Genomic DNA, 144,179 nt, shown 5'->3' with positions numbered 1-144,179 from the left:
AAACCTTGCTCAGCCTAGATGTAGTAGGCAGTGTCTTGGACCTTCCACAAAGCAAAGTGCCTTACCCTTTCTTAGGATTGGAGGCAGATGAGGTGGAAGGGTGTGTGGAGAGAATGGGAGGAGGGAAGGAAGTGGGAATTTGGATTGATATTTTTTATCTAATAAAAATTAGAAACTATGTAAATTAGAATAATATAATATGCAATGCATAGAGAAAGAATAAATGGACTTTGATTAATTAATTTTACATAGAATGCTCTTGGATATTTTGTCTGAGCATATCCATTTGAAAGCAGAAATAAAATTTATAATAGAAAATTATTTTTCTTTTTTTTTCTTTCTTTTTTTTTCCTCCCCCTTCCCTCCCCTCCTCCTCTCCCTTCCCTCCCCTCCTTCTCTCCCTTCCCTCCCCTCCCCTCCACCCATACCTTTCCTCCCTCCCTCTCAAGGCCAAGGAGCCATCAGGGTTCCCTACTCTATGCTAAGACCAAGGTCCTCCCAACTCCCCCCAGGTCCAGGAAGGTGATCGACCAAGCTGAGAAGGCTCCCATAGAGCCCGTCCATGCAGAAGAATCAGAGCCCAGCGCCATTGTCCTTTGCTTCTCAGTCAGCCCCCGCTGTTGGCCACATTCAGAGAGGAGAAAAAAAAAAAGAAAATGCCTTTTTATAAAAAAAAAAAAAAAATGAAAGTAACTTGATACGAGCCAATCTGCCTTTCTCTATTGTTTCGTTCCTTTGTTCCCATGATACAAAGCCAACACTATCATCCAGAATAAAATACTAACTTCATTTTTAAATTCTAAAATCACAAATAAAAGTCAATTGGATCTTTCAAAAAAAAAAAAAGAAAATTATTGCAAACAAAAGTCATTTAATCAAGGAAGAGGAAACTGTTCTTACTTCAGACATTTCTCTTGAAGTGTATGTGAATTTTAATTGAGTATGAAAACAATAGACACAACAAAATGAGGACATGAAGTAAAAATATTATGGGCAAGCAAGTCCTAATTGATTTCACATTTTATTTGGGGAGGCAAATGTTTTTATTACATTTCTCACAATGTATTTAATCTAGTGGACTTAAAAATACAATACAGTCCAATTGTGTCAATGTTGATTTATCATTGTTGAAATCAGAAGTAAATATTTATATTATTAGTGAAGAAATGTCAAGCAATAAAATTTAAATGAGTATTATTAACCCCATGCAATGAAGGCTACTTTTCAAACAGTGTTCAGTACTGTAATTAAAGTCATGTTTTTTTCTGGCTCTCAGAGCAAAATAACTTGTTTTTATTTCTATATTTTTTATTCCTAAATATGATGTGAAGATTAGCAAAATCATTTTTTATCACCATGAGTTTTCCACAGCAAAGTTGTTTTACTACATTTAACATGTAGTTGATTAATTCACTTAGTAAAGAATTATAAACTATTACCCTGGGAGTGATAATTTTCTTGTTTCATGATTTTTTATAATTATTATTTATGACTTTTATGATAAAGAAATGATAGGAGAATGGAAACAATTTAATACATACACTTCTTTTGAATTTGTCCTTTGGTACATATGTGGGTATTTTTCCATGTCACAAGTATTAGTATTGCATAGTTAAAGGCAGTTTTTCCAGAATATTGTCCTTATTTAAGTTGCATCGAAATAAATCTTGTACAGCCACCTTTTCTTCATTTGCTCTTTAGTTAGTAGAAACTGTAAATTAAAAAGGAAACAAACTTGTAATTGAGCCATTGTTCCTGTTAATTTAAAAAATTGTGTAATACACAATATATTGTACTTCCTCGATTAAGTTAACACTGAGTCCCCATTTGTCAAATATTTTAACAATGTAGAACACACCAGGAACCTTTACTTCTTAATGCTTTAAGAAATGCTGCTTAGTATTTTGCTTGCAGAGTTCCCAGAAGATGTTTCTGGATTTTTTTGTTGTTGTTGTTGAACAGATCATTCACCTCCTTGCTCCAGTGGCAGATGAAGTGTTCTTGCTGACAAAATGTAGTAAAACGTACTGAGCTGGAAAGTATTACACAATCAAGGACTCTCCTGTCAAATCACCATACAGTCTAATTGTTATCTCTTTTCAATATATCTCCAATGATAAGGTAATAATGAATACAAAATAAAGCAATAGATAAGACTAACCTTTCAAGGGAAGAGCTCAAAAGGGAAGCTGAGAGAAGGTGAAGCCAATGGTACATGAAATTAAGCATTGGCTTTGACTTCCTTAGGTTGACATATTTTTCCCAAGGTATTTTCCCAAATATCTGCAATATTTGTAGCACTAGCAAGGCTCTTTGGGAGGACTAACTTAAATCCACCACAGGCCCTTAAAGTCATCCATATGGAATGGGTAGAAGTAGGATGACCAGCACAGTGGAACGCAACACATCATTAGGAAGTAGTTCAGTGGCTTTCTCATACGCAGCAGGTGTGTGTTGCTGAACTTAAAAGAAAACTCTCATGATTGCATCTTCTAGCATCAAAAACAATGCACAACTCAAGGTGAATTTACAACCATTGGAAGAAAACAGAACCTAAAATGAAGACATCAAATACTGTATCAGATTAAAAGTGACTGGATATTTAATTGGGATAAAGCATAAAGACTACTTCTAATAAAAAATTCCTAAAATACTAGAAATCTGCATTAAAATGCTTCAACTGATGTGCTTGGGGTTTTCATCATACCGATTCAGTTGTGGAGGTCAGAGATTATAGTAAATACACAGAACTTGACTAATAACTGGCCTATCCTTATCTCTGATTCTTGGTAGTAAAATTGTGATGTGAATAGGGTACCAAAATATGAAAAGTACAGTTAACCAAGATGAACCTTCTAAAAGCCAGAAAAATGTAAAAAGGTATTGTTGCTTCTTTCTCTGATACAAATCCAAGTGCTGCACTACACTTGGCCTGCTCCCTCCCAAGGATCCTTGAATGCAGTTAGTGTAGAATAAAGCTACAAGACTGTACAAGATAAGCAGGTGGTGTGAAAAGAAATAGCTTCTGCCTTCTTAACTCTGATGCATTGTCCATATTTGCTTATTTTCAGAGCATTTTGTTAAAGCTATTTGTTCATAAAATTTGTACTTATGAGGAAAATTTACTTACAGCTATTTTCATGGTAAAATGTATTTAAATTTTCAATCTTCCATATTTTAAAGTCCTGTAGATATATTATAAAAATAATGTCAAGTAATTATCTAGTAGATTTGTTGGTAAATTTTAGATCTCAAGTACTCTGAAAGATCAGACAGTAAAGGATTATTTAAGAGTTAGTGGAAGCAGGGGAAAGTGATAAAACCTTCAGATAGCTGAGCCTTTTGAAAGCCACTCAGTCATTGGAAATCACCCTTGAACTGAGATATAATCTTCCTTCTCTATCTCTTTTTCATGGGATTCAGGATGCGAATAGTTTGCACAACTGAGTGTGCTATGCCGGGTTGTTCTGCCTGCCACAGGTCTCAGGGCAACAAAGACAGTTGACCATGCATGGAAATCTTTGAAGCTCTGAGACAAGTAAAGCACTAATCCTCTTAGGTCTGTTCCTACAGGCGGTTTGCCATAGCAACAGAAACCAAAATAACTTAAAACACAGAAAAGTTTATTATTGTTATCATTTTGCTAGTACTGTTATTAAATTTCCAGAACAATAGTATTATTGAATTATGATGTTATTACAAATCATGAACCATCTTAAATATTCAAAGAAAATGAAAATTTAGAGTTTAAACTAGCAGAAAAGCTATATTGAGGAAGTGAAATATAAAATTAAAATGATATTTAAGTCAAGATCTTGACTTGAGGCAGGAGTTTGCTTACCTAAGGCTTTAAAAGAGCCTCTGGAGAAATATACAAGTTTTTCTAAATATTATGATGAAAACAGGTTATAAGATTAAAAAGAAGTAAAGGGTTAAGACAGTAAGGCTGAAAACACTGAAAAAGATTAAAAAATACTTATAACTTTTCTTTGCTGTGAGATTACTAAGAGGTTATGATAAAAGGCAGACAGGGCTCTGAGGGGCAAGGTCAATGTTGATTGATTGACTGTTTGGCTTTTAGCTGCTCTTTCCTTAATAATACATGGTAGTATTAATACCATTTCATATATTGTGCTTCTAATATCCTTATTAAGGCAGAAAAGTAAAGATGACTTCTAAAATCCCTACTTCTATTTTACGAAAGAACCCACTAAACTTCTTGTCCCCCTAAATAAGGAGTTAATTATGAAATAAAGAACAATTTTGCATTATCTAGGTGTTGTGGTACTATAAGCTGACGACAGGTGTGTGTGAAATATGAGATCTTAGTTTAATTCACAGATAACAAGACAGGACAAGGTTGGCAACTGATGACAAATAGCAAGTCAGTTATCAAAGTCAACATTTGACAAAGCAGGTTTCAGACATGACCAGAAGGAGAATTCAGTCACTCCTATCCAACTGTGCACAATCATCTTGTTAGTTGATTCCAGAAATCATACATGAGTCTGAGGGCCCTACATTGATTGGTCCATGACAGTTTTGAGAACTAAGCAGTCTCAAAAGAATAATGGAAAGCAATAGGTTAAAAATTGACATTACATTACCTCTGGCCTTCATACAGACATGACTATACTCATGAATATATACATGAACATGCATATCATAAAAACACATAGGCACAAGATCAAAAATAGGCATCCAATGATGCATCAGGTCATAAGCGTTTCTAGTTTCAATTTATTCATTGTGTTTTGATATTTTATTTTACAATAAAAAAGGAATCCTTGTAAACACCTGTGATCATTAATAATAGTGTGTAGCTGGACATTTGGGTTGAGCTTATTTGATCTTTGTCCTCTCATTAACCTTTTTTTTATATTTGCTCTCTTACATTGCAGTTGATTGCTTTATAATTATTTTTAATTTTATTTATCTGGCCCCATGAGTAAAAATTAGACAGGGGAGAGAGTTGTGTTTTATTTTCATATTATAATAGGACAGAGTTTTGTGGTTGGAGACTGCTTGTTCATTCCTGGCCACCAAACTCAAAATTATTACACAGAAACTATATTAATCACAGCACTGCTTGGCCGGGTATCTTAGGTTTCTTATTAATTAACCTTACATATTAAATTAACCCATTTCTATTATTTTATATTTACCACAAGGCTCATGGTTTACTGGCAAGGCTCCAGCTTGTCTGTTTCCTGCAGCAGCTACATGACTCTGCCTACTCTTTCCTCCTCTGTCTGCTTGGAATTCCTATCTTTCCGTATTCTGTGCTACAATAGGCCCAAAGCAGATTCTTTATTAACCAATGGTATTCACAGCATACAGAGGGGAATCCCACATCAGAATTTGACAAGTGAACACACCAATGGAGGTGGAGTTTAAATTTATAGTGTATCTGACTCAATACAAATCAAGGTTTAGCAGAGATAATTTAAATTTGTGTCTAACTACTTGTCAGATTATGAATGGAATTGTACCTCCCAGAAGGAATTATATCACCATATGTACTTAATACTTATTTTGTATACTAGTCAATTCACTTGCTTCAATGATTTTACTTAGAGAAAACATGGAGGAACTTTAATTTTGTGGTGGTTCTAACATTAACAAAAATCTATGTTTGCAAAAAAACCCACATCAGCATTAAAATTTGCTTCAAAATTCATAAATATCTCCATTTACTCATGGAAATGATTCTTGCATAAAAACATAATTATTTAAATGGCATATTTGATATTTTACTTTGTTAGTTTAGCTGTAAGAAAATGAGACTTACAATTTGTCTCAACTTTACAATAAATATTTTCCTATTGTTCTATTTGACCACTTGTGCAGTTCTGGCAATCAGATTTAAGTAAAAATAATCTCATCTTAGCTTTCTCCTGGATGTTGAGTATATTCATTGCCTAGCTTCACACTGGCTTCCCTTTAGTAGAAACATCTTCACATATTGTAGTTTCCTGACTATTATCTACGATGAACAAGTGCCTTGTTAAAAATTTTCATCAAACTATTCCCTCAAGTTTGAATGTGTCTGAAAGTGTGGTACAGGGGAGCTTCAAGAAAACTGACAAGTTTGCAAGTGCTATTGATACCCAAGGTCAGAATTGGTATGCCATCATTTTTTTCTGTAAGATATCTATAAACCAAGTCCCAAGGTTAGCAAGTGCTGATGCAGTGGGGAAAGTAGTTTGATCTCAGTGGAAGCAACTACAAAGTCAAATTGAAGGGAAGTATACATTTGGGTAAGGGGATCCTTGTGTATTGACAGCTGGAAATATGTTTATGCATTTGTATGTGGAATGAGTACATATGGTATCCCTTTAAGGGAAAGCTCTGTAGAGGCAGAAGTGGAAAATAGTTCATTTATATATATATATATCAAGTCAAAATATATAAATACATAAATTAAAGCTATATCAATAACATCTTATGGCCCAGTTTTTTGGGAGGTGGGCATCTGCTAAAGAGTAAGTTGTGAGAACTTCATGAAAACAGAATAGAAATAAAAATCTCAGAAAAAAATGTCCCGAGTCATACAGGTAATTCATCTTTGGGTATTTGAGTCTTTCCATTTGTTTTAGTCATTCGACATGTATATTATTGATGTAGTGAGTATTTGGGAAATATAAACTATGGATCAAAATTTTGAGGCAAACTAATTTGCAAGACTATAAATTTCTCTAATTACTTTGTGTAGATTATGCAACAGGTATAATTCTGGCATCATGTTTCTAACTTTTCTTGTATCTTAAGCCTTTCCAAAAAGACCCCGTGGGCTTTTAAGTAGTTATACCTATTTCACTATAAATTTTTCATCCTAAATTTTTGACTAAATTTGCACTATAAAAATTCTGTCACTCCACAAATGTCCCCACTCTTAGGGACTTGCCAGCTGTGTGAACAATCTATGCTGGATGGTGGAGAAATATATGTCACAGCAATCCTAGCTCAGTCAAGTCAATAAAGCTTTCCCAAGAAGTGAGCCGCAAGACATGTGTCTTGGTGTCTTGGGTGTGTGGAAGGAATGGGAAGAGGGGAGTGAGTGGGAATTTGGATTGGCAATTATTCAAAGTAATAAAATAATAATAAAAAATAATCTAAGTTCAGCCATAGAATTGTGAGTTTAAAAAATAGTGTCAACTTTTGGAAACAGTTGTTGGGTGGATCCAAGCAGCCTTAAAGGATTATTGGAAGAGCTGGAGATATTGATGAATCAAATTGTGTTCAAAAGTAATAGTAGACAATTACCTTTTTATAGCTCCTGTGGTCTACAGTTACAATATTGAATGATTAAACATTATGACAACATTAATAAGATTATACTTTCCTAATTATATGTTTATATATGAGAATTAAAAATTAAACCCTAAAGTTTGAAGGAATATTTTATCAAGTGACTGCTAATGAGCCAATGCATATTAATTAAGTACAAATGGCCAACCTGTCTATGGCTTTGTGAAAACTCTAATGAAAGTATATTTGATGATTTAATTTTCTGACACATACATAATAGATAAGTGAAATATTACTACCAAATTAATCTTATATAAGGCATTAAGACTTATTAATGCTTACCAATACTAATTAAAAGTAAAAGCCTCTATCATTAATTATATTTTAATTGCAGTAAACTTGTGATTGTTGAATCACCACTAAAACTTTGTGAGTAATTCCTTATAAAGTCCTTTGGTTATAGCCCATTATATTTCCTATTATTAAACTTATGCTATTGTATTTTTATAAAAGAGTGAGACATACCCATGCTACAAATATAACATAACAATTTTTTTTATTTTGAAAATGAAATAATGAATCTATATTTTAAATACAGAACAATTTAAATATAAAATGAAACATATAATTTGACAATTTCTGTGTGAGTGATGTTTTGGGATATTTCCTCTTGGGATGCACATTTCCAGGATACTTACACTTAGGACCATTTACTGCTTGTGATTGATTCTGTATATTGGAACATGGCTACCTTGTAACTAGAAAGCCCATGCCATGCTCACTTGCTGCTATCTAATTGGAGTAGAGGATAGTAATTGTTTTAAAGACATGCTAGGGTACATTGTGAACATAGAAAATTATCTGTATATGAATTCTGTTTTGTTGTTGTTTGTTTTTGTTTTTCAAGACAGGGTTTCTCTATACCTTTGGAGCCTTTCCCAAACTAGCTCTTGCAGACCAGGCTGGCTGTGAACTCACAGAGATCCACCTTCCTCTGCCTCCTGAGTGTTGGGAGTAAAGACATGAGCCACCACTGCCTGGCTGTATCAATAAATATTAATCAGTGACTGTTTTTCCTCCCCAGGATTCCTGTCAACTCATTAAAGTTTAATACGACATGTTTCAAGTTTTACTACGAATACTGAGGAATTCAGAAATTATGCCAAATATTATAAGAACTCTAAGAAAATACATGAACTAGGTTCAATTTGTGGCCAAAGAAAATCTACAGGCGTGTATTCTTCCTAAAGACCTAATACAGATCAACATTTGCGACTCTCTCATTGGCAACACTCCCAAATATTCTGAGTGAAAACCACTTTAATGCCATCACAGAACATTTTATAAAAGGACATTTTTTCCCTGTTGTACAAGTCATCCACAACATTAAATAAGTGTTTTATTTTTAAATAAAATTTTGTGATAACAAAATACTTAGATCTTCAGAACTTTCTTTAATTTACTAGATTGACGATTCCAGAGTTAGGACCCACTTTAAGATGATGTCTTGGGGAAGATACATTGCATCCATTGTGATTTCTCTGTTGCTCTAAATTTTGTAGTGTTGAAATAATGCCCTGGTGAGACAAAATATGTGATTTCCTTGACAACTATTCCTCAGATACTACTGATTTACTTACTAACCCCAGATAAGGAGAATACAAGTTCTTTCATCCAAATGCCTATTACTTAATATTTCCTCTATGATCAGAGATCAAATAATAAATTTGTATCAATATGTATACGATGCAGAGTGATTTCAAATGGAAGGAGCTTGAAAGAGGCCTCAGGACTCAAAGGTAAAATGCAAGAAACTGTATTGATAAGGAACCAGAAACCAGCTGCAGTGGGGGAAACTGAACAAAGAAGTGAGTGCCACAGGTTCAGAGTTAATGGTTCACTGGTGAGCAGTTGCAGAGGTGAAAGGATCCCTATGAGGAACATGGATGTCCAGATGGATAGCACACATAGATATAGAATACAGAATACTTACTGAGTAGACTAAGTCAACAGTTAGGAGCGTGTCAAGCTCAAGCTCCAGGGAAAACCTCCGTTGGTTAGGCCTGTCAATCTTTGACGCACACAGTAGATGATTTTATGACATTTTGTGGGAACCATTGCTATTGCACTACTAAATGTCTATTTATGCAATGCATTATAGGGGAGAGAATTACAAACTTTCCTTGCTCTAGCTTGTCTGATATGTTCTTGAGTCTGGTTTTCCTAATATACTTTTAATAATTATGATCATATGCCCCTAAGTCTTAATTCATAAATTCACTGTGGTAATTTATAGGGTTGTACCTTTTGCACTCCTTGGAAAAAGTCAGTTATCAATCCATGCTGTTACTCACATATCTAACATATCCTCAATTCTTAAACTGGAGTCGAAAGCTGTTTTGAAATAGAGCCTCTCAGGGCAAGCACAGTATGGAAAATTAAAATAAAATTTTACACACTATGGAGCAACTTGGTAGAGGGTAGAACTTATTCTCAGCACTAAGGAATCACGACTTCCTTCATGATAACCATTTGGTTCTCCTATGTAAATTTTACGGGGATATACCATTTGTTCAAGGCAGACATATTTAAAGCTCCCCATCAAAAGAGAAAAGAGATCCTTTCCTGGCTGTATAATCGATTTTCTCTTGTATGCATACAAGAGTCTCTGTAATCACTGAGCTGTCTCTGGAGTAAGAGCCAGGAAGAAGAATATCGGATTTGTCATCCCCTGAAGACATGACTGGAAAGGAAAGGTTGGTCATGCCCTAAAGAGGGATTAAACAAAACAACAAATCAATTCAACAAATACCTGTTCACCTGGGCCAAGCGTCACACTCTTCCCCATGACCAGGCTGCACAGATGGCCACTACTTTCTGTGATTTTGGGGGATACTTTGTAATTATGTGCTCATTAAGGTTAAAGGTAGATTCCCTTTAGGCCATGTGTGGGTAAGTATTTTCATTAAGGTTGGTTCATTTAGCAGCCATTGTTTGTTTTCCGAGAAGAGTTTAGGTGAAGGTAATTGTATTTGTTCTTAAACTTCAGGGAGAACACTTTGGGCACAATTTAACTCAAACTCACCAAGGTGACTGTCTCCAGAAAACCTAAGAAAAGCAAATACAGCATTCCTGTTCACACTTTTGGATGGAGCTGATGTGATATTTCATGCTGTTTAAGCTGCCAGTTGACTTAACTTCTAGCTCAGTACTTTCTTATTAGCACACTTAGGAAAATCCCTTTAAAGTGAACCTTGCTTAGATAAGAATTAAGTTGTAATTGTAGTGAAATAGTGTAAAAGATACTACTTTTTTTCCTTTTGTCTCTACTGCATTTTATGTGCTAATTTGGTTTGTTTGTTTGTTTGTTTAGTTGGTTAATTTATTTTCTTTTAACTAAGAAAAACCTAACTTTGTGTTACTTAAGTGACATTTCTTTCACTGCTGGGTGATCCTAGTCATTTAAGATGTAAATTAGACCTTGAAATAAATATGGAAATAAAAGTGAAAGGCAATCTACATTATTTTCCTTATATCGAGCATAGCCATTTACTTAATGTTAAACTTTGACATATAAATAACAAATGATGATGATATTTGTCTGATACCAGGTTTTTATAAGTAGCATTGGTGTGCTTTTCATAAATGATATAAGTGTAACATTAAACACAAATTTGATTTCATTAGGAAAGTTTTAGATACAAATATTTTGTGGAATTGTTTACAAACCTTGAAAGGGCAGTATTCAATTTCATATGGGGAAAAACAGAATAACAAAAACAGTGTTGCACAATATAAGAACTTCCGGAGATATCAACATCCATGATTTCAAGCTGTTCTACAGAGATATAGTAATAGAAAATATGTTATTGAGAAAAAGGACACATTGAACAACTAAATTGAAGATGAACATATGAATCCACACACTTATGGACACCTGATTTTATATAAAGAGGCCAGAAATACACTATGGGAAAAAAAAGAATCATTGACAAATGGTGCTGGTCTTACTATATGTCTGCATATAAAAGAATGCACATAGGTCCACATTTATCACCCTGCACAAAACCCAAGTCCAAGTGGATCAGAGACCTCAACATAAAAACAGATGCAGTGAACCTGATAGAAGGGAAAATGGGGAAAATCTTTGAACACTTTGACTCACACAATAATGTCATAACTAAAACACCAATATCAGAGTCACTAAGCCAACAATTACTAAATGGGGCTTCAGGAAACTGAAAAACTTCAGTAAGGCAAAGGACAGTGCCAATAGACAAAATGGCAGCTCAAAAAATAGGAAAAGCTTTTCACCAATACCATGTATAGTGTATAGTAGAGGGTTAGAATCCAAAATGTATAAAGAACTCAAGAAACTAGACATCAAAAAAATCAAATAATCCAATTAAAAATGGGATACAGTCTAAGAGAATTCAAAATAGGGGAATCTGAAATGGCTGAGAAATACATAAAGAAATGTTTAACACCTATCAGGGAAATGAAAATCAAAACCACTTTTCTTCCTTTTTATTTATTTTTATTCACTTTACAAACCAACCACATTTCCTTCTCCCTCCTTCCTCTCCTCCTGCTTTCCCTCATTTCTCCTCTACTTACCCATTATCCACTCCTCAGGAAGCTTAAGGCCACCCATGTGGAGGTAACAAGACTTGGCACATTCAGTTGAGACAGGACAAAGCCCCTCCCAACTGCATCAAGGTTGATAAAGACATCCCACCATATGGAATGGGATCTGAAGTGCCAGATCATACACCAGAGATAGGTCATGGTACCCACTTTCAAGGGGTGTCACAAACAGACTAAGATTCACTACTGTTGCCCACAGGTAGAGGTTCAAGTTTGGTCCCATGTAGGCTCCCCAGATGCCTGTCTAGTGTACCTGAGATCCCAAAATGTAGGGTCATCTGTCTCTGTGGCTTTCTCTCTCATGACCTTGACTCCCATCCATTGCTTCTATAATCCCTCTTCCCCCTTTTCAACTGGACTCCTGGAGGTCGGCCCTAGTAATAGTGGAGAGGGTGCCTGAATTGACCTTCTCCTGAAGTCAGACTGGTGACGCTACCCTGTCATCGTAGAACCTTCATCTAGTAACTGATGGAAGCAGATACAGAAACTGACATCAACAGTACTTTGATGTCCCACCTGTCAGAATGGCTAAGGTCAGTAACACAAGTGAAAGCTTGTGTGAGGAAGAATGTGGAGAAGAGGAACTCTCCTCTATTGCTGGCAAAAGTGAAAACTCACCTAGCACTATGGAAATCAAAATGATGCTTCCTCGGAAAATAGGAAATCCATCTACCTAAAGACTCTGATATATCACTTGGGGCATATACCACAAAGTATTCTATCTTACCACAAAGACACTTGCTCAACAATATTTGTAGTGACTTCATTTATGGTCGCCAGAAACAGAAAACAACCTGGATGTCCCTCAAGCAAAGAATGGATAAAGAATACACAATGAAGTATTATTCATCTGTTTAAAAAACTGACATCATAAAATTTACAGATAACTGGATGGAACGAGAAAAAAAAAATCATCCTCAGTGAAGCAACCCAGATCCAGAAAGACAAACATGATACTTACTCACTTGTAAGTGAATATTAGCTGTTAAGTAAAGGATAATCATATTACAATCCACAGACCCAGGGAGGCTAAGTAGCTAAGAGGACTCTAGGGGGACACATGCATCTCCTTGGGAAGAGGAAATAGAATAGATTTTACAGGTGGACTGCAAAAACGTGGGAACAGAAGTGATCAGTGTGGGAGGGAGGGACAGTGGGAGAAGGTACAGGGAGAGATGACTGTAATTGGGGGTCATTTGGCCGGTGATGTGAAGATCCGGTGCAATGGAAACGTGCTGGAACATATGAGGGTGATCTTGCAAGAACTTCTAGTAATGGAAGATAAGGAGCCTGAAGCGTAATCAAGGCTTCTAATGGTGGGACTGGCACAGCGACCTTGCCACCTTCAACAGACAACCCTCCTGCAGGAAGTGCTGGGGCAATGGTGACTCAGAGCTTGTGCTAGCGTGCATCCAAGGACTGGTTTAACCTGAAGCTCACACCAGGAGAGGAAGCCCATTTCCAGCACTGCTTAAAACAGGATGTTGGATGGCCAGGAACCTGAGATTGAGCAAAACACAACTGGCAAAAAAAAAAGTCAGTGAACTGATGATATTTTGGCTTCTGCTATCCTTATAGATGGTACCTAGCCCAATTGCCATTCTGAAATAAATGGGAACAGATGCAGAGACCCACAGGCACACATTAGCCTGAGTGTAGAGAAATCTATCAAAGAGAAGGTGGAAGGATTGTAGGAGCCAGAGGGTTTGAGAAAACCAGAGAACAGGGGTCACAGAATGAATAATGGTCTCATATCAATAAGAGAACCTGCGTGGGTCTGCACCAGGCTCTCTGCATACATGTAATTGTTGTTTAGGTTGGAGTTTTTGTGGGATTCTTAATAGTGGGAGTGGGGATGTCTCTGACTCTTTTGTCTGCTCGAGAATCCTGTGCCTCTTACTGAATTGCCTTTCCAGACTTGATATGACTGTTTGTGTGTCTAGTCTTATGTTGTATCCTGTGCTGCTGTGCTCAGTTGATATCCCTCCTAGGCCTCTTCTTTTTTGAAGGGAAATGGAGGAACAGTGGATCTGGAATAGTAGGAAGGTTGTGGAAGAACTGGAACGAGTGGACATAAAGTAGGCTGTGGTTGGGATGCACTGAATGAAAGAAGAAAATAAAAAAAGAAGAAATTTGTTAGTCTGCATTGAAAGGAAAAGCAAAATTTTTGGTTCATTATATAGTTTTTGCTGTATTATCTTGGTTAGATGCACTGTTATGGAAATAGAATGTTGGGAGCAGAGAGACCCCAGATCCTGAATTTCTTGTAATCCCCTAATCTGAGTGCCTACAGCTGCTCTGAACACGAGACCTTCAGGAGTTCCTGATGGCAGGAGAGTGGTTTCTGGTGGGTTTGGCTGGGGCGTGGCTATCTCTATATAATCTGCCCCTGAACACAATAAAGGGGGTATTCTTGGGGAATTCAAGGATGACCCGTGTCTCTGTCTCTCTGTGCGTGTCTGTGTATTTTAACCTCCTGCCCCTTGCCTGAGTCTCGTGAACTGGGTGCCAGCGCACTGAACGCAGACACGGGGGCATGGTGCGTGGCAATAGAATATACTTCATTCTCTGACTCACTAATCAGATGATTATTCATTATCAGCAACATTTTTTGAACTGTAGTAATGGGGACTGCCTGAGTGTACACATTTGCTTGTGCCTGTGCTTTTGAGAGTGTGCTTCTGTGGATTTGTCTCCAAAATATATCTAACAACAATTGTTTATTTGGTCCACTCACAAAATTTCAATTTCTGGAAGAATTTGCTATTTCATAGAAAAATTTGAACTTTTTCTGAAGAACCTTAGCCAAAGATCTGTTTTCCCTTTTACTACTGTTACCTGTCCTTCCCAACTTAGCTGTGGGATCTACCGAGTTATGTTTGTCTGTATGTGCTGAATTTCAAGAACTGGATATAATATTTATAGGTTGGTACAGAATGTTTCCACACAGAGGCAATGTTATTATTTATATTGTTTGGTTTTGGAAAAGGTCTCTAGGGAAATCCCTTGGGTGAGCTGTGTCTCTGGAGCGAGGCCTCGAGTGTCTTGGATGGACTGAAGGAATGATGTTATATGAATATAAGGATACTTATTTACAAGTGAGAAAATTTCAAAAATGTAAACCACATTAAATCACAGGGTTACTTCTTCCTTACATATGGGAGTCTATTAGTTTTGTTTTCCTTTCATTTTTTTAAAAAAAAATTAAAAAAATACTATAACAAAACAAACTAATACTCACTTGATAATACAATTATTTGGCTAAAGTGAATAAAGTGCATTCATTAAATTACCTTCTTTAATTTTTAATTTTTTAAAAAAAAATATTCATTTTTAGCCCAACTTACAGGTGATTTGTCTGCATATATGTCTGTGTACCATGTATACACGTGGTACCTGCAAAGGCCAGAATAGGGCATCATATCTTCTGGAACTGCAGTTAGGGGCCATTGTGAATCACATGTGGGTGCTGGGAATTGAACCTGGGTCCTCTGAAAGACAGAATGCTTTTAACTGCTAAGTCATCTCTCTAGTGTCCCTGAAATAGTTCTGATTATGTTAAAATAACAATGTGCAAAACAGTAGTGGATAATCCAATGGTAATATTATGATTAAGCTTCTTTCTGTACTGATCATAAATGGCAACAAGAAGAGCAAAAACTTATATGAAGAATTATTATTTGCATTATTTTATTTTATCTATAATTATCATGTGTTGGTCTATGTGTATACATAATGTCTTTGTTGTAGAATGTGCTATCACACACAACAGAAATCAGAGAAAAAACACTGGGGCATCTGTTCTCTCTTTCTACCTTTACATTGGTCCTAGAGACAGAGCTCTGGCTGTCAGGCTCCTGCAACAAGTACCTCAGTTTACTCAGTCATATGATCAGCCTGTTCCCCACAGCACACGTAGTTAAGAAAATGTAGTTAAACTCGGTGCATGCATCACTCAAATATGACGATATGGGAACACCACATGGTGGAGAGTTGTTAGAATGAAGTGGTTGAGTGGGGGAGGGAAAAAGATGAGGGGAATCTAAAGGAATAAGAATTAAAAAATAGCTATATACATATATGAATCTGTTAAATGACAAAAATGTCTTAAAAGTTGATAAAAAGGAGATGTGTATTTAACTTCTGTAATCCAAAACTGGATTTAAAAAAAAAACAAGAAAATCATTAATAAAGTCTACTTTCCACCATAACACTTTTATTTTAAATTAGAAGATAATCTTTAATCCCAACTGATGTTGAAAGCTATTGAATAAATTTTAACGTTTTCAATATGATAGTTTGATTTCTTTTACTCTGCAAATTAAAATTAGTTTTTCTCATTAGATTTAATCAAATGTACTTTAAATATAAGTAGGTATGGAAATATTAGAATATTCAGGAATAATTATATAATATCCTTTTGAAATTATAGAATGTAATACAACTTGCTATGAATTAAACAGGACTGCCTGAAATCTTAAATACATGAAATACTCTCAGTTTCTTTTATCTTATATTGTTATGTTAATTTTTATGAGATTTCACTTCATTACTAAAAATTGACTTAAAGGCAAAAAAGGAAATTGAAAACTACATTTTCCATTAGAATTGTTGCATAGAGTTTTGACTCCTCAAGTTTTTTCACGGATCCACTCCACAATAAGATATCATTGCAGTTCAGGTTGTTATGCAAAATCTTTTGGCATTTCCCATAATCTTATAATTTTTTCCACTTGCTGTGGACCACATGACAATCATTACTAATTAGAAAAGTTCCAGAATTTCAATGGTGCAGTTCACAAATCCCCAGTCTCTTTATTTTCATTTTGATTGATTCTCACTACATGTTATCATGTTCCCTTATGCTTTTATTTATTTATTTATTTATTTTTTTAGAAAATTTTGTTTGGTCTTCAGTGGAGGATTTGGATGTGGAAAAAAATCCCCACCACCATGGAACCATACAGCATGACAACTCTGCCTACTCACATACAAGTCAGCCCCACACAGCTAGAAAACTTAAATAAGTAACATATACTTGATAAATAAGGTATCTCTAATAATCAAGATTTATAAATTCCTAAGATCTACTCAGGTTCACAGTAACAATTGTGTAGCTTTTTCTTTGCTCATTTTTTAGCTTTAGCTATTTGAATAAATTAAGTCAAGCCAGAAATAAACAAAACAAAACAAAAAGCAACAACAACAACAAAAAATAATCCTTCAGTATTCTATAATGGAGTGTCTGGTCTATCAAAAAAGCCCTTTTGCAAAGGTAAGGAATTTAGGTAAAAACCCCCATTTCCTCAGGGACTTGACAAATATTCCTGCTTGCTATGAAGGGTGTTATTCTCCTTTCTCTGGCAAGAAGTACTTCTGCCCTTCCCATTAACATATGACTGTGGTGCCTATTAATTAGTCTAGGTCATTCCTGGCTCCCTGAATACCTGCTCACAAGCCTTCTTTCTCCCATTCCCATTTAATTCTTGAAGCAATAATAGAGTATGAAAAGTGTAGCCTTGTTTAAATAAAGCAGCAGCCGTCATGATTCACCTGCAGATCATGCCAACCATCCTATTTCAACTCCATACCTCCTTTTTTGGATCTGAACCTCTTTATAGCTGGACTCTGGCATCTGCTATTTAATTTTTATAATGTAAAACAACTGCTTTTAATTTAACTTGGGTTTATAGAAAGTTATGAGATCATGCCAAATGTCCGAACATATAATTTTTCAAAAAAAAAAAACTGAGAAGAGAAATGTACAGAAAGCAAATATTTGAATATTTAAAGTGCTCTCTCAGCCGGGCGACGGTGGCGCACACCTTTAATCCCAGCACTCGGGAGGCAGAGGCAGGCGGATCTCTGTGAGTTTGAGACCAGCCTGGTCTACAAGAGCTAGTTCCAGGACAGGCTCCAAAGCTACAGAGAAACCCTGTCTCGAAAAACCAAAAAAAAAAAAAAAAAAAAAAAAAGTGCTCTCTCATTCCCAGTTTGGTCTTGAGGTCAAATTATATTAACTTTCACCCTTGCAAAAGAATAAAACCACCATTAAAATTATTTTTATGATAGTAAAGCAAGATTATTATTGTAGAAGTTGAAGCCTTCTAGGCCTGCCCTCCTGTTGCATTAATTTTGTTCATTTGCAATCATTTTATAAAGCACAAAACATCGTGCTTTCTGTTACCTAAAGATGTTAGCTCTAAATTTTTAGATCTATTTGATTTTTTGGAATGCACAGGGAAGACATGAAATCACTAAGGAGTCAGAGAAGAAAGATAGAACATGTTGGTATCAAGGATTAAAATGGAATAATGAGATAGTGTTTGGGACCTCCATCTGTTTAGAAAAATCTTACAATGAGCTTCTCCACCAGCACAAAGAACTCCAATCAAAACAGATGAGACCAAATTAAAAATGCCTGTGTTTAATAAATGCAGCACTCTCGGGTAGAATGAGACAGCGTGGTAGGGAGATGAGCCCACGCAATCCTTGAATAACACGTGTTCTTTTATCTGGCATGAGCCTAAATAGCCTGTGGGAGTGGTCTTGTCCCTCCCCAGGGAAGGGGTCAGCACTGGCAGGCTGGCAGTTGGAGTCCTGTCCAAGGCAACTCCCAGGGGGTAGGGGCCTGGAACGGAGATTTTGCTCCATTGAGCTCCATGGATGACTGCCAGAGGCTAGGATGGTGACCCAACTTAATATTATATTCCAGGCTCTTTGGATGTAGGGGTGTGACAAGGAGCTGAGGGGATATTTAAAAGATCAACAGTTAGAAAGTGTTAAATTGTGGTGAAACAGGGAATGCTGGGGTAGAGTAGGGAGTATTCAGAAGTATAAATAACAATCCTGATCTTTATAAATAATCATGAAGAAACCTAAAATTGTACAATCTTTCAAAAACATGTACACACATGAATAAGGAATACACTTAATAAACAAAAGCTATGTAGCAGGGCAAGAATGCCCTGACTAGACACCAGATTCTAACACAAAAGCTGATAGCAAAAATGGGTTACTTCTTTGGGATTTGTTGAGCAATGAGGTCTCATAGACTTCTAAACATTATAGGCTATTGTCATTGTTCTTTGCTACTTTTCAGAACTTCACAGTAGGACTCTCTTGCTAAAGGCATCCAAGTACTCAAGGTATAGAACACATTAAAGTCAAGCTGGCTACTGACCCAGAAGTTTCATTCTAATGGCAAGCAGTCAAAGTGCTGGAAGTTGCTTTATCCAATACCCGCTGCAAGAGAAAAGTCAATGTCAATCATACCAAGCTGGAATCTTATGAACTCCAACAACAACCAAGCTGAAAAGACATCCAGAAATTGTAGGAGTAAATAATTACTTTCTGATGAGATGGAAGTTTTACTCTACATCATGAAACCCATACCTGACATACCCGTTGTAGGAGGGAGGCTGCTAGTTAGTTCCCAGCTGCTTGGCCCCGAAATAATCACACAGAAACCATATTAATCAAATCACTGCTTGGCTCATTGACTCTAGCCTCTTGTTGGCCAACTCTTACATATTAATTTAACCCATCTCTATTAGTATGTATTTTGCGATGTGGCTGTGATTTACCAGGTAAAGTTCCCTGTGTCTGTCTCTGGCAGGCTACATGGTTTCTCTGACTCCACCTCCTTTCTCCCTGCCTTCAGTTTATTTTTCCCCACCTAGCTAAGTTCTGCCCTGCTGTAAGTCCGAAGCAGTTTTTTTTATTCATTAATGGTAGTCACAGCATACAGAGGGAAATCCCACATCAAACCATCAGATAAAGAAAATAAGGCTAGACAAATTGCAGGTTCTAGGGGGAAAACCTACTACTATTTTGTTGTTAAATGGACATAGTATGTAAATCAACCAATATTGATTTATCTGTATTACTATAGATCAACGTATCATGTAACACTCAACACAGAAGCTTCTGTTTTTAGTAGATACTAATGAATGCAGAAACTCACTACCAGTCAAAGTATAGGGAGTAGAAAATTTAGAGGATGCTCATCCCAAAACACAATATATTACATCACCCACTCCCAAAGCTCATGAATCATTGTGAAAGAGGTTCTAGAAAGAAAACAAGAACTAAGGTGGTGGATGGCTCTAAAGAAGACAGCATCTTTTAGAAAAAAAAAAAACAAACAGAAATGATACACCCATGAACTCCCAAGGACTTTGACATCATGCAGAAGAACTGCGCATGTCCAACAAACAATCCAAAATAGAACACTGAGATGGATGAGTACAGAAAATGTCTCATCTTTAACTAATATTTTCAGTAGATATCTGTTGGGAAAACAATATAAGGTTCTACAGTGTGACTGAGTATATCAGCTACAATCCTGGCCAAGGTTCACGCCCAGGAGTGGTGGAATACCATTAAACAGAATCCATATTTTCTGCGTACTCTCTGATTTGCTTTCTCCGTCTTATTGCTTTACTCATTTTGATTTTGATTTGTCATTTTTGAGAGAGAAAAAGTTTGCACGACGTTTGATGAGTAGGAAGAAATGATGATCTGTGAGGAGTACATAAAACAGGAAGAGTATGATCAACATATATAAAATATAAATACTAATTAAAGAAATATAAAATAAAAGTGAATCTGAGAAAGGAAACTGTTTGGAGAATAGTGAGATGTACTGGGTCATTAGCATGTGTGCTCTAGAAAGATATTATCAGCAGTGTCTTGTTACACTTCCTAGATCTAGATGTGGACATTTGTCCCAGAATGTTCTGCCACTGTTCTCATCTGCCCATTAGTATTTGGTTCTGAACATCCGGATCTAAGTTAGATGAAGCACTTTATTGTGTCATACAAAATGAAATTAATGTGTCAAAAATATTCATCATGATTTACATTGTTTCCAAAATGAATACAGATAGTTCTTACGCATTACATAAGTTTATATTTTAATCACAATTCTATTCTTATTTGAATTCATTTACTATTTTACTAATAAAATTCTTCAAACAAATTATGCTAAAATATTTGCAATAAAAATAAATTGTTATTATTACATTGCTTTCATTATACTAAATAACATAGTGCTGTTGCAACATCATTTGATTATTATTAAGCAACTTTTCATGGGAAGGACTGTGAAAACATAAACTGACCCAAAATAGGGTTCTGATGACTAAGAAATGACTCCTCTCATGTCTACATTGGTGAACAAAAGAGTTAGATGAACCTGAGAAGTTCAGTTGCAATTACATCGCTAAACATCACATCCAACATGGGTACTAACTTGTACGATACTCAAAAAGAGAATCACCTCTTCTCCAAAAAATGTTACTACTTATATATCCTCGGAATGGGAACTTCTAAATCATGATTTTCTGAGCCTCTCAAGTGAGTCTAATATGTCTCATCAACTTCCTTGTTTGTATGAAGCAGTCTTCTCCCTTCCATTTGTAAGGAACTCCTAACAAGCAACATGGACTGGAAGAAAATAAAAATGAACAGCTAGCCTTCAGTACACACCCCTTTTTAAATGAATACTAATAGCATAGCTTACATATTTTCATAATGCTGTCACAGTAGTCCTTATTTTACTGTCTTGAAATTATTTATAGTGTAAATAATTGTTTTTAGGAATGTAATTAGTTTCATTGGCTAAATCAATATCAGTTCAATTTAGCTCATTTTCCCATGCCCCAAGGCTCTAAGATGTCTGCCCTTTTAATACTGCCTTAGATGGTTTTTAACATCTTAAATCACCCTACTTAGGGATGAATTTATCACAACAAATAGTGTTTTATAATATTGTATACTTACTAGCTTTTATAGCTACATAAACATACATTCTTTTTTATTATTATTCTCTTCTGCTGCATCTTAATCCATAATGTAAGAATGTTATTTTGTGTTTTCTTGGCCAAACATTTATTTACTTTAATTGAAGAATAAACTGCATTTTTATTTTATATAGTACAATCCTATATGAATTTGAGTTTTGTATTAACTTCCTTCTGGCTTAATAGATTTTTCTGAGGCTAATTGCTTGTTTTCCTCTCTTAGTTATGAATAACACATATGAAGATAAATGCTCAGCATGATATTTATGAGATGTCAGTTCACTATAAATATAAAATTCTCTAATTATATTAGGAAATCTTCAATACTTTTCCTAAGAATATTTCTCATATGAAAAAAAGCTAATAAGTTTTTTCACAAAATAACAAGAATGTAAGAAAGATATTACCCCCACAGCAGTACAATGTCAACTTAAACATTGTATTCTAAAGTGGCCTTTTATTTTTAGGTCTAATTTAAGACAACTCACTTACTTCCAAGGTATGGTATACAGAAATCTGGAAGTGATTTTTTTTTGTTGTTTTATTTATTTATTTGTTTGTTTGTTTGTTTGAAATTTCCACCTTCTCCCCTCCTCCCATTTCCCTCCCACTCCCCCACTCACCCTCCCACTTCCTCTCCAGTCCTAAGAGAAACCAGGGTGCCCTTCCCTGTGGGAAGTCCAAGGCCCTCTCTCCTTCCATGCAGGTCTAGGAAGGTGAGCATCCAAACAGACTAGGCTCCCACAAAGCCAGTACATGCAGTATTATCTAAACCTAGTGCCATTATCATTGGCTTCTCAGTCTGCCGCAATTGTCAGCCACATTCAGAGAGCCCGGTCTGATCACATGCTCGTCTCGCTGGCCTTGGTGAGCTCCCATTAGATCAGCCCCACGTCTCAGTGGGTGGACACACCCCTCGCGGTCCTGACTTCCTTGCTCATGTTCTCCCTTCCTCTGCTCTTCATCTAAACCTTGGGAGCTCAGTCCAGTGCTCCAATGTGGGTCTCTGTCTCTATCTCCATCCATCGCCAGACAAAGGTTCTATGGTGATATGCAAAATCTCTTTGAGCAATTTTAATATTGTCATAGTTGACTATATCATGACCTTAGAGAATTTGATCTGTTGATAAAGAAAGACCTAGACATTTTTATGCTTGCTTAATCACAGGGTTTTGAGTTTGTTATAATTTAAGTGAGAAAGAAAGTCATGTGTCAGGTGGGAAGTTATTTTTAAAAATATTTTTGCCGGGCGGTGGTGGCACACGCCTTTATTCTCAGCACTAGGGAAGCAGAGGCAGGTGGATCTCTGTGAGTTGGAGGCCAGCCTGGTCTACAAGAGCTAGTTCCAGGACAGGCTCCAAAACTACAAAGAAACCCTGTGTCAGAAAACCAAATATATATTTTTTTCACAGAAATATAGGGTTATGATGAATCTTGGAAAACATATTTTTGTTAAGGTTCCAGACTTAAGCTAACAGGCTTCCTGAACACAAATCATTCTCCTTAAATCCCCAACTGTCATTTTCAACATCAACAATATTTACACAGCATAAAGCTTCCTTATGGCAGTTTACAGCATAATTGCTATTTTAGTTTGCTGTCTTAGTTGGGAGTATATTATTACATGGACTCCTATATTCTGAGTAGCTGCCAGAGCAGAGTGAGTGCAGAAAACTGCTTTGTTTGTCATTTCTAACACTTTCCAGTCTTCTTCTGCCTTTGAAATCTGCATTCATCCTCATTAGTTGAATGCTCACTTTTTTGAAGTTTGTTAAGCTCAACGATACTGTCCTGGAGATATCATCAGTCAATGAGACTGTTCTATTTCTCTCTACTTAACGAACCAATGAATAACTGCATTCAACGTTTTGTTTCCTTAAGTTTGAATTGTTTATTCTCTGTCAACACTATTTCTTCGCCAACTAGTCTTATGGTAGGAAACTTTATTTTAATTCCACACACAATGCTTTTCAAGGATACGTCATCCACTTGCCTGTAGATCAGATACTGTGTAATGTTGTTTTATTTAGCAGTGTGAACTAGTAGAGTCCTAACATACATTGCGTTTGAGCATCTCATCATTATATTGAAGTAGAAATGACATTTAAGCTTATGAAACAAAAATAAAAAGGAATAAAACATAGAGCTTACTATTATTCTGTGTATCACCATGTGGCTGTGGCTTACTGGCTAAAATTGTGGTGTCTGTCTCTGACGGGGCTACATGACTTCTCTCTAACTCCTCCTTCTTTCTCCTAGCATTCAGTTTCATTTTCCCCACCTACCTCTATTCTCTGTGCAGGTCCAAGACAGTTCTTTTTCAACCAATTGTATTCACAGCATACAGAGGGGAATCCCACATCAGGGCATATTCTTATTTGTGTATTTTACAACCACCTTACATATAGAAATTTCTTTCAAAACACCCTGAAGTACTTTCAAAACCTGATAACAATAACTGTTTTTAGAATCCACAATCTTAATACAAACAACTGTAGACAACTAAAGAACACTGAAGGCAGAAGAAGCTGTATCCTTCAGGAAGAACTCTTAAATTGACTAGCCCATACCCAATGACCGCATGGTGCTCAAGAAGTTCATAAGAGAGCATCAGATTTCCAGAAACTGGAGTTACGGATGACTGTGAGTCACTATGTGTGTGCAGGACACTGAACTCAGATTCTCTGAATGAGCTGCAAGGATTTGTAAACACTTGGCCGTCTTTGAAGACCCCATTTTTTACTTTCACTATCATTTTTCCCAGTAATTTTTTATTCAATACTAATCATAACTTTTCCAAATAAGCCAGTATATACTATTGATTGTATGCTATTTACTTTCAAGTAAGAAGTAACATTTTTAATGAAAGTTATTAGTACCACTAAGGATAGTGATACTAGATGAACTATGTAAAATAGAATTTAAGAGAACAATCATAAACTTTATCAAATAACTCAAGGAATTAGAGTAGGTATGAAGAAATAACACAATTAAATTAAGGAGAAAGAATTTTAAGGAGAATTAATGCCTGAGAGATGCTTAAGTAAATACAAATGAAAACCTAATGGAATTAATTGAAGACAGTCAAGTACATGAGATTTATAATTCAATCCAGAGACAGAAACATTGACAGGGACATATTAAATGGATAAAGAAGTGAAAAACCAAAAACTCAACTAAATAATTTAAAGGAAATCCTTACAAGCAGCATGAGTCAAACAGATGATAAAACATCAGGATTTAATGATGGAATAGCTAGACCATTGGTTCTTAACCTGTGGGTCATATTCCCTTTGGAAGTTGCATTATGTGTGTGTGTGTGTGTGTGTGTGTGTATACATATATATGTGTATATATATATATGTTTGAATTTGTAACAGTAGAAAAATTGTACTTAATGAAGTAGTACTAAAATGATTTAATGATTGGGGATCACCAAAAACATGAGAAACAATATTAAAGGGTCAGAACAAAACATCCTGGAAATTTTAAATTATATAATTTATATGATTTTATTTCCTAATGATGACTTAAAAATTAATCTGAATATTAGCCAACTCATCTAGGAGTTAAGAAACATTTGTCTAGACAAAATCAACAAGAAATATGAATAATACTTAAAAACACATGAAAGGAACATACAGGACTTATGGGAGATGGGAAGATGGGAAAAACAAAACAAAAATTGAATTACAATTATATATAAAGGAGATTATTCCTGTCTGTTACATAGATTGAATCTTCAACGTGATCATAGAAAAAAAGCTTTCTCAAACTAAGAAAAGACATGGCCATACAGATACACTAAGGATACAATATCAAAATGTAGCAGGCCAGAGAAGAAAATCACTCAGGCATATCATAGTTAAAATACTGCATATGCATAACAGAGAAAATATATTGAGCAGTGCAGGAAAATCCATCAGGACACCAGCTGGTAACTGAGTGAAAACTCTGAAAGCCAGAAGAGTCTGAAACAATGCATAATCAAAAGATTATGACTTTTACCCTCGACTAAAAATAGTCAGCAACACTATCCCTCATAACTAAAGAAGGAAAAAAATCAGAATATAAACAGCCTGAAAATTATATACAACAAATTAAGCCTAAAAAATATAAGAAGCAATATTGTTTAGGTTGAATAAAGGAATGAACACAGATAAGATTTCAAAAATGTAATACAAAGTCAAAATTATTAAAACACAAAGTACCTCTGAAGACACAGACATCTCCACCAAAGATCAATAACCTAATGATCCCAATTAACCCACACAAATTTCTATACTAACTTTATATATCAATAGTCTCAATTTTTCTTTCAAAAGTAACATGCTGACCACATAGGTCAGGAAAGAAAACCCATTTTTTTGTCTACAAAAATAATGTTAGCTTTGAATACATACACTGAATTAGAGTAAAGGGATTGATAAATACTACAGCCAAATAAGACCTGAAAATACAAAGATCTCACTAGTCTGATAATTGACAAAACAGATTTGAAATTAAAACTAATCCAAAGAGATAAAAGTGATATTATATTCAAATATAGTGAAAAGTTCACCAAAATATTACTATCCAAAATATAAATTCACCAAGTTCTGATGGACTCAAAGACACATATAACATAAATTCATTAATATTAAAATATTTGAATACTCTACTTTCTTCAATAGACATGTAATCTGGACAAAACTAAACAGAAAAACATTAAAATTAATTGTCTTTATACATCAAGTGTATGTAATAATTATCAAGAAAACAGAAAATATTACACCCAATCACCAACAAATACATACTCTACTCAGCAACACAGGGAATATTTCTAATATAGACAATATCCAGAGACACAAAACAAACTTTAGAAACATAACTACTTCAAACTTTTTTGAAGCCATTATCACTCTAACACCAAAACAAAGGAAGGATACACCAAAAAGAAAACCACCGACCAACATAACACAAAAATGCTCCATGAAGTACTTGCACACAGAATACAAACTTATGTAGGCTGAAATTGCTCATTTGTCTCCTATCAGGTCAGATTCGAATAACAACACAGAAACAACGTTAATTACAACACTGTTTAGACAATAGCTTAGGCATACATTTAGTTAACAGTTACATCGTAAATTAGCCCATTTTTATTAATCTGTGTATTGCCCTGAGGCTTTGACCTACCAGTAAGGTTCTGGCTGGTGGCTGATGACTGGCATCTTTCTCCTTCTACTGATACACGGCATCTCGCTGACTCTGCCTACTTTCTCTCTATATCTCTGTTCGGATTTCCTGCCTGGTTTTACTCTACTAAGCCACTTGTTCTTTAATAACCAGTGGTAATGAAACTTCTTCACAGCATACAGAGAGGAATCACACATGAAACATACATCAAGAAGATTATCCAACCATGATAAATCTGACCTTATCTCTTAAACTATAAAATAATAATATGGTTCAATCTACTTAATTTAGTAACTAAAATAAGCCACAAATTTAATTAAAGTACAAATGTGAGCATAAATCCTTTGACAAAATCCAGCAAGCTTACATAATAAATGAAATAATAAATATAGGTGTTGAGAGAACATATCTCAACATAATAATAGCTATATATGATGAGCTCACAGTCGTATTCTAAATGTCAACAACAAACCTACCAAAAGAAGGTAATGATCACCCTCCCATTCATAGTAATGTCAAAGAAAAACAAGTATCCAGGAACAAACTTAACCTAGAAAAAAAAGGATCTCTGCCGGGCGGTGGTGGCGCACGCCTTTAATCCCAGCACTCGGGAGGCAGAGGCAGGCGGATCTCTGTGAGTTCGAGGCCGGCCTGGTCTACAAGAGCTAGTTCCAGGCCAGGCTCTAAAAAAGTTGCAGAGAAACCCTGTCTCGAAAAACCAAAAAAAAAAAAAAAAAAAAAGATCTCAGACACTTTAAGCTCTGAAAAAAAAAGAAATGAATAAAGATCCAAGAAATTGTAAGTGCATCTTATATTCATGTATTGTTCCAATGACCACTTTACAAAGAGCCATCACAGATTCAATGCAATTCCAATTGTAATACCATCTAATATATAAAAAATAGAAAAATCTACCTTAAAACTCATATGAAATAATCAAAGACCCCATGTTGCCCAAACAATCCTGAGTGAAGAGAACAATACTAGAAGAATTACCTTTCCAGATTTTAAGAAATATAACAGAATGACTGTAATAAAACCTATATAGTATAGGTTCAAAAAGAGATGTGTAGACCAATGCAACAAATTCATAGACCCAAACATAATTATATACAATTTCATCCATTTAATATTTGACAAAAAAGCAATAACTTTAAGCTGAGAGAAAAAAATAATCTTCAACAAATAGTGCTGGGAAAACTGGATAGTACACATATAGAATTATTAAATTATATGTTTATCTATTAACTTACAAACACAAAAGTAAAGAATTCAAATTTGATCAAATACATAATGTGAAACCTGAAACAGCTGGCAGAAAATATTCGCAGTAGTTTTTTAGACATATTTGATAAAAAAAAAAGCTTCCTTAATTAGAGTCAATCTGTCCATGAATTAAAGCCAACTGATGAGTGGGACATCCTCAAACTAGAAACCTTCTGTAGAGCTAAAGAACCAATGAGCCACGTTACTACCACTAGAAACCAAGGCAAATATCCAAAGCTAGTTGAGTCAGGGATCCTGTCAGAGAGGCTATAACCATTTTAGTAGAAAAGTACAGTTTTTGATTATTCTTATTGTATTTCTACTTATACCCACAGATAAATGTAGTGATCAACCTTTATCTAGGAAAAAGCATTTTGCAATAGGTGAAGATAATTAAAGTAAACTGCACCAAATCTACATGTAAAATTGTGAAACCTATTCACAATAGATACATGTACAAAATAATTTCCATATATAAGGATCAGAAAATAGTAGGGGGCATTAAGATCACAAGGGTGAGAAAATAAAAGAGGTTTTATTTTGTGTGTGGAAGGGAGAGATTATGTCTCCTAGATGTGTCAGGATCTACAGCATAAATTCTCTACAGGATAGCAGCCTACACACGAGTTAGACAATGATTACACCGATAGACATGCAACAGTAGACAAAGAAAGGCCCATGGGGCTTCCACTCTGCACAAAGAGCTAAAAGCAACCAAGGAATGTTCAGAGTGGAAGATATATTCTTACCAACAGAAGAGGAAGAAATTAGTTTTCCGACATCAAAGGACAACCCTGAAACACTTACATATAAATTGTATTATGTAGACCGAGCAAGTTATAATTTATATATGCAAAGCATATATAATTGTTATTACAGGCATATATGTATATAATATAATCTGTCTCATACAAACATATATTATCATATATGCATGTATTAACAGTAAAAAAGGAGCCATGGATTTAAAAGAGATGAAAGAGAAATATTTGTGTGGGTTTTGAGTTTGGAAAGAGAAATGATACAATTATTATTCCCCAAATAAAAGAAATAATCAAAAGTAAATAAATGAATATATATATCATTTGAATTTGTGGAAAACTTAGATGGGTCGTCAATTTTTACAAAAGAAAAGGTTCTTTGCTTACCTCATAATGTAGGCATTGGACAGTCATTTAGAACAATACTGATCTAGAAATGTTAAATTATTTTTCTATTTTCACTGTGGAAACACGGTGAATTAAATATCTAAGGTCATGTGCACATGAGCTTGATAACAGAAACTTAGAAATTATTGTCTAACTAATTAAAAAAATCTATGAGTAAGTTAAACAGAAGAACAGACTAAATCTGTTTGGATAAAATATTCCATGCTTGCACTAGAGAGACGATCTGTAAATGAGAGCATTGACTGCTGTTTTAAAGAACCTTAGCTTATTTCCCACACAGTACCCCACAATCATGTGTAAGCCCACTCTCAGGGAATCCAACACCTCCATCTGGTGTCCCCAGGCACTAGATATACGAGTGTATACAAGCATACATGCAGTTAAAATGCCCATCTATACAAAACAAGATAAAAAGTAAAGATTAGAAAACATAAACTCTGTATGAAAGATTGTTCCCAACACTGAAATTAAAAATGAACTCTAAACTGCCTGTTTGTAAATTGAGTGCAAGTCGATACTCTTACAGAAAGAATTCCTTGTTCTTATTTCATACTGTACAATTTATAAACACTTAGGATGCCTTAACTAAACTCTTCAGCATTAATTTCTCATGAGGCTGTAATTCAGGTTCAACACTTACCAAGAATCAGGTGGGTAGCTTCCTGAGAGTCTTACTCTCTCAAGCATTTGATATCAACATTTAAAATACTTAGAAATAATTGTCAAATTATTCAGGCTTTCCTTTCATCTCTTTCACAGTGTACCTTTAATTCTATGCCCTCATATCTTGTGGGATAATACATGTTGCAAAAGATAAGCATTGACAAGTAGATGGAGTTTCTAGCCACCTGAAGAATAGATTTCCCACTTGTAATTAATCACATGTCAGCCACTAGGCTTGTGTAATTAACAGCACACACCCTCAAGGCTCTAATGTATAAACACATTGCTTGTCTGTTTAGAAGAATATTAGCATGCTGAAGATTATCACGAATAAGAGTAACTAAGTTTGAATTCACTACTGAAAGTGGTGCATTAATTCACGACAGGATGATAACAAGCAAAATTAGAACTACGGAATAGTTACACATATTCATTCGCATATTATATTAAAATAAAATGACCTCTTCTTTCTTTCTTTGAGTTATCTACTACTAACATGATACAAGCACAATAAAATTAATGGGGAAACCTAAATTCAAATCACCTTTTGAGGGGTTTGATGACTGGTTAGCCATAAATTATTTGTTAACAAGGTGGTTATTTTCTCAAAAGCAACCTACATAGTCAATGCAATTCCCAGCAAAATCCCAACATAAATTTTCATATAAAGGTAAAAAAATTTAATCTTAAGTCTCATACAAAGAAAAAGTTTAAAATACTTAAACATTCTTGAATAATGTCAGAACTGCTGGGGTTGATCACTATCACAGATTTCACATGAAAATCCACATCTCTAGGTGTAAAACAGAAAAATCTTGGTATAAAAAGAGACATGTTGATCAATAGAATAGAATTCAAGAACTGCATCTGACTCCAAACACTTACAGACATCTTATTTTTAACAAAAAAAAAAAAAAAGAAAGAAAAGAAAAGAAAAGGAAAAATTCACACTGGAGAAAATACATCATCTTCTACAAATGGTGCTGGTCGAGCTGATTAGCTTGGTGTAAAAGAATTCAAGTGTTATCTATATCCATGCCCCAGCACAGACCTGAACACTAAATGGATCAAGGATCTCATATAAGACTAACTAACCTGAATCTCATAGAAGAGAAAATAGGAAATATATTTGATCTTAAGGCACAGAAAAGAACTTTCTAAACAAGGCCTTTCTGAACAAGCAGCACTGGCATCAAGAAAAAAAAATTGACATACAGGACCTCATGAAGTTAAAAATCTTTGCATCAGAAAATGTCATTCAAACAAAGAGGCAGTCAACATTTTTGGATAATTTTTACAAATTAGACATGTAAAAGAGAATTAATATTTAGGAAAAAAATTAAGGTCAAGAAAATAAATGTCCCAATTTAATGGGATATAGAATTAAGCTGAGTTCTTAAATGGTGAGACACAGGTAATTGTGTAGCCTTGGTCTATCTGAGCTGCCCCTGGCAGTGGGACCAGAATCTGTCCCTGGTGCCTGAGATGAATTTTTGAAAGCCATTTCCTGTGGTGGGAGGCCTTACTCAGCCTTGATGCAGGAGGTAGAGGATTGGTCCTGCCTCAATTTACAGTGCCAGGCCTTGTTGACTCCCTATGGGAGGCCTTACCCTTTGGGAGGAGGGAAAGAGAGGTGGACTGGTGGAGGGAATTGAGGAGGGGTGGGAGGAAGGGATGGAGGATGGGCAGAAAGGAGAACTGTGGTTGGCATGTAAAATGAATCAAAAATAAGTACACAAAAAGATTTCCTAAAATAAACAGATAATAGATTTATAAATAAATAAATAGGTTGCCCAACATTCCTAACCATCAGGAAAATGAACCATAAAACTATTTTGAAATTTTATTTTACTCCTTTCTCAATGCCTTTACTCCTTTCTTAATAAGGCAATTGACAGCAGATCCTGGTGAGAGTGTAGAAAATAGGGAACCCTTATTCTTTGCTTGTGATCACCCAAACTGTTACAAAAACCACTGAAATCACTGTGGAAATCCCTCAAAAATCGGAAAATAGACTTATCAGAAGATTTAGCTGCACCACTCTTGAGTATATACCCAAAGAACTCCTTATGTCTCCACAGAGATACATTCATGTATAAAAGTTTCCCACCAATCAAATGGTTAAGCATGTTGTCAGACAGCATCCAAGTCCTAGAGCAGAGTTCTCCCCATCTTTCATTAACCTCTCTCTGATGCCCCCACAAATGTGCTTGGAAAGTTGTTTGATTTATGGCTTTCTTTCTTCTATTATAAAAAGTTCAGAAAACTATGACTTCACTGGAACAAGGAATTCAGGTGAACTATATCTGTCTTCTTGGGCCATAGTCATTCATGTTTGGTTCCAGAATAGATTTTGTAACTCCTTTCTGGTGAGAGCTATTTTGGGGACCACAGAATTCATTTTAAAGTACAAGTGGGCAAAATAGCTCATCTATAAGAATTTTCACCTTGTATGCTTTTTTTTTCTTTTTTTTCTATGCACTAGGTTTTTAATTTTTTTTGTATCTGATTTTTATTTATTTTTTTTATTAAAGATTTCCATCTCCTTCCCTCCTCCTCCCCCTTCCCTCCCCTTCCTTCCACCCATACTCCCATTCCACCCCTCTCCAAGACAAAGAGCCATCAGGGTTCCCTTCACTATGTTAAGTCCAAGGTCCTCCCAGCTCCCCCTAAGTCCAGGAAGGTGAGCAACCAAACTGACAAGGCTCACAGTGAGCCCGTCCCGATGAGGAGCAAAAGGAGGGAGATCATGAGCAAGGAAGTCAGGACCGTGAGGAGTGCGTTTACCCATTGAGACGGTGGGACAGATCTAACGGGAGACCACCAAGTCCAGTTGGAATGGGACTGATGGAACAGGCGACCAAACCAGACTCTCTGAATGTGGCTGACGGTGGAGGAGGACTGAGAAACCAAGGACAACGGCAATGAACCTTGTATGCTTTTTTAAAAAATCTGTATCATACAAGTTTTGTTTTAAATATTTGGCTATGCGTTCAAGGAATGTGACAAAAGAAATCTGATTTTATATATATATATATATATATATATATATATGTATATATATATATATATATATACACAAAATGTACAAGTTTCTGCCTGGTGTTTTCTATCACATATTTTGAAAAGAGGTGTTCATTTGTGACTCTTTCCACACAATCCAATAGTGTTTACATGAGTGGTAAGCAACCTAAACAGAATTTGTTTAAATTTTGATTTGAGAAATTAAGTAATACTGAAAGAAAGAAAGATAGAAAGAAAGAAAGAAAGAAAGAAAGAAAGAAAGAAAGAAAGAAAGAAAGAAAGAAAGAAAGAAAGAGAAAGAAGGAAAGAAAGAAAGAAAGAAAGAAAGAAAGAAAGAAAGAAAGAAAGAAAGAAAGACAAGGAGAAATAAAAAATTCTAAGCCATATTTATGTTTGCTAGTCACCATATACATTATGTAGCAGATAAATGTATAAAGAAATGAAAACTAGTTCAAATGTCATATTATTAAAGGGTATATCATATTTAGTAGATGATAATTGGCAAGACATATGAAGCTAGAACTTTATTTCACTTTTTAATAAAATTTAAAAAGAAACAGTTCAAATAAATGAAACTTCTTCTCTACCCCAAACAGCAAGGGCACATCTTCAAAAGATTGGTAATAGACCCATAAGGTAGACGTAGGTACAGAAGTAAACAGGTCCAAGAGAATTTGATCTATACTGTATAGTGATCTATACTGATATCCAGAACAGCCAGAAATATGTAGAAAGACCCTGACTCAAATATAGAAAACAAACAAACTAATTAACCAGAATTACTACTTCTATGCCATTTATGTTAAAATCCTTAGTAGTAACTTCTTATGTTTTGTTTAAAGGACATGAAAATAAGTTCTTTGCAGTACAATCATGAAATACAACCCACCTCTGTTTGCCAGTTTCTGTGGGAACAGGAGGGTAACATCTGCAGCTTCTCTAGCCCCCCTGTGACAAACTTCTCATGTCATAAGTAAACAAATTTGGTTTTCCTTTCAGTGAAGCCAATTAGCAAACACAGGTCACCACCTCAATTACCAGGTGAGTCTTGGATAAACCAAGTGTGACAAATGGTGCTGTCAAGTCCGTTAACTTAAAAACTAATCATGGTTGTTCTGGAGAGATGTGTGTACTGAGTTGTTTCTGCTCAACTATAGAAAAAGCAGAGCTTTCTTTTTGTCCATTCTCTTAGCATCACCTCCTAATATAATTCCCATATACCAATAAGCAATAAGGGTGTGCCTTTTTCCTACATTCTAGTCAGTTGGTTGTCTTTGTTGACAGGAATTGCAGTTTTTAACTTTATTTCCCCAATCATGTAAATATGTATGTGAGCCTCTGTAATTGTATGTTATTGTATTGCATACATGGATCTAATCCATTAAATATATATATATATATATATATATATATATATATATATATATATATATATAGTGACTGGATGATTAATAGTGAAACTTTCTTGACTCTGCATAGGCAATGGGAAACAAGAGTGGAGGCCTTATATATCTCAACTGTGGTCAATAGAAAACAGATAAAGAAAACCTAAAATGTGCTGTGATGGGAAGAAGGCCATCACAAGTGTTAAGGAGGGTAATAGAGCAGGAGACAAAGGAAGGCAGAACTGACCACAGTGGACTGTGTAACATTTAAAAGGAATTGTCAGGCTTAGGTCATGAAAAGATTTAAATCAGGAGACAATCTAACCAATATAGAGCATAGCAGTAAATATCAACCCAAGAGCAGGTTGAAGGTAGAAAGATCCCTGCATCTCTACCATGTAGCGAGAAGCCTGGTGAGCAAGGGAAAGCTGAAGAGGCAGATTTAGCAGGGTTATGTTAGCAGGCCTTGGAAAGTTGGTAGCAATTTTTATTTCTAAAATATTATTTAGTAAATATTTACTTGGAGCTGGAAAGATGGATTAAGAGCAGCACTTATGTCTTTTGCAGAGGTCTTGAGCCCAGGTCCAGTGCACACATCAAAACACTTTAGAAACTGGCGATTCAGTGCCCATCTTCTGGATTTCTAGGCCATCTGTACTCAAACATGCACATACACACACATATATGTTCACATGTAATTAAAATAAAGCATAGTTTTAAAACAAATATCTGTTTGTCCAATATTGTTGGCAAAATGAATCATTAAATATGTTTCACCAAATACTTTGGAGAAATCATGTTTTGTGGATTACGTAAAAGCAATTACAAGGATATTATAGACGTTTTGCATTTACTTAATTCCATCAAATAGAAATTTCAGAAATCTTTTGTCCAAAGATGTACTGGGATTTTGAACAATTTTTCACTCAGTTTCACAGAATGTTAAGAGATAATTACCAAACATTTGTCAAAATATAAAATACTTCCTAATATTTCAAACATGAGGCAGAAACTTGTAAAAATTTTGTCAATGGTAATTTTAAGCATAATTTTTCTGTATATTTTCAGTAAACAAAGTAAATGTTTAAATTATATTTTAGAAGCCTAATTAGCATGTTTTTGAAGTTAGTTTGATAATTGTCCTTGGATTCCGGGATGAGTTGGCTAATATTCAGATTAATTTTAATACTCTGTGATTAATTGTCTCTGAAATTATCCTTGTAGTTGAAAATAACTGTTCACACAGAGAAAGCCCTGATGGTTAATCACCACCGCAAACACTTGCAAAGCTTTTTCTCACTCTTACCAACACTAGCTCTCACATGTTAACATTTAGAAATAATTAAACTGAAAGCAACGTGCCTGCTTCTTAAATTTGCGCAGAAGCTACCATTCGCAGATCATCTACTGAAATGCTGCTTCTGTCCTGTTTTTTCCTATGATCTCAACTTTGACGTGTCTTCATGAATTTCAATTGGGCATTCGAAATCTCCTTCTGTATCATATTCTCTGTTGCACCTTGTCTGTTGCACAAATGAATATTTTAATAGCTTCTACTTGTTTTTATGCCCCCTTGCCGTGTTTCCTCTCTATTTATAACCAGTGAGACCTCGATTCCTAATGAGTTGGAGATTCTCAACCGCTTATCATCATTAATAGTACCCAGCTTTTTCACCAGGAAACTTTGAATAAAACACCTGATTTCCTACATTAGCAAATAACTTGGAATAAGCAAGAAGAGCAAAGTGTTCTCTAAATGAAAAGAATGTTAAGAAGGCAAAGAGAAACAGCAATGTGAAATGACAGACACAGGTCTGGTTCATTCAAAAGTACAAATTTGAGGTACTGATTTTCAATGGCATCTAAAATATCTAAGTTAATTTTTTTTCATTTTAAGCCCTGAGTTACTTATATATACTCTATTCACATTGAGTCTCCATAATTTAGATTACATCCAGATTTTCCTAGTAGAGTAGGGAATTTAATGTGTCTTACAAGATCAAGACGTATGAGGACCCTAACAATGAAGAATAGTAAGAAGAATGCCCTAGAATAGTAACAAGCTTTGCCGACTTCAAACCAGCATTTTATTAAGATCCGCACACAATGTGAATCAAAGTTGTTGTCCAAGGATGAAATCAACCTTATTGAAAACAAAGAGATTTACATTTTATTTGGATCTAATTGGCATGGAAACTTGGGAAAACACAGATTACAGCAATCTTGAGACTGTTCTCTGAAGTCCTCCAAATGGCAGCTGTGTTTATAGCTGGATGCCACAGAGTATGTCGGAAAATGCACCATTGACAGAGATTTTCATTGATACAGCCAAAACCTAAACTGTCTTGTATGAGTTGAGTACAGCCTTGGGTCTGGGGTTGTTTGAGGGGAAATATCCTTTGTTTTGATCAGCTGTGCTAACCACATTGTTTCAGGGAATTGATGTCAGTGTAGATTTAACTATGAACATGGTTGACCCTGACAGACAATATTTTTTTAAAAAATGTCCTGAACAACTACAACTTTATTTAAATGTTACCACATCAAGGGCAATGGCTAGCTATTCCATAGTGCCTGATGATATTACACCATTTTGAGAATCTTTCATAATTGGTGACTAGAAATACTTCTTGGAAAGGCAGGCAAAGTTCATAGATAATTGACACCAAAACAAAGGAAAGGAAAACCTATATCTGATTTAAACTAAATACCTCATAGTCTAAACATCACAGTCCTAACAAATGAACCCAAATAATTTATGTATTCTAAACCATGAAACTCCTCTTTACACCAAAAGGAAGCTGTTACCTGAGGTTTATGTTATTTAATGTAACCACTTGAAAATCCATTTTCCTACTGAAAATATTGTGAGTCTAAATGTTCTTTGCTCCTTGCAGATCTGTGCTCTTTCCCTTTGCATTTGTATTTAAATCACCCTGACAACCCCTGTTCTTTCTTAACAAGAAATATCTTGAGACAAACCATCTGCAGCAGAGAATGAATAAAACAATCTTTAAATGCACGCATACATTCAACAGGCTCTGTTTCTCGTGTCTGCCCAGGGGATGTTATTAACTGGAACGGAGGTGGATTTAGACTTCTACATGTGTGCCGCTAAGCACCAGGTGTTTGGATGCTTTGACTGATGTCGATTTATTGTTCTTTTCAAGTGTTCTGCTGTTTACAATACCAAACCTGCGGCTTTGAGAAGCATTGATTTAACCATGATCCTGACTACACTCTTACAAAGACAATGACATAAAAAATCTTCACCAGTACTCCAAAAACTCCTTGATTTTCTTTAATCTTTTTGATAAAAAAATGTGAGTGTTTGCTAAAATATTATGTCTCAGTAAATAGTAAAGCTAAATATTGGAACATGACCTCAGCTTCTACTATGAGTCATGCACTTTCGAACATTTTATAAGCCTGCATCCTACAGCATATTCTTGAGTTGAATCATTTGATTTTTTTCTTTCTTTTTCTTCTATTATTTCCATTTGAGTTTTTCAATACATATCTTTATTTCATTTTCATTTTGAAGATCCAATAGTTCAAGGCAATTCTTATTGAAAATTTTACTATGTTTTGTACTTTTATTAAATAAAAAGAAGAAATAAAATGAATTGATCATGGTGTTTTCAAATCATTCCATTACCAACTTATTAATTATTCTTGGGAACTATTGTTACCTTGCTAGTTTATCAACCTATTTGATAAACATAGTTTATAACATGTAAAATATCTGTAAAAACAGCAAACAAGTATGGCAATATTAATATAACACTCATTTTGTAGCATTCTAAAAATGACAGTGGATAGTTCTTAAGACTTTTGAAGAGTTAAATTGGTAAATTTTCTTGATTGCTATCAGAGGTTGTGAGCAGAGTCTAGCACAGCTGGTTAAGAACTTGAGCCCTCCACACTTTAGCACAGGCCACTGTTCATGGAAACTTAGACTCTTGGTTATACCACTGAAAAGAAGGCCTTAACGAGTCAGAGTGAAGCAAAGTTTATTAAGGATAGTGAAAACATATATCACACTTTGACATGAGCATGAACAGCCACCTAGAGTGAGATAGGGAAAGAAGAAAAGAGACAGAGAAATGGAGAGACTAGGGGGGAGCATCAAAATAATATAAAATAATATGCATTGCTGTGAACTTCCCAAGAGACAATCATTGCAGGTAGATGTACGTGACTGACATAATGAAGGCATAATTCTGTGGCCTATTAAGTTGCAGTATTTAATCAGTATATATCAAGATTGGGGAAATTTTAAAAATAAATGACTTTGAAATTTAAAAGGATATAGTGCCTTAAATCCCAGCACTCCAGAGGAGAAGACAGGTGGATCACTGTGAGTTTGAGGCCAACCTGGTCTACAAGAGCTTGTTCCAGATCTCTTCTCAGTCTACTGGCTAAAATCAAGTGACGAGCTAGTTCCAGGACAGGCTCGATAGCTACGGTGAAACTCTGTTCCGAAAAATAAATAAATGAATAAATAAATAAATAAATAAATAAATAAATAAATAAATGCATGTATGGACTGAGATGACAGAAATAAAATAAACTGAAAATGTGAAATTGTTAAGCATTTCTCTGAACTAGTTCCTCCTGTAAAATATGGCATAAGGAATTTGGTAAGGTGCCTTGCATTGCTTGGACTTAGGGATAAAAAATAGTTATCTTAAATTTGGGGCAGTTTCACCTGGTGTGTTTGAGAATTTATGATCACCTCCTGGGATACTTATTCACATTAATAAAATAATTTAAGAAAAGATTTAGAAGGAAACTAGAAGACAATTTGAATTAGAGTTTAAAAGAAAAACCCAAGGACACGCAAGATGTCAATCTCAGCAGCTTCATTCGAGAGAGGGAGAAAAAGAAGACAGAAACGATGCCTTCGAGTTAGGCAGGGAAGACAGCAATGAAGGACGAATGAGCATGGCAGAAATGCTGTAGGATGGGAGCTAAGAAAAAGAAACCTAGCTTGTCTATGGAAGCATACCCAGATTGAGTTCTGTACCTTAAAGAAAGAGGTTCAAAAGAAGATAGAGGAAGGTCCATACTTTCAGAGAAATTTATACAGGTAACTACACCTAGAGCAGGGATTCTAAAGAAAAATCATTTTGCTGTGTGATTTTTTTTTACTCTTTTGGCATTTTGAGAGCTACACCACCCAGATCCCAAATAAGTTACCCATAGAGGCTTATTCTTAGTTATGAATGACTGGAAATGGCTTGGCTTGTTTCTTGCCAGCTTTTTTTAAATTATAGTGACTACCCTTTGTTTCTGGACTTTTATTTTTATTTCTGGACACATTTCTTTACTTCTTGCTCCATGACTTGCTGTGTAGCTGGGTGGGTGGCCCATGATGTCATCCTGTCCTTGTTCTCTGTTTCTCCTCTTCCTAGTGTCTCCCTCTATTCATACTCTATCTTATTACCACTTATCCTTGCTCCTGCCTTGCTATTGGTCATTTAGCTCTTTCTTAGGACACTCGGGTGTTTTAGACTGCAAAGAATCACAGCTTCGCAGAATTAAACATATGTGGCATAAACTAAAGCAATACACTTTAAAACAATATTTCCCAACAACACTTCCTTTCTTAAAGGGAAAACTATTACTTCTATTTCTTTTGCATGTTTTAACGAGAATCAACATACCTAAAGGAAATCAGGGTACTTGAGGCTGTATCTTTGAAAATGTTCCTAAACCACATATTTGCATTCCTGGGTCACAGTTGGTTGAATTGTTTGTTTAGGAAGGATTAGGATGTGTGGCTTTGTTGGAGGATATGTGTCACTGGTGTGGTTTTGAGGTTTGAAAAGCCCATGCCATTTCGAGTGAGATATCTCTGCTTCATTCTTGTGGCTCAGATGTAAACTCTCAGTAAATTTTCTAGTGCCAAACCTGCCTTCTGCCGTGACACACAACATGACTGTCATATGCTAAACTTCTAAGTCACCAGTAAATTCTTTCCTCAATAAGTTACTTTGGTTCTGGTGTCTCATTGCCACAGTAGAAAAGTAACTAAGACAGAGTTTGATACCAGCAAGTAGGGGCTACTTCTGTGGTAGGCTCAACCATCATATTTTCTGGAGGAATGTGGAATTATTGGGACTTTGTACTAAGAAAGTGGTTGAATTCTGTAAGCAGTGCTTAATGAACCATCCTTTCATCTTGGAAGAAAATTCTTTACCAGGTGAACATAAAGATTTTCTCCAACTTGTCTGGTTTATTTCCTCATTTATTTAGTCAGCTTGACACAGCTGGCGTGATACTGGAAGAGAGAAGCTCAATTGAGAAACCAGTCTTGCTAGATTGACTGGCACTCAGGTCTGAGGAGCAAGTCTGTGAGAGGTATTCCTCCATGAGTTTTGCTTAGGCTCCGGCCCCCACTTTTTTTTATCTTCTCTTTCTGTCCTGAAGCTCTCTCGTAGTGAACTTTGAGTGGCACATCCAAGTTGAAATACACTGTCTCCTCCCCTACGTGCCTTTGGTCATGGTGTTTAAGGCAATAGGAACCCTAAGACAGTGTCCCTTATTTTCTCCCAACCACCTTATTCTGAACATTTGTGATTAAAATTTATAGTAAAATAAAACTGAACTCTATTTCATATTGATTTATCCTGAAATTCTTTTTCTCTTTTGAAGTTAAGAGTCTAGCTTTATCTAAGTTGTGGTCCTTATAAGATTAAGGGAACAACTCAGACTGCTGGCAACCCTTCCAAACTAGGTTTCCACCACTGGCAAAACTGTATGAATTTCAAAAACCATAGCAAAAAGAAGACTTGTTTATACTCATGGGAGCTTTTAATTCAAACAGCATCTGAGTGTTTTGTAGCCTACATCACAGGTAACAGATGATAAAGAAAGCAACTGTTTATGTAGAGTCTAGACCACTAGGGATGAATTTCCTCTACCTAGTTACTGTAAGTTCTGTTCCTAGGAGAAATGCTCTTTAACACAAGATGCTGTCATCTTTCTTCCTTCTTTAAAAAAAAATCAATATATTAGCTAAAATGCATTCACTTGTTCTTGAAGGCAAACCAGCTCTCATCTTTTATATGCATGCCATCTAATTAGGAATACATTTAGCATATTAATCTGGAGTCTTAGCATAGTTAATACATAGCAGATATGTTGATGGTCCTAGAATTAATAATATCTACTCTTGGCATGACTAGATGCCAAAATATCGACAGCAATTGTTCCTTTACAGCCTTTACTTATTTAAAATTGTCTGGACCTTTTGCAGCTGTGGAATTTAGTGGAAAACTCTTCTCTCCTGGATGACCTGAGTGTGCTATTTACAAGTGTTGCTATTCAGGATTTCAATGACCAATATCTATAACTGTGGATTCAATGTGCCGGAAGTGACATGGTTCACGTGTACTAGGTGACAGTAAAGTTGTGAAAGTTGCAGAGTTTCATTTTAACCCTTTGTATTTTCCATGCTTTACCCTAATTTATTGCCTTTATTGTATAGTCTGAAGTATTTGTTTTGAGTAAATATGACTTTATGGTTAAAAGTTTATTCCTTAGCTCACACTTATGTTTCCCAGTTTTGTTTTATTGATTTGTATTAAGCGCTACATTTTTCTCTGCTCCCCTTCCTGCCTCTCCCCTCTCCTTTAACCCTCTCTCAAGGTCCCCATGCTCTCACTTTACTCAGGAGATCTTGTCTTTTTCTACTTCCCATTTACATTAGATCTATGTCTCTCGTAGGGTCCTCTTTGTTGCCTAGATTCTCTGGAATTATGATTTGTGGGCTAGTTTCCTTTGCTTTATGTTTACCAGTTTTAAGCATTATATTAAGTTAACAGTTTTATGTAAATTTTAGCACAATATTGCTGTGAAAAATACTTAACATATTGAAAAATGTCATTGCTTTTTTAACAAGGAAAAAGCTATTTGAAGAGTTTGATGTTATTTACTAGCATTCTTTCAGGCATTTTACTGAGATAAAATAACTATATTAGTAATTGAAAGAAAATTTATGAAATACATATTAAAAGTGGACTAGTTTTTATGAAAAATAAACACATTTTCCTAAAAAAGTTATACTTATTTTTAACTTTTGAATTATAATAGCTGCAAAGTGCTATGTATTTCTGCTATGTAACATTTTCTATTTTATTGACAAACATCAGCTCACAGTTTTATAGGTTTCATTCTGTGTTCGACTAGCTTCACTGATTTGAAACTGAGCTGGTGTTGAACATTAGCCCACATCTGTATGTACTAAAGCAGACCAATAACTAACAGTGGCCAGGTAGCAGACAAAGACAGGAAAAGGATAATACCAAAAATCTGTTCCTAGATACCTATGGGCTCCAGTCAGGTCTGCTTTATAACAGCTTATTCAGCAAAAACTCAAATGCACCAACACATTGAGAAATTCAATGTTAAAGTGGTCAAATGACCTCTCAAATAGTGCCACAACTTGATTAGCAAGGACTCAACACATGAGTGCTTTGATTAAAAATTTAAATCTAAACCATATCATCTTTTGTAAGTTTTATGGATCTCGTATAAAAAAATTAGCAGACAAACAGAAAAACAATGCAAGCTTTTCACCAAGATCAGAATGGTTCGTTGTTCTTTCATCATAATGTATAACTTCACCTCTAGTTCATCTCAAAGGGCTTAGATCACCAACATGAATTTTAGAGGGCTTAGTTCAGTCCTTACCACTAGGACAGAAACAGAGACTGTCCATCTGTAAGCCACACCAAGAAGCTTTAGGCTAAATCGGTCTTTACCATGTTATTATTTCTGATTTTTATACAATTATTGCAAAATAATCTGCTGCCATTGTGTTTAGGATTCAACATATGTGCTACAGGCTATGCGTTAATGGTTTGACCCCTATGTTGTCGCATAATGTAGAAGTAAGGGGTAGTGAAAGAAACACAGGCTGTAGGAAGAATAGAGTTGAATGGGATAGTGGAATCCTACCCATCATATCCTTTCTCTTCATGCTATTCCACCTGCTCTACAGCTTCCTCGTATTCCTCCTTCTTTTGTCATCGTCTTCCCCCAGCTGTCTCCCCTGCTTTCTTTCCACCATAGATCACTGTCTGGACCTTTATGTTCCACATAATTTGCAAGGTGTTCTCTGCCGTGTCTTTGGTTCAAAAACAACTTTCCACAAACTAACACTTCTCAACCATCCTTTTCTATTTCTAGTTTGATTCTCCCAGCTATTTTTTGTCCCAGCAATCTGAAGCTTGCTAACACACACACACACACAATCATTTCAGAAAAGTTAGTAAAAAATTTGTCCAAGAATAATGTCTTTTTAAGAAGAAGAGATTCAATTTGTACCTATATGGAACCTTTTTTTTTTTTTTTGCTAAGTATTAACTGGATGTCAGGTGTTCTGCTTTTAATTATTTCAGGTGTCAAATGGGCAACTACAGGAACACATAACTTTGTGTGAGGTGTTGGATTTGTGAAAGTCCAACTTTTACAGGCTCCTTCTTCAGGATCCACTAACTGGGCTCTTTTGCAGAAATCGCTCTCCATTTCTCCTTATGGTGGTCAAGAAGGAAGCTGAAGGATATGCTTCATTTTAGTTCCCATAATTTTTCACCTCTCCCAGGGTTTATAACATGACAGAATGATTTTTTTTTGCAGTGAACCTTTGAAAATGAGGCGATTTTTTTTTACCACTAATAAATCTGAAACTGTCAGTACAGACATGCTAGAAAAAAGTTGACATCATGGGAACTGTAGGAGGAGGCTGTTTATTCATCCTGGCTTCCCAGGACCAAAATATTAAACTATATTAATTAAAAAACAAAACTATATTAATTAAAACACTGCTTGTCCTATTAGATTTAGCTTCTTATTGGTTAACTATTATATTAAATTAACCCATTGCTGTTAATCTATATCTCACCACATGGAAGTGGCTTACCAGCAAAGATTTGGCATGTTTGACCCTGAGAGTAGCTCCATAATGTCTCCCTGACTCTGCCTTCTTTCTCCAAGCATTCCATATGTTTTACCCACCTAGTTCTGTTCCCCTATGCTCCCGCTACAGGCACAAAGCAGTTCCTTTATTAACCAATGAAAACAACACATAGACAGAAGGACCTCCTATACCAGGGAACCAATGATATTTTCAGCTCAGCTCCTGGTTTATGCCATTGCATAATTAAACTAAAATTTAGTTAATAGAATTAACCTTTTAGGCAACTATTGATTTGATTTTTATTTGTAAGGCTAAACAACAGTCAATTTTTCCTGGATTGTTCCAGGACTTATGTAATCACCACAGCTGTGAGGAAGCATGGGAAAAAGTCAATATGAGGGACAGGTAAAGGGTCCACTTTGAAACATTCAGAGGTCATGCAATGGCTTGGGTATCACCATGAAATCTCCAAATGTTCTATTCAGACAACACAACAGAGACCTGAACTTCTGCAAGCACCTTTTCTTCAGGAAACCCCTGACTGTTCACTAATTTAAAAAAAATGGAGGGATCATCTGATACAATTACCTTGAAGGAAATGTTTTAACACAATGAAGCCCTTCAGTGAATGCATAGAACACAGCGAGCATTCCTTTAAGAACCCATTTTCAATTACCAATGCGACAAGGGAGAATAATCAGGCATTATTTATTTGTGCAGAAATTATTTGGGGTTTGATCTAAATTATATGCAAAGATAAAGAATGTCTGAAAATGAGAATTTCAAATCATTTCTGAGTAAGAAAAAAATTTAAAATCGCATGATACATGGCATGTCACAGGAACTTTTGTATAAGTCCATATAGTCTATAATTAATTACTGGGGAAAGCTCATTATCTCATTTTCTGCTGATAACAGGAAAATGTTAGATTAGAGACTATCTCTTCAAGGGTCACATTCTCACAACATGGCTGCTGAGAAGTCCTGTGTTAATATTGACTATATAAGACAGCAGGATTCTGTCATGGAGGAATGCATTGGGAGGTGCAACATAAGAAATAATACCATAATAGTTGAAGCATAAGAAAATTGTCAGTGTAAAAGTCACCCAGGAAAGTAGGAGGGCTGATGGAGGACTCTCGTTGGTTAATAAAGAAACTGCCTTGGCTAAGTAACAGAATGGGGAGACCTCTTTAGCGATGTTTGGACGCTGGCGTTTTGTTTCTGTCACTCTAGTGATTCATCTCTTTTGTCAGTTCATTTGGGCTTTGGAGGAAAAAAATCAGTGATGAATGGAGAAAGTTCCCTGCTGTTTCTTTCCTGGTGTGGATCATTATTTCAGACTATTAAGGTTTGTCCTGTAAAAAAAGTACCATATGATATCTCCTTAAATATTTCCAGTAGTAAAAATGAAAGATGATAATTATTGAGAAGATACTGAGATGTGTCTTACAAAGAATTATGTAGTAAACATCCAAATTGAAAAAGTGTTTTACTTAGGATGTAATAACTGTGCATATTTATTGGGTATGATATGAAGAGATCTTTCAATTATATAAATATATCTTATATTAATCAAATCTTGATATTTAACAATTTCATCAACTTCCACTTTTATACTATATTTTTGTGAAAGTCCTCAAAGTTCTGCTTTCTAGTTATTGGGGATTACTCTGCATCCCATTGCCAACCTCAGCCATTCTTCTACATGACTAAATATTTTGCTCCTCACTAATAGTAACTTTGTGTCCTTTAAGTAATATTTCCTTCTAAGTTATTCTTCCTAAGCATAGGAGACACTAAGTGTAACATTTAATATTATGAAGTATCAATTTTATAAAAAGGATAAGGAGAGTATTCATAACGTGCCTTAATCACTAGTCAGAGACTTATTACTTTTCCATGAACAGAATTCACATCTTAGACTTTTGGAAGCTAGAACCTCCGTTAGAGTATCACCTGCTAATGACTTCTTGAATACAGCTCCTCTAGTTGTGATTTTATGTACTAAGAGGGAGGACAATGTCTAGCCAGTGAATTATAACAAGTTTAATTTATTCATATGCGATCTAATCTTATAACCTAAAAATACTGTAAACCTCTGCTTCCACTTCTGGTTCAGCACACATCTCAAGAACTTCATGATAACTATTATCTTTCATTTCTACTATTGGAAATAAATAAGAGGAACTATACACTCGTTTTCACACGGCAAGCATTAACAGAAGGAAGGACTCCAAAATGTGTATTTGTGTGATGCAGAAACATGTAAAGAGTCAGAGTGTGCATGATAATGTTGCAGTATTGGACAAGAAAAAAACTGAAGAGAGTATGATATGAGTGTTCTCTGGTTATAATTTTAGTCAATCAATGATGAAAAATGGTTGTGTTTATTCATATCCCTAGTATTAAAATGCATTTGATTTTTAACCTTGGTTCAGACCATCCTCAAAGTTGGCTGAAATTCATTAGATATGAAATTGAATGAATAAAGCTTTAAAGGATAAAATTAACTTTGATATTGGTAAATTCCCTTCTATTGTTTCAGTGACCTATAAAATGGAAACAATAGAGACATTTAACAAAACCTGGGCATTTAAATGCATGGCACAATTTTAAGGGCACAAATATTTGTATTAGATTTTAAATGTCACTGAATGCTAATTACAATGGCAACGTCAATGCACAATACTACTGAGATATCTTTAATATTCAAATTGAGGTGAAATTAATCTGCTTCTGTCCTTAATACATATTGTGGCATTCTTAAGATGCTTAAATTGAAAAAAGTTGTAAAAATGTGCAGAAAAATAGCAATCAATGAATCTTATGTCATAATAGTATATGTAAGGAAATATTTATGAAATAAAATTATATATACGTGTACAATTTCAATGAGCAATATATATAAAAGAATATATATTTACATATTCTTAAATAGGAAAAAATTTATTTCACAGTGGATAAAATAGAAGATCCAAATGAATTAGTATATTGGAAATGACAAACACAGTGAGGTTTTTTAGTTTTAATAATCATTATCTATATAGTTTATTGTCTATCTTATGTTGTCAAATTGATGCAAATAACTATATATATACATACATATATATATTCAAATATATGTATGTGTGTATGTGTTTTATTGAGCTATACATTTTTCTCTGTTCCATTCCCTTTCCCTCTTCTCCCTTTAAACTCTCCCCATGGTTCCCATGCTCCCAATTTATTCATGAGATCTTGTCCTTTTCTTTTTTTTTTTTTTTTTTTTTTTTTTTTTTTTTTTTTTTTTTTTTTTTTTTCTTTTTTTTTTCCAGTTTATTTATTTTTTATTAAAAATTGCCATCTCCTCCCCTCCTCCTCCCCCTTCCCTCCCCTCCCCTCCACCCACACCCCCACTCCCTCCCTCTTGAGGCCAAACAGCCATCAGGGTTCTCTACCCTATGTTGAGTCCAAGGTCCTCCCAACTCCCCCCAGGTCCAGGAAGGTGAGCAACCAAACTGACAAGGCTCACACAGAGCCCGTCCATGTTGTAGAGACCAAGCCCATCGCCATTGTCCTTGGCTCCTCGGTCAGACTCCACCATCAGCCACCCTCAGAGAGTCCGATTTGGTCGCATGTTCCATCAGTCCCATTCCAAACAGATTACTATACCCAGCCTACTCCCCATGAAGATTAGATCTATGTGTGTATCTCTTAGAATACTCATTGTTGTCTAGATTCTCTATGATCGTGATTTATATGCTGGTTTTCTTTGCTTTATGTCTAAAAGCCACTTATGAGTGAGTACATATTATATTTGTCTTTCTGGCTCTCAGTTACTTCACTCAATATGATGTATTCTAGAGCCATCCACTTGCCTTCAAATTTCAAGATGTCATTTTTTTTTCTGCTGTGTAGTACTCCACTGTGTAAATTTACCATATTTTCTTTATCCATTCTTTGGTTGAGGGACATTTAGGTTGTTTCAAGGTTCTGGCTATGACAAACATTGCTGCTATAAACATAGTAGAGCACATGTCCTTATGGTACAATGGAGCATCCTTTTGGGATAAACCCAAAGTGGTATTTCTGGGTCTTGAGGAAGGTTGTTTCCTAATTGTTTTCCATTTATTTATTTATTTATTTTTAAAATTTTAAATTTCCTTTTGTGAACATTTATTAATAAATCCATACGAAGGACAATTTTAAAAGAAAAAAGTATGAACACGAATATTTCTTTGGAGTACAGAAGATAAAAAAACCCAGGGCAGAAAATTTGATCCTTTTTGTTGTTGTTTTAATTTAATTTTTAATTAAATTATATAATTTTACAAGTTTTCACCTCCTCCCATTTCCCTTCCTTCCACACGTCCTCCCTCCCCCTCTCTCTCCAGTCCAAGGAGCAGTCAGGGTTCCCTGCCCTATGGGAAGTCCAAGTTCCTCCCCCATCAATCCAGGTCTACGAAGGTGAGGGTCCAAACAGACTAGATTCCCACAAAGCCAGTACTTACAGTAGAATCAAAACCCAGTACTATTGTCATTGGCTTCTCAGTCAGCCCTCCTCATCAGCCATGTTTAGAGAGTCCGGTTTGATCACAGGCTCCATCCGTCCCAGACCAGTTGGCCTTGGTGAGCTCCCATTAGATCAGTCCCATTGTCTCGGTGAATGGATGTACCCCCTCACGGTCCTGACTTCCTTGCTGATGTTCTCCCTCCTTCTGCTCCTCATTTGGACCTTGGGAGCTCAGTCCAGTGCTCCAACGTGGGTCTCTGTCTCTATCTCCCTCCAATGTCAAATGAAGGTTCTATGGTGATATGCAAGATAATCATCAGTGTGGCTATAGTAAAGGGCCCGTTCAGGACCCCTCTCCTCAGCTGCTCAAGGAGCAAGCTGGAGACATCTCCTTGGATTCCTGGGAACCCCTCTAGAGTCCAATCTCTTGCCTACCTTCAAATGGCTCCCTTAATTAAGATATATACTTCCCTGCTCCCATATCCACTCCTCCTCCATCCCAACTGTCCCATTCCCCCAAACTCTCCCCATCCTTCCCTTCTCACTTCTCTCTCCCCATATCCCCTTACCCCCATCCTGCCCCCACCCCCAAGCTCTCAATTTTTGCCTGGCAATCTTGTCTACTTCCAATATCCAGGAGGATAACTACATGTGAACGTTAGAGGAAAGCTTAAAAGCATAAATAAGAAACTCAGTGACAGCTAAGGAAACATTTAGAATAATTGTTCTCTATAACAATTATTTTAAAAATATAAATGACATGATTATAATATCTGTCTCTTTAATTTAGACAAACATTTGCATATATTACTGCATAAAATATATATGTATGCAATGAATTCTTTTTCTCACCATCATTCGTATTCTAAGTAACATCTAGACATTTATAACTTCTATTTAGAATATACAATTCATAAGCCTTAAAAGGTAAACATGGAACCATGATGAGAACAAGAAAGAATGGTACTAGAGGGCAAACTCAACAAAGAAACATTGACTTTATATTGAATATAATCTCTCTCTCTCTCTCCACATGTATTAAGCACACATGCACACACATACACACATTCCTGCAAACACGGAAGCAAATACATACATACACACATAAACTTCTTTTATTTTATTGCAAACATGTTGGATTTAGCACAGGATATGCTCACTATTTAGAATAGAATAGAATAGAATAGAATAGAATAGAATAGAATAGAATAGAATAGAATAGAATAGTTAGAATAGAATGAAAGAACAACTCGAACATCTACACCAAAAAGAAAACACCATTATGTCTATCCTAATTTTTTATGAAAGATACTTCAAAATATTACTTTGAATGATTCTAATAATTAAAAAGAAGTGTTTTATGGAAGTTTTGGTTTATCACTCTTATTGGTAATTTTTTGCAGAGACTGACTTAAAAACTGTTATTTTTCTTAACTATATTGCTTGTATTATACAATCAAAATTTATAAGCAGCCTTCATAAGTTATAATTTTTTAAAACTTTATGGTAGACCCAAAAAAAACTACTTTCTAAGATAATGGAATATGACAATTTATAACGTATTTATTTTACCATATGAAGGAAATTTATTTCATCAAAATAATTAACATCATTAAATTCATGACTTAAATTATGAAAAAGCTAAATTATTGCTATAGAAACAATGCAAAACAGTTTTTCTAAGCTGTAATATTAATCACTACTTGTCTGTGTAATTTAAATGAGGATTCTCTTACTTCCACATAACTGTAGATATGGGAATTTTTTCACGTGTCTAGAAAGATATTGACACGTTCAATGAATAATCTTGTCATGCCTCTAAATTTGAATAACAGTGATTCAAGAAAGGAAAAAAGAGAACGCAAATTTAAGTCATGAAGAAAAATATAGAAATAGAATTATGTAACGATTGTGAAAGGCTAGTTCAAAAAATATGATTTGATTTCATCAGAATATGAACAATATATATTATATATAATATACATATAATACTAACTTTTTCAACTATCTAAGCAGATAAATGATTATAGCAATTATAAATATATGGAACAAATTAAGATTTTTGAGTTATAACAAAGGATGAAATTTCAGACTTACCCAAAGTGTGTTCACATAGGATGGATTAACATAATCAATAATAATAAACAAAATCAAAATTGCCCTATCACAAGCAAAAGTGATTCTTTCTTGTTCAATAACACCCTTGCCCAATGTCCAATAGATGACATGAACCAATAATAAAACATTTCTCTTCTTTCAGTACTGAATAGTTTCAATACCTGCAGTTCTCAGTCCTCTATCTGCAAATTCTGGAACCATACCTGATTTCAATCCAAGCATTTTTGGGTATTTGAAAGTTTCATTATGGAAGCTCTAGCAAAACAGTAAATAGGGAGGCTGGGATCTAGGTAGTAATTTTCGTTGACAGGCCTCTGTATGACAGGTATCAGTGGCCCAGAACTTAAAACATTTCTTATGCTGAAGATTACAGGAAGTATAACCTGGGGATGAGAAGTGAGGAGATAGTTGTATATGGACATCAATAAACAAATTAGTTATAACTTTTAAAATGTACCTTTTGTTAGAAATTACAGTTATAAGGAATACTATGAAAATCAGTGGTAAAAAAAAATCACATCAGGTTTCAGACGTGAGGAGTAATCTAAAAGTTAAGATAAATAAGTAATAAGAATAGGCCATTATTTTTGATTCCTTGTTATAGAAGAAAAGTGACATGTCATGACATATGCACATGTGGAGGGCCAAAGTGAGTGCTGTTTTTAATTTATTTCTGTAATGTCTAGATGGCAGGAGCTTGATGTTTATGGGTGACTAGGAGGTAGCGCGTGGAAATAAGACAGATGAAGGTACATGAAACACAGGGGTAATGGATTGGGAAAGTCCCCAGAGGGTACTCAAAGTGACGGGATCAACAAATTTATGTTATGGATGAAGAAAGAAACATCTATATATGAACAATGGGAGCAAGCGAGACCACTTACAGAGTCCATTTCTTCTGAAAGCATCACACATCACTGCAGGTGTCAAGGTAAATGTGCAGGTTGCTCCCCGCACTACATTACATTTCCTATGACAGATATATAATGCCAAACGAAAATTTCTGGAAGCCATGTAGAACTCCGATTTAAGAAATATCACCATAAAACTTTTAGAATGATATTTAGTTGTAATTCTTTAGTAATTACATAACTGGAAAAAATGTTAAAGAGTTTACCAAGTTCCTTGGACTTCAGAGTAAAAATTAGGTATGGTTTATGGTAGATGTTTTATGCATGACTTTTTGAATAAGTTTTAAAACCATGTTTCTCTGAGTTTTTTCCAAGCAGCCCTAATTTTCTTTTCTTTTCTTCCTCCTCTCTCTGCAGTAGTCTCCCTGCATCCAGTCCAGATTAAGCCAGCCAATCAATTTTTCCCTTTCTCTAATCATAGCCTGGCATCTACTATCTTTCTCTCTAGCCCCATCCCACCCTTTTCAATGTGATGGCACCTCTCTACTCACTTTACATCAGTGATTATTTCGGTATAAATTAAATATAAAGATTCAGAGCTTTAATTTATAAATAAGAGAACTACATACAGCATTATTTTTTCTGTGTCTGTGTAATCTCATTCAAATTTTTTCTAGTTTCATCTATTTTCTTGCAAATTTTATGGCTTATTTTTATTTATAGGTAAATAGAATACCAGTCTATATAAGCACCACATTTTCATGATGGATTCATTAGTTGAAGCATGCTTAAGTTTTTTTCTATTTGCTAGGTAGAGTGAATTGAGTGACAGTGAATGGGGCTGAACAAATACATCTTTGACAGGATAATGAGACACTGAACACATGCCCAGGAGCGGTGTAAATGGTTTGTATGGTAGATAAACACTTAGTTTTTGGAGAACTCTCCATAATTGTTCCTGTAGTGGCTGCACCAGTTTGCACTCTAACTAGCAGAAAAGGAAAAGTATGTTCTTGCCCCGCGTCTTCACTAGAATTTGATCTTATGTTGTTTTCTTCTGACTTGACTAAGATTAAATATCAAGGAAGTTTAAATTTGGATTTTACTGACTGTCTTGGTCATTTGTGTATCTTCTTTTGAGAAATTTGTGCTCAGAAGTATAGGCCAGTTATAATTTATTGACTTTTTTTTTTTTTTTGGTTTTTTCTTTTTTCGAGACAGGGTTTCCCTGTAGTTTCTAGAGCCTGTCCTGGAACTAGCTCTTGTAGACCAGGCTGGTCTCCAACTCAGAGATCCGCCTGCCTCTGCCTCCCGAGTGCTGGGATTAAAGGCGTGCGCCACCACCGCCCGGCTAATTTATTGACTTTTGTTTGGGGGTTCTTTTTATAATCCTGACATTAATCCTTTATCAGATGCACGACTGGCCAAGAGTCCATCCACTCTGTGCTCTTCCACTTCATAATATTAATTGCTTTACTTTAGTGTACAGAAGAATCATTTTTTGTGTGCATGTGTAACAATAAAAATATACAGAGAAGCAATACTAAATTGGTTAAATATGTATCTATATATGTGTAACCTTAATTACAAAAAATATTCATGAATTAGACTTGGAGTGGAGGTTATTGAGAGTAATTTAGAGACAGAGAGAGAACAGCAGAGATAATATAATGGTATACTCATATATAAAATTTTCTCAAAAAAAGAATAGATACAAATATCTTTGCCTATTATTGCAATGTTAGATTAAATATTATTTCAATTTAAAAGGTTTATATATATTCATATGAGTCAGACAAGAAAACTGTGCCACTAAATGTCTTCTAATTAGTTGATTTGTATCTGTGTAAATGTAACCCAAATAAATTTCTAATTGTATGTACAAAAATCAAATGAAATGTGAGAAATATAGTATTAATTCATAAAGAGAAAAAAAGAGTAAGTAAACAGATAATTTTCATCAGGCATCAGAAAAACTAATCAGTAACTTTTAGCTAAAGGAAAATAATTTCTCAGTCAACTCTTGACCTTGCAGTAGGGTTCTATCGGAATATGTACCTTACACAATATTTTCATATCAGCACTCAGATCAATGAGGTCTAAATTAGAATTTATAAGTTGTTAGGGTGGCAGTAGAAGAATCAATACAAACACATCAACTTGAGACACTAGGTTTTGTAAACACACATTCTCAAGTCATTTGGATCTTTAGTAGCTGTCTATTTTGAGGGAAAAAATGTAAATTTTAAGATAAGAATACTATTTTCTGATGACATAGAGGTGGTTGTGTATTTCTGTTATGACTAAATAAATGATAATTTGCATGTGTAAGAGAGCAGGAAGAAATACTAAACATATCTAAATTTAATCCATATAGACAGAAGGTAGAAAAGGAGACACCATCAAATCCTGTGTTAAAATATTCTTACCTCGTTATTATGCATAACAGCTAGAATTTCAGATGTATCATCTTTTCTTATTCAATTCCTATCAATTTATTTAAAAGACTTTCAATCTCATACTTTCACACAAGGTTATTAAATTAATCACGGTAATGATTTCTTCAAAACTGTTTCCAGGTCCACAGAAACCCATCTGAAAAGCTACACAATGAACATTTGAAATCACCTATGTGCCTTACACTCATGTTTCCAAAATAGAAAGAGCAGAGTTACCCATCAGTTTTTATTTCTATTTATTTGATTTGAATATAGTGTCAGTCAGTGGGATTCTTGGAAATAAAAATGAAGGAATAAAATACATAAGATACATAAAGCTTTAGAGAAAATTTCTAAAAATTGCTCCAATGACATACTTTGAAAAGTTCATTTACCTGTTTTATAGGTAACAGTGTAGAATCCACTTTGAACTGTACTGTTTATGAAATATTCAATAATGCAATGGCATGTGGATAGAGGAATTTGCCCAAAGCTGTAAGAAGACAACCTATTTAAGATTTAATTTAGGAAAGTCAGTCTTTCAAGGAGCCATCTAAGATTATATTGATATAATGAATGCCGGACAGTAATTAGTCACGACAGCAGTGAGTTTCCACAAATTTTATCTATGCCTTCAGTAAAATGGGGTAATTGCTTTGCAATATTCTTACACCTCATTCCAAATAGAAAGGGCAACAGTTCTAAAATGTCACCAGGATGAACTGAAAACTGCTCCAGAGTTAAATTAACTTTAATGTTAACATCTGTTCTGAAATATTTCTTCCATGGCCACTAGCAAATAAATACAATCAGAACAATATAATATGTACAGCAGTAGTCATGTACTCCAGTAGTTCCTCCACGTGTGAAAGACATGCTTTCATTAGAGACTTTGTTAGTTTGGGAGCAGAGAAGTGTACAATCTACAGTGCAAATGGATTGGCTGGTTTTTCCAGGAAGACTGGATGTTGTTTACAACCTGAATTGGAGGTTGAATTTCCTCTTTCTCTCAAGACAATACTCTTGTTTTTATGACTTTAAAATGTGCAACCGTACCCCATCAAAGAAAAAGAGGCTTCTTATCGGGATCATCTAGCCCCGCAATGGCCCAAATTGAAATTTTGTTCTTCTCTTTCTGAGTCTTTCATCTGTCTGTGAAGAACAGCTTTATTCTATACTTGTCATATGGCACAGACATCATATGGAAAGGGAATTAAGAATGTTCATCCAGTGCTCCAGTGTGGGTCTCTGTCTCTATCTTCATCCATCACCTGGTGAAGGCTCTATGGTGATATGCAAGATATTCATCAGTGTGGCTATAGGATAAGGCCAGTTCAGGCACCCTCTCCTCTGCTGCCCAAGGACCTAGCTGGGGACATCTCCTTGGACACCTGGGAACCTCTCTAGAGTCAAGTCTCTTGCCAACCCTAAAATGGCTCCCTTAAGATGTCTTCTTCCCTGCTCCCATATTCACCCTTTCTCCATCTCAACCATCCCACTCCCCCAAGCTCTTCCCAATCTTCTCCTTCTCCCTTCTCTCTCTGCATCTCCCCTTCCCAACACCGCACCCCCTCCCCCTTGCTCCCAACTTTTGCCTGGCGATCTGGACTGAGCTCCCAAGGTCCAGATGAAGAACAGAAGGAGTGAGAACATGAGCAAGGAAGTTAGGACCGCGAGGGATGCGTCCACTCACGGAGATGGTAGAACTGATCTAATGGGAGCTCACCAAGGCCAGCTGGACTTGGTCTGAACGAGCATGTGATCAAACAGGACTCTCTGAATGTGGCTGACAATGAGGGCTGACTGAGAAGCCAATGATAATGGCATTGGGTTTTGATTCTACTGCATGTACTGGCTTTTTGGGAGCCTAGTCTGTTTGGATGCTCACCTTCCTAGACCTGGATGGAGGTGGGAGGGCCTTGGACTTCCCACAAGTCAGGGAACCCTGACTGCTCTTAGGACTGGAGAGGGAGGGGGAGGAAGAGTGGGGTGAAGGGAGGGAAATGGGAGGAGGGGAAGAGGTGGAAATTTTTAATAAATAATAAAAAAGACTGTCTATCCACCGAAACAGTTTTCCTGAGCTAATGGGAGCTCACTAACTCCAGCTCGACCAACCTAGTCCCTCTGAATGTGGTTGACAGTTGGAACAGGTTGAGGGGCCACAGACAGTGGCAATGGGATTTATCTCTACTACATGAACTGTTTTTTTTTTTGGGGGGGGGGGATCCTGTTCTCTTCAGATGTATACCTTGCTCAGCTTAGATGTAGAAGAGAGGGCCTTGGACCTTCCATAAAGCAAGTGCCTTATCCTCTCTGAGGATTAGATGTGGGTAGGGTGGGAGGGTATGCGGTGTGAATGGGAAGAGAGAAGGGAGTGGGAACTTGGATTGGTAATTTTTAAAATAAAGAAAGAAAATGAAACAGTTTTTACTTTTTATAACATGAAGTATATTAACGGTATACCTCTCAATCCTATATGTCAGGCAGTTTTAGAAAGTTCAAATTGAACCATGAAGGACATGTTAAACAAACAGAAAAGGATAAAAAATACCCCTCAGAAATAGATTGCACAATGCTTTATTAACTTTGAATTTTCTTAATGCTATTGAGAAAGAAACAATGGCCTCAGAGAGACATTGGATAATAGAAAAAATTTCTGATTTAAATCAGCCAGTGTATTTTATTTTTGATGTTTAGTTTTTTAAATATTTGTATATTGGAAATTATTCCTCTGACAGATGTAGGGTTGGCTCAGATATTTTCCAATTCTGAAGGGTGCCATTTTGTCCTTTTGATTTCTAGAATTTTCTGATTTTAATGAGTAAAGTGGTATAATAAATGATTTTTGGCTTCTGTAGTTCTGCTTCAGGATAACTATTCTTATTAACTTAAGTATGTCTTCCCAGGACATGATTTTTTGAATGCATTAATTTTCATGCTTAGAAAGGCTTGGGGCTATACTGGAATCCCCAATACTTGGTATAGTCACCAGTATGCTAATTAATACTTTCTATTGGCTTAAACCCATATCTGAGCAGTCTTCTATGCTGAGTATCCCACAACATTGCAAAGTCAGTGAAGAAGCAACAATGCTTCATAGAAAAAATCTGATTAACTCTTTAGTTGCTGGGGGGAAAAAGAAAAAAAGTAAGAATGAGGCTAGAGACAAGATATTCCCTTCTACCACACACCCTGTGTAACCTATTTCCTCCAGCTTGATAATACCCACTAAGCAGTTATAGTCCCCTACATATAATGGACAGATTAGGAATACATCAGTGAGCTAGTCCATAAACAAATGCAGCTTCCTTATGATCTACGGGCCAGTCTTTCCTAATCCATTGTCTTTCAATCAAGCAATCACCACATGGCTTTTAGGAGATACTTAGACCACATTTTATGTTTTCTCCCCACTTCTCCATTTCTTCCCAAATGTACCTACCCTTTGCCTCTTCCCTGCCAATGCAATCTGTTATCCTTTTTTAAAAATGGAAAATAGTTTTGTCTCCCACACAATGCATTCTAACCACAGTTTCCACCCTCCAAATTTCCCTCTTCTCCAAAACAATTCCCCTCCATCCCATTTCAGAAAAGAGTAGGCCTCCAAAACAGCAAGACAGAATACAGTAAGACAGGGCAAAGCCCCTCACACCCAGGCTAGACAAGGCAAGCCATCAGAAGTAAAAGATTCCTAAGGTAAGGCAAAACAATCAAAGACACATGTGTTGCCTCAGATAGGAGCCCCAGTTTGTGCTGTTCAAAGTATTGTTGAATTCTTGGTCTTCCACTAGACTGTGCTCTGCTTACCATCTGCTAAATTTTTATAATAACCTGTTCATCCCTCTTCCAGGAGCTAACAATTTACAACGCTCCGAGGTTAAGGTTGAGTTTGCTTGATTCATCTATTCATTAGTACTAAGACCTTGGGGAAACTTACTTACATATTGGAGACACTCTGGTTAGGAATTTCACTTTAATTGCTAACTTAGGTGGCAATTATTATGTATTTTTCCTGAAGCACTTGCACTGAATTATTTTGCTGCAGAGGCTTAACATTTCAAGTTATGCATGTATTCAAATGCAACTCTCAGTCATGTCACTCATCAGACATTAATATTTACCTATTTACTTTTTGCTTGGATGACAAGTATGTTAGTGAGAGTGAGTTACTGAAGTCTCTCGCTACCAGTGGGTGTGGGTCAATGTTTGGTTTATGCTGTAATAATATTTCTTTTACAAATTTTGATGCCTTTGTGTTTAGAGCACAGAAATCAATAATCAAAATGTAGATTTTTCCTTTGATGAGTATGTACCATCCTTTACTAACTTTGTTTGTAGTTTATTTTGCTAGATACTGAAATGGCTAAACCAGTTACCGTCTTAGATCTGTTGACCTGGCATATCTTTTTCCACTCCTTCACTCTGAGGTATCTTCTATCCTTGATGTTGGCATGTGCTTTCTGGATGTTGGCATCTGTTGTCTCATTGGTTCAATGAATGTTGTGCTCTTCATGCTGCTTGTAACATTATAGCCACCAGCTTCTTTAGGTTAGCTAAATTTTCTGCTATAATTTTATTGAAAATATTCTCTGAGTGTTTGAGCTTGGTCTCTTTTCCTTCCTCTACACTTACTAGTCATAGGTTTAGTCTCTTCTTAGGGTTCTGTATTTCTTGAATGTGCTTTTAAGAGTTAATATTTTCTTTGACTGATTGAATATTTCTTTGATATTTTCTTTTATTTTCAGTGTCTGAAAGTCTTTCTTCCCTCTCTTATTTTCTGTTGGTGAAGCTTACCTTTGTAGTTTCTGTTCAAGTTACTAAATTTTTCATTTTCATAACTTCCTTATTTTGCTTTTTTCTTCATTAATTTTCTTTCCTATAGAAACTAGTTCAATTCGGGAAATTATATTTTTAATTGTTATAGGGGGAAACAAACTCCAACCACAAGAATGGGAAGTCTGAGTTCCTCTGCATCTGGGAGTCACCCAAAGAGAGCACACCTGATCCTTCCCAGTTTTTCTTCCTGGGCTCCAGGGAGCCTTGCCTTAACTAGGCTCCACTTCTTAAAGGTGATTGGTTAACAGAGCTTCCCCCATAAATTTCCAGTTACAAAAAGTACTTCTATTCTTTCTATGACTTGTAGCTTAATATTTACCAAGGGAACGTTCCCCCAATTAAGCCTAATTTAAATTAGTTGGGGCCAGAGAAGAAATGAATTTTAATAAAAAAGTGTTTATATGTATAATAGGCAATTCTAGGTATTATCCAAGTCCTCGATATTAGCTCTTAAAATCATATAGAATCAAGTTCTTGCATAGTTATGAAACTCAGAATTATAACCATAACCCCAGAAGCTAAAACATGTTTTATCATGATTCAGATACATGATATCTATGCCCTCAAAATTCTGCATATTTATCACTATGCTACATTTACACATACATATTTTATATCTTCATTTAATCATCTACAAGTTTAGTATAAATAAAAAGATACATAAGAATGAAATGACTAGTCCAAAATTTCTGAGATATAGTGACACAAGGTGTAGGTCATGTACTTGACCTTGAATTGAATGTTTCCATACAGATGAGCACACAAGCACTACACTCATTTGAGAATAGCATACAAACACTGTAAACAAATTCTGTAAAGTAAAACAAATGTCAGTATTGGCAATGGGTCATTTTATTAGGAAAGGAGAAAGTTGCTTTTTATAAGTTCTAGTCCAAAATTTCCAAACCAGGAAACCAATACTTTCTTATCCCCTTAAAATGTTTATAAATGTGGTAAATAGAGGACAGGATATCATTTCCAACTACATTTCTCTTGGAGGCAATTGTGGAATTATCTTATGTAGAAATAAGAGATGCACAATGCAGTGTGGATTGCTGCTCATGTGTACATGCTGAATAATTTTTCTTTCTTTTTTAATGAAAACCTTTATGATTTCTTTTCATGGGCAAATCTTCTAAAATCCTCTTATGCATATGAGTATTAATGTGTTTCACTGCAGCTACAGTTTATTGAATTTTGCTTAAAGAATCCTTAACAACCTTGAGGCTTAACAACCTTGCTATAATTCTTTTAAAAGTATAAAATGTTTAATTTTATGTTTATGTCTGTAATAACCATAAAGTTTATTTTTGGTATGAGTGAAAAACTAATTTAATTTTACTTTCTCATACGTATAGCTGCACCTGCTATGTGTAACTTCTCTGATCTTTCATTTTTTATTGTATTGTATTATTCTATTCTCAGTTCCCTCATCTTGCCTCAGAAAGCACTCAGTTCATATGAATAGAGTCATTGCAAACTGGATCTATGTGAGTCTAAATTTACCTAACTGAGAGCAGTTGTGCCCACTTTATGTACTATTTCCCTGGCTACATCCACAAATAATAGAAAAAAGAATTCTGATACAGAAACTGAGAGCCACAGACTAATGGGGCATCGTGTCTTTGAATAATAAGATTAAACAAAAACAGTCGCAATACTCCAACCCTGTTGACTAAGAGACTGTAGCAAGAATAAGATAAATTTTGTCAGGTATTAACTTAGTAAATATTATTTTAGTACATCATAGCTGTGTTAATCTACATAACAATATAATATTTAGTATTTTCAGGTAGTATACTCTGATAAGTCTATAAAATTCATTCTCTGACACTACGGATTGTAATGTGAGAAGTGTTTGAAATATAGGTTTTCAAATTAGTTAGTGGAAAACTATTTTTTGAACTCTTAGTTATAATAATTAGCATGTCTTTTTTTTTGCTTTGAAGATGATAACTGTGGGATACTTTATTTGAATAATCAAGATGTGAATTCAGGAAATAATGTCCTATCTGATAAAGAAATAAATGTTCTTGACATAATTTAGAAATGATGAAATGGAACTTAATCACTAATCAACAAGAGATCAATTCAAAAATAATTGCAGTTATTTATTTGTTTGCATACATGAGGTTTGGGCTCTTGTATGCTCTCTCACTCTCCCTGTGAATGTGTGTGTTCCGGGGCACCTCTATGTACATGTGTTTATGTATGCCATAGGACAAACTTTAGAAGGTGGTTTCTTCTCCTATCATGTACCCACACGATTGAACTAGATTCTGAAACTATTACACAAAGTGACTTTATCTGAAGAGTCATCTAAACAGAGAACTCTTGTTGTAGGAGCACATTCTGCTCCTTCAGCAAATAGCATTTAAGATACCAGCCCAATGGGGCATGGTCTCTTTCTTATACTTTATAAAGCAGCTGGAACCGTGCATGCTCTCTCTCAAGCTTCTTGCTCCCATTCCAGCTGCTAGACTCTGTGTTTCCTGTTTGCAACGAAGGAATGTTGTTTGGGACGGTGATCTGTAAGTTTTTTCCCCTCAAATAAATAACCTTTATTATTATCCATAATTCTTAACTGGTATGCGATTGTTTTGCGGCTTTAAACTCTCAACAGAGGAATCTAAAATGACTGAAAAACACTTAAGGAAATAGTCAACATCTTTAGTAATCAGAGAAATGCAAATCAAAACAACTCTGAGATTCAATCTAACACCTGTAAGAACGGCCAAGATCAAAAACACTGATGGCAACTTATGCTGGAGAGGTTGCTGGGTAAAGGGAAAACTCCTGCATCACTGGTGGGAATGGAAGCTCATACAGCCACTTTGGATATCAGTATGACAATTTTCAGAATACTAGGAAACAACCTTCCTCAAGACCCAGCAATACAACTTTTGGGTATATATCCAAAGGATGCTTAATTGTACCACAAGGACATATGCTTAACAATGTTCATAGCAGCATTGTCATACCCAGAATGTGGAAACAACCTAAATGCCCCTAGACCAAAAAATGGAAAAGGAAAATGTGGTACATTTACACAATGGAGTACTACACAGCAGAAAATTACATCTCGAAATTCGCAGACACATGTGTGAAGCTAGAAAACATCATATTGATGTGAGGTAACCCTGACACAGAAAGACAATTATCATACATACTAACTCAAACTCATAAGTAGTTTTTAAACATAAAGCAAAGAAATCCAGATTCCAGAGAAACTAGACAACATTGAGGACCCTAAGAGAGATATACATGGTTCTAATCTACATGGGAAGTTATTAAAGACAAAATCTTCTGAGTAAATTGGGAGCATGGGGACAATGGGATAGCATTGAAGGGGAGGGGAGAAAAATATATAGCTCAATAAAATAAAATATAAAATCAAAAAAAACCCAACTTTGTTTCCTTAACACTTTTTTATTCGTCTATTTGTTTGTTTCTCTTTTATTTATTTTGTTATTTTGTTATGAGTTCTTGTCTCCTACTCCTGTTGGATTATGTATATTTTTTAGTATTATTCATTTTAAAACTCTCAGATTTGCCATTAAGTAACCAATATGTGATTACTCCAATCTTTTTGCTGTTTTCAATGTGAACAATTAGGGATATTATCTTGCCTCCTAAAACCGCTTTCATTGTATTTCACAGAATTATTTATGTTGTGTTTTCTTTATCATTCTATTCACAAAAAAAATGTCTTTTTCTGTTCAAATTAAAATAGTTTGTATGCCTATGGTTTATGTCATTTTTGTTAATATCTAGAATCAATTTGTGGTTGGATAGATAGGTCGTTAGTTCCAGTTTCTTGTATTTATTGAGACTTGCTTTTTTTCAAGTTGGTGTTCAATTGTGGAAAAGGTTCTCTATGCTGTTTAGTATAAAGTATACTCTTTTGTATTTGAGGGAAATATTCTGCAAAAATCTGGTAGAACTATAAAATCTGCATCTCTATAAAACCTATATATCTATAAAATTTGGATTATAAAATCGTTTACCTCCATCATTTCTCTGTTTAGATTTTGTCTGAAGGGCCTGTGTATTGGCGAGGGTTGGGTATTTAAGTCTCCCACTATCAGTGCAGGAAAGTTAACATGTGATTTAGCTGTTGTAATGTTTCTTCTACATATGTGTTCAATGCATGGTGTTTATAATTGCAATGTTCTTTTTGTTTAATAGTGTCCTTTGATGAGTATATAATATTCTACCCCTTCTTTTCCAGTTAGTTTTGGTTAAGTATCTGTTTTATGAGATATTAAAATGGCTACACAATTTGCTTCTAAGGTCTCTTTGCTTGGAATATGCTTTTCTACCCCTTTTCCTTGTTGTGATATCTTTCTTTGATGGTATTGTGTGTTTCAGGAATGTGGCAAAAGAATTTTTCCTGTTTTCTCATCCATTCCTTTATAGTGTGTCTTTTTTGGGGGGGTTTTCGAGACAGGGTTTCCCTGTAGTTTCTAGAGCCTGTCCTGGATCTAGCTCTTGTAGACCAGGCTGGCCTCGAACTCATAGATCCGCCTGCCTCTGCCTCCCGAGTGCTGGGATTAAAGACGTACGCCACCACCGCCCGGCTATAGTGTGTCTTTTTATTGGGTAATTAAGACTACTGATTTTGAGAGTTGTTAATAACAATTAATGAGTTTTTGTTAATTCCTATTATTTTTGATTGTTTTACTGTAGGACTTTTGTCTCTCACTTTTGATTTATAGAACTGAAATTATGTACTTTTTGTGATTTGTTGGGTGTTAGCACCTTTAGGTTGAAGCTTTTCTTCTAAGACTTTTCTATGCTGCTGCTTATGTAGATTGACACGGCTTAAAATTGATTTATTGTGGAATGTCACTCTCTCGTGAGTGCTGGGATTAAAGGCCTGTGCCACCACTGCCCGGCTTAAGCAAATAATTTTATGATGTCTGCCAGATCAAATGGTATTCTGTTTAAGGCATAAGTTAAAATATATTTACAAAAATAATTAATTAGTTTATGGGTCAGATTTTGATAAACTTTTTACCCATGACAATATAAATAGCAACATGTTCCTCAATAGTAATGAAATAATACAAATATAAGATATGTGGAGTAATATATATTCTGCATTTTACCAAAGAAAATATATTTTCCATGATTTTATCTGGAAAATGAATTACTTGAATATATCTACTATTTGAGAAACTTATGATTTATTTATGAAAATTACGATGGGAAGCAGCTAAAAGTAATTTTATGAATTAAAAACCACTGGAATTTCACAGGTGATTGCCTTTGACATACGGGAGAGCTCAATATACTATGTGCTCACGAAGTGCAGTCATTTTAAACTTTTATAACTTGTCAAAATCCCTTCAGGTTGATAAGTATAGATGTTGTAATTGACATATGAGATGTTCAGTTCACATTGCTGGAAAGTTATCAATTTAGTCTTCAGTGCCCCTTGCTCTAATAGTAAATCATAAATTACATTACAACGGAAGGTGTTGATGCATTCTGCTGCTACAGTCCCTTTAATACATAAAAAAAACCCACATTTGACAACTTGAAACACTATGAATGAGTTCAAAGTGATTTAGATGCTGAAAGAGTTCCACTGTCAGAAAAGGCCTTCTGCACCCTCGTACACTCTGCCAAGACTATTCAAATTTCACCCACATTTAAACCTACTAATATTCTTCAAATTTAAATATATTTTAAATGTCAACCTACTCTAAGTGATTGAAATAACCTAGCCAATGATAAATATTTTTTCCTTTATTTTTTTTGTTTTTTTATTAAAAATTTCCGCCTCTTCCCCGCCTCCCATTTACCCCCCTCCCCGCTCCACTCCCCCTACCTCTTCTGTCCAGAGAGCAGTAAGTGTTCCCTGCCCTGTGGGAAGTCCAAGTTTCTCCCCCCTCCATCCAGGTCTAGGAAGGTGAGCTTCCAAACAGGCCATGCTCCCCAAAAGCCAGTATGCATAGTAGAATCCAAATCCATTGTCATTGTCCTTGGTTTCTTGGCAGCCCTCATTGTCCGCCATGTTCAGGGAGACCCATTTTCTCTCATGCTTTTTCAGTCCCAGTACAGCTGGGCTTGGTAAACTCTGAATAGATCAGCCCCACCATCTCAGTGGATGGGAGCACTGCTCACAGTCCAGACTTCCCTATAATTCGTGATCCTTGAGAAGACAATAAGAAGGTGAAACCAAAGAAAAACATATAGTTATCCTCCTGGATATTGGAAGTAGACAAGTTTGCCTGGCAATATTTGGAACTTGGGGGTGGGGTGGGTTGGGGGCAAGGGGAGATGGGGAGAGAAAAGCGTGAAGGGGAGGATGGGGAGAGCTTGGGGGATGGGATGCTTGGGATATAGGAAGGGTGGATATGGGAGCAGGGAAGCATATATCCTAATTAAGGGAGCCATCTTAGGATTATTAAGAGATTTGACTCTAGAGGGGTTCCCAGGTATCAGGGAGATGCCTCCAGCTAGTTCCATGGGCAGCTGAGGAGAGGGAGTCGGAAAAGGCCAGATCCTATAGCCATACTGATGATTATCTTGCATATCACCATAGAACCTTCATCTGGCGATGGATGGAGATAGAGACAGAACCCCACATTGGAGCACCGGACTGAGCTCCCAAGGTCCAAATGAGGAGCAGAAGGAGGGAAAACATGAGCAAGGAAGTCTAATAAATATATTATAAATTATTTTAAAATCATACTGTGGATCTGGAGAGATTCTCAGTTATTAACAGCATATACTGTTCTTTTTTTTTTTTTTGTTGTTGTTTTCCGAGACAGGGTTTCCCTGTAGTTTCTAGAGCCTGTCCTGGATCTAGCTCTTGTAGACCAGGCTGGTCTCGAACTCAGAGATCCGCCTGCCTCTGCCTCCCAAGTGCTGGGATTAAAGGCGTGCGCCACCACCGCCCGGCTAGCATATACTGTTCTTACAGAGAACCTGGTTCCCGGCAACCAAACTGGACAGCTCACATCTGCTTGTGTCTCAAGAGATTCAAAATATCTTTCTGGCCTCTTAAGGTACCTGCACTCACACATGCATATACTGACACAAAGATGCACACGTACCTAGACTAAAATAAGATAAATCTTTAAATTTATGTAAAAAGGCTACCATTTGTATTAAAAAGGTGAGGAACCATCTTTGCTAGTAGCAATGCATCTCACTCAACAGTCCTAATGCATCAATCCTTTTGTACAGTACCTCATATTGGTGAGCAACCAGCCATAAAATTACTGCTATAAACTATAATGTCAATATCTGATATTTGAACCTTAATGGGGTCACAGCCTATATGTTTGGGAATCACTTATGTGCTGTGGGAGCTCCTTCTGCTATTTCAGCCAATAGCCTTTAAGATACCAGCCCACTTGGACATGGTCTCTTATACTATAACTGCAACTGTAAACCTACACTCACTGTCTTGCTTCCAGCTCTCACGTCAAGCTGCTAGGCTCTGTTCCTGTACCTTGTTAGTGATCAAGGACAGTGATCTGTAAGTCTCCCCTGAATAAATAACCATTTATTATACACAATTCTGAACTTGTGTGGGATTAGTTTGTATCTTCTTCCATCATCTGGTGCCTGAATATGTGGACCAGTCCACTTTTTGGCATTGCACGCTGACTCCCCTGTCTGTGGCTTAAGCCCCAGATGCAGCAGGCTGCAGCTCAGCACTCCTAGGCTCAGGACACGCCTACCAGCCCACACACTGCTGCCTGCATCCCCACAGTGCACCCAGTCTGCAACTCACACTGATGAAAAACTTTGGGTTTTCTCTTTATCCTTGGCCCCAACTCTCAGAATCATTTATTTTGCTTATATTATGGAAGTTATTGTGCAAGACTTGTGCTTTTTTCTTTCCTACTATTTGATTCCAGGAATTAGATTTGTTTTCAATATTATCTCATCAAAAAGTGGTTCAGTTCTACAGAGAGGAATAGCATTTATTTGAAACAATTTTCTGAAAGGATTTGTGTTGTTGAATCTAACTGTTGGAATTTGTTAAAAAGCTACGATATTTCCATGGATGAGACATTATCTTTACTGAATAAGTTGGAATCCTCGGTGAAGACACTGGACAGGATATTCAGACTTTACACTCTATAGTTGTTATTCTAGTAATCATGAATATAAATATTGGTATGTATTCCATGCTATCATTATAGCAGTTCCATGTTTGTGTTGAAAATGTAGATTGTACTCAGTTTTGGTTTTGCTTAGAGAATGTCAAGATGGGTACTAGTAGAGTAGAACACAACACAAAAGAAAGTACATAAGTATTGATGACATGCTAATGAATGTCTTAACACTTAGGGAACTCATAGGAAGAAACATACGAGACATTTCTCAAAAACTGTAATTGGTTAGTGATGAAGAAATGGACACACATACACATAGATTGAGAACTGAAGCAGAAGGTGACTGATGTTGGTCTTCACAAAAACTAAAATTGTAATATATTTATCATCTTATATTGTCTTCAGTATTAAAATTATAGCATGAATGAAAGACTATCCTTTTCTGTGTCTTTTCTTTATTGACAAAGATTGGAAATTCCTAAGTGATTGTTCAGAGACACAAATATATTGAGGCTCAAACATGAATTACAAGAACTCAGCAATTGTCCTCACAAGATAACAACAATCATAAATACAGTTGTTTCCATACCTTGTGGTAGTAGAATTTTCAGGGTGGTTTGACTTAGTTGTAGTGTTAACTAAAAAAATTTACACCAAACACTGTCTACTAAATAGAATAATGCTAAATTACTTTTGCCAGTTGTGTTGGAATACATATGAGAAACTTAAGTGAACTGACTGTTTGAATTACTTTTTTTTTTGGATGTGAGAAAATACATAGCCAAAAGCAACTTAACTATTTCATAGTTTACTTTAGCTTTCAGTTGAAGGTTGTAGCCCATGATACGAATGTCACAGCAGTAAGCTTATGATGCATTTTACCACACTGCCAACACAAGAAACAAAAAGTAATGAAGTGTAGTGTTCAATTCACTTTATTCTTTTTATTTAATTTTGGTCCTCAGATCATGGATGGAATGAAGTTACCTATAGTTGAGATGAGTGTTTCCAGCTTAGTTACCCTAATCTGAATCTAGAAGCTCTCTCATAAATTTGGCTAGCAGTATGTTTTCATGATGGCTTGCAATCTTCTCAATTTGACATTCAGGATTAACGATTACTTACAAATTTATCCTATAATATGTATGCATATTTTCTTGATGGTATAAGTTTAAATATAAATATTTAAGAGTAGTAGTGCTACATAATACTGGCAATAAATATAAAATTTCTTATAAAAAAGATCATTGAGTTTGATCTTTCATGTTTTAATGTAAAGTAAATATTTAATATTCATTTATTTACTAAGAAATCATGGCCCATCAAGATTAGTCACAATGGTAGATCACCTTGGGTGTAGGCAGGATTCACAAAGTGACAGAAGGCAACAGCTCTGTAAGTTGTCACCTCATCTCCCAAAGTTTACAGTGTCAAGTTTCTAACTGTAAACACACATACACACACACACACACACAAATACCACACATACAGAATAAATACAATCAATACGTATTTGAGAACTTGACTTTTTTTTTTCCTTTTTTATGGTTTATTTTTTTTATTTAAAAATTTCCATCTCCTCTCCTCCTCCTCCCCCTCCCCTCCCCTCCCCTCCATCCATACCCCCCCTCCCTCCCTCTCCAGGCCAAGGAGCCATCAGGGTTCCCTACTCTATGTTAAGACCAAGGTCCTCCCAACTCCCCCCAGGTCCAGGAAGGTGATCAAACAAGCTGAGAAGGCTCCCACAGAGCCTGTCCATGCAGAAGAATCAAAGCTCAGCGCCATTGTCCTTGGCTTCTCTGTCAGCCTCCACCGTCGGCCACATTCAGAGAGACGGGTTTGGTCGCATGTTCCATCAGTCCCATTCCAACTGGATTTGGTGATCTCCCGTTAGTTCTGTCCCACCGTCTCCATGGGTGAACACACCCCTCACGGTCCTGACTTGCTTTCTCATGATCTCCCTCCTTCTGCTCCTCATCAGGACTATGGGAGCTCAGTCTGGTGTTCCAATGTGGGGCTCAGTCATTTTCTTCATTTATCGCCAGGTGGAGGTTCTATGGTGATATGCAAGAAATTCATCAGTATGGCTATAGGAACTGGCCTTTTCAGGCTACCTCTCCTCAGCTGCCCAAGGAACTATCTGGGGGTGTCTCCCTGGAAACCCGGGAACCCCTCTAGAGTCAAGTCTCTTGACAACCCTCAGATAGTTCCCTAAATTAAGATATATGCTTCCGTGCCCTCATATCCACCCTTCCTGTATCCCAAGCATCCCATTCCTCCGAGCTCCTCCCATTCTCCCCTTCACGCTTTTCTCTCCCCATCTTCCCTTGGCCCCGTCTCTCCCCACCCTCAAGTTCCCAATTTTTGCCCGGCGATCGTGTCTACTTCCAATATCCAGGAGGATTACTATATGTTTTTTGGGGGTTCACCTTCTTATTATCTTCTCAAGGATCCCAAATTATAGGCTCAATGTCCTTCAATTATGACTAGAAACCGATTATGAGTGAGTACATCCCATGTTCATCTTTTTGGGTCTGGGTTACCTCACTCAGAATAGTGTTTTCTATTTCCATCCATTTGCATGCAAAATTCAAGATGTCATTGTTTTTTACCGCTGAGTAGTATTCTAACATGTATATATTCCACAGTTTCTTCATCCATTCTTCCACTGAACAGTCAACTACTGAACCACACCTGGGTCAAGGAAGAAATAAAGAAAGAAATTAAAGTCTTTCTTGAATTTAATGAAAACAAAGACACAACATACTCAAACCTATGGGACACAATGAAAGCAGTGCTAAGAGGAAAGTTCATAGCACTAAGTGCCCACTTAAAGAAAACGGAGAAAGCACTCATTGGTGACTTAACAGCACACCTGAAAGCTCTGGAAAAAAAAAGAAGCAGACTCACCTTGGAGAAGTAGAAGTCTGGAAATAATCAAACTGAGGGCAGATATCAACAAAATAGAAAAACAGAAAACAATCCAAAGAATCAAACAAAAAGCTGGTTTTTGGAGAAAATCAACAAGATTGACAAACCTTTAGCCAAACTAATGAAACGGCAGAGAGAGAACACGCAAATTAATAAGATCAGAAATGAAAAGGGGGACATAACCACAGACACAGAGGAAATTCAGAGAATCATTAGATCTTACTACAAAAGCCTGTATGCCACAAAATTGGAAAATGTAAAAGAAATGAACAGTATTTTAGATAAATACCATATACCAAAGTTATACCAGGACCAGGTAAATGCTCTAAATAGTCCTGTTAGTCGCGAAGAATTAGAAACTGTTATCAAAAACTTCCCTACCAAAAAGAGTCCAGGACCAGATGGTTTCAATGCGGAATTCTACCAGAACTTCCAAGAAGACCTAATACCTATACTCCTTAAGGTATTTCATAATATAGAAACACAAGAGTCACTGCCAAATTCCTTTTATGAAGCTACAGTTACCCTGATACCTAAACCACACAAAGACTCAACCAAGAAAGGGAATTACAGGCCAATCTCACTCATGAACATTGACGCAAAAATTCTCAATAAAATACTGGCAAACTAAATCCAAGAACACATTAGAAAAATTATCCACTACGATCAAGTAGGCTTCATCCCAGAGATGCAGGGCTGGTTCAACATACGAAAATCTATCTATCAATGTAATCCATCATATAAATAAACTGAAGGAAAAAAACCATCTCATCTCATTAGACAAAAAAAGGCATTTGACAAAATTCAGCACCCCTTTATGATAAAGGTCTTGGAGAGATTAGGGATACAAGGGTCATTCCTAAATATAATAAAGGCTATTTACAGCAAGCCGACAGCTAACATCAAATTAAACGGAGAACTTGACTTCTTTATTTGATAGTCAAGGTCTCTATGATTAATATTTCATTTCATTTGTATATTAGTCTTGATTACAAAGAATGATAACTTGATTATTTTCGGTTTCTAAAGTAAAAATAAACTTTTCTGGATATATTTATGCTTTTTGAGTTCTACTATATCACAATCACAACACATTTACTTAATTTCTAATTTAAAAATAAATATTAATTAGTTTCCCCATGCTGTGATTCACATTATTAGTGATAAATGATTAAATGAATATGTATTAATAGTGACCTTTGAAATGGAAGACTTCACAATAACAGAATGCAGAGGAACAGTAAACAAAATGTTATTTTTGTCCTAAACAGTATTATTTAGAGAAGTGTTGTATTCAGGAAATTACTTCTGAAATGTTGAATGTACAGGTATGTTGATATAGCACGGATAATATGCCGTAGATATAATAGATAACTTTTAAAATAGAAGCAAAGATATGAATAGTGTTAATTATAAACAAACAAAATAATTAAGCAACTATAAGAAGTCCAAAAATATCAATAAAATGTATAAAAGACCACCACATAAATTATTAGTTTGGATTTATTTATGGATTGAAAGATTCTTTGTCTCCAATTTTCCTGAGGAAGATCTAAAGTGTTTTAAGATAAAAATCGAATTAAAGGTTTTGGGAATCTCAAATTGAATCATAAACTGGAACCATTATAAATTATGTCAAAATCTTTATCTAAACAGAGTATCAACTTTCTCTATTTTGGCATCTGACGGTACAAAGACTAGATCACAAAGTGAGTTCATGTGAGACCTCAAACACATATTAACCTAATCACAAATTTGAAATTTCAACACTGGGATAAATAAATCTCCACTATTTAGAAGTTATACGGTTTATAATACAAGTGCTAGAATTATACAACACCCCAAATTACACCAAACATTAATAATAACATATATATATATGAAACGATTGGAATCTGGCCTGAGATTTTGATGAACAAAATCATTAAAACACTAAATTAGCAACAAATACTTATTGCTATTTCTTTTGTAATTTAATGTCTGGTATAATTTGGGGTATAAACTATAATGCTTCATCAATAATTTTTATGAAATAAGTAAAAGTAGAAAATACTCATACATACAAAGAACTTAAAATACTTGAAATATTTGCAGTCAACCAAAAATAAAGTCAAAAATATTTTAATTATAAGGTCTAATATGGAATGAATCTAAGTATAAGACTGATTTAAAAACTAAGCCTTCTTAATATACTATTGCATCTTAGGAGCATATCTTAGTGGTAGATAATTTGTATAAAATGTGCAAAAACATAGACTAAACATCTAACATTATATAATGAATACATATACATGCATGCACATATGTCTTTGATAAAATGTGCAATATTTTATTTTTAGAAATATTGCGGATCTAATAGGAATATTTAAAATGAGTAATATTTGTTGTGCTATTTTTTATTTCTCCTAAGAGTAAACTTTTAAATTGATTTGGCTACATCCAAATTATGAATAAAGACAATAAAATCTTTAGAAAATGGCAAATTAAAGAAAGATTGGATACATGGAACAATGGTTCCATAATATATATTAAATGCTCAGCAGTAGAATTGTAAAATTGGTAAAATTAGGGTTGTAAGTTAATCAAAAAATACTTAGGTTAAAAACTGTGAATTACTAGTGCTTTGCAGATTTTGTTTTACTATTTACTAGGAATATTTTATTTGTTTAGAGCAAACATGATATTTTATAATATAACATTATTGGTTTTTACTATAATATTTTTCTTCATTATTATTATTATTACAGATTTTCACGTCCTCCCTTCTTCCCATTTCCCTCCCCCTCCTTTCACTCCCCCTCCTCCTCCCTCTCCAGTCCAAAGAGCAGTCAGGGTTCCCTGCCCTGTGGGAAGTCCAAGTTCCTCCCCCCTCCATCCCGGTCTAGGAAGTTGAGGATCCAAACAGATCAGGTTCCCACACAGCCAGTATATGGAGTAGAATCATAACCCAGTGCCTTTGTCCTTGGCTTCTCAGTCGGCCCTCCATGTCAGCCACATTCAGAGAGTCCGGATTGATCACATGCTCCATCAGTCCCAGTCCAGCTGGAGTTGGTGAGTTCCCATTAAATCTGCCCCACCGTCACAGTGGATGAGCGCACCCCTTGCAGCTATGACTTCCTTGCTCATGTTCTCTCTCCTTCTGCTCCTCATTTGGACTTTGGGAGCTCAGTCCAGTGCTCCAATGTGGGTCTCTGTCTCTGTCTCCATCCATCGCCAGACGAAGGTTCTATGATGATAGGCAAGATATTCATCAGAGTACAGGGCCAGTTCAGGCGCCCTCTTCTCAGCTGCTCAAGGAGCAGACTGGGGGCATCTCCTTGTGTCCACCTGGGAACCCCTCCAGTGTCCAGTCTCTTGCCAACCCTCAAATGGCTCCCTTAATTAAGATATATACTTCCCTGCTCCCATATCCACCCCTCCTCCACCCCAACTGTCCCATTCCCCCATGTTCTCCCCATCCTCCCCTTCTCACTTCTCTCTCCCCCTCTCCCCTTACCCCCGTCTCACCCTCACCTCCAAGCTCTCAATTTATTCCTGAAAATCTTGTATACTTCCAATATCCAGGAGGATAACTACGTGGTTTTTTTTTTTTTGAGGTACACCTTCCTATTTATCTTCTCTAGGATCATGAATTATAGGCTCAATGTCCTTTATTTATGGCTAGAATCTAGTAATGAGCGAGTACATACCATATTCATCTTTTTGAGTCTGGGTTACCTCACTCAGGATAGTGTTCTCCCTACCATCTATAAAATATCATCTAAAATGAAAGGAAAGCATTGAGAGAGGACAAGGTAAAACTAAGAAAATAAGATATGATAAAATATCAAAAGATAATTAGTACCATAAAAACAAATTAACATCATGAAGAAAAATATTCTATCAGGGTAAAAAAAATCAACAATTTGATGACGACAAGATAATACTTTTAAGTTAAGGAACATTATGTATCAGGATGATTATGTATCTTAAAATTAAAATATAGAAAGAAGTTCTGTGCAAACAGAACCCCAAAGATAGTACACGATCAGATGAGATGCCAAAGGTGGCCAAAACTGGTATACCATGAAGATAGGGAAGGTAAACGTCACAATTTTTAGACATAATCTGGATTTCATGGTTACTGTAAAAAAAAAAAAAAAAGTCAAGCTGCAGTTCTAAATGGTGTGTTAATGTAAAGTATAAAAATGAAATTAGAAGTGGTAGTATGGCTGCTTAGAATGCATAGAAATGGGACAACTGCACTATGTAAAAGGCCAAAGTAGGAAGGCAAATATGAACATTATTGTGATCAACATAGGAAGAGATTTCAGAGATGATAGTGCAGGATAAATGTGTTTTTATTACACTAATGAAGGATGGGTTACATTGAAAACAAACAAGGGAAATTATAAAATGCTTCCTAGTTAAAACAGCTGTTTTCTTCAATTATGCCATTATTGGAAAATGTTGCTCTTAAATGTTTGTTAATACAGGGTTGGTGATTGACAGTAATTTCATTTAAACCCTTGAGAGTAATTATAGAATAGTGTCACATAAAATGTCCCAAACATGTACTAAATTTATAAAAATAAAGAAAATAAACATCTGAATCAATCCATTGCCATTTTCATATTTTTTCCTCATCTGATGGAAATTTGTGTTCTTTTTTTTTCTTTTTTTTCCAGTTTATTTATTTTTTATTAAAAATTTCCATCTCCTCCCCTCCTCCTCTCCCTTCCCTCCCCTCCCCTCCACCCATACCCCCACTCCCTCCCTCTCCAGGCCAAAGAGCCATCAGGGTTCTCTACACTATGTTGAGTCCAAGGTCCTCCCAACTCCCTCCAGGTCCAGGAAGGTGAGCAACCAAACTGACAAGGCTCACACAGAGCCCATCCTTGTCGTTGAGACTTTCATAGAATTTTTTAATTTTTAGATAATTATTATACATAGAAAATCAAATAGCCTCTGGTTAAATTTGAGGTTCATAAGATTATTCCAAATAAGCACTACTAATCTTTTGCAACAATTGATAGTGATATGGAAATATGTTTCTTTTTTAAGTGTCTTTTCAGTGTGTGTCTGTACACATCTGTGCTTCTGTGATGGTACATGAGTGAAGGTCAGACAGAAATTCGAAGGGATTTCTTTGTTTCCTTTCTCTATGTGATCTGCAGATTACACTTAAGAATTATGTTAACCTACCATACAATCTTGCAATCACACTACCTTAAGTGATTTTTCTAGAATAAATAAATTTTATTGTCATAATAAAAATATATAATATATTATAAAATACTATAATTTAAAAAAATACAACAGTACCTTATTAAAGGTTTCTATTCTGTGGTAGAACAGTATAAGGAAAGCAAACAGGGGAGGAAAGGGTCTATTTCTTCTTTCCCTTCAGTTAATTCCGCATGACTGAAGGAAGTCAGGGCAGGAACTCCAGGCAGGAACCTAAAGGCAGAAATTAAAGCAGAAGTCCTGAAGAGTGTTGCTTACTGGCTTGCCCCTTAAGGCTTATATATACTCTCTCACACATTCCAGTACCATATCCTACGGGAAGACAGAATTTCACAATGGTCTGCTCTCCGACATGTGTTATTCAATCACTAATGTGCCCCACAAGCTTGCCCACAGGCTAACCTGGTGCGACGGTTTCTTCATTGAGGTTCTCTCTTGTCAGTGACTCTAGCCTGTGTCAGTGTCATAGAACACAATCACTTTGAAAAAGCTACAAGATTTGGTAAAAATCACCTCTCAGTTCTTACCCTAAATTTTGGCTTTGTAAATAAAAAGTTATATAAGTAATTTTAACGTTTCCTTATCTTGTTTGACATTATTTCCTGTGCATCAATACTTTTTTTGCTAAACTTTTCTATACCAAAACTCTAAATGATATAAACAGCAACCATATCAATACATACTTTCTCAGTATAGCACACACACACCACACACACACACAAATCAATGTACACACATATATATTTCCTGATACTGTATTTATTAATAGGCAAAACAATACCAGACATTATTTACTCATTAACCAAGTTGACTAATGATTTTTACATATGTATTATTGTAACTAATAGAAAATTTCAAAATATTTTTTATTAGTTTTTCTAGGAAACCCCTGTTGTTAATGCCTGGTCATATACTTGGATTCATTTTAAATTCAAGGTTGTTATTTTTTATAATATTTTTTATAATTTAATACATATAATTCATTGTCTACCAAGAATTTGGCTATTCAAACTGAATTTGAAAATGCAAGGAAGACACAAGTTCCTAACATTTTCTCTTCATTTTGTTCCTATAAATACATAATTACTTTATCAAAGAGAACAAGTAATTTGAAGGTTAAGTTATTTTCCCAGCAAATTATTTAATTTGAAAGAAAATGTGTGCTTGTGTATGGTGTGTACATTAATAAATGGTATGTGTGTGCATGCAGGAAGGAAAACATTGGTGTCTTCCTCTGCCACTATATACCATACATTTTGAAACAGTGCCTCTCACTGAATCTGGAACTAAGGAAATTAGCTGGGCTGGCTGGCCATTGAGCAGCAGACAAATTTCCCTTTATGCTCTTGCCCAGAGCTCCATTACAGGCTGGCATGGTTGTACCTAGCTTTTTCATTGGAAACTGGGGATCTGAAATCATTTCCTCTAACTGGCACAACAAAGATTTTGCCATCTTAGCCAACACTCCAGTCCCTAATCAGAATGTTTCCAAATTTAGGAGCTAAGTCTAAAGAAACATAAAGGAGTTATCTATTGAATTATAACCACTTGATTTTGCTAAAGTTTAGAGAACTTACCTGTTTGCCATTTTATAAAATTAAAACATGCCTAATAATTTTTTTGAAAGTGTTAAAATTATTCTATTGCTGTTAATTACACTGTCATATTCTTGTTGAAATTGTTATTTTGGATATTCTCCTGATAAAAACTGATATTTATTTTAATTAAAATAAGATTATTTTCATACAATATATCCTATTCGTTGTTTCCACTCTCCCAACTCCTATGAAATCACACAGATATCTCCCAGATCATTCTTATGTACTATAATATATCTGCTTTAGACAGCACATGAAATTCAGATTATGGACTGGGGATTTGGTTTTTTTGATGATTACATGGGAGAGAAGTTCATTAAAATATGATCAGGTCTTAAGAAGCTCTTGAATGAGAGAGCTCTAATACATAATATAATCGTGTACTACAAATCTAACTTGAACAGTGGCTGCACATTGAAACATTTACTGATATATATTTTCTTTTTCCATACAACATTTAATTAAATGAAGTAAATGTTTCTGTGATATTTACATACAGCGTATATCAGATAAGTGCAATCATTAGAAATGGAGTGTTAAAAAATTTGAATCACAAATTTTATTTAAAATCTCATGTGTAATTCAAGGCATGAGTAGGAAAAGTATTTTATTATAACTGCTGATAAAATGTCATTAAATTTTAACATATTATAGGGATTTCTACATATTGGCAAAGGAGGGAGACCTTATCTCTTCCACTGCTATACAACAATAATAACAAAAAATAACTTAATGCACTTTGTGTAGATTGGTGCTTCACTGCCCAATACGTTAACCACATAAATGTACGTGATTGTTGAAATTAGAAGTCACTGCATCTCCACTGCAATTCGAGTTCCTAATACAAAGTTGGCAAAATCAATTGAGAAGTGCAGATATAGGAAATTACCAAAGAGGATTTAACTGGAAAGCACTCACTAGATTTTAGGTAACTTTTATACTTTATGTCCATTGTTTCATGGAATTAATTAACTAGAATCACATTCAAGATTTTGATAGTGAAGAAAGTGAGAAAATCAACATTCAGTTTCAAAGAAAATGATTTAAATTGTTCCCACTGATTATTTTTTTTTGGGTTTTTTTTTTTTTTTTTTTTTTTTTTTTTGGTTTTTCGAGACAGGGTTTCTCTGTGGCTTTTGAGCCTGTCCTGGAACTAGCTCTTGTAGACCAGGCTGGTCTTGAACTCACAGAGATCCGCCTGCCTCTGCCTCCCGAGTGCTGGGATTAAAGGCGTGCACCACGCCCGCCCGGCCCCACTGATTATTTTTTACAATAATATTGTAAAATAAATTTAAAAATATTTTAGTAGCTTGCCATGGATTGGAATAGTGTTCTAACATGTCTCATTGCAAATATCATAAATGTTGAATACTCATTATGTTAGCATTTTGAATTGCTTTGAACATTTAGGCTATGAAAACTAATAGATGTTCTTAGCATCATGACCTCAAAAGAGCTATTTCTGTCTTCTTCTTGGTCATATGACAACTCACCACCAAATATATTTCTACCATCATTGTTTTTTTTTTCTCATTAGAAAGCAAACAAACTCCCAATATGTGAGCTAAAGATATGGTTAGCTCATCACTAAGCATGTTGTATTAATGGCCAGATGACTGATAGAAGTGGTTCTGATAAAATGCCATTGGGTTCCTTGAACAATATAGCTTTGCTTCCTTACAGTTTTGTTTACTGGAAGTTTACAAACAAAGGGACCCCAAACTTGATTTCTTCAAAGGCTTCTTGTTGTGACTTTTCAGTGGCGACCTCTTTCCTTCTTCCTTGGTCTTTACTACTCACATTGAGGTCTCCTCTTACAAAAAGATCTGTCATGTTGTGCATTCACTTTTATTATCTGCTTACACTTAAGTTTTTTGCTGTGAGTTTTCTTTCATAATTCTGTCACATCAATAATTATGCTAGGGCATAAGTTTAGACATTGTGAAAAAGGTGTTCAAATCAGCCCAACACAGTGATAATACTGAAATACTTTATGACAAAAAGGTGTTCAAATCAGCCCAACTCAGTGATAATACTGAAATACTTTATGACAAACTACTTTCAAAAATAACAAAATAAAGTTCATTATTTTTGAGCTAAAATAGGGCTTCCATTTTCTAGCTCAAAAAGCATTCTTTTTTTCTTAAATGTAAGATACATGTGAATTATAAAGGTAAAATCTGACTGATGTAAAAGAAAGTGAAATTAGATACCATCAAAGGAGAACACATGTGCAGAACAGAATAATACCAAAATAAATTTTACAAATATACAATTATATAATAGATGAAATTATTAAGCTATTAAAAAGTTCTTCAAATTCATGCTTCCTTAAATCCTTTCTCTTGCCTTCCTCTCACCATTTAATAGATTACTACCTACTATAAGTTGGTTGCTAAGAAATGCTAAATTTTCTATTGAAAGTATATATTTCCATTTACTCTTTATTGTTTCAGTTTATGCATACACAATCTTTGGATACCGCTATTGTGTTTACTGCTACAGGTGTTCTCATTTCCAAGGAAGCTTTTAAAAATTCTTGCTGCAAAAAAAAAAAAAAAATAGAGAAATCAATCTCAAACTAACTAGGAAATATCTTCTTTCTGACTGGGTTTCATAATGCCAGAGGTTTTAACAGGGACCTGGGGGAGAAAAGATAACAATAGTTTTGGCTGGTTCTGATTTTGTAGGCTATAGTGACAACCTGCCAGACAAGGTAAGTTCACTGGTGAAATACTGACTTCACAGTTATGGGTAAACACCTATTTTCTGACTGAATTTGAAGCATGCTTGATACAGTAAACCTGGTCAAAGAATTAGGGCTTCTCAACTCATAAATTCTAGGATAGAACTTTTTCTGGTTGTTTTGCTGAATTACCAGCTTGTGAAACGGCTTTCCAAATACCTAGGTGTTTATCTATAGACTGGGGTTACTTTCAGCTTTGGTTTGAGGAACTTCTTTCAACAGTAAGGAGCAGTCTTTCCAAAAACTCTGATCAAAGTGTTGAGAATAAGGGAGAGCTCAGGCCTAAATGAAACACGTTATCAAGCCCTCCACAGCTCCTGCCAAGGCTAAGTGCTCTTAAAACATCCTATAGAAGGAAACATAAAAAATTAAGAGTCAATGGATGGGAAGGAGTTCTCTGAACCACTCTCTTCTGGATATAACAAGATTTATACTCTCCCTAACTCACAACAGCAGAGTCTATCCGAACAAGGACTGCACATTATCGAGCTAAGTAAAATCCCAGTGTAGATGCAGAAAAAGCTAGCAAAGCCTTACCCTTAAGTAGGGGGCTATTGGCTATTGATACCTTCAGGGGAAGTAGATAAATTAGATTAATTCTTTTTTAAACCAATGCCCACTAGTAGGTTCTGCATTCTCTAATGGATAGTTCCAAAAGAGAGCACCTATGGGGTCTCTGAGTGATTAAAGGCTCTTAAAAAATAAAACATGAAATTTTAAGGTTAAGTAGGGAAAGGGATCTGAGAGAAATTTGAAAGGATATGTGAAACGTGGATATGGTCCTATTTCATTGTATGCATGTATAAAATATTAAAGTATAATTTAATTAAATTGAAAAATTTTAAAGTAAATCAATTTATTAGATAAAAGAAATTCTTGTGAATACAGAGCATTAAAGTTTTATTCCTTCATTATGTAGGAAGTGTCATCAGTAGGTAATATTCTTTTGTAACCTATCCACATTTTATGCAGAACTATTTTACCTTAGGATAAAATAATTTTATTTACATTCAAAGGACCCCCAGAATGTATTAACACACTTTTAAATAAATTGCCACTATGTTATATCTTACTTTTTCTGTATTCATAATACAGTGGTTCTGATAATTACATTTCATTTAACAAGATATTCCAAAGTCATATATGGATGTTCAGGCCCTGGCAATGATTCTTTACACAAAAAGTTATTTAATGACATATATTATGGATGCATCTGATCACCTGTATTTTATTTGCAACATCCTAATATTATATCTTTGTTTCCTATCCTTATTTCTTTGCAATGTATATGTCCATCCTTATCTGACAGATACATTCTGATTTTCTGTGTGACTAAAAAGTCAATGCCAGTATTAAACAATATGCATCTACTTACAGAGGAGATAGATTATCATTGGAAATCATGAGGGTGAAATAGTCGGTGGATGTGAAGACAAAAACATGCTCTTATTTATGAAAACTATGCAACAAGGTCTGCTGACACTATTAACAGATTAATATGAAGATATTTTAAGACTTTTATTTTATATCATATGTACATATCTCTGTGTGGGTTTTCCCTCATAAGTCCAGAGCCTATGAAGTTCAGAAAATGGTACTATGGCCCCATGTAGCTGGATTACAGGATGTTGTGAGTAGACAGATATGGTAGAAAGAACTACGTACAGGTCCTCTGGAAAGCAGCAAGCCGCCCCAATTGCTGAGCCATTTCTCCAGCCTCCGAAGGTTATTTTTTTAAACGCTAATTTGGCAAAGTTGTATTATATTCCATATCTGTGTCATTTATTGAAGATGGACGCTTAAAAGAATTCCACACAAGCTCAGAATTGAGAATAATAGAGGGTTATTTATTTGGGGTTAGACTCACAAATCAATATCCTCTGCTGGAACAGAAAACAGCAACCCGAATCCCACAACCGGAAAAAAAATGCAGCTATGCCTTACATCAGCATAAATACTATAAGAGGCCACGCTCAAGTGGGCGGGGAACATCAAGGCTACTGGCTGCAGTATTTCCTACAGCATTTTATCAAATTCTTCATGTGTAGAGCACTTAAAAGGACATTTTCCTCTTTGAAGTAGACTGTAGTTCTGATTCATAGTTTCCAGAAAAATAAAAATCACAAACTACTTTTAGTTTTATGAGGGGTGATTTGTTTTGATTTTATTTTGTTTCTGTTTTAGTTATTTGAAAATTTCATGCAAAGTATAATGATTACATTAACCCATTCCTCTTTCTCATACCACATCTCTTACCTGTGTCCTACCCACAAAACTTTGTATCTTCTTCTAAATGTATTATTATTATTATAAATTTTACCCATCAAGTCAAATTGTGCTGCCCATATATCATTTGATATGTGACTTTCTTCTGAAGAGTGATCAAATTACCAAGGCAAAATTAGAAACCAAAAAACATACACACACATACATACATATACACAAACAGACACACTCACACATGAAAAATAAAAATAAATAAAATAAAAATAAATAAATGGGCTGTTCCTCTCTCCAATTGCTGATCCATTTCTACCAGTTGCCAATAACTCCCCAGCATAGTGTGTGACTTTGTAACTTTCTCTTCCTTCCATGCTGAGATTGCATCTGGGTTGGGCTTATCAGATCTTGTACATGCCAATCACACACTGCAAATTCAAATATCCAGTTGCCCTTTCGTGTCTGGAGGACATGCCTCTCATGTTTCATCATTTCTATCTCTAACACTCTTTTCACCATGTTTTCTGCACTGATAGTAAGCCTTGGGAGGAGGGAAATGTGATACAGATTTTCCATTTATGGTTCAGCAAAATATCTTATTTTCTTCGCATTGGGCAACTACAGGGCTCTATGCTGCATAAAATATAAAAATTGCATATGTTTGAGGGTTTTGTGACATATGAGGTTTTGTCATAGGCATGTTATATGCTTATACACATATTTAATGCTTATATTGGTTTAAAATTATCTAATCGCCTCAAAGGTTACTCCTTTGCTTATAGCAATTCATTAGAACCCTCCTTTCTTGCATTTTGACAGGTGCAGCTTCTTACATTTACCTATATTATTCACTGTGAAAGTTCTAAGACTCACTATCTATTATTCAACATCTTTCTTTTTTTCCCTGTCCTCTTTTGTACCTAATCTATACTGAGCTCTAAGACCTATGGGACATACTTTCAATATTCATATATCTGTTCTTTCTTTAAGTTTTTATAGTGCCAAGGATTTGTAATTTATAATTAGATTGTATCATATTAACTTTATGACACTCATGTATTATTTAAGCATAAGAGCAACAGAATACAAATAGAAATTAATATTTCCTTTAAAAAGTAATATTCATATCTTTTATTCAACTTATTAACATTTATGAACCTGGATTACTGGAAATTTTTAAATGCTGCTTCTCACTCCATAGATTTAATAACTCTCATTTTTAAAAAGACTCAGTTATTGATAGTTTGACCCCTTGGTTTATGTCAGATAAATTAACTTTTAGATAAGCTTTCAGGTTAGATCATTTCCTCCTCGGGATTCTTCCTGATTATGTCTGACCTTAATCTAGTATCAAGTTGTTTGCCAAAGCACTATGGATTTAAATTAGAAAGACGCTGAAACATTTGGAAAATTTGTTCTCTAAAAAAATTATAATATTTGTGTTCTGTATATGAGATCATTGAGCTGAAGATTTAAAATAGCTATGGAAATGTATGCTGTTTATTCCCATGGGAAAGAAGAGTGTCTATTAGAAGGGATTAAAAAAAGCACTGATCTGAAACTACACATAGTGAGAAAGTGAGAATCAGATCAGCTCTAAATAAGACTTTTATGCCATCCTCTGTAAGGCTGAGGCAACATAGCAGAATATGAGGTGGAAAGAATGTAATAGCTAGAATACAGGAAGAGTGGAAACTGAATACTATATTCTTAAGACACAGTCATTACTATCGTGAATGCACAACAGGTGTTAATGCCTGGTAAGAAAGAGCTTACCAACTTTAGGCAGGGGTGGTAAAAAGAGGCAGGGATCCTTAGTTACTATTGTTGAACTATGTGTTATTGAAAGATTTAGAAGGAGAAAGAGACCTTGTCTTCAGTTGTGTGCCCACTGGTGACCTAACCAGGTTCTAATAAATCATTGCAATTCCACAGATGTCCTGATTAAACTAACTGTGCTCAGAATCTCTTAGAAAATGATGAGGATAACAAGGATTGGAAAAAGGTAAGAGAATGTTTCATTTTATTTAATGAAAACAGAACATCTAACATCTCACTATCAATAGTCATCAGTACATTTCAAGAATCGGTTCATAAGTTGAAGCTATAGTAATAACTGCTTGGATGTGTATTTAAAATTTTGGAAATACCAAACATTATAAACAGTAATTAATGCTTAGTTTTGTACTGGAATTAGGTTTTTCCTAAGGAGAAATTGTTCATAAATTAACAGTCAAATTCACATTGCACATGCATGTCAATTAACTAAACATTTCAAAGAAACCAAAGAAAGACTACTCCACAAAAAAGGTTTTTGTTTATTAAAAAAAACATAATCAAGCGACCTACTGTATTAGGAGGCTGCTTGTTTGTTCCCCACAATAGTCTTAGAGAAACAATATTATTTGCAATACTGTTTGGTCAATAGCTTAAGTGTATTTTTGGCTAACTCAAATCTCTATTTAACACATCTCCATTATTCTGTGTATTGCCATGAGGCTGTGGCTTACTGGGTAAATTCTGACATGTCTCCGGTGGGGCTACATGGCTCCTCACTGACTCCACCTTCTTTCTACCAGCATTCAGTTTAGTTTTCCCTGCCTAGCTCTATTCTGCTAAGCCACTTGCCAAAACAACTTCTTTATTCATTAACCAATAAAAGCAGCACATATACAGAAGGACCTCCAACACCATTTCTTCTTTTCTGTTTAAATGAAAGTTTTAACTTCAACATAGTAAAATTATATATAACAAACAGGTATTAAGCAAGATTATAGTTACAGTATTTATATCGACTTTATCTGTTATCATAACTAAGAAAATCTATAACTATAACTTCAACTCCATCAAAGTCTCCAAAAACATAAAATTACCTACATAAACAGGAAGTGCATTGTTATCAACTTCCAAAAGTCTAGAATTGACAGAGACATCTCACTGCCTGGACAGTCATCTTAAGTTCTCCTGTACCACTGAAGCATCCATCTTCAGCCTACAGGCCCATAGTATCCAGCAGATTTTTCCATAGAGCAGGAAATTTCAAAGACAGTTCCACCTGTATTGGCATTTTGTCAGTCACTTTCTTCTACATCACGCAGAATGTCTCACATTAAGACTTTCACTAAGCAGGAACCCAAAGGAGTATCTCACCTTCTTTATGCAACTTCAGCAGTCATTTTTATGTGGGTCCTGAATGTCCACTTTATACTGCATAATATCAAGCAGTCCAGGCAAGAGCAATTTCTTGCCCAAATGTCTGACCAACTCCATAATGAGCCTTTTTAATGTCCATCATCCTCCTTAAGTAGAATGGTGCTGCCAGGAGCAGAAGTGTCTCATTGTCATGAAAAGTCCTAAGTTCTGAAACATTTTAAATTCCACATTCTGAAGGTTTTTGAAGTGGTTGAAGAATACCTATCTATCTGAGATATATTTCTGTACATCTAGAAAATCTAACTAACATGACAATAAGCTTTTCTACTATAGATGACTAGTAACAAATATTTCTTAATTATACATTACATTTTAAAATGACCTGCACAAACACAATATCTTAATCAAGAGCAGAAATATACATATAACAAAATTGACCTTAAATTTTCATCAGTAAACCAAGATCCATAACAATGCTAAGTATTCATATCTATATCATATCTACCATTAAATGTAAACAAACATTTATAAACAATGATCAATAGCACAGGATTTCATAAATGATTAGGTTTATAAATATTGTCTATATCATTTTGAGTAAATATTAATGCTTAATTAAAGGAATATACATTTTGACCATGAAATACAGTATTAATTATAAGTTTTGTAATCAATGTAATAAACTTTATATTCTTTTTCTTTTTCATTATGTTTAAAAACAAATCTAATATAAAATTTAATATCAAAAATATCAACCTAAGAAAAATATTATTCCTTTAATAATATCTATCCAAACTAATGTTGTATATTTTCACAATTTGACTACATTTATTCTCCTGCCTCTTTCAAAAAGAATTGTCTGAGTAATGGTTTAATGGCTTAGTTAAAGAGAGTGGTTGCTAGCATTTAGAACTTTCATTTGCTATAGACTACAATTTGGGGCATTCTAGAGAGGTCAACTCCTGTCCTGTAAGAATAAAAACAATGTGCTGGAGACTATGTAATTTGCAGTGGCAGGGACAATGAATCAACTCATGGAATGAGAAATTAATATATTTAAATATATACATTAGCTAAAAGGAAAGAGTTATCTTGAGTCTGAAACATGTCATGAATGATTTTTAAATACCAGAAAGCCAAATATGCCATTGTGTTTATCTTTTAAAAAAATCAGTTTAAATAGTTGTTATATTTTGGAAAACAACAGTTTTCAAGTAATTGATATAGTTTGCCCTATATTTTATAACATCAATATTATAAAAAATGTTCTTTCATGTTCAAGTGATAGTTTTGAAAAGAGACAAGCTCAAATTCCTTGTTTCATTAATATAACTATTATTGTTAGAAAAGGAGTGGACACTTGAATTTAATTTAATTTAATTTAAGATTGTAGGCATGGACAGGAAGCATTCGTGGGCCCAGTCTAGGTGCTGCAAGCCCCAATAGCAGAGTTTGTGTGGAAGGGAAAACCCAATACCCTTGGATGAAACAGAAACCTAAACGTTATAGTCCTTTACTGAACCCACTTAAAGGACGGCATTATACAGGGGAAGAGGCTTAGGCCTATCTCATATTTGTAGGCCAGATTTACTTTCTTCTGAGTGAATGGGGGTGGGATCAATGAAGGGAAGGGAGGGAAAAATAAGGTTGGGATGTAAAATGAAAAAATTTTAAAAAGATTGTAAGCATGACAATAGACACATTATTATAATGTTAAACAGGAGTTCAAACTCATAATATCTTAGGACATTGCTTGCTCCAGCTACCAGATGAGTTTAGCAACCGAATATGCTTGCTTCAGCAATAAGCTTTACATACCATTCATATGCCATTATGTCTAAAGTCTCCCCATTAAGTTAAAGATATCCACAAATTTTCAAATGGATACTCTCAAAATATTTGCCCTGCATCCTATCCAAATTGAGCTATCAATGAAATAACTATTCATTTTCAATGAAAGCAGGTAATGAAAGGAAAATAATCTCAAGCATTTTTTAGATCACAGAGCAAAGAGAACTTGCTTGTTGTGCTGGCACAACTCTAAATGTCTATTTTCCATGATTTATCAATGTACTTAGATAGATAGATGATAGGTAAAAAAATATAGTAAAACATAAATAATTCTCTAAGTTGAAATTCTACAACTAGCAATTTAAGCTGTGAAACAGTTTGTAGGGTTTGATATAGATGTATTAAAAATAGAGTGCTATAGATGAATGCATTTTGACTGATATTGAACACAATAGACTGATGACTGAAATACTACAATATATAGGTTGTATACAAAGCTGAAGAGGTCAATTCAAAGTCTGTGGTTTAAGGAATCATGACTGTGTTTATTCATTGGAGGTATGGAGACCAAGCATAAACTCATAAGATTTCTGAATTAATTGTAAGTAACCCAAGTCACATGCTGCTTATATTATGATTGCGAAATTCCAGAAAGATGAACATTGTGTGATTTTCTGCAGTCATACAGAGCTGTGGAGGTCTTCATCCACCCATCGTACATTCTTTTTAGTGAGATATGGGTGGTTAACTCACTCTTAACAGGAAGCAACAATAGAAATAGCTATTAAATATGGCAATGCCACCATATGCTTGGATTCTCTTTCCTATGTTTCTCACTGCATCATTTTATGGGACAGTCATGTCTAAGAATCAATGTGGTAAGGGGACAGAAATTGCCCTCTCACAAGTGAAGGAGTTGGTCGTGCCTGCTCTCTGTAGTAGAAACTCCAAATAAAACCAGAGCTTCAGGCAACAACTTCCCTGTAATATCCCGAGAGCTATGTGAGAGGCATCCAGCTGAGCATCAAAGGTGAAACAGCTAGACATAGCCTGAAGCAGGGAAAGTAAGGATGATTGACAGGAGAGAAGATTCTGCACTCTACTCCCATTTGTGCAGGGATAATTCAACATTTTAAAGAGAAAATGAAGGAGGGGGATCACACAAGCTGGGATCAAATAGAGACAGAGATGGAAAATCACAAAGAATTGGTCAGTGTTAACGTGATGGGACCAGCTGTGTCTGCTGGCTACCTGGCAACAGAAGAAGACAGGATTCTGTTCTTCCACAAAGAATACAACCCAGGGGCACTACCTTGCCTATGATCATACTTCAAACATGAATTGCTTATGTTCTTTACAGAAATACTATAAATTATAGAAGTTAAAAGTCCGTCTCCAAGGGGAAAGGAGACAATACATGGTTCTAAGCTCTTTTATTAAGTGTTCTAAGAAAAGAAAACCACCTTCTGAATGAAGAATTTTACTGGGTCAGAAAAGGATCTTGCATTATTCTAAGGACACTGTGTGATGCTACTTAAAGAAATCCTAGAGTCTGATCATGTCTTAGTGCATAGATTTGCAGTTTCCTAAGCAGCTCTTACCTCATTTTACCTCATCTTACAGAAAATGTGAGATACTTAATACCATACGTTCTATTAAATAGTAGCACAGTTCTAATTTGTATGGATTTGGTCCAGTAAAAATCAGGTGCAAATACACAAAATGAAAGAATGTTTTCAGAAAAGAACAACGGTATCTCAGGAAAACTTTTGCAAAATGGCAAAGTTCACAAAACACACTGTGTAATATTTGAACTGAAAAAAAATTGCTAGTGAGGCTTCAAGGAAACTATCAAATATTTTTTCAAAATGGTAATATATTGGAATTGTGTAATATGTGGATAATAATATAAAGTTTATTTGGAAAGATGAACTGAGATTAAATCTGATTCATAAGCTTATACATGAAGTATTTAATTAGCCATGCTTCTTTATTGAAATAGAATGTGGTATGTGTGATGTGTGTAAGGTGTTAGAGGTGGTGGTAATGGTGCTGGTGTGTGTGTGTGTGTGTGTGTATGACTGTGTGTGTGTCTCTGTGTGTATTTGTATGTGTGATATTAGCAGAGTAATCCAAAATGTTCACTTGCAAGTTATAGATTCTCAGATTATACACTGGACTGCATAGCCTCTCATTCTGATAATTTAAGAGCTGCCATACCCTTAACATTTTCAAGTATTGATTCTATGTTAGAAGACCAAGTAAACAGAAGTTTGAATCAGTGCATGATGGCAGCTTTATAATTGTTGTTTTAGAGGAATGCTGAGAAATCTATCTTTGGATGATTCTCAATCCCATCAAATTGATAAGACCTATCATCATACCACCATATCGTTCAAAACTTTTGACCTGATGTGTCCTTTATTCTCTTTTTAAGATTCGTAGCTTCTGAGGGGGAATAAGGGCATTGTCCTTTTTCATTATGAGATCATTGTTAGGAGCTATTACCAATGATATCGCTACCCAAGAAGATTTTCAGAGAATGAAAATATTCTAGGAGAGCAGTGCAGAAACATCTCCATTTGGGGAGACAATCACTGCAGAGCAGCAAGAGTGAGCTTGCTCATTTTTAAAATACACAGCCAAGAAGCATTCTGAAACATCTGTGTAGCAGCAAAACCATCAGAAATGGAGCTTTGAAAAGGCATGATACTTCAGGAGGTAGAGCTACGAGTCTACAAGGTGACATGAATCACTGGCATGTTTCTCTAAGCTCTTGCAATTTCCTCTGGATTCCCAACATTAGTGTAAGATTTTGCCAGAACAGGTGTTGACCAGTACTTCATTTTTTTTTTTGTTTCAGTTTTTTTCCAACTTTGAACTACAATGTAAAGCAGCAGCACCTCTCTGTTTATGTCTGGATATTTTTCTGAAAATATTAAAAAAAGAAGTCTGTGGTATGGGAGGTCCTTTTGTCTATGTGTTGTTTTTATTGGTTAATGAATAAGGAAATTGTCTTGGGCCTACACAGGGAATAAAAGTAGTTGGGGAAATGCTGGGACTACAGATGTGGCATTTAAAATAATTTAGTATTTTAATAACTTAGGACTTTTCATGATAATGAGACAGTTTTGCTTCTGGCAGCACCAATTACTTCAAGAAGAAGATGGGCATTAAATAAATGACCAACATAATGCTGCATAATATTTTATTTTCTGTAGCTAATTTTTATTTTTGTACATATAAAATATGAAACCAAATAGAAGGACTTGATGAAATGACATTTATTTATTTATTTTTTTATTTTTTTTGATGATGAAATGACATTTGATCCAATATATTGATGATTTTTATGTCAATTCAATTCTATATCTCCATATGTATAAGTATGCACTTGCTGTCATTTGTTAATTAATTACCACTAAGGTATAAATATTACTTTTTTACAATTTTTACAGTTTTTTCTTATCTTTTTCTTCTTCTTCTTCATTATTATTATTATTATTATTATTATTATCATAAATTTTCACCTCCTCCCATTCCCTCCCACTCCCCCAATTTTGCCTTCCCCTCCCTCTCCAGTCCAAAGAGCAGTCAGGGTTCCCTGCCCTGTGGGAAGTCCAAGGCCCTTTCCCCTCCATCCAGGTCTAGGAAGGTGAGCATCCAAACAGATTAGGTTCCCACAAAGCCAGTACATGGAGTATAATCAACACCCAGTGCCACTGTCCTTTGCTTCTCAGTCAGCCCTCCATGTAAGCCACGTTCAGAGAGTCCGGTTTGATCACATGCTCCATCAGTCCCAGTCCAGCTGGCCTTGGTGAGTTCCCATTAGATCGGCCCCACCATCACAGTGGGTGGGCACACCCCTCGTGGACCTGACTTCCTTGCTCATGTTCTCTCTCCTTCTGCTCCTCATTTGGACCTTGGGAGCTCAGTCATAACAACTTTGAGATACCATCTTACAACTGTCAGAATGGCTAAAATCAAAAACACCAATGATAGCCTTTGCTGGAGAGGATGTGGAGTAAGGGGAACACTCATCCATTTCTGGTGGGAATGCAAACTTTTGCAACCACTTTGGAAAGCAGTGTGGTGGTTTCTCAGGAAATTTGGGGTAAACCTACCCCAGGATCCAGCAATACCACTCCTGGGAATATACCCAAGAGATGCCCTACCATACTACAAAAGCATTTGTTCAACTATGTTCATAGCAGCATTATTTGTAATAGCCAGAACCTGGAAACAACCTATATGCACCTCAATGGAAGAATGGATAAAGAAAGTATGGAATATGTACGCATTAGAGTACTACTCAGTGGTAAAAAAACAATGACATCTTGAATTTTGCATGCAAATGTATGGAAATAGAGAACACTATTCTGAGTGAGGTAACCCAGAACCAAAAAGATGAATATTGTATGTACTCACTCATTAGTGGATTCTAGCCATAAATGAAGGACATTGAGTCTATAATTCATTATCCTAGAGAAGCTAAATAGGAAGGTGAACCCCCATCAAAAAAGACATGTAGTTATCCTCCTGGGTATTGGAAGTAGACAAGATTTCCAGGCAAAAATGGAGAGCTTAGGGGTGAGGTGGGATGGGGGTAAGGAGAGATGGGGAGAGAGAAGTGGGAAGGGGAGGATGGGGAGACCCTGGAGGAATGGGACATTTGGGATGGAGGAGGAGTAGATATGGGAGCAGGGAAGTGTATATCTCAATTAAGGGAGCCATTTGAGGGTTGGCAAGAGACTGGACTCTAGAGGGGTTTCCAGGTGCCCAAGGAAATGTCCCCAGCTTGTTCCTTGAGCAGCTGAGGAGAGGGTACCTGAACTGGTCCTATACTATAGCCATTCTGATGAATATCATGCATATCACCATAGAACCTTCATCTGGCAATGGATGGAGATAGAGACAGAGACTCACATTGGAGCAGTTTTTACAGTTTTTACAATTCAAACTAGGGGTTGTTTCTCTTGAGACATATACATAGAAGCCTAGTGGTTCCTAATGATGATGTAGTAACTACTCAAACTGTTTATGATTTACTTATTTTAAAAATACATATAGAGTACCTAGAGGTCTGGTTTAGCAGAAATATACTTTGCCTACAAACACAAACCCTGAGTTTAAGCTGAAGTAACAAAGGGGGGAAAGGCAAAAGAAAAGAAAATGTAAAACCCAATAATCAGGAAAGAAAAACAAAACATTGGAAAAGGCAGATTTGTCCTAGAAATGCCTATGGTTACATAATCTTGAGAGAAGAAGAATATTCATGCTTAGAAAGCATACCATAGTCCTTTGTATAGACTACTCTAGAATAATATGCAGCGTAAATTTTTATTGATTTAAAACAAATAGTTTTGGTCTACAATGCAAATGTTATGATATGCCTTGGAAGACCCAGACTAAAATGAAAGGAAAAAAATATTTCAGCAAGAAAATGCTCATAATAAACATATAAATTCATCCAGAGTTAATGATTTAAAGTTCATTTTTCTTTTGCATCTATGACTTACCATGCTTATAAAATAATTTGTCACATTATAATCACATCCAATACATTTTACTAATTGTTTCTTTATGGCTTAATAGGGATTTGCCCCTCAAAGCATCCAGCTTAGACAATATTAATAAGATCAGACTTAATTTCTAACAGACTCAGTGAAATGAAAAATTAGGCTAGCTTGAATTAGCACAATTGGAGAAAAGGCCACTATGCATCCTTTCTTTGAATTCTGTGCCTTTATTCTTTCACCAGAAAACACAAAGCACTTACAAATTATTTGCACAATTCCATCAATAATTACTTGTTCTAGTTTGTTTTCTATCAACATGATAAACACCATGATAAAAAAGCAATTTGAAGGGGGAATGGTTTATCTGGCTTTCACATCCCAATCAGTCCATCATCAGAAGTCAGGGTAGGAATGTAGTAGCTGCAGAGGAACTGTAGAAAAATGTTTGTCCTTGCTTTGTGAGACAAGGATTTACTCAATTTTTTAAAATACAACTCAAGACTGCCTTCCCAGGCGTGACATTACCACAGTTAGCTGAGCCTCTTCCCGTATCAATCATTAATCAAGAAAGTGATTCATTGACTTGCCTACAAGAGTATTTGATTAAGGCAATTATGCACCTCAGGTCCTCTCTTCCAGATGTATAAAATCTGTCAAAAACCAAGCTACTATTTATAGTTTTGTATTAGTAATTCTGATGTTTACCACATGCTTAATAGAGTTATTTTACCTCTTTATTGTTAAGTTCCTTGTTTAATGCAAAAAGAATAAGAATTTTATTGACTTACATTTGAGAATTTGTTTTCATTGTATTGCAAAACTTTTTATTTCATTTTATTTTTTATTATTATTTTATTGCTTTAAAAAGTACCAATCAAAATTTCTACCCCTCTCCTCCTCCCACTCCCTCCACACACATTCTCCCACTCCTCCCACTCCAATCCTAAGAGAGGGCAAGGCACCCTGCCCTGTGGAAAGTCCAAGGCCCTCCCTACCATATTTAGGTTGAGCAAGGCATACATCCAAAGAGAATTGGATACCAAAAGGAGTACATGCAGTAGAGTCAAATCCTAGTGCCACAACTGTCATCCACGTTCAGAGGGACTAGTTTGAACCCTTGCTCCTTCACTCCCAGAACAGTTGGAGTTGGTGAGCTCTCATTAGCTCGGGCAAACTGTCTCAGTGGATAAACCTAGATGCCTCTCAACTGAAGAATGGATAAAGAAATTGTGGCACATTTACACTTTAGGGTACTACTCAGCAGAAAAAAATGACAAAGATGCCATGCATGCAAATGGGTGGAATTAGAAAACACTATCCTGAAGGAGGTAACCCAGACCCAAAGAAATAAATATGGTATGTACTCACTCATTAGTGGATTCTAACCATAAACAGAGGACACTGAGCCTATAGTTCATGATCCTAGAGAAGCTAAATAATAAGGTGAACCCAAAGAAAAACATATATAGACCCACCTGTGAATTAGAAAAAGACAAGATAGCCTAACATAATCTGGAGCATGGGGGGGGGGGGAGAAGGAAAGGGAAAAGGGGAATTTCAGGAGAACTTAAGGGAATGGCATAGTTGAGATGGAGGAAGGACAGATATGTGAGCAAGGAAAGAGATATCTTGATTGAGGAAGCCATTATGGGGTTAGCAAGAAACTTGGCTCTAGAAAAATTCCCAGGAGTCCACCAGGATTACCCCAGCTAAGACCCTAAGCAATAGAGGAGAGGGTGCCTGAACCGGTCTTGCCCTGTAGACAAGACGGATGGTGATCTTAAATATCACCATAGAACCTTCACCTAACAACACGGAAACTGAGGCAGAGACCCACATCGGAGCACTGGACTGAGCTCCCAAGGTCCAGTTGAAGAATGGAAAAAGTGAGAGTATGTGCAAGGAGGTTAAGACCGTGAGGGGTTCACCCATTTGAGAAAATTTAATGAAGTTTTTCATAATGTTAAAGAAATTCACTTCACAGCATAAACATTTAGTACTTAGAAATTAGTATGGTGTCTCTTTACATTTATGTAGTTTCATTAATCTTCTTTGCTTTTTAATATAATTTCCCAATGCTTTTTTTGATCAAGGTTTTTCTTTTTTAATTCTTAGAGATATGTGTTTCATTATAGCATTGATCTCCTGAAGTCCTTGCCTCTACCTCCTAACTGGTAGGAATATCAGGATGTACCACCACATCTGCCCATGTCCATTTTAAATCCCTAATTGTGCCATATGTTTTCTTCATTTATTTATTCAGGTTATCTGAAATCACAGCATACATTTTGTAAACTTGTTAATTTAACGATAATTTTAGCCAAAATCATTTAGTTTTATTGTTGTATGTTATATAAAATGTATTTATTTGGTTAAACCCTCTATAATTTAACATTACAGGCAATATCTTTAATTTTGTGTTCCTCATGTACTAACCAGATGATTTTCAGATATTAAGGAAGCAAATTAATATCTAGTATAAATGTTCATCTATCTCTAGTTTAAGCGAAAAATGGCTGTGGTAATCTTGAAGAGAATCATGGAGAGATTAACATTTTCATTTGGTTTTTACTTTTGCTACTTCTCCTATTCTCTTTCAGTCTCCAGGTCTCATAATGGGCACACGTAGAAGTGGGGATTTCCAGAAGATTAAAAAGAGAGAGCTTCTGATAAAATTTGATATTAGAGATGTTATTATGCTCTGTTTCTGAGCAGTATCTGCAAATTGCTAAAAAAAAAAAAAAAAAAAAAAAAAAAAAAAAAAAAAAAAAAAAAAAAAAAAAAGCTTCCACAGCATCTCAATGTGGTACATGTGGTTCAGCTTCTGTTTGATTACATTTCTCCACACTACCTAATGGTTTTTAGTCATGGGGATCTACAAAGACAGTTAGTTCACTTAGGCCGGTTTCTTGGGCCATGATACCATGCTACATTCCATTGGTCCAGCACGTTTTCCAGTTATTTCTCTATATTCTCAACCCCAACACTTGGTTAGGGGTGGAGAGGAAAGGAGCACTAATCAACGTTGGGAAAAGAACATTAATTATTTTAAGGAGCTGAAAACTGCTGAATTAGAACCTAAACAAACATGATCAATGTAACCTGCTGAGGTCTAACATTTGTTGCACTTGTAATTCAGGCAATTTTTGAGTACCTAGATTACTGAACTTGTTTGTTATTCTGTGTATATTGAAAAACAGGGTTACACACATTGTAATAATTATAACAAGCATGGGAATCATTTATCTCAGAGGATAGCATATTATCAACATCCAAAAACATTCTCTAATTCTGTACGGTGCTTATTCCTTAAATAGTCTACCTGGTTTGTCCCTTCTATAGAATTTTCCATTGTATGTGTACATTCATTTACACAGGCATAATAAGAAATAAAATGGTCATATATGTAAGATTATAATAAAAAAAGTCTTTACAAATAAGAATTTTCCATTGTATATGTTATATAAGAAGACTGTATTCTCTTAACAGCACAGGGTACTACGTTGTTTAGCTCCTCTGCAGGACAGGCATATGAAATCAACAAGATGGGCAGTTAGAAATTTGGAAATTACTAGAACTGATCTTGCAGAGATAGAGTGTATATAGTCCATTTTATGGACATTTCTCACTCCTAACTTATTCCAGTTGGAGTGTATTCCCACTTATTTTGAAGTTGGCTTTAAATTTAATTCTGTGTGACTTTCCTCAACCTCTGATGTTGCCCTATTTCCTAAAAGGCCTTATGTCATTTTATGAAGAATGCAATCAAGAGCATTGAAAAATTTCCTAATTATCATCTTATTTTTATCTGTATTTATTTTCTCATGAAAGAAAAGCAAAAGTTAGCAGAACATTGAAACTCAGCTGATGTGTTCCTGCTTTTTGCTTCATAATCGGTTCTCAATCAGTTCATGACTTTGTTTTCTTACTAGAAATTCTAATGACAATTTTTTCCAAAGTTCACAAATTTCTTATTTTTATTATACTCTGCATTTATGCAACTTTTGTGACATTTATTTTCTTATTTAACTAGAATTCTTGGCTATTCAGCAAATGTTTGAAAATAAATTTTACCCTACTAATTACTTTTACTTCACAAATACTTTCTTCTTAAAGCATTTGTTACCTAGATACTTCTTTTTATTCTATTAGTGATCTACAGAGGAATTTCTTAACTGTATTTTCCTCGAACTTTCACAGCCAATTATTTGCAAATCGAAGTGACAAATCTTGACAAGTTTTTTATTTCCATTTTCCCTTTCTGTAGTACCAATGCCTTGCTTTGGAACTCATTAGTTTCCCCCTGAATTGTTGGGCTTCTTCCTTACCAATTTTCTTGTCTGCAATGTCGACTCATGCAAAGTAAATGAATTGTATACTTTACCACCAGAATAAGGGTTTGAAAGAAGAATCTCTAAACCTTTTATTTCTCTGTATTACTCAAAAATTTTCTGTAACTCCAGGGTGCATGTGGAAGAGCTCACTTATGCCTTTGCTGTCATGAATGTGCTGAGCTAAGTTCATAATTGGAATGAAAATTATTCTTCAGTCATATAATCAGAATAGAAAACATAATTCCCTTTCTTATTCCTTGAGACAGTGAGACCATTTCCTCCTAGCTGGGTTTCTTACTGGGCATTTTCTCTTACCGCACACAATCCATATTAATTTCTAAATTGGTATTATCTTTCCAAAACTCACAATGTATCTACATGAACTATGTTGTCTATATTTAAAACATCAAAATTTGTTTAATTTTATTAGCGAAACCATTGCAAAAGATATATGACACAAAGATAATTAGATGGGTAGATATATATGTATAGAGAGAGGGAGAGATAGATAGCTAGATAGCTAGTCAGATAGACAGATAAACAGACAGACAGATAGACAGACAGACTGACAGACTGACTGACAGACAGACAGACTGACAGACTGACTGACTGACAGACGGACAGACAGATAGTAGGTCTATAATGCACACCAAAGGAAAGTTAAATAATGTTAGATTTGTAATAGTCTTCAGAATCCATGTGTATATTTTTTTCTTGTTAACATAGGCTAAAGTGACCTGAATATTGGTGTATTCTCAGAATTCACACTTTAAATACCTGACTGCATGATTATAAAATTAGACATAGGATTCTAGGGGGTTAGTCATAAGAATAAAATCATGTGAATATGATATATATTCTTGTCAAATGAGACTGCATGAACTAATCTGCTTTCCCCTCCTAATAAGGATAAGGGAGAATTGGTTCCTCAGAAGACATTTAGTCTGCAAGTCCTTTTATTTGGATTTTTCAATCCTGAGATGTCTTAGAAAAGCTTTGGTAATGTTTGCGTAAAATATACAGTTCTCTCCAGGTGGTGCTGGGGCAAGACTTTATTACCAACACTCGGGAGGCAGAGGCAGATGGATCTCTCTAAGCTCAAGGCCAGCCTGGTCTACAAGACCTAGTTCTAGGACAGGCTCCAAAGCTACAGAGAAGCCCTGCCTTGACAAAAACAACTTTTTAAAGTATAGTTAAATTCTTTTTGTTGTTTTATTTTGTTTATTTGTCCAAATTTCAATTAAGGTTAGCAATTTATAAAAATATAAGATCAATATTTGCTCTCTAACATAAATACTTCCTGGAGAACTTTTTAAATATCATAATAAACCCTTTTAAGTTCTACATGCACTCATATATTATACTTCACTAGGTTTCTATGTATTTCCCGAGCAAGACATATCTTAATCATTATTTAATAGTACAAATTTTCAGAAAATGTTTTCCTAAAACTCACTTCTAACAAAGCATACATAACATCTCCTGTCTCAGTTTCATAAAATGACTCAATATTACATTCAAGTAACAAACAGAAATTTATCGCTTTTTACAGATGTAAAATCTTGTCTCACCTCTCTAAATGTTGCCATGCTTTCCCCAAAGAAACTTTGTTCTTTGAAGTATCTGTTATTTAGCTTTACATTTTTAAGCAATATAGTTTATGATATCTTTACAATAACCTGAGAAGGCCAAGGCATTGTCTCATAGGACAAATCAAAGTTTATTTCAATTAGCAGAATTTCTCTGTAATGAAATGAACTTCAAGAAGTAGTAATCAGTCCAGTGCTCCAATGTGGGGCTCAGTCACCTTCCCCATCTGTCGCCAGCTGGAGGTTCCCTCACGGTCCTGACTTTCTTTCTCATGTTCTCTCTCCTTCTGCTCCTCATCAGGACCTTGGGAGCTCAGTCCGGTGCTCCAAGGTGGGGCTCTGTCATTTTCTTCATCTAACGTCAGGTGGAGGTTCTATGGTGATATGCAAGAAATTCATCAGTATGGCTATAGGAACTGGCCTTTTCAGGCTCCCTCTCCTCAGCTGCCCAAGGAACTAACTGGGGGCGTCTCCCTGGAAACCTGGGAACCCCTCTAGGGTCAAGTCTCTTGACAACCCTCAGGTAGCTCCTTAAATTCAGATATATGCTTCCCTGCTCTCATATCCACCCTTCCTATATCCCAAGCACCCCAAGGTCCTGATGAGGAGCAGAAGGAGTGAGAACTTGAGGGAGAAAGTCAGGAACGAGAGGGGTGCGTTCACTCATGGAGACGATGGGACAGAACTAATGGGAGATCACCAACTCCAGTTGGAATGGGACTGATGGATCATGCGACCAAACCCGTCTCTCTGAGTGTGGCCAACAGCGGGGGCTGACTGAGAAGCAAAGGACAATGGCTCTGGGCTCTGATTGTTCTTCATGGACGGGCTCTGTGGGAGCCTTCTCAGCTTGGTCGATCACCTTCCTGGACCTGGGGGGAGTTGGGAGGACCTTGGTCTTAGCATAGAGTGGGGAACCCTGATGGCTCCTTGGCCTTGAGAGGGAGGGAGGGAGGGGAGGTATGGGTGGAGGGGAGGGGAGGGAAGGGGGAGAGGAGGGGAGAGAAAGGGGGAAGACGATGGGCGGGATGGGGGTGGAGTGAGGAGGCTTAAGGAGATGTGAAATTTTTAAATATCTAAAAAAAATACAAACAGTGAGAAAAAAAAAAAAAAAAAAAGAAGTAGTAATCAAAGTTTATTTCAATTAGCAGAATTTCTCTGTAATGAAATGAACTTCAAGAAGTAGTGTGCAATATTATGAAAAAGAATGAAAATGTAAGTCTCATAGGAAACTTAGTGATTAATACTCAAAATTCATATTTGATAGTTCATTCTGACTCAGGGGTGTTTGCTGTGGTATTCTTCTATCATGTTGTCTCATCATTGAGCCTGACATTTGCATGAAAAGTCTCATATTTTGAATAGGTATGGACAACCTTGTCTCATAAGTGGTTTTTAAACATAAGGCAAAGAAAACCAACCCACAAATCAAAATCCCAGAGAACTTAGACAACAATGAGGACCCTAAGAAAGACATACATAGATTTAATCCACATGGGATGTAGAAAAAGACAAGGTATCCTGAGTAAATTGGGAGCATGGGTACCTTGAGAGTTTTGAAAGGGAGGGGAAAGGCAGGGAGGGGAGCAGAGAAAAATGTAGAGCTCAATAAAAATTAATAAAAATAAAATTTAAAAAGTATCACATTTTTCTGTAGATAAAGTTTTCTGACTCAAGTTTATAATTAAATAAACTAAACCTGAACTATGGCATAGGCATATATTCTAAACGACTCCTAGCATTCACTATCCAAGAGCAAAGAATGTCACCAGATAGTTTATGAGTTTGATGGCAAAGATTTCCACACTTTTCTGTAACCTGACTATCTGTGGCTCCCACACTTTATCTGGAGAATGCCTTGATTTATGACTGTCTCTGATCGGTAACTTCCAAAGTCTCATGGAACTGCTGCAGTGAATAAGCTTTGTAGTTGCACAAACTGGAGTTCAGGTTCCTAGGCCTCAGTCATCCTCATTGGTTTAAGAAGAAACTATTTATTCCCTTTTTTTCTCATTTTTTTTATTAAAAATTTCCATCTTCTCCCCTCCTCCTCCCCCTTCCCTCCCCTCCCTTCCACCCATACCCCCACTCCGTCCCTCTCCAAGCCAAAGAGCCATCAGGGTTCCCTTCACTATTTATTCCCTTTTAAGTGAAAGCCCTGGGTTAACATTGGCAGGAAAAACATTTAAAATTGCTCCTTCTAGCTTTGTGAAATGAATGATGCCTCAGCATGATGGCAATAAGTAAGATAAATTTACTTTTTTCATGGAAGAGCAACCCTTCTATTTCAAGTGACTTGATAAAGAATGGCATCACTGGGGAGAACAAACTCTTCTAATTAATCTTCCAGTATCAATGGTGACTGCAACTTAAGACTTTCTCCAGAGAAATTTTTAAGCAAATATATGTCTGCCAACTGGCCCAGTTAGGTGGACACATAAAATTAACAGTCAAAGTATGTAGGTAGTGAAGGCCTACATGAAAATATAGTTATAGTGTACAAAAAGTTAAAGGTGACTCTTGTGAAATGTTAAAAATACTCAAACACTTCAACAAATTAAGCTACCTTTTATTAAATAAATCTGTTAATACACAGGCAGCCATTATAATTTTTCTCCTTATTCCATTTTTTAAAGGAATGCTTTTTTCCTAAACAAGCAAATTCAGGAATTAATTTGAGATGTAAAGATTACTAAGACTAATTTTTAATTAGTTTGTGTGTTCCTGTGTATGAATATGTTTATACAAGTGCAGGAGTTAATGGAGACAAGAAGTAGTAGATACCATTGGAGTTGGGATTAGATAGAAATTGTACACCACGTGGTGTGGGAGCTAACAACAAAACTAGAACCCTCTAAAATATACCTGTACTTACCCAGCGACATATCCTTGTAGGACAAAATAAGGCATTTATATACAGTATTGAAAAGACAGTAATTATATATAGGACCCATTTAAGAAATATCATATTTATATTATTCAAAAATTTAACTTTAATTAAAAGGTAAAATATGTATTTTTGTGCATGTTTCTTGTTTTTGTTTGCTAGATTTTTAAGGACAGATTAAATGAACATCATGTTTTGTGGGTAAAAATGTGAATAGTATCAGAAAGAAATCTGGGGAGAAGGGTAAATGTATAAAATGTCTGAAAAATTTTGATAAAAAGGTAGTAAACGTAAGAAATATGTCTCTAAAGTATTTAAAAACCTATGACTCATTTTCTTATAGGGAAAATAATAAATTTACTATTGAGGCTAATATTTATCTCATTCACAAGATTATATTGAGTTTTTTCAGTACTAACACAACCTGTGCTAAATGTCCACACATGATTTTAAAATAAAAAGATAACAGCATCAGTCAAGATTAGTTTCACAATTTCGTAAAACTAAAAGAATGAGACAGAAGGTAGGGGATTTCGACAGAGAGATATACAGAAAGATGGAAGATATTAGTGGGTGATAGCGAGTCAAGACATCATAGTTGTTATAGCATGCTATAGCATGTCAAGTGGGAAACAATGAAAACATAAATTGCCTCCAGCATGGTGTAAGCCCTGTTTGACAACAACCAAGTTAATGGTACCAATCAATCCACCAACTAGGCATGATTTCTGCAAATATCAAGAACAGAACTGGCTGCGCTTTTGTCTCAGTATTAAGTATTAAAGAACAACTCTTAATGTTGACCTATGCAACACATTCAAAAGAGCAAATCTGAATACAAACCGCATCAAATCAGAGAGATAAAACATGAATTTATAGCCAGAAAGAATTAAAATAATACAATATAAAGGTATCTGCCATATTCAGTATACATTTATTATGTATACATATACTTTTTCAACATTAAATCTATCAAAGCAAAAATATTACAACAAAACAGAAAAATAGAACAAGTGAATACCACAACAAAGGCACTTATTAAAAACAATTATATTTTTGTTTGCAAGCCTCCAGAGTAAAAATGAAATGTGCCAATGAACCTACCTTTAAAGGTCAACATACTATCAAGAATTTTTTTATTTCAAAAAGCCATTAATTCATATAACTTTGTATTTTCAAATAAAATTTATAAATAATGGTCACTTTCTAGGTTCAAAAAATCTGTCTTTATAATATATAGAAGATGTCAATATGTCACTAACAAAAATGCGTGTTTGGTAATTAAAAAAACTACTTCAGAAAATAATTATTATGATCACTTCTTCTACTTCCCAGAATGCCATTGTAACTATCTAGTCTCATGGAATGCCAAAATATCTGTTAATTAACTCATCTGCTTAAGGCATTAAGATGCACACACACACACACACACACACACACACACACACACACACACACACACACACACACAAAACCCCTGAAAGGGCAGGGTGCTAACTTGTTTCCAGAATATTAGCTCAGACAAGAAGTATATAATCCTGCAACTCCAAATGCTTTGAGAAACTGTCCTAGGAGCCAAGACTATCTGACATAGCTAATGAAAAAATCAAAATATTTAAGCCTATTAAAATTGAGTCATGAAAGTCTGTATGATTTGTTTTTAGTAACTTCTGGAATAAAATGTATGGACAGCACTATCCTTTTGGGGTTCTTCTTTCCAACCATCGTAGATGAACAATTGCGAAGAGGAGTCAGGTTTATATTTGTAGGAAGACTTCAGGTTCCATAGGATCTAGAATACTTAGGAGACTATATGGAATATGAAGCTCATGGACGCATTATATTTATTGGCAGGTACATGCTCAAGCATACTTAAGGATATGAAATTACAACAATGTTATCCTTAAACCATAGTGCAAGTACATCCTCCAATCATTGTGAAATATGTTCTATATTATGAAAAAAAAGGCAAACAGTACAGACCTAGGCGCCTCAGGAATGTGAGAGATATATAGAATGAGTGGGGAAAAGATGGACTAAGTCAAATACATATTCCATTACATGTTAGTTATAAGTTGCAGCAGCAAAAATGCTAATTTACCTGATGTCTTTTTTTGCTAAGTCTTTATAGTTAACATTTGAAAATGAATAATCTGTGGACTAGATTCAGTTAGAAAAGTAATGGATCAGAAAGACCTAAATAAGAGTTGTTTCTGATACGCTTTATAGTGGACTCTGACTTTCACTGCCAATACCACGCATTTCCCAAACATAGTAAAGCCTCTATCTTTGTATGGATCAAGGGAAATTCTCGATTGTTGCAACAGACTGTACTGTCGGGACCATATGATATGGAGCTGCAACAATTTCTTCATTCACTGGTGGAATTATGAAGAATATGAACATTTGTGGAGTTCTCCATCTCTTCTCATTAGACAGATGATCTAAGTGAGCAAGTAACACATTCTCTCGAGTGATACTCTGGGGGGATGGGTACTGAACTCAGACACTGCACAGAGCTCTGATGATATTACATTTCTGCCTTCCTTATCTCTTCCTCTGGTGTGATCCTCTTAACTTTTAATGTTTAGATTACATTCCTTAATAACACACAAGCATCACATAGAAACCAAGGTATACTGGGGATGTCAAAAAAGATTTGAAAGGTTTAGAATTTTTCCACCCTGAAAAAGTAATTTCAGATTTTCAGAGCAGTTATTAATGTTTGGCAGCAGAGGACGAATTTGTAGAAAGTCTCCCAACCATGCTGGAAACTATTTGGAATTAAAAAAATGATGTTAATGAAATAAAGAAAAACACAGAGACATTCAAAGAACAAGGTGTGTGCGTGCGTGTGTGTGTGTGTGTGTGTGTGTGTGTGTGTGTGTGTGTGTTTGGCATACTTATGAATGTGTATATGAGTGTGTGAATGTGCATGTACTGTGTGTGTGCATGTGTATCAAAAGAGTCTTTAGTATTTTCAAACCTAAACTGAGGATATTTTATATATGGCTTTTGAATCATTGATAATTTCTGCATTTCTAAACCACATTTTGAAAGCTATGATTTAGACAAATTAAAAACTCATTTAGGAAGGAATGATGCAGAAAATGACTTGTGTACACTTGCCAGAAGACAGGCTATTTCCGTAGTCCAGGTGTAAGATGATGAGCTACAGTTCTAAGGTGGTGGGAGATATCACTTAAATAAAATGACACATTTGAAGATGTTCAGAGGAAGGGATTGACAAGACATGATTGCCCGTTAGATAAACAACTGACGAAAGAATGATCTGTACTAAAAATAGCCCTATGGATATCAAGCTGTGTATAAAAGGTTGGATTTCTGAAAGTGCATTTTTGTTAGTTTCCTTAAAGCTGATGACCATATAGAAGCAGGTGGCTTTAATATAGTAAATAAAGCATCAGGAGATTATCATTCTCTTGAACAGATATTACTAATGAGTGCATTCATGGTCAAAAACTTGGCACATGAAAGACCTACTGAATAGTGAATAATAATAAGCAATCAAGAAAAATATGCCTATGATGACATTTATTTCAGTGAAAAGTGATAGGGAAGAGAAAAATAAAAAAAAATGAACCAATATCTGGAAAGACTACAATTGGTTGGGAAACCATACAGTATTGTGGAGGCCAACAAGCACAAGAAAAAGATACTTTGAATATCTGGGTGAAGAATAATCTTCGGAGAAGATGATCACTGTACCGAGTCTAGCAGCCCAACAGTGCCCTGTCCAGGTAAAAGCACTCATAGCATGATAAGCCAATGTTAAGATGCCAGAAAAGAAGCTTAGGGAAAACAGTGGAAAACTCCAAGGATAGGAGGCTCCAGCTGTTAAAATGTTGTATAGTTTAGGCATTGGCTAATACTTTTAATTATGTTTTTAAGTTGTTTTGCAAATTTACCATTTATAAACAGACACACACACACATACACACACATTCACTGCAAGAGGGTAGGGTATATAGGATGAATTTGAAAGGAATTGAGAAAATGGTAGATGTAATATATTAAAATAAATTGTGAACACTATCATAAAAGTAATGAAATTATATATAGACAAATGCATATTTTTTCTTCTTTATATTTTGATCCGAGATATACATTGCTATTTGCTTTTCCAGTGCTATTGACTCTGAGCTACATATTGAGACGTTGCAATCTATCTTTCCATGTACTAGTCTATGAGCCTATTGAGAACCTATATAGTCTTCTAAATGTAACCCTCCACCTCATGTATTTCCCCATTTGGCTATATTGTTCATACAGTTTGCTTCACAATGATATCTGAACTCCTCCCTATACTGTTTAATTTTTCTATTCCAGCTGTATTACAAAGTTTTGGACCTGAGTCACCATCACCATCAACAGTTTCAAAACTTTTGAGTTCAATATTTCTTTTGGTTTGGTCATTTTTTTAATGATGTATCCCATAGAGGAAGCCCAAAATATTATATCAAAATTACTTTATCCTGAAAACATACATACAAATATATACAATGAGATTATACATAATTATATATAACATATTTGCATAGATATGAATATGTATAATTTGTGCATGTATGTATTTAGAAATATCTATGTATATTATATAACAACAATTAAAGTAAAAGAGGACATGAATATTAACAAAGAATAAGGCATGTACATGGAAAAGTTTGAGGGAGGAAGCAGAAGTAGAAACTGATTAAATATATCTTTAAAATATTTTACAAAGTTATTTACAACAGCTATTTTTCCTGCAATATCATTTTGGTATTCTTTGTTAGTCCATTTCTTTTTTTTAATTGTATATTCTTTTTATTTATTATGTATATAATATTCTGTCTGTGTGTATGCCTGCAGGAAGAGGGCACCAGACCCCATTACAGATGGTTTTGAGCCACCATGTGGTTGCTGGGAATTGAACTCTGGACCTTTGGAAGAGCAGGCAATGCTCTTAACCTCTGAGCCATCTCTCCAGCCCCCGTTAGTCCATTTCTATACTCTATTTGTTTTCATGAAAACTGGACTTGGTCCCACAACATAACTCAGTGCGCATGTCCTTCAATGCAAGCTTGATGACCTTGAGTTCAGTTTGCCGTGTAGAGACACAGGACAGAAATGACTCGACAAAGTTGTCCTCTTAAACTCACAGACCCTTCCTGTCCTCTATACACCTACACTTATGGATACGCACATCATCCATGTGTCTGTAGATATTGCTTTTAATTTCTAAGAGAAGAAAATTATATATTTATATTGTTTAACTTTGGGAACAGTTAATCTTAAAATCTTTATTCATTTTCTGTTCTGACTGTGTTATTTGTACTTGTAATCAATGGCATTTTTCTCATGTAATAAACAGGTTTTAGGCATCACCACTTAAAACTAAATAATTTAAAATAGCGATATAATATATATTTATATTATTTATTTTCAAATATAATTTATCATTCAAATTTTCTCATATGTATTTTTTGAAAATATAGACACCATTTATTTATCAGAATACACTATTTTGTATTATTCTAAAAATTATTATTGTAGTGTATATGCTTATGTGTTTGCAGTTTTATGTTTGTTTGTGTTATGCTAATGGTGTGTGTGTGTGTGTGTGTGTGTGTGTGTGTGTGTGTGTGTGTGTGTGTATAACCTTCTGGAGGTGGATGTGGCTCCTTACTTCTACTGGGTGAGACAGGGTCTCTGTTTTTTTTTTTTGTTTTGTTTTGTTGTTTTTTTCAGAATAATAAACACCTTTATTACATGAGCTATAAAGGATGTTTTATTTGCCTTTCCGGGCTTTGATCTTCCTCAGATAGAACTCCAGCTCCTTGCCTTCTAGCACATAGCCATCTGCTCTGCCGCACTGGCCTGGTCTTGAGGCGATACAGGCCAGAAGCTTGCCCTGCTGGAACTGCTCCTCCAGAAGACTGCTGATCTTGGCGTTCTTTTTCCTTTCATCGTATTTCTTCTGAATTTTCTTTGATCGTTTTTTGTTTAATATTTCTTCCTCCTCAGGAGTCAGCTTGGCCCCCTTCTTGCGGCCCAAGGGCAGTGCATAGTGGGACTCGTACCACTGTCGGTACGGTGTGCTGTCAATAAGCACAATGCAGTTCTTGACCAGAGTCCTGGTGCGGACCAGCTCATTATTGGATGCATTGTAGACAACATCAATGATCCTTGTTTTGCGAGTACAACACTCGGAACCCCAGGAAAAGTTCCCCACATTTAGTTCTCTGGGATGGTACTCAGGTCATTAAGACTACAAGGTAAGTGCTCTGACCTGTTGGCATGTGTCTGTGTGTGTTCTAGCTTTTTTATATTAATTTTTATTGAGTTCTACATTTTTCTCTGCTTCTCTCCCACCTTTCCCCCTCCCCTTCAATGCTCCCCCAAGGTCCTCATGCTCCAAATTTACTCAGGAGATCTTGTCTTTTTCTATTGCCCATGTAGATTAGATCTATGTATGTCTCTCTTAGGGTCCTCATTGTTGTCTAAGTTCTCTGGGATTGTGATTTGTGGGGGGTATTCTTTGCTTTATGTTTAAAAACCACTTATGAGTGAGTACATGTGTTAGTTGTCTTTCTGTGTCTGTGTTACCTTACTCAAAATGATGTTTTCTAGCTCATAATTATTTAAAAAGGCTTTTGATTCTATTTTAGAGCTTCATCATATTCCTTTCCATATGCCTAGCTTCTCAAAACTACAAATAAACTTGTCAATTGTTTAGTGTTTGTACATCTTATCAATCACATATTTAAATTAATCATTTGTTAACACTAATACTATCCAAATTTTCAATTCTAACATTAAATGAACATTAAACAGTTTTTAATCATTTTTCTGTTTTAATAGTTATATAAAAGCATCATATCCCCTTCTCTTTCTTCTCTATAAACGCTCCAGGTTAATATCCCTTTCAAATTCATTTTCACATTTTCTTTAATTGTTGTTACATCTAAAATAGATTTCTAAATGCATGCATACACATATTCTTAAATATAAAAATAAAACCTGCTCATTCTGCCAGATGTTACTTGCATGTATATTTTCAGAGATAAGTGTTTGGTATTGGATGTTGAGTTGGTGTGCTCTTCACTGGGTAAGAATATCTCTCCCACTCTAACATTTCCTTAGTTGACTGTAGTTCTTTGTTTAAGTGTCGCCCCTTGGGCTTTTCCATGTTCACTATAGCATGTCTGTTTCTGTTGTCCTTGTTCCCATAATGCATAGGTATTCATGGTGGTGGTGCTTTATTTGTGATGCTTCTGGAATTCCTAGGACAATCTCATAGTAAACTTTGATTCTCTGTCTTTTGCACTCTTTCTACTACCTGTTCTATAATGATGCCTAAACCTAAAAAGGCGCAGTTTATTTGACGATTAGACATACAGTTCTGAATTTTGGTTGATTGTTGTTTTCTGTAATGGTTTCCATTTAGTGCAAAGAGTTCTTTATTAAGGAGTGTACACTTATCTGTGGATATGATAACAAAGTTATAGAGTGTACTTAGGGACTGTGCTCATTTGATAAAGTAGCAGCTGTTGGTTCTTGTCTAAGATTCGTGATTTCCTTAGCATTGGTAGTAGCAAATTTATCCAGTATCAGGCAAGGTTTCCCACTTGTTGATAGATTTTTTACGTAGGATTAAAAGCTATTGATTTCTGTCATGTTTATGTCACTAACGTACTCTTAGAATTATTATAACAAGCTTGTCATCACTGTGGTTCAAAGCCATCGTAGCTGGGTAGCATTGATTGTTGAGCCTCTTTTTTTTTTCATCTTTGTTGGCACCCACTGGTGCCTAAACAGTATCCTTAGGGAGGAGACATTCAAGTCAGTTCCAGCTCATTTGTTTTGAACCCTGAGTATTAAGTGCATGAAGTCTTCAGGAATAGGAACTTAGCTTCCTCCTCTGGAAGATAGTGAAGAAAAGTACCAAAAGCTTGTTATCTTTTGGTAGTCTCTTAAACAGCCCTTATGAACAACTCAGAAGAAGAGTTTTCATGTTTTGCTTTGGAGTTTTTGATCTTTGAGATAACATTATCCAGATGGAATAGTTTAATTTAGACTGTATATTTATATTTAAACAAACTTATATGTGTTATTGATTTCAAGAGGTATGTACTTAGTAATATAATGCCTATGACCTTTTCAGGCAACCTTACTGTTAATTAACCCTTCTTTTACCATCTTCTGGATTTATCTTCCTCTCCTTTCTCTAATTAAAGTCCAACCCCAATTTTCCTATTTCCTGATCAGATTTCTTTGTATCTTGCTATTTCCCTCTTGATTACTACATCACCCTTTACCTGACCATGGAGCTAGTCCCTTTTATTTTCTCATTTTCTGCCATTGTTCCATATATGTATTCACACCTGAAGTTTAAAAGGTAGAAGCCTCATGTGAGAAAAAAAAAACACATGTGAGTGTTGATTTTCCAGATATAATTTACCTTACTCACTATGATATTTTACACTTGCACACATTTATCTGGTAATTTCATTATTTTATCTTTCCTTATAGCTTACTAAATTACTTACGCCATGTCTTCATTTTTTTAAGTCTGATATGCATTTTATGAAGAATAATCTGATAATATATTAATTGATTGTGATGCAGAAAAGTGACAATAAAAAGCTTTACATGTTTATATTGGGCATTTATTATCTAGGTTTCCCTGAAAGTGGGAACATAAAGAAATTTTTGAAAAGACTGCTCTTTTGTTTCCTGGCTGCCCAGACCCAAACATTCACACAGAAAGTTTTAAAACCACAAACACTGTTTGGACAATAACTCAAACATTTTTCTGGCTCACTGTTATATCTTAAATTATCCCATTTATATTAATCTGTGTATCACCACAAGGTTGTGGACTACCAGTAAGTTTATGGTGAGTGTTTTTCTCCTTAGGCAACTGCATGGAATCACCTTGACTCCACCTAATTTCCCTATATCTCAGTTCAGATATCCCACCTGACTTTACTTTGCTAGGTCATTAGCCAAAACAGCTTTATTCATTAACCAATAAAAGCAACATAGATTTTCACTTGAAGTCTGACAAGTATTTCACTTTTGACGGGGAATACTGTATGGCTTGTTAAGTAATTTACAGTAAACCTCACAGAGCTGAGGAGTTGGGGAGTGTCTCTGTGGTTACAAACTTTGGCTGCGTTCCAAAGGAAATAAGTTTGATTCCTTGCACACTTATGGTGATTAACTATTGTAATCTGCTGGCCTTCCTGTTCAGGTGCCAGAATAGCCTGGGCCTTGAGTATGAACCTCAGTATGCCCTCAGAGCTCAGAATTGGATGTCTATGGCCGGCAAGATCTGAGAGTAAAAAATTAACTCAAGTACATTCCCACTCCATATTCTTTACTTTTCATGCAAGAGGAAAAAAAAATGAAGTGAAGTTGGCATGGAGGAAGAAGAGGAGGACAAGAAGGAGGAGGAGGAGGAGCAGGAGGAGGAGCAGTAGGAGGAACAGGAGGAAGAGGAGGAGCAGCAGCAGGAGGAGGAGGAGGAGCAGCAGCAGGAGGAGGAGGAGGAGCAGCAGCAGGAGGAGAAGGAGGAGGAGCAGCAGCAGGAGGAGGAGGAGGAGGAGGAGGAGGAGGAGGAGGAGGAGAAGAAGAAGAAGAAGAAGAAGAAGAAGAAGAAGAAGAAGAAGAAGAAGAAGAAGAAGAAGAAGAAGAAGAAGAGGAGGAGGAGGAGGAGGAGGAGGAGGAGGAGGAGGAGGAAGGAGGAGCAGGAGGAAGAGGAGGAAGAGGAGGAGGAGGAGGAGAAGAAGAAGAAGAAGAAGAAGAAGAAGAAGAAGAAGAAGAAGAAGAAGAAGAAGAAGAAGAAGAAGAAGAAGAAGAAGAAGAGAAGGAGGAGGAGGAGGAGGAGGAGGAGAGGAGGAGTAGGAAGAGGAGGAGGAGGAGGAAGGGGAAGAGTAAGAAGAAAGAAGGAGAGTAAAAGGAAGAAGTAGAAGTAGTAGGAGAAGAAGAGTAAGAGCAAGGCCATGAGGTTTCTAGTATTTACAGACATAGTTGGAAAATTCAATGGGCAAGGACAATGATAATATGCATATCAAAATCACTAAAAGGTGCAGGGGGAACCTGAGAAAGCAGTACTCCAGAACAGGTGACCCGACCTAGGAAAGAACAACATTCAAGCTGAAGTATCTGACATTCCAAACCAAACATAAAGTTACCAAATATCCTTGAATCCTGGATTCACCCACTCTCCTCATCTAATCTCTTTTGTAATAACTAGCTTTGAGGACACCCAGATTTGTTTGTTAGCAAAGGTGGGGCATGTTGCCCTCCTGCTCAGTGCCTGTCTTCTATATAAATATCTATGTGATCTGTTAGCAGGTAATTTTATGGGATTGACTCTGTAAATTTGACTGTTAGAACAGATAGTGAATGTCATTACTGCAAAACCTCATGTTATTGGGGGTGGGGGGGGAATGGAGCAAGGTCACTCCGTTGCCTGTGTAGAAGCCACACTATTGTTTTGGGAACAAAACTATTTGTTTTGGGAACAAATCCAATTTTGAAGGGAAGAATCATGACTTCACACGGTTTTCACAGATATGACAGTGACTTTTCAAAAAGACAAGTGTTCCCGCAGCTCTGCGAAATGGCTTGCTCGATGTGGACATGTACGTATATATTTTCTCTGGCTCTGCCTTTTGGACTGTCAGCTGTGCATTCACTGTATAGTTTTGTGGACTAAAACAATTAAGATCCAACTGAAACCCTAGTTCCAGAACCTATGATGCCATCCTTTGGTCACTTCCAACAAGCCATAAAAACAGGAAAACATACCCTTAAATTATAAATAAATAAATATGAAAAATAAAATTTAAAAGTCACTTAGCAGAGCCTTTTAAATGTGTACAATGTGGCGTGTTCTAATATGAGTATGGCCTTTTCATTGATTGTTTATGGAGAGAACCTGAATTCACTGCCAAAGCCAGCTCCAGCATTTGGTAGGTGCCAAAAGGAGGTAAGGAACCAGCAAGGGAAGGAGCGAAACAGATATGATGTTTGGGAGACGTTTGCAGCCTAACTGACTAGTAGCCAGAATGTTAATTTATTTATACAAAACTCATTAGGCAAGTATAGATTCTCGCTGTTCTAAAACAGATATCATGTTGTTTCTATTTCTGGACATGTACTTCACTTCCTTTAGCATATTTGTTAGTCATTACTGATAAACTACAACAGAGCAGAGTTATCTTTTACAATCATTTTCCTTCATGTTCAATCATTATTGATAAACAGTTATCTTTAATAACTCTATTTACTTATCAACCTAATAAGCCAATTTTTAAGAATATAGCGGCATATGACAGTCTGTTCTCAGGTTAGTAGCTTTTGTGGCTTTAAGGATGCTAGACCAAAACAAAATCTGCAAGCCAGTATAAGCAGATGGCCATGTAGAAGTAGGGCATTATTAATTCTTAATGGTCAGAGAGCCCAAGAAAAATCCTCAGGCCTAAGCTTCTGCAGTTACTATTCAAATTCTGGCATAACGAAATCTTTGCATTTAATATATTTACAGAAATTGTTTATATGTCTTATCCTGGCTTCTTTTGTTCTTTGGTCATAGGACATCGAAGTGACTCTGAATGTGCTACATTTTCTAAGAAGGAGAAACCCTGACATCCCGTTATTTTACCATCTTTTCACATCACTCTTTGTTTATCCATATAAGGCTCTGTATAGAGCAGAGGTAACTTTCACTAATCTAACTTTGTTGCCTTACGTCACATAATTGTCTGAGTGTTTGATGGCAAACAGCGTCTGATCTGCAACCAACCAATTTGATTGACTGTTTTAAAGTTTACTTTGTTTTGATTACCTTAGTCCTGAGTAAATAAATACAGGGACAGATGAATCAAGAATATTTCATAGCCTCGTAAAGAGACCTCTGGCTTCTTTGTGTGTGTCACAAAGGCCAAGACGTGAAGACGACCTTAAGTAGATAAGGATATCTCCCTAAAAGTGGGAGGGATAGTTTGTTTAGGACTTTCCTCAGGAAGCGGCAGTACTGGGAGAAGGCAGAAAGAATTCATTAGAAAATTTGCATCAATTCAATATCCCAAAATTGTACAAATATTAAAAATCCCCCAAGTATGTAAAAGGTGGAGATCAAAACCAAAGGCGGCATGGAGAGCATTATGCGACTCATCTTTGTTAGATCTTTGTCATGCAGCTTTGCTGGCTCTATGACTTTTGTCATTCCCATCAGATATGGCTAGGCCACTACTGTTTAATGCCTCTTCCTCCTTTGCAAAAATCATTACCCCTCTGGGCATTGGATCTCATGATGTTGATTCTTTGCATAACATCTTATCTCCAAATACAGGCATAATGGACGTAAGAGCAACTTAGGGGAAAAAATCAACATGTTAACTAATTAGGACTAAAATTAGCATACTAAATATGATTTATTAAGATGGTGTAAACATTGTCAGTTTCTTTAAAAACTCTTGCCTTTTCTAAATTCAGTTGCTAAGTGTTCAGTAACAGAAAAGTTGATCCCTTTCAGAGAACATTCACTTTGATTTTCTCAGTTTAGGAAGATAGATTTTGAACATTTTTCTTTTTGTATATTTAGAGATGGTAAAGGTTTATTGCTTAGAATTGGAAACATTTATGTTATAAGATTATAGAAAAGAGGTAAGAAAATGTGACATGCCGTCTTACTTTCAGGGAAAAAAACCATTTGTATTAAGAAAACATGGTCAAAGTGATTAGAAGCAATTAAATTTTATAAGAACTTTGAAAGTGAGATTTAAACTTAATTGTAGTTATAATGTCTTAAAGGTTAAATTATTTATAATCAATACTAGTATTATACTTGTAAAATTGTTCTGCAGTTCTCATAGGGGGAACAAATAGAGTTTACAGAAAATACAATTTAATAATTATGTTAAAAGGCTGACATTTTGAATAACAACACAAAACATGAACCACAGCATTTTTGTGTGATTGTGATCCTTGTTTCGTCAGGAAAACAACGTCGGAGTTGGCTTTCTCTGAGTGCCATCTCAGCTTTATTGGGTCAAGTTTTCATTCTGTCGCCTCTTCCCAGGCAAAAATCCTGCCTATAGTTGTTTATTTATTTTCTCTTGTTTCACCTTAAAGTAAAGTTTCTACTTTCTACCATCATTTTGACAACATTCTCTTTTCATCTTTCATCAGACTACCTGTGTTTCAGTAGAATGTCTGATGTATATGAAAAAGGAGCAGCACAAAGGCATGTTGAGGTGTTTTAATGAAACAATCACACAGAGACGTGGATGAGGTATGGAAAAAGATATGGAGAAGTGAGAATATGCTAGAGATTTGATAAAAGTATTATTTACATATATGAATTGATCAATAAAAATAGAAAACAGTGCTTCAAAATGAAAAAGGCTACATAGAAAATCTTCATTGTTTGAGAGGCATGAATATAACCCTAACCATGCTTTTGCAAGAAAGTTTCTCATGCCTGGTACAGAGGTATTGTTAGTCTATGGCTATCATGAGGAAAATTTAAGTCTAGGTGCCTTAATTTCCTGTAGTACACACACACACACACACACACACACACACACACACAAACAACAACAAAACACAAAGAAATGCTGGTGGGTACCTTTTGCTGAAGAGCACCACAATTATGACATAAGACACAGGACCCAAATAATTTGAACTGAATCTGAAATGATAGAGTCTCTTTCCTACTTCCTAGATTCCATGGATTAAAAAAAAAATACTATTCAAGGTATTATGGAAATTAAGCAATTAACTAGTTCTCTCAAGTTTCAACACCAATAAAACTATGTTAATTACCAGCAAGGCAAGTATGCATAAAAGTGGAAGAACTGGTCTTCTTCACATTCACTGCCAACAAGCAGCTGCCTAATTAGATTTAAGGTCCACTCAACATGAAAGAAACAAAAGAATGACCGCTACTGGAAACCTACCAGCTTCCTGGGGTTAGTGAGGTCATGGACCTTAACAATGAATCTACCATTGACACTTACAAGATCAACATAATTCCTTCATACACTTAGATCTTAACCTGATATTCATAATAAAGTACAACTACGTCTTCAAAGTATCCTCTGTTTACAGCAAATGGAAACCAGCCCAGAAAATGACAACTGGACACAACACAGAGAACAAAGGATCATAAGAATTCCAGCCTAGTCTTGTTCAAGTAAACACAGTATTGTGAACTCATAATTGAAGTACCAAATATTCCCCCATTAGCTATTTATTGTATCACAATTCTCCAAGAGGAGTGTTAACATCCTAAAAGGAGAAGTGACTGAAGCAAATATAATTTAGAAAACATGTAAATTGTAGAGATAAAAACACACTATATATGAAGGGGTAATGGAAAATTCTCCAAAATTAGCATTTATTTTTATAATATAAAGATTATTATTACTCATTAATAATTCACAGATAATTAATTTACACAAAACTTTTGTAACAAAATAAAATAACTTCATAGAAAGAGTGTCTCTCAAAATTACTAATCATCTCAAAATGTTAATTAATGTAACAAATCATCTAAAAGCTACTAGATTGTTTAGAAAAAAATTTAAAAGCATGACAATATCATTTGCTTAAGGGAATTTAGACCACTAAGGCTGGTTATATATTACATCCAAAATGTCAAAGTCATGTTGAAAAACAGTTTGACATTTTCTTGCAAAGAGAAACAAATAGTTACCATATGGACTAACAATTCTCCTTCTAAGTATTATATCAGAGATGTGGATTCATGTACTCCTAAGAGCTGGCACACAAATGTTCATAGCAGCTTTATTCATAATAACAAAAAATTAGAAAACAACCAAGTTGCCCATCATACAAGTAAATAATCTCACCATCTAAAAATGTAGCCGATTTATTTTTAGTACAGTAAATTCATATATGTATATATATATATCCTAACTATTTTAGTTTATATAACATTACAAATATCAAGTTAAATAGGGAAAATATCAAGTTATTTGGGGAAAGCTGCTGAGAGACCAGGATAGCTTGGGTTATACTGCCAGTAATGTTCATTTAATCTCATGAGACCACCTAATGTGACTGCTGTCATAGACAATGCTTTAAGTGGATAACACAATTTATATTGCAGTTGCAAAGTTGTATCAATCACTATAATGCATTAATTTTATTAGCTGAGGACATGGCATTTTATTAATAACTCTCCATTTCCTTCAGTTGATGTTATTTTCATTTTAGGTCTTAATTCTTGTGACTAGTGCTCTAAAACCAAAACACAAAACAAAAGTGAGAAGACTCGTTGATAAGAGGAGGGAGGATAAAAGAGTAATGTGATGGGATGAAAATGATAAATAATTTTGATGTATGTGTGCAGATATTAAACTGCCATCTTCTGTCACATGAAGTTCGACTCACAATATCCCCTGCTGTGATATGCTGTGGTAACGTTAATGCAGAAATTATGAGACTGGCCAACCGATGACTGGTCCATCTTGAGTCCCATATCAGGAGAGTGAGCCCATCTCTGGCACTGCCTGGAGGGTCAGAATGCAGAGTCTAGACAGCACAGAGACGTACGATAGAATCAAACATGAATAGAGAAATAGAAAAAAAATCAGTGAAATAATTCTTCGAAATATTCTGCTAGCCTCTTAGATTGCTGACTAACCCCATTGCCACTGGAGAGGCTACATCCAACAGCAGATGGAAATAAAAGCAGAGACACACAGTTAAACTATAGGCAGAAATCAGGGAATCCTGGGCAAGTGGCAGAGGAAGGATTGCGAAAGAAGGGTCATGGACAACAAAAGAAAAGTCACAGAATCCACTACCCTGAGCTCATATGAGCGCATGAAGAAAGAATAGTCAACCAGGTACTATGCACTGTGCATACATAGGCCTTTTGCCCATATGTGTGTAGCTTGGTTTTCTTGTGAGTTTCCTACTAATGGAAGCAAGGGCCGTATCTGACTCTGTTAACTAATTTTAAATCCATTTCCTCTACTTGCATTGCATTGTCCAGCCTCAATAGGGGAAAAGGAGTCTATTCTTACTGCAACTTGACATGGCTGACCCAGTTATATGGAAGGCACCTGTTCTCCTCTGAATAGAAAGGAGAAAGAGTGGGAGGAAGGAAATTTAGAGGAAGGATTTGGAGAAGAGAAGGGATGGAGGGGAAATTATAATTGAGCTGGAAAAATAATTAATTAATTAATTAATACTCAAGAAATTAATGTAGGAGTAAGAAAGATTTAAAATAAGAAGAAAATAAGGCAATTTATGGCTGGCAAAAGAAAGCACAAAAAATGATCAAGGGAATATTGTACACGGAGGAATAAAAGAGAGACTGTCTACATGAAGTAAACCTAAAAACAGGAATTGCTACACAAATTTAAATCTCAGATGGAATTCAGCATCTCTAACACTGTAACCCAATAATCTTCCGGTACTCAAAGGAGAGGGGTAAAAAGAGCAACAATTTGTTATTCGACCGTCCAGAAAAGCAACCTATAGAAAAATGCAAATCCCTCTTTTTTTTATTCTTTTGTTTTGCTTTATAAATAATACCTTTCAAATTTTCTACCTCGTCCCCTCCTTCGATTTCCCTCCGAGCCGCTCCCCCACTCACCCTCTCCTCTACCCTCCAGTCGTAAGAGAGCGCAGGGTACCCTGCCCTGTGGGAAGTCCAAGGCCCTCCCCCCTCCATCCAAACCTAGGAAGGTGTGCATCCAAATGGACTAGTCTCCCAAAAAGAAACAAGTCCCAGTGCTATTATCGATGGTTTCTCAGTCAGCCCCCATTGGCAGCCACATTCAGAGTCCGGTTTGATCACATGCTCATTCAGTTCAGTCCGGTTTGATTGCATGCTCATTCAGTCCTGGTCCAGCTAGATTTGGTGATCCCCCATTAGAACAGGCACACTGCCTCAGCTGGTGGACCAACCCCTTTTGGTCCTGACTTCCTTGCTCATCTTCTCCCCGCTTCTGCTCTTCAACTGGACCTTGGGAGCTCAGTCCAGTGCTCCGATGTGGGTCTCTGTCTCTATCTCCATCCATCGCCGGACAAAGGTTCTATGGTGATACAAGACTGATTGGCTGGTTAAATTTCAATTCTTGCAATTAAATGAAATGTTTTGTGTCTTTAGAAATATTACCTTGGGGTATATTTAACCTTTTCCCACCTGTGTGTCTAAGATAACATCCTTGTGAGTGTCAAGACCACAATCTTTCACCAGCCCCTAAGCTAAGACTATTATTTTATAGTATCCGAAGCTAATAAAAATGGTTGCCCATTTTGTGTTAACCAGTCTCCCTGGATTACAATCCTGTCTTTGTATGGTTTTTTCATTTATGATTTTTTGTCCCTTTACTTTAAAAATTCTATAAAAACTAATACTTTATTAAAATTATTTTGATGGAAAATTTAGATTTGTTTCTCGGCCATGTCCAGTGATATGTGACATAAGAATACAAATGTCTTATTCTGCTCAAGCAGAGAGATGCCTTTTCTGATCTCAATCTTATCAAAAGTAGTCAAATTCACTACTTTAAAGAAAATATGTTTAGCTTATAAAAGAACCTTCAGCTACTATTATACACAATCAGCTAATATTGAAAATACAAATGTGAGAAATATGAGAAAAATAAGCTTTTTTTTTTACTTAGCTTCTAAGTATGTTGTACTAGTCATGGTCATAGTCAATCTAAATTGAGTTCACACAAGGTTATTTATACTCATAATATTTTTTCCAATCATGAAAACCTAGAAAGACCTACAATCAACAGTTTGGCTAAGTTGTGAATCTTAGGGCAGGATACTATAGAAGAATATAGAGGACTAAGTTCCTGCTAAGGATCTTAGCACTGGACTGAGCTCCCAAGGTCCAGATGAAGAGCAGAAGGAGGGAGAATATGAGCAAGGAAGTCAGGACCGCGAGGGGTGCGTCCACCCACGGAGATAGTGGGACTGATCTAATGGGAGCTCACCAAGGCCAGCTGGACTGGGACTGAACGAGCATGTGATCAGACCGGGCTCTCTGAATGTGGCTGACAATGAGGGCTGACTGAGAAGCCAATAATAATGGCACTGGGTTTTGATTCTACTGCATGCACTGGCTTTTTGGAAGCCTAGTCTGTTTGGATGCTCACCTTCCTAGGCCTGGATGGAGGGGGGAGGGCCTTTGACTCCCCACAGGGCAGGGCACCTTGACTTCTCTTAGAACTAGAGAGGGGGGGAAGAGGAGGGGGTAGGAGAGGGAAATGGAAGGGGGGGGGAGGAGGTAGAAATTTTTAATAAATAAATAAATTTTAAAAAAGATAGAATATTTACTTAAATGCAAGGAAAGATAGTTTTCACTTGACTATAGAAGTCAACGAATGGTTAATGACAAAATTCAGAAGGGTAGTGAAGCTATACATTAGACTGAGAAATGTCAAGCAAGTTTTTTTCTGATGCTTGAATTACTCCCTACCATGTTGTGGGTACTGATAACTTGATAATACCATATGCAAACACCAGCGTGCTACATGATTACTAATTCATTATGCTGATTTCACCATATTTGTCTTCCCTTTTGATATTATAAATGGGGGTAAAGTTGTACAAATTTAGAAATTTCACATTAAGTAACTGCAAATCCATGTCAGACTCATATTTCTTAAGGATTATTTCCTGAAAGGAGAAATATTTCACCTTAATCATTATAACCATCAATTTTATGTTCTTTATGTATCAAACATGAATAAACAGGTGTAGCTTTTTGATAGTAATCTACTCAATAATAGTATAATGAGAGGAAAGATTTTCATTTACAATGTCCAATAGAATAGGGTCACTTGAATTTTTTCAGAAGTTTGAATTCATGAATGATGCCTACAAAAATGAATAAAGTATCAGAGAGAATGTTTCTAGCAATGGACTTGTGAAATAAGCACAACCAGATGATCTCAAACTCTTCAAGGTCTTGTAAGAAGATTTTCATGGTTTGAGGTCTTCTGTTAGTAATAGGATCTTCTCAAATAAAGACTGTTTCATGGTGTCATTACATTTCAGGGACATTATGGATAAAATCCAAAGAAATTAAACAACTTTGAAGTGAAACTGAAAGTTTATGAAGTGGATATGTTGAAAAATTTATCTTTTGAGTGGTCAATAGATGCTCTCTTTTTTACTTCTTCCCTTAAGGCTCCTGCATTTCACTTTATTAATGGATCTCTTTCTTTCAAAGTGGAACTTCTTGAAATTCATGGATGGCCATTCATCCATATTTTCAGTCTATTAAAACACAACATTGATGTGTATTTCATTCTTTTATCCAATATCAGAGATGTCTAAAAGACATACTATCACATATGTTATTTCTTATATACAAGAAGGTAGGATTTTATTTATATGTTATGCTTAGGATTATACAGTAAGTAGAGAAAAGAACTGAGGGATACGTCATTTTTCTGGGTATTGCATTTTATAGAAATGAAAGAACAACGTTGTTAACTTCATTACCATAAATATGATTCTATAATGTAATACTGAATATCAAAATTTCATGATGAATCTGTGATTGTGATTTTTTTAGACTGTTCAACAAAAACAAATATTTTAGTTCAAAACTCACTAATCAGCCAGGAAATTTGTTTTTATTTGTTTTCTTGCTTTCATATGATGTGATCATCTACCATGGAATATTTCAAATTTGTTCTTGAAATATTAACAAAAACCCCTGAGTCATTCAAATAGTTTTATGTCAATGTTTTAATATTCATAAATGAAATAAGTGATGCTGTATATAAAGCATGTGAAAGGCACCTTCAACATAAAGACCCCAAATACTGTTTTAAACTATATTATTCGCAGACTATAAATGAAACTACCCAATCCATATTTTTTGGATCACTTGAACACTTAACCATGTTAAAAATGATTCTCAGTTGTAGAGAATGTCTTAGTTATCATATATACTAATAGAAACATTGTCTAATGAGGAAAATGAAATTGTAAGTAAAGGAGAGAAATGCAGCATTATTTTGAATATAATACAAATAATTGTGAATTTTATAATTTCTGATAAATGTATCAGGAACCTACATATAGGTTGAACACGAAGATATTGATACCATCAAAATAAATCAAAACACTTAAAATTATTTCAATATAATATACATGATATTGACTATTGAAAATTGTGATTGATTCTCACTTGATAGTCAGATGTAGAGCGCCAAACCTAAAACCCACGTACTTGAGAGGTATTACTAATTACTAAGGATTAGTATAAGTTCTTGTAAGTACAGCTTAAATAGCTGGTCCTAGGCATCCTTTACTGTAGAAGAAAACTCTGCTCCACACAACAATAACTAAACTAAACTAAACTAAATGTAATCTATGCCAAATTTTCCAAATTAGTAAGTTTTATTTCCTAAACATGGAGTAATCTTTTAATATTTAAAATTATTTCCCAATAGACCTGAAGTAATATGAAAACAAGAAAACAAAAGACACTTTCTAGTGATATACCATTTATTGCACATTATCTATATGATTTTTCCTGAATACAAAATCAATACAGAAACACTTTCGTCAAAATTACTTTCAGTCTTAAACATTAACTACATAGAAAGTAAACACAACAGCCAGAGACTGAATACAGGAGTTGATTCTAAGCAATTACAAAGAAACTGAAATTCCCTGCTCCCAAGTGACACATTGTTGCCAATTGGCACAGTAAACAACTAATGCATAATGCTATGTGTGTTGATGCTACATGAGACACATCCAGCAGATGTAAGTCATGTGAACGTGTACTTTTATACAATTATGTGCAACACATAACATTTGTTTACATTATAAAGAACTGCAGCTTATAAATGCACTTACTAATATATGCTCCTTTTATTCATAAAGGTTACCATTAATATAAAACAATTTTTCATGTTTCTACTATAATGTCAGTATCCAGCAGAAACCAGGAATGTTGTTTTACATTTACTTGGCGTTTCATTTTCTTTTATACCTTCTTTAATTTCCAGGTGTCTTTTTTCTCTTGTTCCTCAGAATGAAAGTGTGTGTGTGTGTGTGTGTGTGTGTGTGTGTGTTTACCAAAATATAATTAGAATCATCTCTCTTACTCTGTGAAATCAACAAACACATAATATTTTGGTGTTTCTATTCCTTTTAACTCCTCTGTCATTGCCCCAGTTTCTTCGTTCTGTCCGCCACACACCGTGAAACAAATATTCTTTCTTTCTTTTTTCTTTTCTTTTTTCCTTTTGGTTTTTCAAAACAGGATTTCTCTGTAGCTTTGGAGCATGTCCTGGAACTAGCTCTTATAGAACAGGCTGGCGTTGTACCCACAGAGATCCACCTGCCTCTGTCTCCCAAGTGCTGTAATTAAAGGCATGCACCACCACTGCCTCACTTAAAACAAATATTCTTAAGGTCTCATTTAACTCCCATTGAACTACTTTATAATTTAGCGTTCTGTAATAATAACATATATATATCATATTAAATTAATTTAAGCTTTTACATAATAATATAAAAGCACATGCAAGCTGTTTTACATTATTATTTTCCATATGACTTTTCTAGGTACCATGCTTTTTTCCACTGTACACTTTCATGAATAAGCACTTATAATAAAGTATTTTCTATAAGATTATAATACCCCTTGATATTGAACACAAAATTTCTTTTTTTCTTTCTTAAACTTGTTTACAGTGCTTTCAAATTAAAGCAATTCATACAAGAAAACACACATGGGGCTGGAGAGATGGCTCAGAGGTTAGGAGCATTGCCTGCTCTTCCAAAGGTCCTGAGTTCAATTCCCAGTAACCACATGGTGGCTCATAACCATCTGTAATGGGGTCTGCTGCCCCTTTCTGGCCTGCAGGCATACACACAGACAGAATATTGTATACATAATAAATAAATAAATAAATATTTTTTAAAAAAAAAAAAGAAAGAAAACACACATGCCATTAAAAATAATTTTAAAACAATTTTCTTTGAGACAACAAAAGAAACTTCAAATATTCTGCCGCTTAACTGTAATGGCATTGTCATATAGAAGTCAGTATTGGAATAAAATTTCTTTAAAGACAAATCCAGCAATGTTTCTAGAGAGGTATATGTGTCAAAAATCTGAATTTTGAGGTAGTAACATGACTTAGAAGCTGTACTGAATTTTTACATTTCTTAAAGATGTTCTTATGTTATTTATAGTCATTAAAATAGCCAGCAACATTTAGTGAAGGAAATAGCATAGTTTAATGCATTTAAAAACATTAAAAGATGTATTATGTTAATAATATGTATATTTGTATGCTTATATATTGTGTGTGTGAGCATATGTGTGTATGTGCTTATTTCTACAGTCTGTGTTTATGTATCATGTATGTATGTGTGTGTTTATGTATGTGTGTGTGTCTTTTTTTGTCTTTGTTGAAGCATGCTTATGGAAGTTAGAAAGGCACTAGAGATTTAGTTCTTTGATTTCATCACCAATTCCAGGTATAAAATGCAGGCTATCAGCCGGGCGGTGGTGGCGCATGCCTTTAATCCCAGCACTCGGGAGGCAGAGGCAGGCGGATCTCTGAGTTCGAGGCCAGCCTGGTCTACAAGAGCTAGTTCCAGGACAGGCTCTAGAAACTACAGGGAAACCCTGTCTCGAAAAAAAAAATTCAGGCTATCAGGTTTGCACAAAAACTGATTTTTACACTGAATCTGTTTTTTTCTGTCCATAATTTTATTCTTACAAGTAAAACTGCATTGTTGATTTAAAAAAAAAAAAACAGTTGTTCTGAATCACAAAATTCACATTCAAACAGCTTTTCACATTCATTGATGTTCTCTTCACCCTCACATACTTACAACTATTGATTAATTTTGAATAGTGTATTGGATATATATGTATTCTATTATGTCAATAAAGAAATGAACATGTCTATCTATAAACTTAATTATGCCTGTTAAATTTTTTAAAGGGTCTTCAGTAATACTTCAGAACTTAGGAGCACTTTCTGCTCTTGCAGATGCCCCAGGTGAGACTCCAAGCAACCACATGCTCACTCACAACTGTCTGTAATTCTGAGTTCAGGGAAGCCAAACACTCTGAAAGTCCTTGTGGGCAGTCCACAAGCTAATGGTGCACAAACACAAATGCAGTCAAAACAACCTCAAACACAAAAATAAAATAAACATTCTGAGAAATAACTTAGCTAATATATATATATATATATACAATATATATATTATATTATATATGTATATATATAATTAAAATCATGTTAAAATTTTCTTGTGATAAACTTGGAAAGTTTAAGTTTATATGAATTATCTAATATTTGTGGTTGTACCTGTGAAGGAAATGCATGCGTAGCCTACAAACTTTGCTGTAACATTTGCATTGAGTTTAAAAAAATAAAAGTTTTAACCAAAATATGGGCCAATTCCAAAATCTCTAAAGAGCCTGGATAATCACAATACATTTTTCCCTCTCCCACTATTGTAAATTAGTACCATATTAAAGATTTCTTTCTAAGATTGCAAAACTTTAAATCCATGGGGGAAATTGATTGACCAAATGGAAAGAATGATAATATTTTACAGAACTTAGTCTTCATGTCTCACTTTTAATAAACAGCAAGGAAATATCCATGATCTAGTAGAGATAGGAACTTTAGTAAAGGCCTTGTATAAAAGCAGCAGTAGCAACAAAAGCACAACAAAAGGCAATGCATAAAGAACCAAAACAAAACTGTGATAACCACTGAATACTCTGGCTCCCAGTGCTTGGATTGGGAATGACTTTTTAATAAGAAATGAAAGGGCATGTCTATGATGACAGTTATGGCAGTCATCATCTGATCACAGGGAGAGGCCAGTTTAGGCGTCCTCTCCACTGTTGTTTAGAGTCTTAGCTGGGGTCATTCTTGAGGATTCCTGAAAATTTCCCTAGTGCTATGGTTGTCAATAGCCCTTGAATGGCTGCTTCAAACAAGATATCTCTATTCTCTCCCTCACTGCCCTTCCCTCTTCTTGAACATCCCATTCCCTCATGTTCTCCTTCGCCCTCCTATTCTCCCTCTTCTTCTTACCTAATTTCCTCAGCAGGTCTTGTCTGTTGGTGTATTTACCCCAGGAAATGACGTTTAATGAATGTAAATGCAGGTTATTCAAAACTAATCAATACAAGCAAGAAGGTATTTTTTCACAAATTTAGCTACAAAAATGGTTCTATGCTATCTAAAAAGTAAATGTTTTATGCAACTAAATTATAACAATAAAAAACATATGTCCATTCTCTTTTACAATTCTCTTTCTAACACTAAAGTTCAGATTTTTTCATTCATCTCATCTAAGAATTACATATATATATATATACACATACATATATAATCTCCTTTTTCTTTATCACAATGCAGAGAAAATAACTCATTGTTATCATATCAGAAAATGTATAGGCAACATTACACATTACACATTAAATGAAGAAAATTACCTTCTTCTTATTTTCAAGTGTTTACTGATTTTGTTCACACTAAAATAACAATGTTATTGTTCACAAAATAGATTTTATCTAAAAAACTGATATTTACATAAATCTATGAATTTTCATTTGTGTGACCCTGTAGTTTCAACAAATATTTTAATCATAAAATTTTTGATATGATATCTATTTAAATCCAAATAAATTAGTTATAGGTGTTTGAGTAAAAAGATTTTATACACTTCATTATGAACTGTGCTTCTAAGAGCCAAAGTCCTTATATGACTTCTAAAATTATCAAATTAGTAAATATTTCATGCCTTAAATTTAAGCTGACTTAAAATATACAAATGTAACCTCCCAAAAGGACAATGAAATAGGAAATTAATAGAGATATTCTAGTAACACCAAAAAGTACTCTTCAAATTATGTTGAAATATAATTTAGATGAGATTTTTTTCAACCTTGACATTATTAACATCTAGGGATATGTTAAGTTTCCCTTAGAAAGTTAAGGTGCTCCATACATTGTTGAGCTTCAGTAGATCCTTTTTCACTATGAAAATGTTCCAATTTTCAGGAATATATAACAAACTTTTAAGAAATTTTAAAGTGTTTCCTTGCTTAAAAAATAGTCTTGAAAACTACACTTTATAAAATGCAGATTAAGACTTCTAGAAATATGCAGATTTAAAAATGAATAATAGAAACTGAAAATTGAAACAATTGCTTTTACTAGTATCCTACACCTTTTCTTACCCAAAACGCACAAATTCTCTTTAAACCACTGGGTATTGAAATTTTACTGTGCCAAGTCAATGAGGCTGAAGCCATTTCTTCTCAAATTCTTCTCTATATAATTGCAGGTTAGCAGGGCCAAATGAAACATTTTGCAAGAGTATTGGAAGGTAAAATTATGCAGCAGACACATTAATTTTGTATTTGCAAGTCCATTTTACATTGTTTCTAAAGGGGCTTCTAAAAGGAAAAGGGAAGTGTGAAGTATTATTAGAATGAAGATCTCAGGACATCAATTTTTGAGTCCTTTTTATGTACATTCTACTAGCAGCATAAAAAACGATCTTTCTGCAGGAAAGTCACTTTGTAAAATCATATTCACATTTTAAGTTTGAATGTGATGATTCACCACTAAGACTGAATGCCTCACTTTAAAATTTTCCTGAGATATGAGAAAAGTTTGTTCATAAAAACTAAGTTCATGAACTGAGAATGAATACTATGGTGGTTTGGATGAAAATGGTCCCCAGAGGCTCATAAGGAGTGGCAGCAATAGGAGATATGGCCTTGTTGGGGTAGGTGAGACCTTTTTGGAAGAACGTGTTTCTGGGAGTGGTCTCAGGTTTCAGAAGCTCAAGCCAGGCCAAGTGTCACTTTCTTTACCTCTGGCCATATCTTTATCCATAAGTAGAACCTCTTAGCTTCTTCCTCAGTACCATGTCGGTCTGTCTCTGTGCAGCAATGCTCAGATTTGCCGTGGTAATGGACTAAACATGCAAGTCAACCTCAGTTAAATGATTTCGTTTATAAAAGTTGCGGTTGTCATGATGTGTCTTCACAATACATATTAAGAGAGATGCATTTTGAAATTTTATAAGAAAATAAATGCATTGCCTTGGGGAATTCAAGGATGACCCGTGTCGCCGTCTCACTGTCTGTGTGTGTGTGTGTGTGTGTGTGTGTGTGTGTGTGTGTGTGTGTATTTTAACCTCCAGCCCCTTGACCGAACCTTCAAACTAGATGCCAGCGCACCAAACGCAGACACAGGGGTGCGGTGCGCGGCAGTTGGAGGTCTCCACTGAGATTTCAGCAATTGGAGGTCCCAGCCGAGATATGGGGACTAGGGAACGCTGAGAGGTCGCCCTCAGAAGGTGAGGGTGGATTGGGGTATGGTTAATCCTGACGTCTTTCGCTCAGTTTGGCAGCAAAGCAAAGTCCAACCGAGAAAGAGGGGTAAACGAACAGGGTTGTCACTGGCCAGAGGGGACGTATGTATTGGGAAAAGATAAAAAGAATGTATATAGGAAGGTGAGCAACCAAACTGACAAGGCTCACAGTGAGCCCGTCCATGCTCTAGAGTCCAAGCTCATCGCTGTTGTCCTTGGTTTCTCAGTCCTCCTCCACCGTCAGCCACATTCAGAGAGTCCGGTTTGGTCCCCTGTTCCATCAGTCCCATTCCAACTGGACTTGGTGATCTCCCGTTAGTTCTGTCCCACCGTCTCAATGGGTGAACGCACCCCTCATGGTCCTGACTTCCTTGCTCATGATCTCCCTCCTTTTGCTCCTCATCAGGACCTTGGGAGCTTAGTCCAGTGCTCCTATGTGGGGCTCTGTTATTTTCTCCATCCAACGCCAGGTGAAGGTTCTATGGTGATATGCAAGTTTGGTTGCTCACCTTCCTGGACTTAGGGGGACTTGGGAGGACCTTGGACTTAACATAGTGAAGGGAACCCTGATGGCTCTTTGGCCTGGAGAGGGAGGGAGTGGGGGTATGGGTGGAAGGGAGGGGAGGGAAGGGGGAGAAGGAGGGAGGAGATGGAAATTTTTAATAAAAAAAAAAAGAGAAAAAAAGAATGTATATAGCTTTAAAAGATAAATGTGTACAGATGTATGATATGCTGATTGTGTTGTCTTTTGTGTTCTGGACTGGAGAAAGACATTTGATTCTAGGAACTGCTAGAAAAGGTATCTTGACTTTAAAATATGGGCTTAAGAATTTGATGTTTTGGAAAGAAGGTTCTGTTTTTGTCTCCACAGACGATGAGAGCCTAAGGATTTATCGGAGATTCATGTGGTTTGAATCCCCGAGACCTCCTGAAATGTTGCAGTGGAGTGTGAGCGGCAGCAGCAGCTCCAAGGCCAAGCGGCTCCAGGCAGCCAGTGCTGAGGGGCTGCTATGCGAGCGAACCCAGGGACCTGCCTCTAGGACCAACGAGGCAAGAAAGCTAGGCCTGCTTCCAACGTGGGCCTCGGGGCGGGCGCAGAAGCGCAGCACGACCCACGACCAGCCTCTGAGTGGGACTGGAAAATGGCAGTTAATTGCAGTAAATACCCCTAAGAATGCAGCGTCCCTGCTCAGCAGGAAGTAGCCAGAGAGATTGACAATGCCCAAATTCCCTAAATAGGGGCCCCTTCAGTGGTTGCAGAGCAGCAAGCCTGCTTCCCTGAGTTCTGCTCCATGCACCAGTTTGGACCCAGAAGGAATACAGCTGGGGCTAGAAGGCAGCTGGAGCAGAGCTTTGCTAGGTGGCTGTGGTGGAAGGCACATTGCTTCCGCTCAGTTGGTGCCTAGCCTGGCGGATGCCACAGCAGTGAGTGCCAGAAGTATCAGCAAAAGCAACAAGTGCTGGAGCTGAGACCAGCTGGAGCACAGACTCCATTGGGCTGCCCGAGAACGCAGCAGTGGGGCAAGAAAAAGGCAGTGGCAGTTCTAGGCTCTGCAAGCTGAAGAGTCTGCAGCAGAGCGAATTTAAATCAAGAGACTGCCCTATTGTAGGAGCAGGTGGACTCATAGCTAGTACAACAAATGTCTTGTTCATTATTCCATTTGTATGACGTCTGTTAATATTGCTAATGCCTCTTATGTGGTGAAACAATTCAATGGTTACTTGAATAACCGTTGAAATGTTATAATTGGCACACCAGATTGTACTGTTTAGCCAAAGGGATGGTTGAAGACCATAGCTCAAATGGGAGGATGGGTCCAGTGGTGACTGGGGACCCTACTGCTGGCAACCTTAACGCCTGTTGTCATGGGCATTCATCTTTAAATCCTGTGTAAGATCAGACAACCCATGAGAATGCAGCATATCGTCACTTAGCAGAAGCAGGATCAGCTGGGCTGCTAAGGAAGCCAAAGCGGTGCATGAGCAAGAAGGTGTCTTCCATGCACTCAGCTGACAAGAATGAATGTGCCACGGGGGTATGGCAGCTGGGGTATGTTATTTAGGGGACTGCTCCTGGGGTCATGGCAAAGCCACTCCTAAAAGTCCCGAGTCTGATATGGTCACACACCTCTATTCACTTGAGGGGAAGAGGGTGTGTGGGAAATAGTATGAGGAACCAACAGTCTCTGGGATACTTGAATCTACCTGTCTTACAGGCTTAAGTTGCTCTCTTGTGTTCCCTAAAAGCCAGTATTCTTCTGAGGAGATGCTGTCACTCTCTCCTGAGTACAGGTTCAATCAAAGTGACCAAAAGGCTGTGTGGTCAGGAGGGTCTTCTGTTTTATAAAAAATTTAGGGGGGAGATGTTGGGAGCAGTGAGACCCCAGATCCTGAATTTCTTGTAATCCCTGATCTGAGTACCTACAGCTGCTCTGAGCAGGAGACCTTCAGGAGTTCCTGATGGCAGCAGAGTGGTTTCTGGTGGAGTGTAGCTATCTCTATATAATCTGCCCCTGAACATAATAAAGGGGGCATTCTTGGGGAATTCAAGGATGACCTGTGTCGCTGTCTCTCTGTGTGTGTCTGTGTATTTTAACCTCCTGCCCCTTGCCCGAAGCTCGCAAACTATATATAGCTTTAAAAAAAGATAAATGTGTCCAATTGCCGAAATCTCGATGGAGACCTCCAATGGCCCCTCACCGCACCCCCGTGTCTGTGCTCTGTGTGCTATTACCCAGTTACCGAGCTTCGGGCAAGGGGCTGGAGGTTAGAAAACACAGACACACACAGACAGAGAGACAGCGACACGGTTCATCCTTGAATTCCCCAAGAATGCCCACTTTATTGTGTTCAGGGGCAGATTATATAGAGATAGCCACGCCCCAGCCAAACCCACCAGAAACCACTCTCCTGCCATCAGAACTTCTGAAGGTCTCATTCTCAGAGCAGCTGTAGGCACTCAGATCAGGGATTACAAGAAATTCAGGATCTGGGGTCTCACTGCTCCCAACACATTGCAAAAGCAGCTGGTTCTCCTCATATCCTGGCCTCAACAGCTCTTATACCCCCATATTTTTAATTACATTCCAGCTGCAAGAAGACTCAAAACGTAATACACAGAATGTGAAGCATACAGTGTGCTATGTATAACATCACATGCAACATACGGTTGTTTAAAAAGACAAAATATCTCTGTAACAAGGCTGATATCATTTTACCTATTACAGGTCAAGGTTGAACAATACCAATTTGATATGTGTTCTCCAGGAATGACCCACTAAGTAAACATTCTAGATTCATTTTTCCAAATTTAATGATAAGAATTTCATAATTTGGTTTATTGTTACCTATACCGTTGAATGGCCACCATTAAATAAAATGATCAGACAACTTTTCATATTTTGCAGAACAGAACCCAAATTAAAGAGATTGGAATCATTCATGATACACCCCGTTGCTTACCTCTTAATGTACAAACAGGTAAGTCTGGAAAGCACTCCCTTCACTCTGTATAGACAATATGCTATTCGTGGAGTCTACTCTTGTAAGTCCCTAATGAACTCTTGGTAATTTATTCCAATAGGCAATAATTTAAGTACAACCTACTGTGTCAGAACTGAGCTTCCAGAATTTTTTTACAGTAACAAGACAACAGCTTATATAATTTGATAGCAAGTGTTGTATTAATAGTAAGAATTAGAGATGGGGACCAAAAAGAATCAGTTATCAGATTATTCAATATTGAAAATCTTTGCTATTTAAAAGTAGCTAATCATAGCCTCTATTCAAATTTGATGGTCAGTCTATGATCCACTATCCAATTTGTGTAGGTAAAACAATATAAACCTAATAAATACATAATATTTAAAATGAACATAGCATCATAAGCATTATTCAACTAATTTATTCGGAGTTGCTTTTAAAGATGAATCTGTGTCTATGAAGAAGATTTAGTTGCATAAACTATAATAGCTTTTATTGATATACCTTTCAGTTTTCTTACAATAAAGTAATTACTTTGGCATTTTGACGATACTGGTCACTGGCTTTCAATATTTACTTATTCTGGGAAGGCACAATAAAACTATTATGGACATGTCATAGCAGATTTAGATTTTACAATTATTTTCTGAGTTTTATGATACAATATCAAATATCAAATCATACATATTTACAAATGTATCTGAGTCTTCACATGATTACTGGATCACAGATCTATGAAATGAAGCTCTTCACATTTAGAAAGCTAAGTGGAAGCATCCAAGCTTTCTTTTACATGCAAATTATTGAATCAAACAACATCAAATCCCTGTAATTTTTTCAATGATTAATGTCATCATCACAGCTCATTCAATTCACCTGTTTTACTTGTGCAGCAAATAGATGTGAATGCTGATTATAAAACTAGATTATTAAATATAAAACTGCATAGTGACTCCTATTGCAACTGAAGATCCAGATGTGATTTTTATTACTGGTTTAAATAATTACAGCTCCTGGCAGTTGAAAGGCAGCCACACAGATACAACATATTCCTTACATTCCTAAAAAAGAAAATACTAACTAGTCCTAGTTTATCAAACACAGCCAGGAATCATGGTTTTTCTACAGGATTGTACTACATGTTCAGCTTGGTGTCATAGTCCAATCTACAAAGACATGCAATTCTTTTTATTTCAAAATAATTTCATTTTCTGTTTTGTATATATGATGCATTAACTTTGGTTCAGGTGATAATGAAATACCAGCTACACTGGTTCCCAGGAAGAAACATTTATTTGGAGCTTAAAAATTGAACCCTGTAAAATTTGGAGCCCAAGTATATTTGTTAATTTTTTAAAGATCAAGAGAAGTTATTTCATGTGGTTGACCTACCACTAAAACACATTGTACCACCTTCTGGATTTCTTAAGATACAGGATATAACATGCATCTCATTGGCATGCATTATTCTTGCCCATTTACTATGCTGAAAAGCTGTGGAACCAAGTATATCTTTGCAAAAACATACCCATCTGCCATGAAAACTGTTCTGCAACTTGGAGCATGTCACACAACTGATCCAAATTTGTTAAGTGTCTGTGTCTCCCACACACTTGGCCGTGGAAAACAATATCTGCATTGAAATACAGTAAGAATCTTCTAGACCTTAACTTAGGCATGAGATTGTTATGTATTTTGTTTTGTCATGTTTTATTGTTCTTGTTGTCATCATAAAACCAATAAAATTTTAGAACTGAACTAAGGAAAATGATATAGCTTTCCATTGAACGAGATATTTTTTACTTATCGAGTTTACAAATAATTTATTAGGAGGTAATGATAATGGGAGAAGACAAATACATTGTAACAAAAGGGGAGGATGACATAAATAGTAACAGCTTCTGTGGAACACGACAATGCCCAATAATCTATCGGTAGAACACTTATTCTCTTTCACTAAACGTTCATTAGGAAGCTAGAAATTTGTGTTTCCAATGGCGTGATAATATAATACTATTTGGAGGTTGTGCATTGTAGAAGTCTTAGGTCGCTTGAATAGCCTCTACTCCCTGAGAGTGATGTTCTTTACAGAAAAGTGCCATCTGCTGCTGAAAAAGATGCTGTGAGAGACAGGCTTCTCTTGTTCAAAACTTTTCCTTATTAGATCAAATGAATGAAGATGATGCTCAAAATTGTTTTGAGATTATAATTTAATTTCAACATTTCCCCTTTCCTTTTCCTCCCTTCCGATACTTCTATTTTCTTCTCCATTTTCTCCTTCAAATTCATAAACTTATTTTATACTAATGGATATTCTATGCATATCTGTATATACACATATATCCTAAATATAACATGTTAAGTCAATCTAATGCTATTTTATGTACATTTTAAGGGCTATGATGCTCAAATTTTAATCTAGGAATTACTTATGAAACAAATTCAAGTTTTCATGAAAAAAGAATACACACAAACACATATATATTACACATGTATGATAAGGTATGAGTAGATGTGACAATAAAACTCTATTTTGATAATCTAGATTTGGATGTATATTTCATTTTTAAAATAGAATAGTTTTTGAACATTTACAATACACTTATACTGAATAGTAGTGGGAGTTGTATTCACATATACTATGATTATCTTTAATATTCATATACTATCTGACCAAAGTATTTTTATATGTTTTTTTCTGATATTGCCATTTTATTTTTCCCATACATGCAATTCAATATCTGTTTCATAGTTCTTCACTAACAGAACTTGCAATAGTTTAAGTAAATATAATCTTTTCTCTTTTGTCTTAATGTTATTGTGTAATTGCATGTTTATGTATGATTTGAGAAAGCACATGACACAAATACATGTGAAATCCACAGGATGCTTTATCAAGTTGATTATCTCCTACCTTACATAAGTGTTGGATAACCAAACTCATACATTTAGATTTGTACAGAAAGTTATTATAATGACTGAATCAATTTGTTGATCTAAGCACCAACTTCCTTCCTATACATGAATGCTACAAGAGATGGCTAGAATTGGCAGAAGCATCCTCATAGCAAGCATACTACTATAATCTGAATTTATAGAATATAGAGAGTATTTTTCACTGATTTGCAATAGAGTTAAAAAACGCTTCAAGAAAACTGTGTCTTTGGTTTATGAATGTTGCATTTGCATTTATTTTTATGTTTACAGCCGACATTTTATTAAGCAAAATTATTTTCCATTTTATTTATATGAGAAATAATACTGTCATGAAAGTAATATCACTTGGAATATATTTCTCCTATTGTTAATTCATTTCAAAGTCATGCACTTAAGGCTGATTAAAACTGAGCAAGTGGTATTATGTAAACAGACAAGTTTTATCCCCTGTAAGGCTGGTGATTTAATAAACACTTTTCATAATAAGTCAAGAGGACTACAGAACTATCACTTCACCGTAAATGAAACCAGAGAATCAATTCTTTACAAGGAAAATGGCTAATGTGGAAATTGGATTCTGTGACAACTCATTGAACAAACAATCATGAGCAACCACAATAAAATGCAATTTCCTTTATCTCAGATTCTTTAAAGTTAGCAGTTAAACTGGATTCTCATATAGGCCATTCTATACAGTTTGTCTTTCAAGCCGATGATTTTATGTTCGAATAACTGTAGCAAGGATAATACATGAGCTGAGATTTCAGGGGTGAAGGAAGCAATGGAACATCACACTGCAGTTTCTTTGCTTCAAAGTCATAACTGCACAAAGATATTTTTTTCTTTTTGTAGTTTGTATGGGTTCGTGGAGCAGCAGGGAAGCTGAATATTACTAAGGCAGCAGGAAACTTCTCTCTACCACTAGAATGAATTTACATTTGTCCATTATGTAAATTATTTTTCAACATTTGCTTATTAGCCCATTTAAAATAATAGCAGGGACAATTTTCCAAACATACTTTGGAAAATGTTTTCAAATTTTCCCTATACTAAAAATGTGTTTTTCACTAAAATTTAGACAAGTTGCTTCTGTATTTCTTTCAGTAATAGCAACTTGATCAAATGTATTATCTTCCTTATTTTTATGACTTAATAGAGAATCAAATTTTCAAATGGATTTGTTTCATAACCCAAGTCACCTACCATTATAGTTAAGAGTTTTTTGTTCTTTGTTTTTTTACATTGATTTTTATTGAGCTCTACATTTTTCTCTGCTCCTCTCCCTGCCTCTTCCCTCCCCTTCAACCCTCCCCAAGATCCCCATGCTTCCAATTTACTCAGAAGATCCTGTCTTTTTTTACTTCCCATGTAGGTTAGACCTATGTACATCTCTCTTAGTGTCCTCATTGTTCATTGGATTTTTCTTAATTTTCATTTTAAAACATAGATTTTTTATAGAGTGTATTTTGATTATTGTTCCTTCTCCCTCAAATTCTCTGAAATCCTCCCTCACCTCCTTTCATTCAAATCCACAGCCTTTCTGTCTCTGCTTTGAAAACATATAGGCATCTAAATGATAATGATATAAAATAAGAAAATATAAAACAATTAGGAACACATCAAAAATACAATAAAAAACCCAAAGAAACAAAGAAAAGCCCCAGAAAAATGACAAGCTGTATTTATGAGATTCACATATATAGAAATTCCATAATACCCAAAAATCATAAGTCATAATATATACCCAAAGACAATTAAGTATTTTTAAGAAATGTCATAATTAAATTTTGATTTTAAAATTCATTGATATTGTTCCTTATTAAAAATATTAAACGAAAGACATTATTTGAACATTATGTCAGAGGTTCTTAACATCTTCCATGATTTTATGAAATACAAATTTCTTGTCTCTATAAGTTTTTTATTATATTGACCTGTTATAAATATAATTGAATGGATTGCTGCAGGTATGAAATATATTTCAAAAACCAAAGAAGTTGAAGTGTATTTTAAAACTGAGGTTCTATGTATTCCTTTTAATCATCAGCTTTACTGTAGACTCAATGCATGCTATATATTTTTATTCCTGAAATTCAGTTCACTTTATTGCAGGTGCAGAAATAGTCAGTCACTCAGTCAGTACAATTAATAACATATGGCAGGCACGGAGTAAAAATGTTCATGCCATTTATTTTTTTTAGTGCAGACTCTTGGGGCAGTTTGCTATGACATAGGTTTCTCACTAGTAAGCAAGTTTCTATGGTGTAGGGAGATATTCCATTTTTATTTCTTTTCTTCTGAAAGTGTTTATGAAATAAGATTTCAATGCCAGAATTACATTATTTCCACCAATGCTTCCTTCAGTAGCTCACCTTTTCTGACTTCAACTCTGTCCTCAGTGGTTAGAACTCTTGAGACTCATGAATGCTTTAGCTCCACTTCTACACTAAGGCTTCCGAAACTGCCATTAAACATACACACATAAATTTCTTAGTCAAAAGTCAAAAACTACTTTCTTTGGAGCTCACAGCTGTTCTTCCCCTCATCTATCCCTTCTCATTTTGCATCCTTTTCAGTATATTCTGTCCACAGATTTGAATGTTTCAGGTTTTTTTTTTTTTTTTTTTTTTTTGAGAATAAGCACTTCCACACAGTGCAAGTCTTAGCCACTTTCAAAGATTTGGTTTATTTCCTAGAACTCAATTTTTGAATTATTTTATTATCTATTGAGTCTTTTACTTAGGTATATGAGAATTTTCTGTGGTAACTTGATTATTTAAAGTGTCATATTGATTTATAATAATGAAAACATATCTAGCTAGGTAATTTTATTACTTTGTGTCGCTCCATCACACATACACACAAACACACACACACATGAACAAACATGCACACATACACACACATGCACACACCCAAATACACCCAGAAAGTACATATACATACACATACACATGTGCATAGAAACAACACACACATATGTGTAGACTGATACAGACAGAATACACAATACACACAAACACCCTCACCAATACCATTATATATATAATCAATATATGGGTATATACACATATATTGATTGTATATATTTTCATTTGCATGCAAATGCACATACATGCTCTTTATTTATATTGGCATGTTCTTTCTTAATTTTTGATTTTCATATATCCATTCATTCCTGCTGTCTCCACTACTTCAACCATATGCTTTTGACTTCAATGGTTAAATACAATATACCTTATCATTTCAAACTTCTTGAAGAAAGTTAATAACTATATCATGCCTGAATATCTAGAATTTAGGAGAAATGCATAGAAAGAAACCTCTTTGATAGGGTATATATTTCCTCTCAGTGAATTACTTTATGAAGATTTTATGGGAATTAAGACAATTATTTTTTTAAATTTGATTTTCATGCTTGTAAACCCGTTTTAATAATGAGCTTCTAGAAAACAACTGGACTTCAGAGTTTCTGTCGGAAGCAGATAAATGCACAAAGGAGATAACACAGGTAATGAATATTTTTATATGTTTTGAATTCAAATGTAAAAATTTAGTTAATGATAAAATGGTGTTTCTTCATATTTTATAATTTTATCTGGTTAGTCTTTTATCAGTTGTATTTTGCTTAAGTTTTTGTTTTTTTAATTTTTTTATTTTATTTTTTCCTCATTTTTTTATTAAAAATTTCCATCTTCCTCCCCCTTTCCTCCACTCCCTTCCACCCATACCCCCACTCCCTCCCTCTCCAGGCCAAAGAGCCATCAGGGTTCCCTACACTATGTTAAGTCCAAGGTCCTCCCAACTGCCCCTAAGTCCAGGAAGGTGAGCAACCAAACTGACAAGGCTCACAGTGAGCCCGTCCATGCTGTAGAGATCAAGCTCATCGCCGTTGTCCTTGGTTTCTCAATCCTCCTCCACCGTCAGCCACATTCAGAGAGTCCAGTTCGGTCGCCTGTTCCATCAGTCCCATTCCAACTGGACTTGGTAGTCTCCCGGTAGTTCTGTCCCACCGTCTCAATGGGTGAACACACCCATCACGGTCCTGACTTCCTTGCTCTTGATCTCCCTTCTTTTGCTCCTCATTTGGACCTTTGGAGTTCAGTCCGGTGCTCGAATGTGGGGCTCTGTCATTTTCTCCATCCATCGCCAGGTGAAGGTTCTGTGGTGATATGCAAGATATTCATGAGTATGGCAATAGGATCTGGACATTTCTGGCTTCCTCTCCTCAGCTGCCCAAGGAACTAGCTGGGGGCATCTTCCTGGACACCTGGGAACCCCTCTAGAGTCAAGTCTCTGCCAACCCTAAAATGGCTCCCTTAATTTATATAATTCCCTGTTCCCACATCCACCCTTCCTATATCCCAACAATCCTATTCCCCCAAGCTCTCCCCATCCTCCACTTCACACTTTTCTCTCCCCATCCCCTCATCCCCCCCATCCCAACCCACCCCCAAGTTCCCAATTTTTTCCAGCAATCTGCATAACTGGATGTCAACCTGTAGAAGAATGAAAGTAGATCCATATCTATCACTATGCACAAAACTCAAGTCCAAATGGATTAAAGACCTCAATATCAATCTGAACACACTGAACCTGTTAGAGGGGAAAGTGGGAAGTACTCTACAACATTTGGGCACAGGAGACCACTTCCTACGTATAGCCCCAGCAGCACAGACATTAAGGGCAACATTGAATAAATGGGACCTCCTGAAACTGAGCAGCTTCTGTAAAGCAAAGGACACTGTCACTAAGACAATAAGGCAGCCTACTGACTGGGAAAAGATCTTCACCAACCCCACAACAGACAAAGGTCTGATCTCCAAAATATATAAGGAACTCAAGAGACTAGACTTTAAAATGCTAATTAACCCAATTAAAAAATGGGGCACTGAACTGAACAGAGAATTCTCAACAGAAGAAGTTCGAATGGCCAAAAGACACTTAAGGGCATGCTCAACCTCCTTGGTTTTTTGTTTTATACTCAGACTTTATTGACACGACATGCTTATTTAATTTTGTGTATATGTAATTAGCCCAAAAAATAAGTTTCATTTTATATGATAAAGCATCAAAGTAAAACAGAGTTTTTGGTTAAGAGTATATCTTTTCATCTCTTCTTACTGAATCAAAGGTTAGAGGTGGGTGACTTCCTGTACACCCTTCAATTTTCTGAGAATTGTTAGTGAGGTGTGATGAACTGTGAATTAAAATGAGAAACACCTAAATTCAAGAATAGCATTAGATTGGATGATAATGTTGATATTAAAGAAAACATTGACATGCCATTCTATGTCAAGCAGCGTCTATTCACTGTCACAAACATTTCTGAACGTTGGTGTACGGCATAGATACCTAGGCTGATAACTTCAGAAGTTTCCATTCTGGATGTTCTGATTCCACTTCCATATGCCATAGCAAGGAGAATTATATGGATGTCAGTGCACATGATAGTGGAAAGTCACTAAGCTTATGGTGTTCAAGACACAGAGACAGGCATGGGAGGAATACATGAGAACAAGACAAGACCTAACAAGGGTTGAAAGGCAAGCTCTCAGGGGCCTACGACATCTCACAAGACAGTAATTGCTAAAAGACCATTTCATGATGAATTTATTGAGAGATAAACCACTTGGTGAAGTTGCGGTGTCATGATCCAACCACCAATCAAAGCCTTTCGGCTGGCAACCACATTTATACATAAATGCAAATAAATAATGGGCTGCAAATCAGGAAAGAGAATGCTACAAAATATAATCTGCAGTATGTAATATATACGTATATGCTTATATAACGAAAATAGTTTTAGTTAAGGGTGTTCTAAGTGTAATCTGTAATATCAGTACTATGGACATTGGACACAGATAAAATATGATGCAAGCCTGAGCTATATGGTACTCTCGACAACAAAGGCAGTGTATTGCAATACTGGCATGCAGTTTAGTAGTTTGATGCCATTTTCATTTGTCTCAGGGTATTTATTATTATACAAGATTATTGTAATTTGGAAAACATGTATGTAGGAATAGTAAAATTAATGAGTCCTGATAAACTCATGAATCCTAAAATTACTGGAGAAAAGTATTTTAAGTTATGTATTTTTCCAGTGAATTATATAATGTGTTGCATACAATATTAAACAGGCTTTCAATAGTTGTCAATCACAATGGAATATGTCAGAATGTTTTATGATAATTATGAAGTATTAATTATGTTGCACTATATGTACTGAAATAACTTTCAGTATCTAAATAACAATTGTTTATATAAAGAAGTTTTAGTTAAATACTCCCAGATATCTTATGCTATTTGGGGGCTGACTGAGAAGCAAAGGACAATGGCTCTGGGCTCTGATTGTTCTTCATGGACGGGCTCTGTGGGAGCCTTCTCAGCTTGGTCGATCACCTTCCTGGACCTGGGGGGAGTTGGGAGGACCTTGGTCTTAGCATAGAGTGGGGAACCCTGATGGCTCCTTGGCCTTGAGAGTGGGGGAGGGGAGGTATGGGTGGAGGGGAGGGGAGGGAAGGGGGAGAAAGAGGGGAGGGAAGGGGGAGGAGGAGGGAAGGGAGGGGGGAGGAGGAGGGAAGGAGATGGAAATTTTTAAATATAAAAAAAATAAACCATGGGAAAAAAAATAAAATAAAATTAAAAAAAAAAAGAAGTTTTAGTTAGTGTTACAATCAAGAAAAATAGATGGTTGCTTCCTAACTGCCGCGAAACGCGCCCCTGTGTCTGCGTTCGGTGTGCTGGCACCCATTTCACTAGATTCGGGCAAAGGGCTGGAGGTTAAAATACACAGACACAGACAGAGAGACAGTGACACAAGTCATCCTTGAATTCCCCAAGAATGCCCCCTTTATTGTTTTCAGGGGCAGATTATATAGAGATAGCCACGTCCCAGCCGAACCCACCAGAAACCACTCTCCTGCCATCAGGAACTCCTGAAGGTCTCGTGCTCAGAGCAGCTGTAGGCACTCAGATCAGGGGAAAACAAGTTGTTAACAAGAAATTCAGGATCTGGAGTCTCACTGCTCCCAACACCTAACCATTAGCCATTTCCCATAAAAGTATAATGTGCACAAATTGATAAGCAGGTGAGGCTTGCTTGTCTATGAAACAATGAAGAAATTTTTCCCAATTATTTAACCTGTATCACTTAATCAGTTATATAAATAGAACTGTAGAACCTATCTTCCATAGGATTTTGGATTGCATACTATATCTTGCTGGAAAGTTCTTGATACATTTTTAATCATTGAAAAATTTATCCATTGCTTAGTTAACATTCTTTAAAAGAAAATATACAAGGGCATAATCATTAATAATCTTGTCATATTTAACTAAGAAACATTTTCTAATTTTAAAATTAAAAAGGTAAAAAGAAAATTAGAAAACTACCTTCCTCAATACCCAGTAATACCACTTTTGTGTATATATCCAAAGAATGCTCAATCATGCCACAAGGACATATGCTCAATTATGCTCATAGAAGCATTGTTTGTCATAGCCAGAACTTGAAGACAACCTAAATGCCCCTCGACTGAAGAATGGATAAGGAAAATGTGGTATGTTTTCACACTGGAGTACTACACAGCGGAAAAAAATAACGACATCTCGAATGTGCCAGGCAAATTGATGAAGTTAGAAAGCATTATCTGAGTGAGATAATCCAGACCCAGAAAGACAATTATCACATGTATTCACTTGTAAGTGGTTTTTAAACATAAAGCAAAGAAAACCAGCCTACAAATCACAATCCCAGAGAACCTAGATTGCAATGAGGACCCTAAGAGAGACATACATAAGTCTAATCTGTATGGGTAGTAGAAAAAGACAAGATATCCTGAGTAAATTGGGAGCATCAGGACCTTGAGGGAGGGTTGAAGGGGGAGGGAAGAGGCAGGGAGGGAAACAGAGAAAAATGTAGAGCTCAATAAAAATCAATAAAATTTAAAAAATAAAAATAACAACAACAATAATAATGATAAATATATTATGATAACAAGCATTATTATTTCTGTATTATTATTTATGTACTACTAGAAATAATCATTGCTTAATCCAAAGCCATAATTAATATATCCTGTAGGCTTTTTTATGTTACATTCTTCATATCTCAATTTAGACAAATAAAAATTATGAGTTAGTTTTAATGAATATGCCAATAAATAGAATATCTACAATGACTGTGAGAATAAATAGTTTTTATTAATTTTGTAGAAAATTCTATTAATCCCTATAGAATTATGAGGACAAACTTGCTATAAATGAACAAATATTTGCTAACATTGATTTTTAGATTCAATTCTATTTTAGTGTTGTATTTGTAGACCAGAATATTATCGTGTAAGATGACTGTTCTGGGTTAATTTTGAAATTTTACAATGTCAGTAATTAAAATATTTATTATTTTAAAAATGCTTGTTTCTTCTGTGTTTTTTTGATGTATGATGTTCTTCTGTAATTTGAGAATGTGTGTTGTTTTTATTGGTTGATGAATAAAGCTGCTTTGGCTTATGGCAGAGCAGAATATAGCTAGTCAGGAAAGACAACGTAAGGAAAAAGAAGGCAGAGTGGAAAGATCTGCCATTCAACTGTCCAAAGAACAACATGCCAGAGCACCATTGGTAAGCAATGGGTCATGGGTGATACAGATGAATAGAAATGGATTAATTTAAATGTAATAGTTAGCTAATAATAAGACTGAGACTTCAGCCAAACATTTTTAGTTAATATTAAGCTTCAGATTGGTTATTCCAGAACTAGAGGACAGGAAAGAGACCTCCAGTTACAGTTTCTAGTATATCAGAGGAATTCAGGCATCACCTTGACAATAATTGAATGAGGAAATAAGAGAAATTTTGTGATGATTGCACTGAATTTGTAAATCATATCAGCTATTGACAACTAATAATAACATGTCATTTCTTTCCACAATGCTTTTGAAATTTTTTTCAAGAGTTTTGTGTCCTTTAGAAAATTTATTATTTTTTTACAGAAGTACATGTGTGTTTCTGAATCACAAGTAGTCTCTTTGAAACTAATGTGTTAACTTGTATTCAAATTATTTTGAATGGTAAATCACAGTTATTGAGTTTTAGCAAAGATTTATGCTATGAACTTTAAAATGTCCATATGGTCTGTGTTATATAATTTAATAATGTGATATGTCTGTTTGAAAGTTTTTGTAAATAACGTTTTGTATACTTCCTTTTGAAAAAAGCATCTCTGTCCATAAAATACTTGTTTTTGCTGCACTAATATATTTTGTTGCACTACATTTTATAACATTTTGAGGATATGCTGTGACTGAATTTTTTATTCATATATATAAGGTACTTACTTATAATTCTTCACTAAAAGTAAAATAGCCTCCGGTATGAATTCTGTCACAAATAGAGTTCTTTGATTGTTCTTATTAAAACACTGCTATTTTGTGTATATATGAAAAATCTCAGACAATTACTCATCATCATGAAGGACATCTTTTGAATTGACTAAAAGCCTGCAATTTTTCTGTGAAGATCCACATTTAAAAGCAAGATTACTGTCTTTTTTAGTGGTTGCAAAGATTTTTTCTTCCTCTACTAAGACTCTTATTTTAAATCCAATAACTAAAGATAAATTGGGATGGATTTTATTTCACATATGTGGTTGGCCCATAAACAGTGTATAAAATATTCAAGGTTTTACAATAGGGTATTATTGTCTAACTTCTCAACTAAGGCTTATAAATAGCTTGTCGTGACATTGTGTACATTGTAATATAAATGAGCACTGGGTACAGTCTCAGGCTCTTAGCATAGCTGATCATTAATGCTCAAGAATGTTTTATGTTAGAGAGCATAAAAAAATTGACTATCATTGAATGAAAAACAGAAACATGATTATACCAAGAATATAAAAGCCTCAAATGGTTCATTTGCTCTCTTTCCATTTGCAGAATTGTAATAAAAGTGCCAAGTAGATTGATATTTAGGCAAACATCACATTGCAATAAAGTTGAGATTTCAAGAGGAGATGCATTAATAGAGAACATTCTTCTCTGAATTTCCTTTTCTAGTATAGTTTCAAGAATAGTTGGCTATTTTAATTTCAGTTATAGATACTCATTTAGCCAATGATTCTGAAAGAACTCTCTTTTCTAAATATGGATGTGAAAAATTCTAAGTTATTTCATTTCACTAGGCTGTCTTATATTTTAATCTTAATATTTTTTT

At 35.6% G+C, this 144,179-nt stretch overlaps 1 protein-coding gene across 1 annotated transcript; it reads right to left on the bottom strand.

The window, feature by feature from the left end:
• Positions 1 to 106,921: 106,921 nt before the first annotated feature.
• On the bottom strand, positions 106,922 to 109,495 carry LOC119808919 (40S ribosomal protein S8-like). The gene is made up of 2 exons (XM_038321473.2): positions 109,452 to 109,495; positions 106,922 to 107,375 (listed from the first exon to the last, which is right to left on the bottom strand). The coding sequence occupies exons 1-2, from the start codon at positions 109,493 to 109,495 to the stop codon at positions 106,922 to 106,924; spliced, it is 498 nt and encodes a 165-aa protein (XP_038177401.2).
• Between the last annotated feature and the right edge of the window lie 34,684 nt (positions 109,496 to 144,179).

The sequence above is a fragment of the Arvicola amphibius genome, chromosome 3, assembly GCF_903992535.2.
Source record: "Arvicola amphibius chromosome 3, mArvAmp1.2, whole genome shotgun sequence".
Classification (NCBI taxonomy): domain Eukaryota; kingdom Metazoa; phylum Chordata; class Mammalia; order Rodentia; family Cricetidae; genus Arvicola; species Arvicola amphibius.
The sequence above is the reverse complement of the archived record's forward strand: the minus strand, read 5'-3'. Positions and strand labels throughout refer to the sequence as shown.

What these genes read in the sequence shown, in the direction of transcription:
- LOC119808919 (XM_038321473.2), bottom strand. Translation starts at nt 109,495, where the DNA reads ATGGCAGAAAATGAGAAAATAAAAGGGACTAGCTCCATGGTCAG. An exon ending in GGGACTAGCTCCATGGTCAG is followed by an intron (nt 107,376 to 109,451) that starts GTAAAGGGTGAT and finishes GTACCATCCCAG; the next exon opens with AGAACTAAATGTGGGGAACT.